Source organism: Trichomycterus rosablanca, chromosome 6 (genome assembly GCF_030014385.1).
Source record: "Trichomycterus rosablanca isolate fTriRos1 chromosome 6, fTriRos1.hap1, whole genome shotgun sequence".
NCBI lineage: Eukaryota > Metazoa > Chordata > Actinopteri > Siluriformes > Trichomycteridae > Trichomycterus > Trichomycterus rosablanca.
Window position 1 is genome coordinate 25,702,462 of NC_085993.1, and position 144,179 is coordinate 25,846,640.

General features: G+C 39.4%; 1 protein-coding gene and 1 long non-coding RNA gene across 4 annotated transcripts; one reads left to right on the top strand and one right to left on the bottom strand.

The window, feature by feature from the left end:
• Positions 1–20,463: 20,463 nt before the first annotated feature.
• On the bottom strand, positions 20,464–86,866 carry prelid3b (PRELI domain containing 3). Of its 3 annotated transcripts, none has more exons than XM_062997600.1 (7): positions 86,766–86,823; positions 62,359–62,549; positions 34,997–35,165; positions 29,621–29,710; positions 29,426–29,496; positions 27,998–28,100; positions 20,464–21,145 (listed from the first exon to the last, which is right to left on the bottom strand). In XM_062997600.1, the coding sequence occupies exons 2-7, from the start codon at positions 62,511–62,513 to the stop codon at positions 21,122–21,124; spliced, it is 612 nt and encodes a 203-aa protein (XP_062853670.1). In that variant the 5' UTR covers positions 62,514–62,549; positions 86,766–86,823; the 3' UTR covers positions 20,464–21,121. The 3 variants fall into 3 exon arrangements, with proteins under 3 accessions (XP_062853670.1, XP_062853669.1, XP_062853671.1); XM_062997599.1 differs by lacking the exon at positions 20,464–21,145 and adding an exon at positions 21,615–24,668; XM_062997601.1 differs by lacking the exons at positions 20,464–21,145; positions 62,359–62,549 and adding an exon at positions 21,615–24,668 and having other exon boundaries at positions 86,766–86,866.
• Positions 86,867–104,072: 17,206 nt separating this feature from the next.
• Positions 104,073–104,998, top strand: LOC134316407 (uncharacterized). The gene is made up of 2 exons (XR_010013090.1): positions 104,073–104,313; positions 104,600–104,998. It is a non-coding gene; the product is annotated as an uncharacterized LOC134316407 (long non-coding RNA).
• The last annotated feature ends 39,181 nt before the right edge of the window (positions 104,999–144,179 follow it).

The following is a 144,179-nucleotide window of genomic DNA, read 5'->3' on the forward strand; positions in this document are numbered from 1 at the left end:
CCTCTGTTCCTTTTACAAGAAAATGGTCTGAAATGGGTTGCAGTTTGTCTTTCGACTTCACTCGCAAAATCCGCGATGAGACTGAAGCTCCTAGTGATTAAGTGACTAATGAAGTGTATTGCTTTGGCAATACGAATGTCCCTATTTGTCATGCCAAAAAAAGCTTCTTTTGAGTTTGAGAAGTGATGGTGTAGCGCTCAAACGAGCTGTCAATCAAAACGGGATTCAGCCTTTCCACTGATCCTCCAATCATCTTGCAGAAGCTCAGCGTCCAGACCCGCCCACAGCCGCATTCACCCCCAGAGACGCTCAGCGTCCGGGGGTGGGACAAAATCGAGGTATTTATCCAATGGCGAGTTTCGGAGCATTAAAAAAAAAACCTCAACGCAGTCCCATAGAAGTGAAGAGACGCTCAGCTTCTGCGGGCAAATGCATTGACGCTACGGGAATGTATGAGTTAAGTTAAGAAAATCGAGTCGATTTGTGATAATTAGCTGATTCTGAACGACCTCGTCTTCGAGATATACGTGTTCTAACGCATTTGTAGTCAATGAAATGTTAACACAACTGTACATATTTGACCATTTAATTTTGGACATTTTAGGGGAAGCTGAGCTTCCCTTGCAGTCTTAGAGAAATCGCCACTGATGTGTGGTTTTTGAAGTTAAATAGTTTACTTTCTGTTAACTTAGCTCCGATGGCTACATGCTTACTGTGAGTTTGAGCGCTTTTATTCCCGAGGCATTTGTGAATGAATTATATTTGTTTATGCATTTGATATTCGAGCTGACTTAAAAAATAAGGTGCAATGAAGAGGACCGCTTTTTTACAGTTTTTCCAAAGACAAAGACATTGCTGTGAGTAAGCACTGAATTGCCACCGTTTTCAGGGTATGACGGACAGAGTGTCTTGTGTTGGACTAGACAGGTTGAAGTGGCTGTGCAGTGACACACAAATGCTGACTTCCTTTCTCAAAGACCAGAATGGCTAAGCTCTCCTGATAAAGCTAGGGTGGTGAGAGAAACCACAGTGTAGGTCAATGCTATTAATTTACCACATACAAACACCCGCTCATTCTTATACACAGCACCTAATAACCTTTTGGGGACAGAAGGAACTGTGGATGACAATTTACAGGACATTGAGGTGCCCCATATCCTTTGATACTTCTGATGTGATAGCAATGCAACAGGTAGATTCAGATATCAGCACTGCCTTTAAATTTGTAGAGATGTCAAACAGTTAAGTCAACTTATTTGTATAGCGCTTTTTACAACAGACATTGTCTTAAAGCAACTTTACAGAATCCAGGCCAAAAACCCCTGTTGATCAAGCCGAGGGTGACAGTGGCAAAGAAAAACTCCCATAAAATACAGAAAGAAACCTTGAGAGGAACCAGACTCAGCAGGGACCCATCCTCCTTGGGTGACCTGGAGAATAATATGGATGAATAGGATTTACACAAATAATACATACACAAAATTAAATTGAACTAAAAGTTATAACTAAAAAAAAAATAATAATGTAAACAATTGGAATTCTTCATTATTCAGTCTAGTCTGTAATAATGTCCGTAGAGAGTTCTGGACATTTTTGGTGCAAGCAAGCAACTTGCCCATTTCAAAGAGAGGCTGTGGACGTTTTGTAGTTACCACTGACTGTAAAGGGCAATTGGTACAATAGAATAGAATAGAATCTTTATTGTCTCTATACACAGGTACAAATAAATTTAGCATGGCATCTCTCCAATAGAGGTAGTAGCAGCAGTAGAGAAACATAGTAGCAGTACTCACTAAAAAAAAATTTACACTCTGAAAAATAAAAATTTACACTCTGCATAAGTTAATTTACATGTGTAGTAATATTAAATATATTAAATATTAAATACTGGATATGTGTGCAAATGCTGCATAGTCCATGCGTAAACCATAGTCCACATGCCAATAATGCACAGGAGGTATTAGTGCTGTTGTGATGGCGTCCTTTGTGGAGCGATGTAATTGGTAGGCAAACTGATACATTCCACATGTTGTGTGGGTTGTTGTTATTGAAATGATCCTCATTGCATTGTTTGTATTTCTGTTTTGCCTCGCTGATGCCTCTCTTTCTTAAAAAGAACAGTCAGCATCTTACCACTAAAAGCTCAAGATTTTGGTAGCAGTGTGCATCTTTGATAACTAATAACTGCGGCTGTACTCAAGTTGTTATAAACACACAGTCCTCCTCTGCTTTTCCCGGAGTTTCTAGTCTGATCAGCTCTGTAAACCGATTAAGCGGCAAGTTCAACAGCACGACCGGGATGTTGCAGTTCAGCCAGGTCTCTGTGATGATCATAACACAGTAAAAAGTTGTTTTCGCTCAAATCTTATCCACCTTATTGACGAGAGACCCGAAGGTTGCGAGGAACAAACTTGGAAGTGCCGGTCTATAGGGGTTACCTTTTAGCCTTACACAGAATCCTGATTGTTCTCCTTGTTTCTGTTTCCTCTCTCTGTGTCGCTTTACTGGTGGGATAATGATTCTGATAGTCTCTGGTGTGATCAGTATCTCCGGTTGGAAAAAAGGTTGTGTTAAATGGGAAAGCTGTGTAATTATCCCTTATAAAAAGAATTCAGCTCTGTTGAACTTGGAACTACTGCTTTACTGATAAAAGGTCAAAAAGAAAAAGAAAAAATTAAAATAATGAGAAGATAGAGAGAGCCAAGCCACTGTGTCCAAATCTGACGGTATGGTGGAACTATTTAATAGAACTTTGATTGATTAGCTGGCCAAAAATTTGTTGAACTGTGGGGGTGAATGAGATGGTTATTTGAAGTAAGTTGCTTTTGTGTACAACACCACACACCAGCATTCGTTTCATTTCTTATTTTCTTAACCATTGTTGGAAGGCATGTGTTCCTGTGAATGTCTTGATACCTACCCATGTACTGCAATCACAGGTTAGTGGATCCTATGCGGATTATGTTCGCTCTAGTGACCGCTCTAAAGACACATGTATGCCTGATACTTTGGTAGTGCTCGGACTGGATTTTGAGGACTTTGAAACCACAGAGTCTCTTAAGACACTTAAAAGACTCAGGTTTTTGCTGTTTTCACATTGCAACTTAACAATAATAGCAGTAGTTGGAAAGCATATGGTTATAAAAAAAGAGAAGATTTAGTTGCTTGTTTACACAATTTAATTAAATGTATTATGTTTGTACTATTATACTTTAATAATCTTTTGTTGGTTTTTATTCTTCTTTTTTTTTTTTTTTTTAAATGCTGCTTGGTGCATTGAGTTTTTTTTTTTGCTGTTATTTGGAGGTTTAAGGTTTTTTGGGAAACAATGATGTTTGCTTTCAATAAAGTGGGATGTGTATGTAACAGACTTTTTCCTGGTATAGTGCACTGACAATGTTCAAGATATGCAATATTCGAGAGTGCAATTTGTTCCTTTGGGGATTGCATAATCAATGGAAAAGTCTCTACACATAATCACTTCTCTGTAGCCTGTACTGCGCCTGAAATGAACAAACCAGTGAAGTATTATGTTTTCTATAATTTATTTACATAACTGGTAAATAAAATGTACAACCCCAAATCAGAAAAGTTAGGACAGTATGGAAAATGCAAATAAAATAAAAATGCAGTGTTCCTTACATTTACTTTCTGTTACAGGGAGTGGGTGACGTGGTGGACCCAAGCGCAGAATGTCTTTTAATGTGTGTGGTTATTTCAACAAAATACAGAGTAATCAATATAAGTTTATGGTTGGATACGTGTTAAATAGTACGTAGTATGTATTATATATAATTTGACTTTAGAACACTCGTTGCGTGTTTTGGCTTCTGCCGGATTCGAACCTCCGACTTCTAGCGCTATAGCGCTATGCTTCATCAACGCGCCACTGAGTGGGACACGGAGGAGATGGATAAACCGCTATAAAAGGCGGTGAGAAAATAAAGGCGCGAAACGACAAACAAAGGAGACGCCGGTATCGCATACTGAAACAAAGGAAAGTTCTTTCAAAACTTAAACAAAAGTACTCAAACTCTTCCCCACGCTCCCGTGAAGAAACGTCTTTTTTCTCTTTCGAAAAATATGTTGTGCTTGTGAAACATGAAACAAACGTAACGAAAGTGGAGGACTGAGCTTCACTCTTGTGCAGCTCAATAACCTCACTTTACTTTTCTATTAATCTCCTTTCTGTGCTTTTCTTTTCCTTTCTTTCCCTTTCCTTTCTTTTCTTTTGCCTCTCTGTTCTTTCCCTTTCTCCTCTTTTCCTTTCTTTTTCTTTGTTTTCTTTCTTTTCTACTTTTCTCTCTTCTATTCTTTTCTGTTTTACAAATACCCTTTTTACCGGTAGCACTGATTTAACGGTGCGACGCCGGCTGCTGTTTGACGCCGGGTTTAAATGCAGTGCCGCACAGCTGAGCCTGGTTGGCACTGATTGTCGTTGGGGATTCTGGGGGTTGGAGTTCTGAAGCTCCACTCCACCAGTTCTTCCCCTGCGCCGCCCAGGCCCCCTGCTGGCGGCTGACTGTACTGGCGGAACCGTTATACTTTGACTTTTATTTGATTGCAGACAGTTTGAACGCAATATATTTCATGTTTTGTCTGCTCAACTTCATTGCATTTGTTAATAAACCTCCATTCCTGCATTTCAGGCCTGCAACACATCCCCAAAAAAGTTGGGACGGGGGCAATTTAGGGTTAGTAATGAGGTGAAAAAACTGAATAATTATGTGGTTCCAAACAGGTGATGTCAACAAGTGATTGTAATCATGGTTTGGTACAAAAGCAGCATCCAGGAAAGGCTGAGTCTTTGTTGAGCAAAGATGGCCAGAGGATCTCCAGTTTGTCAACAAATGCGTGAGAAAACCATTCGAGGAATCAGGAGAAATTTCAGTTCGTAAAGGCCAAGGGCAAGGGATTACTTTGGCAAATGTTTGTCAAGCACGACACTACAGAGTTACATGCACAAATGGCACTTAAAACACGTCGTCACATTTTCCGTTTGAAAATTCTCCACACATTCTCTATTGGGGACAGGTCAGGACTGCAGGCAGGCCAGTCCAGTACCTGTACCCTCTTCTTCCACAGCCATGCCTTTGTAATGTGTGCAGCATGTGGTTTTGCATTGTCTTGTTGAAAAATGCATGGACATCCCTGGAAAAGATGACGTCTTGAAAGCAGCATATGTTGCTCTGAGATCTCAATGTACTTTTCTGCATTAATGCTGCCATCACAGAAGTGTAAATGACCTTTGCCAAGGGCACTGACACAGCCCCATACCATGCCAGACCCTGGCTTTTGGACTTGTTGCTGATAACAGTCTGGTGGTCCTTTTCGTCTTTGGTCCAGAGCACATGGCATCCATTTTTTCCAAAAAAGACCTGGAATGCTAATTCATCTGACCACAATACATGTTTCTACTGTGTGATGGGTTATCTTAGATGCCTCTGAGCAAGGAGAAGTCGACGCCGCTTCTGGACGTGGTTAACATAAAGCTTCTTTTTTGCACAGTAAAGTTTTAAGTGGCATTTGTGCATGTAACTCCATATTTGTAGTGCTTGACAAAGGTTTGCCAAAGTAATCCCTTGCCCATGTGGTTATATCAGCTATTGTTGAGTGGCAGTTCTTAATGCAGTGCTGTCTGAGGGACCGAAGATCACAGGCGTTCAGCTTAAGCTTGCGCCCCTGGCCTTTACGCACTGAAATTCCTCCCAATTCCTTGAATGGTTTAATGATATTATGCACTGTAGAGGGAGAAATATGCAAATCACTTTCAGTCTTCTTTTGAGGTATATTGTTTTTAAACATTTCAATAATTTTCTCACGCATTTGTTGACAAACTGGAGATCCTCTGGCCATCTTTACTCATCAAAGACTCAGCCTTTCTTGGATGCTGCTTTTGTACCAAACCATGATTACAATCACTTGTTGACATCACCTGTTTGGAATCACATAATTATTTCGTTTTTTTTTTTTTACCTCATTACTAGCCCTAAATTGCCCTCATCCCAACTTTTTTTGGAATGTTTTGCAGGTCTGAAATGCCGGAATGGAGGTATATTAACAAATGAAAGGAAGTTGAGCAGACAAATCATGAAATATCTTGGGTTCAAACTGTCTGCAATCAAATAAAAGTCAAAGTAAATGTAAGAAACACTGCTTTTTTATTTTATTTGCATTTTCCATACTGTCCCAACTTTTCTGATTTGTGGTTGTACATCGTATTCCCCTGCAAGGACTTCTCATCCTGCTGTTTCTTAAAAAATGCTTGCTGCAGTAATACATACGATTGGAAGCAACCGCAAAAAAAAAAAAAAAAAAAAAAAAAAAAAGATTTTATACTCATTATATTGCTTTCCTGCAGACTACAACATGGTGCTGTCTGTCTGTCTGTCTGTCTGTCTGTCTGTCTGTCTGTCTGTCTGTCTATCTATCTATCTATCTATCTATCTATCTATCTATCTATCTATCTATCTATCTATCTATCTATCTATCTATCTATCTATCTATCTATCTATCTATCTATCTATCTCTCTAGCTAATACGTATGCAAATACATACTGCCATGACAGACTTGTGGCTCCAACACCCACGCTAAGATGCGACAACAACACAATATATCAACTGTACATAAAACATGAAATTCATGACAGCATGACTCATTGCTTAACTTTATAAATGAAGGAACTTTCAGATTACCAGCTTTATTAACTTTAACCAGGATGAACTATCCGGAACATATTTCATTGCTAATAAATTCTGGCACAGAGCAAGACAGCACACAGTGACACAGAAGTGTGACCACATCAGTCAAGGCAAAGGAAGTGGGTCCTCTACCAAAAACACACCAGGGTTACATTTACCTTTCTTTGTATACTCTACAACAACTACACTGTATGTGCCAATTATCCAATTCTTATTTCCGTTAGTAAACATGAACAATCACCCTTGCAGAAGAAAAAAAAACTTTCACAATCAAATCAAACCAAACCATGGGGTTTGCAATTAAACAGCTGATTTGAAAACTGGTAATGTTTGTCTGCTGATTAATAAATAATGCAAATAAGTTGCAGGTTGTTGATAAATATAATAAAGCTGACATATGTTTTGCATTTTGCTCAAGCTAGGTATATAAAGTGGTCTAAGATCATGTGCTGGAATGTATATACAGTGGAGGCCCAAGGCCTGAGTAAACACGCTCTCTTTAGTATTATTCACAAATGTAATATAATACACAGACAAGGTTGGCTATGTCCGAGGGGGTGCATAAAAGCAACCCCATATCATAATGCTTCCACTATACTTTACTGTGGGTATGGTGTTTTTGGGATGATATACTCAATCCTTCTTTCTACAAACATGACATGCTAAATTATTGCTAAATGTTTGTGTTGCGTGTTCTGAAATATTTAGTCTAAATGCTTAAGCATGCAAATTTTGATTTGTGCTTCTTTTTTAACAAATTAGTTTTGCATGGACTGTATAAATAAGGATGATTGCAGACTGTGCAGTTTATTGCTTAATAATGTCTGTAAAATTAAATTGTTTGGTAGTGTCTTTAGGTCACCATGCAAGTTCTGATTTGCACTGCTTATCATTGGTCAGAGAGCTTTCTGTCAAATCTTTTGTTGAGGTTTACTATTGCACCGTTTGCTTTTTTAATTATGTTAAATAATTTAAACGCTTGTGTGTGTAATGAAACTTGTTGCAACTGTTGCAAACTAGGTGCAATTTCCACCTTAACATTTCAGTAATACAATTAATTTAATGTGCATCATCACAAACAAACACTAAAGAGACTACTTAGTTTTTTACATGTAATGTTTAGAACTTTTTTTTTTTTTTTTTTTTACAATTGTAAGTGTTTAAAACAATTCAATACCTAATAAATATCAGCCAATAGACTATTTTCTTCTAACCCGCTTATTCTAATCAGGGTCACGGGTGTTGCTGGAGCCTGTCCCAGCTCTCTATGGGCACAAGGCAGACAGAAACACCCTGGGCAGGGTGCCAGTCCATTACAGGGCATATACTGTTTTATTAAAAGTAATTAATAGGCATCCGAAGTCAAAAAACACCATATTTTTTCATAATGAAAGGACAGCACAGTGGGTGCTCATTTCATCTTAATGCCAATCAGGATGTCAATCCATTGTGTGGCCTTGGACACCCTAACCTCAGACACTTTGTGGCGCATTACTTCTATGTGGATGGGCTAATTTCACTGCAGTCAGCGAAGACACTGATCTGCTCAGGAGAATGCAACCATAACTCCCCAAGTAAAACTTGAGTCTTCACAAATTTGCATTGAACTGTATTGAAGGCATTTAGTTTTGATGACTAGGAAGGAAGAAGCTGCTTCAGTACAGTGTTGCCTTGGTTTGATCTGGCATGTAGCAGCCGATACATTCACCTTCCTGATATCAGTCAAGCCCTTTACATGTCATGTCTACTATAAACAGTGTTTTTAACAGTGGTGGAGGCTGGTGGCTGCTAGATAAGCTAAATAAGGTAGGCTATATGAATGGGTAGGGAGGGCTTGCTGGGGTGTTAGTGAGGGAATAAGCAGGCATGTAAAACCCAGATACATTGAAAAGCAGCAACAATAATAATATTTGGCTAACAACATAAAAAATATACAAAATACAACAGCAGCATATAAGCAATAACTGATAAAAGCTTGCTAGAATAGTAAATTGTGACATTTGCGGATATAGTTGGCAATGCTGTGTGAAAGCTGTTCTTACTTTTCAAGGGATGGTCTTACCAAAGAACTGCATAGTGTATAGCCTGAGTGGAAATGATAGTTCTGTCCTTCACATGACTATAGCACACTACAAGGATTCTTTAAAATGTTTCCAAACTTTATTAAGAATTTCAATAACAAATTACATTAATTTCCTACATAGTCACTTTCCCATAAAAGATGAATTTTCCCAGCATCGTATCATTTAAATGCCATCAGCAAAAAGTTTTTTGGTTGAGTGCGTAGCCACTGATGCACCACTGCTTTCACTTCATCATATAAAACACCTCTTCAGATGGTGGAAATCAGATGGCACTAAATCCAGACTATGAGCTTTCTCAGACAAGACCAATTCCCTTCTCCCGCCCTCACCGTTTCCAACAAAATCCTAGAGTTACAACTCTTTAATCTTCGGTTAATCTTAGTTTTAATTTTATCTTCTAATTTGTCACTGATGTTAGACGCTAAATCCTCTGGTTGGACCAGCCCAAAGGGAGGTTCGTCCTACCTTACTGCCTTTCACCCTCATGTTATAATCCAGGTTTCACAAGCTACTGGAGTAAGAAGCTTTTAGGGATGTTTATCCTCTCTACAGTCATTTTTAATTGTGGTAGGGGGTGCTGTTGGTAGTTTAGCACAGGCAGACTAGATTCTGACACAGGGTGACTTCAAAGTGATAAGTTATTAATATTATTAGTAAATTAACAGATGACTTTATTACCTGTACATGTATTTTTCAAAATTTTTTCTTTCTAAATTTTAAGGTGGGTGGGCTTCCTTGGTAGCACAGTGGCTCAGTGTGTAGCACTGACGCCTTACAATAAAAAGGCCCTGGGTTCGGTTCCCATGTGGAGCGGCCCTGGTCCTTTCTGTGTGGAGTCTGCATGTTCTTCCCGTGTCTGCATGGGTTTCCTCCCACAGTCCAAAGACTTGCAGTTAGGTTAATTGAAGCTACTAAATTAAGTGTGTGTGTGTGTGTGTGTGTGTGTGTGTTTGCCCTGTCTGGGGTGTGTGGCGACCTGTCTGGGGTGTTTCAAACCTTTCGCTTAGTGAATTTGACCAACCGCAACCTGGATAGGAAAAAGCAGAGGTAAAACAGAAAATGAATAAATGTCTGTGTCTGCATGGGTTTCCTCCCACAGTCCAAAGACTTGCAGTTAGGTTAATTGGAGCTACTAAATTAAGTGTGTGTGTGTGTGTGTTTGCCCTGTCTGGGGTGTGTGGCGACCTGTCTGGGGTGTTTCAAACCTTTCGCTTAGTGAATTTGACCCACCCCAACCTGGATAGGAAAAGTCAGAGGTAAAACAGAAAATGAATAAATGGACCTTCTTTTTTCAATGGTTGAGCCTCCTCTGCTCTTTAACCCTCTTGGCATTAAGTTAATCTGTGTAATTATATGTAATAGTTCATGTAGTTTGTGTTGTGTTTTGTGCACTTAATAATTTGCCATCCAGATGTGTGTTACTGTCTTTAATTACCCTAGCCCTCTTGTGAATGTCAAAGTCAGTTGAAAAAAATATCTGGGTTATCCCAGCCCTTGAATCACATCAAAATAAATCTTTTCTCTCAGTAAAAGAACATAAAATCCTAACACCTCGTCCTGGACTTCACTGACTCCCTTATAAATCGATGGCTTTTGTGGAAAGTCTGAGATTCCTTACCGTACATCTTAACTTGACTGGAGTTGATTATAGAACCATTTTATTGAAATGTGTCAACAATTCGGTAACTGAAACTGAGTTAGTGACTGAAGATGGTAGTTTGGCATTTATGGCATGGGTGCTGCACCCCAGCGGAAGTTATGCCTGGTGTCTCAGTATATCGTGCTTATAAAGTTACTAAATTACTATCAGAATATTTTTGACATAATCCAACATATGAGGGACAGTATTTCTGTGTTTAAAAATAGAACTGGGTTCTTTTACATTTACCTTCTTATCCTTAAGGCAGTGCTTGCTTTTTTGAATGTGTTGTTGCGCTGTAAGGTGAACCTACTGTTCATCTTCAGCTGGCTAGCAAAGGGTGAAATGTTTTCCTCAAGAATTTGGATGTACCTGGCAGCTTCCATTTTCCTTTTAATCTTAACCAACTGCCCAATTCCCACTGAAAAGAAACATTCCCAATACATAATGTTTTCACCACCACGTTGTTTGGTTTTCCTTAAACATACCACTTGGAGTCAAAAAAGTGTGATCTTGGTCTCATATGAACCTAAAACCATCTGCCATGTGACATTATAATTTTCCAAGTTTTTTTGCAAAGCACAAATGACACTTCCTTCTTGCCACCCTGCCATATAGGCCAGCTTTGTGTAAAGCTTGTGAGACTGCCACTTGTGAGACTTGTGAGACCGACGAGTCTCGTGACAAGTGTTAATTGTTGGTCTAATGGGCAAGTTACTTATCCAAACCAGGTATTTAAAATAAATGTAAAAAATTCTAATACTTTGTCAGATTTTATAGAAGCATAATGTTCACTTTGATGATGAGGGTTATGTGTAAATACAGCTAGAAAAATTAGACTTCATTTCTTTTTAATTTCATAGTATAATTTGATGTGATAGTGTATGATTTTTATAGGTACTATAATAAGGAACATGCTTCAGTTACATTTTGTTATGCCAATAATTGCAACTTTTAAAAATAACAAAGACCCTGTCTGACAGGGTCTCAAAAAGAAAAAACATGATGCCACATTTTGAAACGACTCAAATGTCAATGCAAAACAAAATCTTAGAAATCCTTGAGTCTGGAAAGGGTTACAAAGACACTGCTGGCTCTGGGACTCCAGAGAACAACAGTAAGAAACATTATAAACAACTGGAAAAAACTCAGAGTAGAGGTGAGCCTTCCAGTGTGTGGTGAGCCTACCAAAATTGCACTTATAACACAACGACTCATCCAGGAGGTTACTTACAATATATACAGCTCTTGTGGGGTGTTCCTGGTCTGCAGTGGTCAGTATCTATCAAAAGTGGTCCAAGGAAGGAACAGTGGTAAATCGGCGACAGGGTCATGGGCGAGCTACTGTAGCTCAAATTGCTGAAGAAGTTAATGCTGGTTCTGATAGAAAGGTGTCAGAATACACAGTGCATCACAGTTTGTTGTGTATGGGGCTGCATAGCCGCAGACCAGTCAGGGTGCCCATGCTGACCCCTGTCCACCGCCGAAAGTGCCAACAATGGGCACGTGAGCATCAGAACTGGACCACAGAGCAATGGAAGAAGCTGGCCTGGTCTGATGAACCACGTTTTATTTTACATCACGTGGTTGGCCGTGTGTGTGTGCGTTGCTTACCTGGGGAACACATGGCACCAGGATGCACTATGGGAAGAAGGCAAGCCAGCAGAGGCAGTGTGATGCTTTGGGCAATTTTCTGCTGGGAAACATGGGTCCTGCCATCCATGTGGATGTTACTTTGACACGTACCACCCACCTAAGCACTGTTGCAGACCATGTACACCCTTTCATGGAAATGGTTTTCCCTGATGGCTGTGGCCTCTTTCAGCAGGATAATGCACCCTGTCACAAAGCAAAAATGGTTCAGGAATGGTTTGACAAGCACAACAGTGAGTTTGAGGTGTTGACTTGGCCTCCAAATTCCCCAGATCTCAATCCAATCGAGCATCTGTGGGATGTGCTGGACAAACACGTCAGATCCATGGAGGCCCCACCTCGCAACTTACAGGAGTTAAAGGATCTGCTGCTAACAGCTTGGTGCCAGATACCACAGCACTCCTTCAGGGGTCTAGTGGAGTCCATGCCTCGACGGGTCAGGGCTGTTTTGGCAGCAAAAGGGGGACCAACACAATATTAGGAAGGTGGTCATAATGTTATGCCTAATCGGTGTATACAGGCCTCAGTTAATTTACACAATTCCACAATAAGAATGACACTGGACAAAAATTGCATTCATGGGAGTGTTGCAAGCTGCAAACCGCTGCTAAACAAAAAGAAGGCTCGTCTCACATTTGCCAAAAAACATCTAGATGATTCTTAAAAATGTTGAACTGATACAATATATATATTATTGGCAGACAGGTTCTGATGTTGACTTTGTACAAGAGAGTAATTTGGATGATTTTAACAGCTTTATGAATTAACTTCACTTTTTGCATATTTTGTGCTTTTTACATTTAATAAGCCTATTGCTAAACTTGTGATTTATTTTAAAAAATCTGTACTTTCCATATCACCTCTGCAAGCTCCTCCACACCATGAAAATCCTCATTATAAAGGTATACTGAAACATTCACAAATAAAAGTTGTTTCATCAACCTAAGTATACTACTAATTATAGGCATATTCTCTGGAGAATAAACTAAACATCTGCAGACTTTATTAAGTACTCAGTGTAAGCTCAGAGGCTGTGTTTACTATGGCTTAGTGACAGTAAGTGCCATTCAGCTAGCACAGTTCAGTCTGGTAAAACATGAGGCATGAATGTTTACATTAACATGGAATGGTGTAAGTACTGTTCTCTACTGGTGGAGTTTAGTTTTGTCAGATGCAGACCTTTTATTTACCACTGGAATTCACCTACATGCCTATGGTCGCAGTGTATCTCCCCTTCAGTTATAGTTATATAGTTAACTAAGTTATAGGTATTTATGAGCGTTAATAGTAGTAGATTTTTTGTAGTCAAAAATGCACTGTGTTTCTATTAACCAATTGGAATGTGTGGGTGTGCTTAGTCACAGATTTGTTTTATTCTCCTCTACTCTTTTTATTTTTTTATTTTTTTTTATTGGTAATACTTTATAATGGGATTTAAGTATAAGTAGCCAACTGGTATAAATCAGTGTGTATGATTGTTTAAAAATGTTTATGAACAGCAACTGGTAAAGACCATTAGGCCTGTGCCAGAGTGATATGGTCTATAATAATGGGCTACATCACTAAGGTGTGTCACCAAAGTCCTGACACCAATTGGTTGGTATTTGGTGTATTTTTTGTCAAAGTCTGGACTTTGTGGACTGGTGTCTGCAGAACCACCTCCAGATAAATGCAGGGAAGACCAAAGAACTGGTGGTGGATTTCCGTAGGTGCAGACACCCCCTGCCATCAGTGAACATCCAGGGAATGGACACTGAGAGAGTGGACTCTTATAAGTACCTGGGTGTTCACCTCAACAACAAACTGGACTGGTCAGTTAACACTACTGCACTTTATAAAAAAGGTCAGATCAGACTCTACCTACTTAGGAGACTGTGATCATTTGGAGTGTGGGGTCCATCTTTTATGGAGTGGTATGCTGGGGTAGCAGCATCTCTACAGCAGACAGGAAGAGACTAGACAAACTCATTAAGAGGGCCGGCTCTAGGAAGCCCCTTAGACATTGCGAATTTCCCCACTGTGGGACTTATAAAGGATTATCTTATCTTAAAACGCTTATCGTTAAAAAAAAAGCTTAACATGACAATGTATTAGATGAACGATATAGAAACACTAAACCTCTCTTAATTATTACTGCTCATAAGCTCTCCCCACTAATGAAATTCTTCACTCGTTTCAGTACAAGTCACGTTAAGCTTTGTGCACCGTATTCACTCTGAAAGCGTCCACATGTATCTGTGTTTAGCTGAATTTTTCTCCTGTTTCACTTTTAGACTTGTGTTAGCAAGTTGTTGTAGCTTGAGGTTCTGAAAAATTTTAATTATCAGCTTTTTTTCGAGAGTCTTAAATGCTCATCATTAAAAAAAAAAGCTTAATGTGACATTAAAATGTGACATTAAAAAGATGTATTAAAAGAATGAAATAGAAACACTTAACCTCTCTTAATTATTACTGCTCATAAACTCTCGCCACTAATGAAATTCCTTGCCTGTTTTAGTACAATAAGTCACGTTAAGCTTCGTGCACTGGCATAGCTATTTTGCTGCTTGTCATGTGAATGCCCCTTTACTAAACTGAATACAGTATTCCAAGATCAGTCATCTCCACGATTAGAAAGCATAAGGAAACAATAAAGAAGTAAAGGTAAAGTGCCATTTTTTTTAAATTAATTTTTAACTGTTATTAATTGTATTTCAGTGGTTTTTTTTATATTATATTTGTTATTTTCAGTGAATAAATGTCAAAAACAACCCCATTATTTTACATAAGCCTAAAATACAGTACAATCCTGTTATAACAAACTTCAAGGAGTCTGGCAAGATAGTCGTTATATCCGGAGTCCGTTATATCCAGAGTACATACCTGGGGCATCAGACACCCATGGTGGTGACCGCAGCAGGTCAGTGTGGAACCACACATGTGCATATAGCTTGACTTAGCTAAATGCTGTAAGTTTTGCCCGACTATTCACGTAACTGTCAATCCTGAGTCAACAGAATCTTGGTCCATACACCTTCACTGTGAATGTACAGTGTAGCAAATGCGAAGAAAGTCTTACTGAGAAACAAAGCAATCTGTAACTTTCTTCTGTACCACATTTCTTTCTGTTATTTTGTTTTTGCATCTACAGGATGAGTCAAAAGTCACAGGACACTCTTTTCTTTCAGAAACGAAAGGGAAAATGACATATCTGAATACCCCAGCAAGTAATGGGTGAGGGGGCCTATCTTTTAGGCTATGTCCGGAACATTGCCGCCATCTTGAAAGCCGCCATTATTGGATCAAGGGCAAGTTTTTCCAATGGGAAGGTGGTCATGTAGCATATGAACAAAGACCAGAATTTTCTCAGAAATCAATTGCCGCAGTCAGATTTGCAACATTTCTTGTGGTTCAGAAGTTATCAACACAGAAAGTTCAAAACTTTTGTTGTTCGTTACAGGTAACTGAAGATGGAATTGACGAAAAAAGAGAGAATTGAAGTGATTCTGATGTCCGGGGAACGTAGCTGCCGTATCATAGCCGCAGACTTCAACAACCGACACCCAGAAAGACCACCAATTTCACACAGCACTGTTGCATCCCTCATAGCCAAATTCTGAGAAACCGTCCAAAGACCGCTATTGACGAAGAAACCTCAACAATGGTTTTGGCAGCCTTTGCGAAAAGTCCACGACGCAGCATGCAACGTCTCGCAGCAAAATGTGGTGTCAACCAGTCATCCCTTGTACGGATTCTTCATACCAATAAGTGGCACCCCTTCAAGATCCAGCTGCAGCAGAAACTATCAGAGGATGACCCTGATAGACGTGACGAGTTCTGCGCCTGGGCTTTAGACCAACATCAACGGGATCCCACATTTGCGCAGGGCATTCTGTTCAGTGACAAGGCCAATTTTTATGTCAGTGGTGAGGTCAACCGCCAGTGTTCCCATCCATTCTGACCAAAGATGGCAGTTTCCCCTGTTATTTCCTACAGGATGTGGCTCCACCACACTACGGAGATCCCACATTTGCGCAGGGCATTCTGTTCAGTGACAAGGCCAATTTTTTTGTCAGTGGTGAGGTCAACCGCCAGTGTTCCCATCCATTCTGACCAAAGATGGCAGTTTCCCCTGTTATTTCCTACAGGATGTGGCTCCACCACACTACGGAGATATGCTACATGACCACCTTCCCATTGGAAAAACTTGCCCTTGATCCAATATGGCGGCTTTCAAGATGGCGGCCATGTTCCGGACTATCATCACATTCCCCTGACTTGAATCCACTTGAGAACCTCTGGGACTTTATGTATCAGTGCATCCAACGCCGCCAAGTCAGGGCATCCAGGAGCTCAGTGATGCCCTGATCCAGGTCTGGGAGGACATCTCCCAGGACACCATCCGCCGTCTCATCAGGAGCATGCCCAGACGTTGCTGAAAGTGCATACAGGCAGATGGGGGCCATACACACTACTGAGTAACGTTAAGAGTTGGCGTGATTAAATTCATGGAAATTGGAGGATTTCAATGTTTTACTTTGATTTTCGGTATGAATTTGAGTCCAGCCCTCCATGGGTTGATGATTTTGGTTTCCATTGACTGTTATGTCATTTTGTTCCTAACTAATTACACAATTTATATCAGTAAAGATTTTCAACTTGAATCTTTTGTTCATCAAGATCCAATGTGTGATTTAAGTGTTGCCTTAATTTTTTGAGCCGTGTATATTTGATTTGTAAAATATTAGTTTAATCTTTTTTTAAAAAGGCTTATTGTTATGTCATATACGTATGTATTTGTTAGTTAACATTGCATTTGTTATGCATTGTCCAGCATAATAATTGTGATTTTTTTTTGGCCTTGAGTTCTGTAAATAAAAATAAGAGAATATACTAAATGGTGACTGAACTCAGACAAAGGTAGACCTCAGTTAGTCCAGATTGGCACTAGTGCCCTCCAAGGCAGTGTACTTAGTCCACTACTATTCACTCTGCTGACTTACAGCTTAGACTCAAAGCACAGCTCAAAACACATCATTAAGTTTGCTGAAGACACAACCCTGGTGGATCTCCTTAGCAATGAGCATGCAGAGATAAGATGCGGTGATTGGCAGACTGGTGCAGAGATAAGGTGTGACAACTGGCAAACTGGTGCAAAGTCAACAACCAGAACCTGAATGTAAATAAAATTTAAAAGATGGCAGTAGAGTAGTCACTCTGCACTGTGGAGATTATAATGGGCACCAAGTTTCTTTGTTCATCTGGACCCTGAACACCAGCTCCATAGCCAAGTAAGTCTAGCAGTTTCTACTACTGCAGAAACTAAAAAGAGCTTAACTTCAATCTGCCATCCTTATAAAGTTTTACAGAGATGCTATAGAGCATCCTAAATGGCTGCAACGCTGCTTTGTTTGGGAATTGCAGTGTCCTACTGCAAGACTTTACAGCAAATAGATAAGATAAGATAACCTTTTATTATCCCACGAGGGAAAATTTGCAGGATATAAAAAAAGAAATAGTGAGGACATCAGGATAGTAAAGATCATAAGGATCTCTCTTCCATCCATCACAGACATTTACACCACACGCTGCATCTGCAAAGCCTTCTGCATTGTGGATAACCCTTCATACCCCTCAAATAAACTTGAATGCCATCTGTTAAAAGATACCATAGCATTTTGTCTCATTAGATTGTGCAAAAGCTTTCTTTTTTACAAGCCATCACACTCCTCCACTCAGTCTGAACCAACTGACATCTACACAAACTTAATTTACATAATCTTTCTCCCTGGACTCTGACATTATATCATACTCAGTAACTATATTTACAACCTGCATTTTTGCACATTATAATGTCTGTTTTTACACTTTACATATACTCAGTACCATGTACTGGTTTAATACTACATTGTCATTTAATCCCATCCCGGACTTAAGCCATTTTTAATTATTGTCTTAATTGGTTTGTCCTTTGTATATGTCCATATTGTACTGCTTGACAAAGGTTTGCCAAAGTAATCCCTTGCCCGTGTGGTTACATCAGCTATTGATGAATGACGCAGTTCTTGATGCAGTGCTGATTGAGGCATCAGAGATGTTCAGCTTAGGCTTGCACCCTTGCTCTTTATGCTCTAAAATTCCTCTGGATTCCTTTAATCGTTAATAATATTATGAAATGTAGAGGGAGAAATATGCAAAATTCTTCCAATGTTTCTTTAGAAACTTTGTTTTAAAACATTTAAATAACTTTATTTTTAAATAAATCCATGCTTTTGTTGACAAACTGGAGATCCTCTGCCCATCTTTGTTTCTCAAAAACTCAGACATTTGTGAATACTGCTTTTGTTCCAAATCATGATTACACTCACCTGTTAACATTACATTATTGTGTAGTTTTTCAACCTAATTACTAGCTCTAAATTGCCCATGCCCCAACATTTTGAAACGTGGGGTAAGCCCAAAATGCAGGAATGGAGGTGTATTAACAAATGAAATGAAGTTGACCAGACAAAACATGAAATAAGTTGGATTCATACCCAAGTCTTTAATGAAATAAAGGTAAATGTAAGAAACACTGCATTTTTTTATTTGCCTTTTACATATTGTCCAAAGTTTTTCTAATTTTTCTGTCTGCACTTTTTATTTTGTTGCACCATGCTCCGATGTTTTTTTGTCAATATATACTTTTATATAGCTGAAATGAGTTATTTCATATATATAACCTCAAACAATGCAAATTATATAATAAGCAAAGTATACTCTACCATTATTAGACATTTGATTTTCATAAGAATTAATTACATATTATATAAATATCATTATATATTTTTATATTATATTAACTTTTTATATAAGCTTATCTTTTAACTTTTATTTAGTTAAATATTAAGACAATCCTAGGAACAGATTCCGTTTTGTTAACTCCAAAGGTCTTTTACTGTGTAATGCTGGTTACTGCACCTGCTTTTCTTTTTAAATAAAGATCCACAGATCTTGCTGTATTCACAGCCTTATCCAAGGCAGGTGCATGCACTGTAACACACCATCTAATGCATTTACAGACGTAAAGAGAAAGGCCTCAATTCTACCTAACTGTATCATCTTTATTTTCATGATAGTTATTTGACGAAGATTTCCTGATTAGTCCAAGGCAACTTGATGTCAACCACACATTAACATGTGAAATTTTTATCAGACATCTTAAATGACATCACTTTAATTTAAATGGGGTGAAAGAGGAGATGAAAGGTGGATTTTAATTGAACTAGGTGATCGTAATCCCTTCACATTTTCTCTAAAATTAAGCTCTGAATATGACATGCTCTCCAATTTGTTTAGTAGAATTGTTTAAGGTTCTTGTTGCTGTGGGATTTTATGTAGTGAGCCACACTATTTCATCTATATTCTTCTACTATGTGTTAGTGCCTTAAAAAGCAGGAGTATCAAAAAATGGTAAAAATATGATTTTACTTTGTCATTTTGTTAGTTAAGTATTAATTGATAGGTACAAATGGCAATTACAGGCATCCATGTCCACGCACAAAGTGTGCAAAAAGTCAAGGGGAATGTATAGTTTATGCATCCACTGTATGTTTGTATATGTATGTGTTTTTTACTCTTTATTATGGTTAAGATTGATGGGTAAAAATGGCAAATATACAAGCAAGTATATACGCTGATAAGTCAAACTTTTAGGACCACCCACAAAAATGAGCTTGGCACTGCCTGTTCCATAAAAATTGAGAATGTCCCAGTCAGGAATATATTAAATGTTGAGCTGATGGTGGCTCCTCAACTACTGTGATTCATTGTTTACCAGAAGGGCAATGGGTATGAGATGATTTTTAGGACCTTGAATATTTGTTAAAACAATTGTGAGCACTTGCTGGTAGTTCCACACTTTTGGTGCAGCAGCAAAACTGCCTGGTCGTGTGAAAAAGCACAACATTTTATCCAAAGGCCTTGGCAATCTCATCAGGACAACTATAGAGTAAGATCACTGTCCAAAAACTTGTTCTTGCTAATCTACTGTAGTTTGCATATACATAGTTTTTATACAGCCACATACGTTTCATAAATAATGTATCAATAATATTATTGTTTTGTTTTCCTGTCTTTTTGCATATTTGCATTTCATTTTATACACAGGCTAAGCTGCAACTGTGTGTACAGGGTGGGCCATTTATATTGATACACCTAAATAAAATGGGAATGGTTGGTGATATTAACTTCCTGTTTGTGGCACATTAGTATATGGGAGGGGGAAAACTTTTCAAGATGGGTGGTGACCATGGCGGCCATTTTGAAGTCGGCCATTTTGGATCCAACTTTAGTTTTTTCAATGGGAAGAGGGTCATGTGACACATCAAACTCATTGAGAATTTCACAAGAAAAACAATGGTGTGCTTGGTTTTAATGTAACTTTATTCTTTCATGAGTTATTTACAAGTTTCTGACCACTTATAAAATGTGTTCAACGTGCTGCCCATTGTGTTGGATTGTCAAGGCAACCCTCTTCTCCCACTCTTCACACACTGATAGCAACACCGCAGAAGAAATGCTAGCACAGGCTTCCAGTATCCATAGTTTCAGGTGCTGCACATCTCGTATCTTCACAGCATAGACAATTGCCTTCAGATGACCCCAAAGATAAAAGTCTAAGATCGGGAGACCTTGGGGGCCATTCAACTGGCCCACAACGACCAATCCACTTTCCAGGAAACTGTTCATCTAGGAATGCTCGGACCTGACACCCATAATGTGGTGGTGCACCATGTTCGACTGATGCCACTCTCCAGTGACATGCGGCGAGTGCTACGCTGTGGGCTCTTGCTGAATGAAGCTAGGACAGCCACTGATGTTTCTTCATTAGTGACAGTTTTCATGCGTCCACATTTTGGCAAATCCAACACTGAACCAGTTTCACGAAACTTGGCAAGCAGTTTGCTAACTGTAGCATGGGAGATGGGTGGTCTCGTAGGGTGTCTTGCATTGAAATCTGCTGCAATGACCCGGGTACTGCGTTCACCAGACATCAACACAATTTCTATCCGCTCCTCACGTGTTAACCTCTGCGACATGTCAATGGCTGTAAACAAAGAGAAGCTTGTAAATAACTCATGAAAGAATAAAGTTACGTTAAAACCAAGCACACCATTGTTTTTCTTGTGAAATTCTCAATAAGTTTGATGTGTCACATGACCCTCTTCCCATTGAAAAAACTAAAGTTGGATCCAAAATGGCCGACTTCAAAATGGCCGCCATGGTCACCACCCATCTTGACAAGTTTTCCCCCTCCCATATACTAATGTGCCACAAACAGGAAGTTAATATCACCAACCATTCCCATTTTATTTAGGTGTATCCATATAAATGGCCCACCCTGTACATATATAAGTAGCCACTAATACCAAAGTTTAGCAACCCATTTCAAAACAGTGGGAACAGTGCATTTTCAGATGACTTTACTTTTATTAAGACTACTAATTTAATTATGGACAAACACATTTGTCCATATATTACACAAAAATAAGTAATAAAGGCACATACTGTCAGTATTGTTATGAAACCCTAGGTGTGCTTTATTGGAAAACATGTAAGATCTGTTTCTTATACCAACATAACACCTGAGTCTCCCTGGTCTCATTGATTATTTCTTACAGCATATTTCAATATCTTTTAATGTGTGCAATCAAAAATATTCAACCCCCCAAAATAAAATAAGGATTTATAACTCTAAATGTCAAGCTAAATTTTGCTTTCAATCTATATCAGTTAAAGGATACAGCAAATGAACAAAGAACAAATGAAGCAGCAGGATATTTTGTTAATACTGTCATGTAAAAACTATTTAACCCCTACATATTATGAGAAATCTGCCTTGCTGTAGAAGAAAGCCCAAAATATTACCAATATTATCAGGGCAACATAAAAAGTCCCAGGTTACTGCAAAATAATTACAGGGTGACCTGATAAACATTGGAACAAATGTGTCAGTGGCAACAATAAGAACAACATTTAACAACAAGAACCTAATGGCTGGACTTGATGAGGCATGCCATTTTTGGCCAAGAAGCACAGAAGGCATTGACTAAAACATGCCATACGGAATGCAGAGATCTGCGACACAGTTCTATGATGTCATGAATCAAAACTGAAACTGTTTGGCCATTTGGATTTGGCACAAGATAGTTGAGGCTTATAACAAAAAGAATACTATCTCCACACTCAAGCGAGGAAGTGGATCAGTAATGTTGGAATATTTTTCTGCTGCAGAAATCGGCAATCTTGACCATGTTACTGAGATGGACTCACATAAACACCACAGCATTTTGAAGAGGAATATTATTTTTCGTTGAATCCTGGAGATAGCTGGACTTTCAGGCAAGACAATGATCCCCATGCACACTTCCAAATCAACCAAATCTTGGTTGAGGTATGATCAAGGTATCCTGGAATATTCTGAAGTGCTCTTCTCAATCCCCACATTTAAATTTCAATGAGAATCTTTGGTGAGGTTTAGATTAACAAAAGTTATCGAACCTCAATGAATTAAAAAAACACAAGAAGAATGGGCAAAAGTGCTTATTAGAGGTTATTAAGGCAAAAGGATTTTCCACCAAGTACTGAGGGTTGGGGTTGAGTAAAATTACATTAACATATGCTAGCAGAATTGCTGATTGTATGCAGCAATAAATATCTTTCTGCCTACTGACAAGTCTTGTGTATTTTCATTTGGTTCTATACACATCACCATAATAACTTTTGAGGTAAAGGGGTTTGCATATTTCTGATTGGAACTGTATGTATTAGTTAATTTATTTAGTACAGGCCTTGCTACAATGTAATAAACTCTTATAAAACCAAACACATTTAACAACCAATTCATACACAATAAGTATCTTGTTTAGCAGTAATTAAGTTATTAACAGGCAAATGCTTTAACATTTCTAGACAACTTTTTTAAACCCACCAATGCAATACAAGTACCATTGCACATTTTGTCCATTACAGCACAAAACAATAATTATAAAAGTCCAATATATAAATAAATAATTATTATTTTTTTTAACTAACTGCAGCATGACAATTCTACCAACCCCCGTTTGCCATCACGGAAGACAATGTTCATTAGCATGCTGTTACATTTAGCTGTCTTTGTGATACAACAACCATCACGTTAAATCCTTAAAGCTTATAACAACATAGAGAAACATATATTTTTATACATTTGGTGAATTACTTATATTTTTCCAGCATATCCCAATTAGGATGTTCCACATTTCCAAAATTCCATAATGTGATGCATATTGTTGCCATATTTTCTCTTTTATACTCGACTCCCAGTCCACTCAATTAGGATAAGGAGGTCTGCAGGCTACCACATGCCACCTCAGACAAGTGTAAAGCTGCCAACCACATATTTATAGCACTTAGCAGCTGAGTACAGAGAACCAAGCTAGTCTCTCTGTATTAATAACCAAACAGTAGGTAGTCACTGTTGAAATGGCAATGATGTGACTTACCATCTGTTTTTTTTTTTTTTTTGTTCAGACAAGGCCAATTACGTCCCAGCCAATTATGTCCCAGTGACACAAGTGCAGCACCAGCAAGGCAACCCACATTTGTATTGTTTTCAATACCTGCTATATGTAAGACTATTAACACTATTAGGTTTTAACAATTTTTATAATTTTTAAGTAAAATGCTGTATAACATACAATGCTGAAATCTGAAAATAGGTAATGTGTGCTTGATGGTGGTACATACACCAGTGAACAAACAACTATTGTTAAAAACAAAATAGATGTTACAAACATTAATATATAAAAATTTTGTAATAGATTTAAAACACTTAACAGATACCATACAAAAACCATACAGTTCATGTTAAACAGCTGGGAATGGTATAATACCAATAAATACACAACAAAATTCAGTTTTAAATATTTGTATAAGAGCACAATTAAGATGCACATAAATGCATCTACACACGAAAAATTACAGCCAAAACTTGGTATCACCGTAATCTGGTCTAAAGCACAGACTGGTCCAATGATAAGTTTGACAAGTTAATCTGAGTTAAAACTACTGTGATTAAACTAGACCCATTTCCTTTTAAAATAAAGGAGTAGGTAAAATGTAAATTAATTACACATTGTTGTTAGAGAGCAAGGATATGTGTGTAAATGGATACTGAATGTGATGACTGTAAGCCAAACCAAAGAGGTAGTTTCTTAAATTGTTATTACCTGTTACATATATATTTCATCCAAATTATGCTTGGTTTTTATAAAACATAGACCTGCCAGTGTTAAAGCAGAACCTCCTTTTCGGTCTTAAATGTCCCTCTATCCTCTAATATAGAGTCATTATCTGAGGGAGGTAAGGAGAAATTTGAGTCACACATGGAAAAATAAGAGGAAAATGCTGTCATGAAAAAGTGACAAAAACTTTGTTAATGAAAGAGTAATAACTGTATGAACTTAGAACATTTATTTTTCTGTGACTGCTGCTGCCATGGGTGGCCGAATAGTGCCTCGCGCTGTAATGGCTAGCTCCTCAAGCTCAGCGTTTAGTCGCCTGATAACCCATTCCATGGCTTCACGGCCCTGCAGATGAAGACCATAACATAACCTCAGGTCATGCAATAAAAAAAAACATAACACACCACAATTTAAAACTAAATAAATGAAAAATCCAATTAATTAATAACTACAATCAGTTTAGAATTAAAAGTTTTTGTTCTTAAATGTGATCATTAAGACCATGCAATTACCATCAATGGCATCAAAAGTATTAGATTAGTAACCTCGCTTTGCCTGATAAGCCATTGCTGTGAGATTTGAGTCTGGCCAACAAAATCGATTAAGGATGAGCATTCGGACGATGAGTGTCAAGTTCAAGTCTTGGCTGTGCCACGGCCTGGCTAAGCACTCAGTTGACACAATCAGACGTGTCTAATGGAGGGAAGGCCAGATGGGGAAGTGTATTATTGACTCCTAGTGTCTGACTGAGGTGCTATCGCAAAGAGCCAAAATATGGAGAAAATAGCATTGTTAGCTGTCTGTTGTAAAGCTCTGCAAAAAATCTGCTGGCTTTATGTGTGTCAAAGGAACTGTAAGTTAGCCCTCCTTGGCATTGATGGTGCCTTGCAACCATCTGATGTCGCCAGAGGGCACAGGGTAATTAAGTATATCCATTGTGCACAGGGTCATTGAGTACTGGGACATTGCAAAATAAAGAACATTTGAAGAGAACAGCATGATTATTCAAATGAAGGAAAAATATAGAGAGAAAAGAATAGTCATCTATACAAGGTAAAGCTCTTGGCATTGAGGGTGTCTTAAATTTATCCAAAGTGCTCAGGGTAATTGAGTATTGGGACAATAACCACAGATCTTCTAAAGATGTAGGCTTGCTCAAATCCATTGGTCTTTTCTTGTAATCCCAGACAGACTTGATGATGATTGGGAAGATGATCTGTGAGAGCCATACCATCACTTCCAGGACACCTTGTTTTTCTTTACGCTGAAGATAAATCTTATAGTTTGAGGTCATTGTCCTGCTGCAGAATTAATTTGGAGTCAATCAGACTCCCTGATGTTATTGCATGATGGATAAGTATCTGCTTATATTTCTCAGCATTGAGGAAACCATTAATCCTGACCAAGCTTAAGCTGAACGCTCGTGATCTTCAATCCCTCAGACGGCACTGCATCAAGAACTGCCACTCAACAATAGCTGATATAACCACATGGACAAGGGATTACTTTGGCAAACCTTTGTCAAACACTACAATACAGAGTTACATGCACAAATGCCACTTAAAACTTTACTGTGCAAAAAAAATGCCTTATGTAAACCATATCCAGAAGCGGCGTCGACTTCTCTGGGCTCTCAGACATCTAGGATGGACCATCACACAGTGGAAATGTGTATTGTGGTCAGATGAATCAGCATTCCAGGTCTTTGGATGCCGTGTGCTCCGGCCCAAAGACAAAAAGGACCATCCAGACTGTTATCAGCAACAAGTCCAAGAGCCAGGGTCTGTCATGGTATGGGGCTGTGTCAGTGCCCTTGGCAAAAGTAATTCACACTTCTGTGATGGCAGCGTTAATGCAGAAAAGTACATTGAGATCTCAGAGCAACATATGCTGCCTTTATGACGTCATCTTTTCCAGGGACCTCCATGCATTTTTCAACAAGACAATGCAAAACCACATGCTGCACACGTTACAAAGGCATGGCTGCGGAAGAAGAGGGTATGGCTACTGGACTGGCCTGCCTGCAGTCCTGACCTGTCCCCAATAAAGAATGTGTGGAGGATTTTGAAACAAAAAATGTGACAACGACGACCCCGTACTGTTACACATCTTAAGACGTGTTTGCAGGAAGAATGGGACAAAATAAAACCTAAAACACTAAATCGCTTGGTATCCTCGGTGCCAAAACGTCTTTTCAATGTGATGAAAAGGAATGGCAACATTACAAAGTGGTAAATGCTTTACTGTCCCAACTTTTTTGGAATGTGTTGCAGGCCTGAAATGCAGGAATGGATGTTTATTAATAAATGAATTGAAGTTAAGCAGACAAAACATGAAATATCTTAGGTTCATACTGTCTGCATTGAAATAAAAGTCAATAAAAGTCAAAAAAGTAAATGTAAGAAAGTTTTTTTTATTATTATTTGCATTTTCCATACTGTCCCAACTTTTTCTGATTCCTAGTTAAGATGGTTGGTCAGGACAGCAAAAGTTACAAAAGCTATATAAAGCTTGTTGCACGACTTACTTCACCCCCACAAATTGAGTTTTAAAAGACTATTGATCCTTAGTTACAATTACAGAACCAAATTTGGGGACGACTGTAAAAAACAAAAAAGTTATTTTAATGTTTTCCTTTCCACTGAACTGATTTTTTTTTTGTTCAGTTCATTCATTGCTGTCACCCAAGTAGGTCTGGTCCCAACCCTTTTCCTTGATTCTGTCACTATGTAACCCCATAGCCAAGCTGTTCTTCTGTCTGGCAGCATGAGCAAACTCAGTATTGATGCGTGATGTAAGTTTTCTTTGTGTTAATCTTTGTTTAGTTATTATTTGTTTATTTAGTAATGTTTCATTAGAATTTGTTAATGTTTATTGTTTGGTTTTGCCTGTTTTATTTTCTTAGTAATTGTAAACCATCCACATTTTGGGACATACTAACTGAGATTTGGTGACTGTGCATATGTATTCAAGCTTTGTGGGAATTTGTGAGTTTTGAACCATTCCAAGTTGTGACTACAAAGGAAACACTGCAAGTCTTCCGTGTCATGTGTTTTACTTAAACACCCCATAGTGTTTACTCCACCTTATACTCAGTATCCTTCTGAGCTGTTACATTTCTCCAGCTGCTTGCACCACCTTATGCCGGCCAAAAGCCACAGAGCTCCACCACTTATGGAGTCATGCTATGCTTCATGTGTACCTCCACTACTTGTGCTTTTGCATTGACATCAGAGTTCACTGTAGTTGCAACAATGAGGAGAAACCCCATTCAACCTTCCCTCCCTTGGACATTACCAACTGTGTAAGCTGAGAATCAGGTCAAGCCAGCAAAACATTTGGTGTGTCTTTATTTACATATTTCTCCTGTACTAACTTTTTAAATTTAGGTTTAAATTTTAATTATCACATTTCAAACACCTTACCACCTTAAAAATAAAAACTAACCAAATAAAAGTGACCCAGCACTATTAGCTGTATGTGTTTTGTCATATTTTTATAAAATGCAAAAAAAAACTTTACGTTTACTACAAAAAACTAAATTCAATCCTTTTAATAATTAAATAAAATCTCCACCTAGAAGCATTTGCAGACTTTATTATATGTACAATTTATTAAGCAGCCTTTTACTTGCTGATGAACAAACCAAGGAGGACTAAATACCAATCTCTCACCTTTCCTGCATTGGTTGAGATGGTGCTTGCCATAAGCCCTTCCATGTAGCTGCTCAAACTGACTCCCTTAACAGAGATGATGGCCTCCTGAGTAAGTATAGTCCTATAAATCAAATTAAAACACAATAGAGTTCAGTTTTATTGCCACCTTAACACATATTTGGATACAGTCATGGCATACACTTTTACAAAATTCAAATTCTTTGCAACAGAGTTTACAGGATTATAGTGGTTATATTAAATGGTTAAGGTTAAAGTGTCTCAGAAAGTCTAAAATCTTCTTGGGTGTAGTCTTTTTAAATAGGTCCTTCAAGCTATCTTCCTAGCAGCAGTTCTGTTGTATGGCTTTAATAGTAGGACAGTTACTTAATTTTATTTATTTGATAGGATTTTAACATCATGTTTTACACACTTTGATTACATTTATGACAGAAACAATAATTACTTGTTACACAGGATTCATCTGTTCACAAGTTTAATGTCAAACACAGGCATGGACAATTTTGTATCTCCAATTCACCTCACTTACTGTACATGTGTTTAGAGTGTGGGAGGAAACTGGACCTTCCGGAGGAATCCCACACAGAAATGGAAGAACATGCAAACTCCACACAGAAAGGAGACCACCCCACCTGGGGATCGAACTCAGGACCTTCCTGCTGTGAGACAACAGTGCTACCCACTAAGCCACCGTGCCGCCAGGGCAGTTAATTAAAATATGTTTTAATCACCTGATTGATAAGATGTCTGTGTGTTACGTTTGAATGGCTGATATGATATCTTGTGTAGATAGATTAGTGCACTCGGTTGGGGGGTAGTAATATTTCCTCCTGTTTATATATGGTGAAATTTTGTGTAATTTCTTATGTACATTTTTGAACCACTCCTCTTGCCACAAAGTTTTAAAAAATGACTTTATTACAAAGAGAGCATCCAAAAGTGCTACATGACATATGGTGGCTTTTTCCTTCCCTGGGAATCAATAGTGACTTGGTATCCAGCAGAAAATTCACAGCCTCTGCTGGATACTTGTCATTTTGACCATTTTCACATATTCTGTCTTAGATTAAATCTTATCTAGCTAAATTTATCACTATCAATTATTACAATCACAAAAACAACACATTTTGTTCCCTGTCTGAAACGTCAGTTTAAATTAAACATTAACCTTGATTTTTCTGCAAGTTTATTGTTTAGATGTTTTAAATTAATGATAACAGAGAAAATACTTACTGCATAACTGCACATATAGTATGCTGTAAAGTACATAAATAGTATATTTATTATGTTACTAAATAATTTCTCAAGTTACCCATTACAGTTACTTTTGCAGCTCTTAGAAACTGCACTAAATTCATAGTCTTTAATTATACCAAGCTAGACATTCTGACTGCCACTGCTAAACAATAGGCAAAATGCAAATCTTACTTCTCTGGGTCTTCTGGATGTGGCCTGTAAATGAGCCTTTCATCCACAGACACCATGTTGGTAAAAGTGATCTGTAAACATAAAACAATCAGTAAACATTTTTTATTTTTTTTAAGAAATAGATATTAGATAGATAGATATATACTTTATTGGAATAAAGGAATAAATAAAGTAATCAAATATAAGTGCCCTTACATTTGTTGATTGAAGTTCCAAAGTTTTCTCCTTGGGATCCACAACTGAGTGTTCTTGAACATATGTACATGCTCGCGCATTACCAATTATCTGTGATGGGAAACATGTCATGAAGTCAAACATTTTCAATTATTAAACACTGCCAAACATTCTTCTGTAAACATTTTCTGATAAAGAGGGAGGTTTACAGCAATGTTTGAAAACAAAAACATTGTTCAAATATTTGCTGTAACAACATAAAAACCTAAATACTTTGTATTAAAAAAAAACAATAATAACTTCAAACTAAAATGAAAACATTTGATCACTTATTTATTGTTAACCAAAATTATTACAAAGAGCTGTCTAAATGCACTTTGTCTCGCTCATTTAAACCTGACCTGATAAGCAACTAACTTTAAATGAATTAGTTTCTTCTGGATATCATAATGCAAAGCAAGACAGTAAGTGCCTGTGATTGTGTAAAGGCTGGTTAGCTGAAAAGCAGCCTGGTTGAACGCAAATATCTGTTCTATAATAAAGCTTTATAAACAGGGTTTACTGGTAAAACATTTTAAACATTATTTGTCCTCCTGTCCTTTTGACCTTAATTCTTGAATTACATATGCTTTCTTCCTTTCCAGTGTTGAAGAGCTGATTATATAACAAAAGAGGAGAAAGCTTGCAGTCCCACAACTGTACCTACACTCTTTCAGTTTACATTGTATGTGTGTTGTAAATTTTTTTGTTTTGTTAGGTTGTACTCTTTGTTTACTTTTTTTTTTTTGGTAATTTGTTTTACAGTTTACGGCCACCATACTGATCATTTTTGATGCAGATTTTGTCACAATGGCATTTGTAGCTAGTACAAAGGTACAGTGAAATGTAAAGTTGGCTGCTCTGACTGTATGAAAAGTAGAATAAAAATGTGTGTTTGTGTCGTATTGGATCAATTTAATTAAGTGCTATTAGAAGGGCATGGGCCTCAGCTGTACAAATTGAGCTGTGATTTGGTAGAATTGCTCTGTCCACATGTTGGCCGGCTACTATTGCTGCTAATACCTGTTTCACAGTTTTTGAGAGTGTGGGATGGGAATCTCTGACATCAATGAACACCTTGTGGTATGTCTTTGGGTGAGTTTGTTTTTCTTTTTACTATTTATAACATTTTAGAATAAATTATTTTTGTGTATTCTCTGACGGACACCTGTCTACCCACCCGAGGTTGTCGAGACTGCCGTGTCAACAATGTTGCTCCTGCTATATTTAACAGACCCCTGGCGTGTTTGCACCAAAAACGTCAAGAACTAACTACGGACTATCAGATTAGACTGAATAATGAACTCGTTCTAACTAGTTATAAACTTTTGCTCAATTAAATTTTGTATGTATGTACAGTGGGGAAAATAAGTATTTGATCCCCTGCTGATTTTGTAACTTTACCCCCTTACAAAGACTTGAACAGTCTATAATTTTTATGGAAGGTTTATTTTAACAGAGAGAGACAGAATGTCAACAAAAAATCCAGAAAAAAAACTTTAAATTAAGGTTATAAATTAATTTGTATTTAATTAAGGGAAATAAGTATTTGATCCCCTACCAACCAGCAAGAATTCTGACCCCCACAGACCGGTTATGTGCACATGAGGCACACAAATTAGTCCTGTCCCTGTATAAAAGACTCCCGTCACAGAATCAGTTTCTTCCGTTCAAATCTCTCGACCACCATGGGCAAGACCAAAGAGCTATCAAAGAACGTCAGGGACAAGATTGTAGACCTGCGCAAGGCTGGAATGGGCTACAAGACCATCAGCAAGAAGCTTGGTGAGAAAGAGACCACTGTTGGCACGATAATTCAAAAATGGAAGAAATACAAGATCACAGTCAATCGCCCTCGCTCTGGAGCTCCATGAAAGATCTCGCCTCGTGGGGTAAGAATGATTCTGAGAAAGCTGAGGTCAGCCCAGAATTACACAGGAGGAGCTTGTCAATGATCTCAAGGGAGCTGGGAGCAGAGAAATGCTGGATATGACCCCAAGAACACCATCCCCACTTTTGTAGTTTTTTTCAGACTTGTCCTCCAGTTCCCCGCAGCACATGACGCCTTTACAACAGTTAAAAGGTCAGATAGGGTAATGACTTTGTACAGATGTCAGCAAATGTTTTGCCATTCAAGAGGTTGTCTGCTTGCACTTCTGGAGACAATACACCAGGATCTGTGCAGATCAAAGTTTCCTGGTGTCTTTTACAGTTCCTGCTATCCTTGTGATACCTTTTTGTATCACTAAAGGGAGAGTTTAGTAAAGATAATTTCAGCTGGTGCAAATTCCATCAGGATGAATTTAAGCCAACTCTCATTTATGGCAAAGGTGCTACATCCGGCAGCAGTTTTCTTTTTGGGTTATGTTTATTAGCCATATTTGTGTTAATAAAGTTTAAGCCCTTTATTTTTTTGACAAATGTAAAAAAAATTAAAGAACTTTAATGACTAACCATTTACATTTTGTAAATATAAACAAATTTTAAATTTGTTGACAGAAACACACTCAAAATATTTGAGACAAAGACATGTTTATTACCTTTCCTATTAATAATATTTTTTTACTTGTTTGGGAACTTGTTCAAGCTTGATACTCAGTTGTTTTGCCCGTTCAAGCTTGATACTTAGTTGATAGAGTTGAAGAGAAGTCTCCTCTTTAATATGTGCCATAGATTTTCAACAGAAGACAAATCTGGACTGCAGACCAGTCAAGCACACAAACTCTGTTTCTGCAAAGTCACACTGTTGTAGCAAATGCAGAAAGAGGCCTGGGATTTTCTAGCTGGATTAATCACAGAATGGACTGGATTGATGGAAGCATGTGTCCCCATATAAGCCTCCATATCAAATGGTACACTTACTTGTATTCACACCACCTATGCAAGGGGCACTGACGCACCCCAATACAATCATAAAATGTTGGCCTTTGTATTCTTAACTAATAACAATCTTTGAGTTCTCTGTGCCAATGATGAAAAAGACAGTGTCTATTTTGTCCGAAAAACAAGCTGAAACAAGGACTCAACATACACTTCTACTGTCCTGCCATCCAAGATGAGCTTGGTTCCTGAGAATTTAGTTTAGTTTCTGCAAAAAATTCGATTCACGATGCTGAGCTCACGATTCGATTTTCTCACGATTTTTTTTGAAGTGTAAAAAGTGCAAAACAATGCACATTTTCTTGTTCATTTAAAAAATTTAAAAAAAACTTCAGTCCCCTGCAATTAAAGGTAATTACCAAGAACAGAGTACTTTACTGTAACCTAAGAGGTTTACCAAATTTAAGTTACTTATCGCCATCTTAAATTGAAAATCAATGTAATCAAACAAGCTCATTGAGCTGAGCCTTTAAACATATTTTTTTTTGTAGCTTTAACTAATTTATTAACACATTACATGTAAAATAAATTACTAATGTAAAAAAAACCATTGTATCAAATGTTTATTATTTAAATGGCTTTATTTATATACTCAACGTGGAACAGAGTGCTACAACAATAAATTATAAAATACAAAAACAAAGACCCATCTAATTAGACCAAAAGGTCTGATTGTGTATATTACTTGTAAATTTGCATCTACAGTGGAACAACACATCAACAAAGCATCACTCAACAAAATATAAATGAAAATGTGCAAAAGAAAAAGCAGCATCCAGGTGACAGTATTTGTAAGTATTTAGTGAAGATTGGCATGCAGAAAAACCAAGGAGCTCATCTTTGATGGGTTGATCCTGTTTCTCCTTTCTGTTATGATCTTTCCAGCGTGTAATGTCTGCTTGTAAAGCGCCGAGTTCTCTCTCTCTCTCTCTCTCTCCTGTTCGTGTGCACGCTGTCCGTGTGTGTGTGTTTGTGTGTGTGTGTAACCCCGCCCCTCCTGCTCAGTGTGAACACACAAACGCCACCACGGAAACGCTTTAACGGAAAAAACCCCGGAAAAAACAGGAATCGGCTCCGGCTCCTGTCATTCATTTCGCGACCAACCCATCACTAATAAATTACAGAATGCACGTGCAATCGTACAATCGCGCAGATGTCCAAGATGCACATCGCTAGATTTTTGCATCGCGATGCATCGTGAAACGATGTATCGTTACACCCCTAGTAGATGGTAATTTATTTACTTATTTATTGGAATGTTAATGTCATGTTTTCATCAGATCAAGTCTTTTTTCATGTCAAACACAGTCATGGACTCCACACAGAAAACTCCACACAGAAAGGACCCGGACCGCTTCACCTTGGAATCAAACCCAGCACCTTCTTGCTGTAATTTATTTCAATAAAGGTTTAAGAGGATTAAATGACTAATTCTAGTTATTTTAATTAAAGTTGCAGACAGTAATAAGGTTATAAATAAAACACAGCATTTATTTTCAAATTCTTGAAAATAAATTCTTACCAGACACCAGATGCTACACATCACTTGAACGGACATGCAGAAACAATTCAGAAGACCAAAAAAGGCACTAACAGAATTTTTTTGCACCACATAATATAAGGGTTCTTCAAAAAGTTTGTGCGCTTTTAAAACTCTATTTATTAAAAATTTCAGAAACAAATTACATCACTTTTCTACAGTCACCTTCCGATAAATTTTTCCCAGCGTCATACCTTTTAATGCCATCAGCATTTTTGGTTGAGCGTACAGCCACTGAGGCACCGCTGCTTTCACATCATCATCATCAAATCTTCTTCCCCTTTAAGCTTTTTTAAGCGGTCCAAAAAGGGGGAAATCAGATAGCGCTGAATCCGGACTATAAGCTCTCTTTGTCTCTCAAACACGACCAATTACTACTCCTCCCACCCTTACCATTTTCAACCAAAATATAAAAGTGTGGAAACTTTTTGAAGATCCCTCATATGTCTATTAAATAGCTGTAATTGTAAACTTAAAATTCATCTAAATATTTTATATAATTATAAAATTCAATTTTAAAATTAAAATTTTAATATTATGCAGTTTTGCACTGGAACGTTATCAATTTATTTTTTATAACTACGTAAATTCTTAATACAACATTGTGTTTGGCTTAGTATTTGTGTTTTGTTATTGAAATTGTACATTGTAATTAAAATCTTTTCAAATCGTCCTCCACTACATTTTCAAAAGCTTTTAACCGGCACTTTTTAATCAAAACAACTAACTTTAATGCCAGGTGCACAGGTTTCCTATTGCTAGCAACATTTGTACTTCTTGACTAGATTTTATAAGCATAGTTTTTCATTAATACTGATAGTAAAATAAGTTTGTTACAACATTTTTGTAATGTACATGCTACAAAAATTATGCTGCACCTATTACACACATAAAATGAGTCACTAATTAGCAAAACTGAATTGAAAAAGTATTCTTACTGATTTTACAACAGAAGGAAGACCCCATTCTGTACTGAGTAGGCGTTTACTGTAAAGTCGACCTTGCTGGTCCATGTGTCGATCTAGCACATCTACACCAAATACACTGGGGTTCATGGGGTTTGGGTACTTCTGCATGGCTGCTTTGGTTACTGTTTCCCATGGATGGCTGTAGAGAAAAAAAACAGAACTTCTAGTGTCACTAATGATTGGGGGGGGGGGGGGGGGGGGGGGGGTCCTTTACTATGAGGACAGCATAAATAAGCTGTTAAATTAATAATAACATAGTGAACTGTTGGCTATCATTTTTACCAGACAACAGTACATTTGGCATGCATGGTCACACAATATACATATGGTTGATGTTTACCCACAAAAGCAAAAAAATTTATCCATGTCTTATCAGAAATAGGTGTATAGAACCCTGGCACTAATTACCTGCAAAATTCACCAGTTATACGTGCACAATGACCCTAAATCTGTACATATCAATTTCCATTTGAACAAAGGTATTTGAAAAAGTAAAGCAAGTTCAGTAAAGGCTGCGACGTCATTCTCCATAATACAATAAGAGCAAATACAATAAGAGCATATTCCCTATGAATGTAGGGAGGACAATTTTGGTACTTGGATGGGTCAGAATTGGCCTAAACAGTATAAATCTAGGGACCCTATATGCATTGTGTTAACAATTTAGCTGCTGCTGGTGATTTTGTCAGAAGCTACTGGTCTAATCAAAGTTTAATCAAAATCTTGTTCAGAGAGCAAGGGTAAGTTCCTACCTAGTGTAAGCATGGTATTACTAATAAAGTAGCCAGTGCAAGTTAAGTAAAAAAAAGACTAGATTTTTTTTTTTGTAAAATAGGAAGTTCTGTAATGCCATTTTAATTTAGGTATACCTGCTGATTATTTAATATGATAATTGACTACTATATTTATTTTCTTATTAGGATTTTAACCTCATGTTTTACACGTTTGGTTACATTCATGACAGAACAGGTAGTTTCTGGTTACACAAGATTTATTAGTTGTAGTTCAATGTCAAACACAGTCATGGACAATTTTGTATCTCCAATTAACCTGACTGCATGTCTTTGGACTGTGGGAGGAAACCGAAGCTCCCGGAGGAAACCCAATGCAGACACGGGGAGAACATGCACACTCCACACAGAAAGGACCCGGATCGCCGCCTGAAAATTTCACTCAGGACCTTCTTGCTGTGAGGCGATAGTGCTACTCACTGAGCCTCTGTGCTGCCCAATTGACTACAGATGGCAACTTATTTCTGCCCATATAAACAATTCTAGTTTGACTGCACAGAATTTGTGATTGTCTTAAAGGCAAGCTAAAAAAAGGTCAGTTTCTGAATTTAGTGACACTCATGAAAACTTAACTTTCATTTGAAAGAACATTAAATTATGTGGCAGAGTTTTTTTGTTTAAAAATTTTTTTTTTGTGACAATTTGAGTCACAAACTCATTAACGGGTTCTAATTTTCATAATTTTTTCTCTATGTAGCATAATAAATATTTCAACCAGTTATTATTTATGACCATAACTAAATATTTGTTTAAAAGGTTTGTGTCTAAACCGTTTAATTAGCTTTTCAGTGTTCGTGGGCCTGTATTAATCACAGCATTTTTAAATAAACTTTTTGACCCATAAAGCACCACAAAAAAGAGGACAAAATGGCTATAGGGTATGCTTGATTGCTATATTTTGATGCTGTGAGGTTTAAGTATCTTTACACATCTTTATTTCCACACCATAGGTGAACTATAAGAAAGGTATTGTGAAGTCCTACAAAAATATTTTATGTTAGCTTAGCTGAGTGTCATTCATTACTGTAATGGCTAGCTTTCATTACCATGTTATACTGCGCAAGAAAAGTCAGCAGCCAACCCGAGCAACTACACTAAAAAGTAATGTGTCATTTTTTCTACACAACTACTGTGTCCTGTGGTCTGTAACATGTTTTGTGTCATTTCTGGCCACTTCTTACACAGACACGTGTAAAGTAACTCTAATAGTTAGTCTACACATTTATGTGTAGAACTGTGAGAAAATACATTGTGTAAAAATATATATTTATTCAATTTTACTTAAATTTGTTGGATAAAATAATGGCATTTCTGACTAGAAACATAGATTATTTCCCATGGAAGATTAAAAATAAATTAATAAATAAAAAAATATGCGTTAACCAATCACATTTCTCCTATCAAGTATATCTGTGTTTCACGTTTGATTCCCTCTTTTTGGACCATGCAAGGAAAGGAGTAGGACTCATCCTTATCGGAAAGTTGCAAAAGCAGTGGGGTTTCAAAATAGTCTAGTATTGAGTATGTTTTATTAATCTTTATTTAGTTCATGTTTATCAGTGTTTTGTTGTGTGTTTTATGAAGTCAAGCAAAGCTATAAAAAGTAGGTTTTAACCTTGTGACCTGTTTTAACTTACAATAGACTCACAATTGACTTAGTTAAGTAAAAAAGGAGGCACTGAATTACATTAATATAAACCTAAGTTTCCTTTTCTGTTACTATTCAGTAATAAATGTTTTGTTAAACCTGACTAGTCTTTCTTTTTATTGGTATTATTTATCATTAGCTAACTGGCTAACCGTAAATTGGACTTTTAGTTTGGTCAAAATGGCGCAACCTTCTGTGTTTTTCGTTTTCTCAAGGTGACTTACTTAACTGACCTATGGGAACTATGTGATTACAGTGATTGAGTAACATTATTTAAGTTAAATCTCATTATGAGAAGCGAATTTTAATCATTTTAACATTTGTTTTAGCTTAGTTTAGCTCAGTTCGTTTTACCGACTCGGTTCTTTTAAATCATCCGTTTAAACGAATCGAAAAACTGAATCGATTGATTCATTAGTGGTCCTAATGCAGTTGGTTCCGAAGTGCAGAATCGGTTCGGAAGAATCGGTTCTTTAAATCGAATCGTTAGAAACATTGCTTATTGTTATTAGCATTAAAGTAGTAGTGGTGGATATACGTATTTAGGGTAAAGCACAACTCTTCCAAAATTCATCATCCGATTTACTTTATTCTGGTAAAGTAAACATTTTAGCTTGTATTCTGTAATTAGTTTTCAGGTGACTTGTTTAATAATTTGTTAAACCAGCCTATGTGAATAATCAGAGACATCTGATGACAAATTTGGAGGAATATTAGTTGTTAGCTGATTACTCATTTGGTTGGTTGACTAATCAGAATGTTATTCAAAATATTAAATGTTGTAAATGTCTTAGTTAATATTTTGTATTGTGATTACACAGTACCTTGTAATGATATTTTTTGTCTTTCTTTTAGGACAGAGGAACAGACGTTTTTGCAACCATCTTTAAGAATGGAAAAGAAAGTTCAAGGAAGATATATTTTGTACATTTACTGTTAAACTGTTTGTAATCTTGTTTTAATGTATTGTCACAAAAAAAGAATGTTATTTAAACATTTGTAATATTATACAGTAAAATAAAATGGCTATATTTGTATTAGTCTTTATTTTACCCATTTTCTTGATTACACATAATCAACACACATTGTGTGAGAACAACACATTGTGTGTGTTAAGTACCCTAACACGGGGTGTGCAAAAACAGGATGACACATTTACTGTGTTTAAATCAACACAGTATGTGTCGTCCCTGAGCACACTCCGTACATGTGTTGAAATTCCACACAGTGTGTGTCGTTTTTAACACATGACTTTTTAGAGTGTAGACAGCTTCAGAAACAAGACAAATATGGAGACAACATTCTAAAAGAGATAACAAAAAAAAGCCCTTCAAAATATCAAAAATAAAACCCCACCCTCAGATGATGTTGATGATGAAATAAACCTTTAGCAACAATAAACCCCAATTCCAAATATCTTATGGGGTCTTCCCGTTGGTATATGAAAACCACAAACAGCCACCCCAAACACTAACAGCAAAGTGAAAAAAAAAAAATCATGCAAACCGAGAGAACAGAAAAAAAAACTTAAATGGATGGAGCAAAACAGATCCACAGTGCTGCTTACAAATCAAGCCAAAAAAGGAGAGAAACCATTTAAAACAGTTTGTAAAAAAAAAAAAAAAAAAAAATAAGAAGGATTGGTGATCATGTCAAAATATTCCTGCACAGAAATGATGTTTTAACATAGTAGTCAATGGTCCAAGGGTCTCCTAAGTGTTTCCCGTTTCCAGTTTTTTTGAGCACAGGCCTTTCTGGGAAACTTCAACAACAAAGTACAAACTCAGGGTAACAAGCCAAATTTCTTTAACCAATCTGGTGGCTTTGTCTGTGACAGAGAAAATACTTGGTGTAAGTATTACAGTTGTGATGCCTGATGGGACCTGCCACAAAAATATAACACCTAGTCCATGTCAGCTACAGCAAAAACTACGCTTGCAAATGGAATAAAAAAAATCAATGACACTCACTCACTTTGGTGGATCCCACCAACAATTCATGCTGCACACAGGGGTGATGAACTTTATTTTAAGTCAAATCATTTGCAACTTAATCTGGTAGCCTACAACATGATGCTGTTGCCATATGGGCACATTTGGATTCAGTCCTGGATTACATTACATATTTTTTATATTTGTGTTTTTTTCCTACATTATTTACTCGGTGCAAAATGTAATTTAAAATAAGATCATCCATTTTCATTTTTTGTAAATCAACTAAACCAATTACACCACAGCTTGTTGCGACACAGAATTTAGAAAAGTCCCCTGCTTCTTCATCTTCATCTGCTTCCCCCAAAGGAGTTTATCTTTACCCACAGATATATAGGGGAGTCTTAAAGAGACTCGATACAGCTTTTAAAGCCCAAAGTGTACAGTTGGTATATACTTTCAAGTGCTGAAATATTCTGTTCAGATGTAGGTCCTCAGGTGAGGGTCATAATCACTTTATAATACTTAACGCAAAGTATGCTGGATAAGCTGTTACACTTAATGCTGCTGATGTTCACCATTTTGCTATTTTTATTTATTTATTTATTTTTAAATGTATTTATCCAGATTGTCAAGTTTTCAGTATTAAGTTGACACCATGAGCTATGCCAGTGACAACAGATTCTACATGCCCTCCATAAAATTCCCTGGTGACAAGGTTCCCTCCTTAAGATTCCCTGGTACTTTGTGTAAGACATCAAATAAATCATCCCAAAACCACTGCCTGCAACATCATCTGCCAGGCTAAGTATGAAAAGAAAAATATTAGAATTTTTTTACAGTGCTGTTACTTGAGCAGCGTAGGCAAATCTAGAATACAGTTACATGCAAAAGTTTGGGCACCCCTGGTCAGTTTGGATGTTTTGCTAAATCTGTAAAAATAAAGGAACACAACCTCTGCACCTCTGCAGGGTATAAACAACATGAAAACTAAAAGTGCTTGTTATTGGAAAAAAGTTTTATATTTCTAACTAAAAATGTGTCATGATAATGAATTTATTTCCTCAGTGTCTCTACAATTGTCTGAAAAATCCTTAAAATATCCACATGGACTATAATTTAAAGTTGAACAGTGAAATTTGATCCGACTTGATACAAGCTAAAGAAAATGTGTATACAATGTTGGGCTGGGCGATATTGCAAAAATAAATAAATAATAATCTCGATTATTTTCAAATTTATTACCGATTCTCGATTCCGATTTTTTTGTTTGTTCTTGTATAAAGACTCAAATTTCTTTTTCATTTTAATTTAAAAGACTGCAGAAGTGCAAAAATAGCAACAGCACCACCTATAATTATCCTTTCAAGGAACTCAAATTTTATAACAATAACAATATAACAATAATTAACAATAATTAAAACAAAATAGAAATCTTAATTAGCTCACAAACAACTCTTACTTTAAATAATGTGCAAGCATAAAGAACATTAAGAAAAGTGCAAAACCACAAAAAGTTCTTTACATGTTTCTTTGAAAGGAACACAAGCCTAATGTACTGTTTCCACCAATTAAGTGAGTCTGTATCAATATCAATGCTAGTGGACATCAAGTAAGCAGTCAGCTCAGCTTAGATTTTGTCCTCTTGTGACTGGGGGGTTGAAGGAGGTGGCACATTCTGCTTCTAACAATATAGACTACAATTCCCATGCTCCCACGGACTGTCACGTGACTATCACATGTCCCAGGTCAGTCAATCCTGATCCGGATTGGTCCGTCACTGGCGTTTTGATTCAGTTCAGCTGTGTTCAATTTCATGAATCTTATTTAAATAATTTTGTTCGTCTGTCTCGTTGTAAAGTTTTGCCGTCTGTGTTTGCGTGCCATATTTCTGAATCTAGCCTGGTTACCGTGTATGACCCTTGTTGTCTTCCGTTTACTGTTTTTGCCTGTGCCCTTTGGTTTCCGCAAGCGTCTGGTCCCTTTTTGCCTCGTGACATGGCATGTTAATTAAAATATAAAGTATGTAAGCAATGCTGATTGTCACATTTCTAACATCGTGTGAAAACGTTCATTCGAATGAACCGAATTCATCGTGAAAATCGCCCAGCACTAATACGATGGTCTTTGATTTTTGCTACAAGGTGTACCATGTTCACAAGAATGAGTCAGATGGCTGTACATAATCAGACAACCAGACAAAAGTATGACATAAATAAACCAGACATAATTTGTTGCTAAAAACATTGGTGAACCATCCACAATCAGGTAAGATATAAAGCACCATGTGCTCAGCGAGTAGAATGCAAACAAGAAGTTCTTGCTATTGTGCATCAGCTTCAAGCTACTTAAAAACTTAATTTAAGCAGGTTCCTTTACCATGATTGCTACTCAGTGTCTTATCCTTTAAGGAGAAAAATCACTACCCTGACTGCAACAGAGAGATAAGTCCATAATTGGGAGAGCTGGGGTCCTTCACTATCCTCCTGGCCTTGGAACAGCACCTTTTGGTTTAGATGGACTGCAGGTCAGGCAGGAGTGTATAAGAATAACAACGTCTGTATTAGCGCACCAGCTGCTGTTTACTATTAGACACACTCCACCTCCTCTTGACTTTCCCAACTCCGTTGTCCTGGCCACGTGGTATACAGAAAAGAATGTGGCCGGCTGGATGGCATGGTTTAGTACAGCTTGGTTAAGCCAGGTCTCGGTGAAGCAGAGAAGGTTGCATTACCAAATGTCCCTCTGAAACTTGCCCAAAAGGTTGTCAAGCTTGTTATACAGAGACTCGACATTGGCTAAATTTTAGCTGTGCAAAAGGGCTCTGTGTGCTTTAGCCTTCAGCTTGTTCCTGAAGCCAGCTCATTTTCTTCAGGGCCGCAGCTTCTGGCCGCGTCTTTGTTTTCCCTAAAGATCTCCCTCGGCCAGGATGAATTCAGAGTTAATAACGGCGAAAGTTGAGTGAACTGTAGATTAATAGAAATAAGAGTATTTCTATGATGGCTAATATGAGCTGTGATGAAAAGACAAAGAAACTAAGAATGATAAGAAAATGCTGTTCAGCCATAAATATATGTGGAAAAAAGTGATTACCCCCTTAGCTACTAAATCAGTTAGCCTACTTTAATTAACAACTAGGTTACATAATACTGTAGTCACACCCAGATTTTATTACTGCCAGACTTGTTGAATCTTAACCTGAAGCAGAGTAAAAGGTCTCAAAAAGCAGCACATCACATTCTAAAAAGATTCCAAAACAGGTGCAAAATAGTTGAAATTATTAAAATTCACCAGTCTGGAAAGGGTTAGAAAACTATTGATAAACGTAGTGGTGATAGTTTGATGGTCTGGGGCTGCTTTGCTTCCGCGTGACTTGGACGACTTATCAAAACTTATGGAATTGTGAATTCTGATCTCTATTCGAAAATCTCGAAGGTAAATGTCCACCAGTCAGTTTGTGACCTCAAGCGCAGCTGATTAATGCAGAAGGACAATGACTCAACGCACACAAACAAGTCCACAAGTCCCCCTCCCACACAACCCATGTTAAAAGTAATTTCTACACTGCTGCTAAGATAACGTAACATGCACCATGCCATATGTTACATAGTTATTCAGCTGTTACTTAAGTGAAAAAATAAGTAAGTCACAACAATTTGAATTTAAGGTCCAGCGAGGTCCAGTGCTGTGTTGTCAGATGTGGACAGTCAGATGTGTCAGGTGTCAGATGTCAGATTTGAACTTGAAAGCTTGAGATCTCAGCACTGGTGGACTAGCATATTTTACCACTGTGCCAAGTGCTTAATGTAGCAAGGAAGTGTGGAGGACTTTTTGCACACCCCAGATGGCTGCTGACCTTTTTAAAAGCATCTTACTGATTAATACCAATGATATGAGACACTACTGTGGAGGGTCAAGCCTTTCATGAGAAAATTAACACATTTCATACAGAATACACTTCCCTCTGAATGCCACTTAAATTTAAAGGAGAAGAAATGTTGGGCCACTCTTAAAAAGAGTAAGAAACAAACTCAAAAATGTTACAACAAAAATTACTCACCACAAATGCTTGGACAAGTATTGCCACTGAAGCATACTTTGGAGTCACTTGACACTTCATTACTCAAGATTGGGAGCTTACCTCATACTCTCCACATAGCAGAAAATATTGCTGAGTGGGTGGAAAAGGCAGCAGAGAAGCTTGGTTGCTCTCTCAGTAACTGTTGCAAAAGTTATGGCAACTCTCAGGATTTTGAAAGAGAAGTATAGAGTTGCTTTACATCAATGTGTTGGCTATACGTTTAAGTTAGTACTCAACCAAGCCCTGAAAAAGGATCCATAGATAAATAAGATGCTCTGGGCTGCAAGGGAGTGAGTGAGTGAGGTGGCCGTTGACTGTGACTCTTACAGATCCAAAGATCTCACAGTGAGAAAAGCCCTACTAGGATTTAAAAGGTGCCCAGTGGACCCTACTAGAAAAACCGAAGCAAGTTCTTAGGCCCTTTGAGCATGTCTCTGTCATCCTGAGTAAAAAGGCTTGTCACTACCTTTGTTTTACCTTCAATGGTAAAAAGTCTGCTCTTGTCAACTCTTTTTGAAAAAAAAATTAGAGATGGGACGATCGGGGTTTTTGGCACCGATTCCAATCTCCGATCTCCTTTCAGGGACATCTGCCGATAGCCGATTACGATCGGGGGGGGGGGGGAGGTTAGCAGTAAATAAAATAAATAAACTTAAAAAGAGCCTCACAGTGAAGATAAACCGGAGCAGCGCGCGCGCGTTTGTGTGTGTGTGTGTGTGCGCCTTTAGAAGAGACGCTTTGTTCACTGTATCGGTATCGCTATAAGTGATTCATTGATTCACGAGTCATTTTTCACGAAGCGTAAGTTTCTCTTCTCAGTTATCTCTCCGTGTTTACTGTTATTAATTAAATGTCGTGGTTTTAAATAAACACCAACTACTACAGAACATTCTGTGTGACTCTCTTCCATTAAAAAGCTTCATTAAAAAGCTTAATTAAACTGCTATTACCACAGATCTGTAACCGACCGTCAGACTCGTTCCGTCTAAGGAGCTAAAAGTTCAGCAGATGATCCTGAACTAACGAATTTGGTAATGAATAAACTTTTGCCTCGGATTGGCTCTGTAACGTTTTCTGTTCTCATCTACATCACAAGTAAGAACCGCTTACGATTTACCAAAGTGAACCAGGAGTTTATATAACGTGCTGATAGAATCGACTCAGATGTGACCGGGTTGAATTATCTTTTTAAAGTAAATATTACAATCAGCAAAATTACATCGTATGTATGATGCACAAAGTTAATGATGTTATTTTAGGTCATGAAGAGCTTTCACCGTGGTTTCTGTACGATTGTTGATGAATGGTGATGTGATGGTTGGTGCTTCGTAGCTCAAAGTCTGGATCAATCCACTGAGCTGTTAACTTAACATGGTCTTTATATATTACACGATCGAATCGGCTACTTTTAGGAAATATCGCCGATCGCCGATAGCATATTTTGATTAAAAATCGGCCGATACCGATTCATAGCCGATCGATCGTCCCATCTCTAAAAAAAATAGCTTCAGAAATCAGATTGGTCAAATGTGTGTATCATTGCTGCTCCCCTTGACACCAGGTTCTGCAAGCTCAGGTGATACCCTAAAAGCACAATTCAATGTTTAGACTTTTGCACTTCAGGCCAAAAGATGTGAAAAGGAAAAGCTTGTGTGTTGAGCCAGTGCCCAGTCACTAAAGTGCCTAAGTTTTAGTGATAGGCCATAAGGTGAACACGTTTTTTGTTTAATCCCGTTCCCATATATGGGGCACTAAATGACTTTTACTTTATTAAAAAGATCCATTGGTTTAGAACGAGAAAATAAAAGTTCTCCATTTACTTTCCAGCAGTTTTTTTTAAAATTAGTGTTTAAAGTCGGCAATAGTTCCCTCCTCACGTAGTCATATTTTGATCATGAGCGATAAGGATTCGCGGAGTAATCGTCACTTGCTTCCCGCTGGACCAATCAGGTCGCCGCTCTTTGGAACCGCAATCCAAAATGTCTGCGCCCTTGTTGTCAACATCGAGCAGTGAAGACGAGGATTATAGGACCAAATCGCCCAAATAGGGTTTCAAACAATGTTACATGCATCTCACGTCTATAAAAAAAAGAAGACGCAAAGGATTTTACTCGCATGCGGTGGGATACATAGCAGAAACATATAAACATTGTATAGAAATCGAATATGAGGATATTCCAGAAGATGCTGGATTTCACCCCACATAGACATAAAGCGCTTATATGCTGCCGAGAAACGCATCACACTGTGTCCTGAAGCTCGAGATAGTAATGTGGGAGACGAGTCTGTGCCAGCCTGTAGTACCTCAACAAGTGATTGCCCAACGAAAAAAATGGAGAGGTACATAACTGTTGCAGGCAGAAACATTTTTAGCAGGTAAGAAAAAAATACACACACGTTTGAACCTAAATATATATATATATATATATATACTAGGGCTGTCAAACGATTAAAATTTTTAATCGCGATTAATCTCAGAATTTCATATAGTTAATCGCGATTAATCGCATTAAAAAAAAATCTGTGTAAATGTTATAGAAAACAAGGATTTTTAAGTGAAATGTTACAATTAAAATGGTGAACACATTTTATGCTAAATGTACTTATGTTAAAAACTGCTGGGACAAGAGAAAACTGTAAGGGAGTTTATTCACTCACATACATTTACATTTTCAGCATTTAGCAGACGCTTTTATCCAAAGCGACTTACACAATGAGCTGAACACAATGAGCAATTGAGGGTTAAGGGCCTTGCTCAGGGACCCAACAGTGGCAACTTGGTGGTGGCGGGGCTTGAACCGGCAACCTTGTGTTTACTAGTCCAGTACCTTAACCACTGAGCTATCACTGGCCCATACTAGGCAGTAAATGTCAGATTGTAGGTTAGAATTTCTCCATCAGCAAACATTGTAGATCAGCGGTGCTTTAGATGGGATAAGGCGTAGTTATTGTATCAGACTTGTCTGTGGTTGTATCGTGACGATGGTTTGATGGACGTTTCTACACGAAGTGAGTGTGTTTTGACCCTTTGGGGCTTCCATAGTTCATGAACTAACGTGCTCGACTCAGCTTTCCGGTATTCGGTACAGAAGAAGAAGTTAATTAAGTGTAATAAAGTGTTCTGCTCCCGACAACTTGTGAATATACCGTGTATTTATTTCTTTATTATGCAAGTGCATCACTACCACGATCGGTTACATTATGTTAACAAACCGCAAATGAAAAACGGTGGCAAGTCCGACATTAAAACGTTTGTTCTACCAGTCAAGTGTCAACATGAACTAGAATTTGCGTTAATGGCACTAATTTTTTTAATCGCGTTAAATTGAGGTCGCGTTAATGCGTTATTATCGCGTTAACTTCGACAGCCCTAATATATACTGTATATTGATAATACAAAAGTAACATATTAACCATTTACACACACACACACACACACACATATAATGTACACTGCCTGGCCAAAAAAAAAGGTCACCACCTGGATTTAATTAAGCAAATACGTAAGAGCCTCCCATTGGATAATTACTGCATGGGTGATTGTGTTTCAGCTGGCAACAAGTTATTTAACCCTAACTGATGCAGTGAGTAGCTTCTCATTTGTTAAACAACCATGTGGAAAGACACATCCTGTGGTCGTGGAAAAGATGTTAATCTGTTTCAGAAGGTTCAAATTATTGGCATGCATCAAGCAGAGAAAACATCTAAGGAGATTGCTGAAACTACTAAAATCGGGTTAAGAACTGTCCAACGCATTATTAAAAAGTGGAAGGACAGTGGGGAAACATCATCTTACAGAAAGTAATGTGGTCGGAAAAAAATCTTGAATGATCGCGATCGCGATCGGCGATCACTTAAACATTTAATGAAATCAAATGGTAGAAAAACTACAGTTGAACTCAGGGAGATGTTTAATAGTGAAAGTAAGAGCATTTCCACACGCACAATGCGAAGGGAACTCAAGGGATTGGGACTAAACAGCTGTGTAGTCTTAAGAAAGCCACTTGTCAGTGAGGCTAACCGGCAAAAACGGCTTCAATTTGCTAGGGAGAATAATGATTGAACTCTGGAGCAATGGAAGAAGGTCATGTGGTCTGATAAGTCCAGATTTACCCTGTTCCAGAGTAATGGGCGCATCAGGGTAAGAAGAGAGGCGGCTAAAGTGATGCACCCATCATGCCTAGTGCCTGCAGTGCAAGCCTGTGGGGGCAGTGCTATGATCTGGGGTTGCTGCAGTTGGTCAGGTCTAGGTTCAGCAATGTTATGTGCCCAAAGAATGAGGTCAGCTGACTACCTGAATATACTGAACCAGGTTATTCCATCAATGGATTTTTTCTTCCCTGATGGCACGGGCATATTCCAAGATGACAATGCCAGGATTAATCGGGCTCAAATTGTAAAAGAGGTTCAGGGAGCATGAGACATCATTTTCACACATGGATTGGCCACCACAGTCCAGACCTGAACCCCATTGAGAATCTTTGGGATGTGCTGGAGAAGACTTTGCGCAGTGGTCCAAATCTCCCATCATCAATACAAGATCTTGGGGAAAAATTAATGCAACTCTGGACAGAAATAAATGTTGTGACATTGCAGAAGCTTGTGGAAACGATGCCACAGCGAATGCGTGCCGTAATCAAAGCTAAAGGCGATCCAACCAAATATTAGAGTGTGTGACCCTTTTTTTGGGCCAGGCAGTGTATATAGTATATATAATATATACAGGGGTTGGACAAAATAACTGAAACACCTGTTATTTTAGTGTGGGAGGTTTCATGGCTAAATTGGACCAGTCTGGTGGCCAATCTTCATTAATTGCACATTGCACCAGTAAGAGCAGAGTGTGAAGGTTCAATTAGCAGGGTAAGAGCACAGTTTTGCTCAAAATATTGCAATGCACACAACATTATGGGTGACATACCAGAGTTCAAAAGAGGACAAATTGTTGGTGCACGTCTTGCTGGCGCATCTGTGACCAAGACAGCAAGTCTTTGTGATGTATCAAGAGCCACGGTATCCAGGGTAATGTCAGCATACCACCAAGAAGGACAAACCACATCCAACAGGATTAACTGTGGACGCAAGAGGAAGCTGTCTGAAAGGGATGTTCGGGTGCTAACCCGGATTGTATCCAAAAAACATAAAACCACGGCTGCCCAAATCACGGCAGAATTAAATGTGCACCTCAACTCTCCTGTTTCCACCAGAACTGTCCGTCGGGAGCTCCACAGGGTCAATATACACGGCCGGGCTGCTATAGCCAAACCTTTGGTCACTCGTGCCAATGCCAAACGTCGGTTTCAATGGTGCAAGGAGCGCAAATCTTGGGCTGTGGACAATGTGAAACATGTATTGTTCTCCCACATCCGGGAGAGTTACGGTGTGGAGAAGCCCCAAAGAAGCGTACCACCCAGACTGTTGCATGCCCAGAGTGAAGCATGGGGGTGGATCAGTGATGGTTTGGGCTGCCATATCATGGCATTCCCTTGGCCCAATACTTGTGCTAGATGGGCGCGTCACTGCCAAGGACTACCGAACCATTCTGGAGGACCATGTGCATCCAATGGCGGTGCCGTGTATCAGGATGACAATGCACCAATACACACAGCAAGACTGGTGAAAGATTGGTTTGATGAACATGAAAGTGAAGTTGAACATCTCCCATGGCCTGCACAGTCACCAGATCTAAATATTATTGAGCCACTTTGGGGTGTTTTGGAGAAGCGAGTCAGGAAACGTTTTCCTCCACCAGCATCACGTAGTGACCTGGCCACTATCCTGCAAGAAGAATGGCTTAAAATCCCTCTGACCACTGTGCAGGACTTGTATATGTCATTTCCAAGACGAATTGACGCTGTATTGGCCGCAAAAGGAGGCCCTACACCATACTAATAAATTATTGTGGTCTAAAACCAGGTGTTTCAGTTATTTTGTCCAACCCCTGTACATATGTATATACTGTATATCACTTTGTCAAGAACTCTTGATTCAATTGACTGCTAATATACTATATTTAAAAAAGAAGCCATTGTGAAAGTTATGGTGCATAAAATGATATATTCTTTCCAATTTTAATGTGTATTTACAGGAATGAGCCAAGCTTTGATGCCAGCTACATGATTTTCCGTGAGAAAGTTTCTGTCAGATGGAAAAAAGAAAGAGGCACTGGCAGAATTAATGAGACACTGTCTGAAAAGTAAAATGTGTGCCCCTTCGCCTGTCGGCAATGGACGCCTTGAGAATGGAGAGCTAACAGTGACCTGGATGGCTAAAAATCCTGCCCCTGAAAGTGTGTTGCAGGTAGTCCACTGCAGTTGTAAGCAGAGGCAAATGTGAGACAGGAAGATGTTCCTGTATGTCTGCGAGACTATGTTGTACCGATTTATGTTGATGCCAAAATTGTGCAAATTGAGCTACATGGGATAATGACTGTGATGATAGTGACATGGAGGAATTATAGTGATGAGTAAGGGATGCACTGTGTGACCCAGGAGATGGACTGCACCATGGCAATCTATGTGGTCAGGCACAGAGTGGCTAAGAGGGTGACTTACAAGGAGACAGGATTGGAGAGTTAGAACACCTGGTTGTTCCAGCTACATTCCAGTACTAAATGCTAGAATGAGTCATGATGTGACATTACCACGTTTGAATGTTATGTATGGACTGATTTTAAGTTGTATTGCATATATTGCAGAATTTTCAATTTTTGCCATTATTCAAAACTAAAGGGGTTGAGTAACGAATTGACTAATTTCAACCATCTTGAACAAAAGTGTATTTTTTGTATTTCCTTCCTCTGAATACCCAGTCGTTACTGACAATTTTGATGTGTAAAACATCAGTGTTTTGCAAAATTTGGCATGTGTATGTATGCTTTTATTTAGTGCCAGTTTCTGAAGATCAACCATATTTTGTTCAAATTTGCCATATTTTATGGTCTGATTCCACACTTGAGCATACTAATGCATAAATACTTGTCTTTGATGTTTAGGTACATGTATGAATGTCAGTTTGGGATATATTTTGTGTTATTAAACTAAATATAAATAAAGTAAGAAGCAAAACCAGCAGCATATAATTTTCGTTTTTTCAATTTTACATTTTATGGGCTGTGAAAAAAAAACTGCAGGATATTTTGTGGAGAACTTTTAACACAAAGTCTGTAACGGCATTGTCTATGCAAAAATGCATTTAAAAAGTAGTGCCCAGACGTGGGAGCGAAAATCACTTTCTAGGCACTTTTTCTTACTTCACCTTATGGCCTATGAGGGCAATGTCTGTGCTGGACTCACAGGAGCACAACAGCAGTAAGGAAGACAATGGCCAGGAAGTAGACAACAAAATTGTGGTGAACAGTATATTGCAAAGGAATAAGAGCCTACTCCAGTGGTGGAGGGAAAAATGCAGCCTTTCCCTACCGGCCCACATGAGGTCAGTCCTAATTAGAAATCAGACATAAATATGTGTACATCATACATGTAATACAATAGCATTGTTTTTAATTTTAGACTGCTAGCAAAGCACACCCATTAAGGAAGTGTCATGGGTTCAGAGCAAAACATATACACTGATCAGCCATAACATTAAAACCACCTCCTTGTTTCTACACTCAAAGTCCATTTTATAAGCTCCACCTAAGCTCCACCTACCATATAGAAGCTGTTTTTAGTTCTACAATTACTGACTGTAGTCCATCTGTTTCTCTACATATCTTTTTAGCCTGCTTTCACCCTGTTCTTCAATGGTCAGGACCCCCACAGAGCAGGTATTATTTAAATGGTGGATCACTCAGCACTGCAGTGACAATGACATGGTGGTGGTGTGTTAGTGTGTGTTGTGCTGGTATGAGTGGATGAGACACAGCAATGCTGCTGGAGTTTTTAAATACTGTGTCCACTCACTGTCCTTTCTATTAGACACTCCTACCTAGTTGGTTTACCTCGTAAAAGCAGAGACGATCGCTCATCTATTGCTGCTGTTTGAGTCACCTTCTAGACCTTCATCAGTGGGAACAGGACGCTGCCCACGGGGCGCTGTCGGATGGATATTTTTGGTTGGTGGACTATTCCCAGTCCAGCAGTGACAGTGAGGTGTTTAAAAACTCCAGCAGCATTGCTGTGTCTTATTCACTTATACCAGCACCACACACACTAACACACCACTGCTGTGCTGAGAATGATCCACCACCCAAATAATACCTGCTCTGTAGTGGTCCTGGAAGAGTCCTGACCATTGAAGAACAGAATGAAAGGGAGCTAACAAAGCATGCAAAGAAACATATGGACTACAGTCAGTAATTGTAGAACTACAAAGTGCTTCTATATGGTAAGTGGAGCTGATAAAATAAACAGTGAGGAGGTGGTTTTAATGTTATGGCTGATTGGTGTATATGTAAATATAAATGTATATTATGGCTTTTATTGTACAACCCCAAATCAAAAAACGTAGGGACAGTATGGAGAATGCAAGTAAAATAAAAAAGCAGTGTTCTTTACATTTACTTTTATTTTATTGCAGACAGTTTGAACCCAAGATTTCATGTTTTGTCTGCTCAAATTCATTTCATTTGTTAATATACCTCCATTTCTGCATTTCAGGTCTGCAACACATTCCAAGACACCTTCAGATGTTTACAAATGACACAATCTTAGTTTTTAGATATCTACAGATACAGAGCTTTATATCTTTAAACTACTTTTAATATCCATTACCACCCTCTCAGTATCTTACCACCCTCTTACTTGTTAGACCCAGCATTTGCCCGCAGAAGCTGAGCGTCTCTTCATTTCTATGGGACTGCGTTGAGGATTTTTTTTTTTATGCTCCGAAACTCGCCGGTCATTGGATAAATGCCTCGTTTTTGTCCCGCCCCCGGACGCTGAGCGTCTCTGGGGGTGAATGTAGCTGTGGGCGGGTCTGGACGCGGAGCTTCTGCAAGATGATTGGAGGATCAGTGGAAAGGCTGAATCCCGTTTTGATTGACAGCTAGTTTGAGCGCTACACCGTCACGTCTCAAACTCAAACTCAAAAGAAGCTTTTTTGGCATGACAAATAGGGACATTCGTATTGACAAAGCAATACACTTCATTAGTCACTTAATCACTAGGAGCTTCAGTCCCATCGCGGATTTTGCGAATGAAGTCGAAAGACAAACTGCAACCCATTTCAGGCCATTTTCTTGTAAAAGGAACAGAGGGCACAATTTATGTGTAAATAAATTGACAAATTTTATGATGTAAGCCGACAATGAGCTTCCCCTCTTTGAAAGACCAGCAGCCGCCACTGGTATGAACCCAAGATATTTCATGTTTTGTTCCATTTCATTTAATATACATCCATTCCTGCATTTTACTACAACAGATTCCAAAAAAGTTGGGATGGGGCAATTATTTCTTTATTAGGATTTTAACGTCATGTTTTACACACTTTGGTTATATTAATGACAGGACAGGTAGTTAAATTGAAAGATTCATGAGTTCTTTAAATGTCAAACACAGTGGGAGGAAACCTGAGCTCCCGGAGGAAGCCCACGCAGGCACGGAGAGAACATGCAAACTCCTCACAGAAACCCCTTTTCCACCGACGCAGAACGGAGCCGGTTCGCAAACTTGATTTTGAACAGGTTCCACCAAAAAAAAAAAAAAAAAAAAAAAAAAAAAAAAAAAAAAAAAAAAGAGGTTCCAGACAGCGAACTAGCGTTCTAATCAGGCACCACAGAATACTTGGTTTTTCAGCGTGAACTGTGGCGTCATCGGTGGGTGTGTCAAAGTGTTGAGGTTTGGGTGCTTTAAGCTGTAAAACCACTGTGCTGTTGTCTTGTATGGAGCTTAATGCTGCACTTCTATTTTTTAAAGTTCACCTGATTAAATTTTGATCCAGTTTGCCGCTGATCTTTTCAAGGGCCTTAAAAGAGAACTGTGTGATATGACGTGGTAAAACGAACAATGCTTAATGTGAAAAATAAAGCATAACACGGCTTGTTGTACTAAAACAACGACCGATTAATTACGGCAATACAGAGCACTAATAACTAGCAATAGCGTAGATAAATTAGTGTTCCTGTGTAGTACTTTTTGTACATTCAGCCACGTTACGCTTTATTTTTTTCCCCCGAGAAGCTGATTCAACCCTGAGCTGCATAAACACCACACGTGAAGTAAATACAGCTAAACACAGAATATGTATTGTATTTTAGAGTGAATTTGATGGTTATTTCACACAAATGGATGTTGTTGTCGTGGAACTTTAGTGATGTTCACCGCTTAAGCCGAGCGCTGAGCAAATCGGCTATTTGTGCCGAGGGTCGGTGAGAGCAAAGCGCAAAATGCTTCACACATGATGCACTAAAGAAAGCAACAATGGCAACAAACACGTCTTTGCTTCTTATCACCAACAGTTGGTGATGCTTTTTGCATAAAAACGAACATCTGTAACAGCAGCACAAATGCTCTCACGTAATTCACACGCTCCGCCATCAAGTTACTACTCTTTACTTTCGTTGTGTAACGCCCACCGTTGATGATGCATGCTTGGTTCCCAAAACTGGTGGAAATGCGCGTCGGTTCTCTAAAAAACGCCAAGGTTCAAAGAAACCCGTACAGAACCGGTTCAGGAACCAAGATCCTATCTTTCTTTGAGGAATATTATTTTTTAAACATTTCAATAATTTTATCACACATTTGTTTAAAAACTGGCAATTATCTGCCTATCTTTGCTTTGTGAATGACTAGACCTTTCCTCAATGTTGCTTTTGTACCAAATCATGATTAGTCACTTCTTTTAAATCACCTCATTATTAAATTTTTACTAGCCCTAAATGGCCCTGTGTCAACTTTTTTTTTTTTTTTTTTTTTTTTTTTAATATGCTGCAGGCCTGAATGTCAGAAATGGATGTATATTTATGAAGAAAATTATGTTGGCCAGAGAAAACATACAATTTAATTCTGTTTGCAATAATAGAAGTAAATTTTAGAAAGCGTTCTTTTTTTATCTGCATTTTCCATACCGCCCCAGCTTTTTCAGATTTGGGGTTGTAACTTAATGCATTGTATTTGAATGACTGAAGTGTAATGTTTTAAAATCTTTTAGGATGCTGATTAAGAGCATACGTTCAGCAGTATTGCTACTGGGATCCTCATTGTGGAGCGTGATGAAGGAGGGCACCATCCCCCACCATCACCAACTCCTTGTGCTTGAATTCACTGTCTCAGTATATCTCACGATCACGTTTTTTTGTTCCCAATCATTAATTTTGATCCCGATCCGATCTTAAACCGATACTTGTATTTTCTAGATATTGTCTAGATAAGAAGTAGATAATACTGTTCACACAGTGCACACTTCAAGTACATTACAGTTATTCAAATGAATCCAATGTACAGTGTATCACAAAAGTGAGTACACCCCTCACATTTCTGCAAATATTTCATTATATCTTTTCATGGGACAACACTATAGACATGAAACTTGGAATATAACTTAGAGTAGTCAGTGTACAACTTGTATAGCAGTGCAGATTTACTGTCTTCTGAAAAGAACTCAACACACAGCCATTAATGTCTAAATGGCTGGCAACATAAGTGAGTACACCCCACAGTGAACATGTCCAAATTGTGCCCAAAGTGTCAATATTTTGTGTGACCACCATTATTATCCAGCACTGCCTTAACCCTCCTGGGCATGGAATTCACCAGAGCTGCACAGGTTGCTACTGGAATCCTCTTCCACTCCTCCATGATGACATCACGGAGCTGGTGGATGTTAGACACCTTGAACTCCTCCACCTTCCACTTGAGGATGCGCCACAGGTGCTCAATTGGGTTTAGTCCATCACCTTTACCTTCAGCTTCCTCAGCAAGGCAGTTGTCATCTTGGAGGTTGTGTTTGGGGTCGTTATCCTGTTGGAAAACTGCCATGAGGCCCAGTTTTCGAAGGGAGGGGATCATGCTCTGTTTCAGAATGTCACAGTACATGTTGGAATTCATGTTTCCCTCAATGAACCGCAGCTCCCCAGTGCCAGCAACACTCATGCAGCCCAAGACCATGATGCTACCACCACCATGCTTGACTGTAGGCAAGATACAGTTGTCTTGGTACTTCTCACCAGGGCGCTGCCACACATGCTGGACACCATCTGAGCCAAACAAGTTTATCTTGGTCTTGTCAGACCACAGGGCATTCCAGTAATCCATGTTCTTGGACTGCTTGTCTTCAGCAAACTGTTTGCTGGCTTTCTTGTGCGTCAGCTTCCTTCTGGGATGACGACCATGCAGACCGAGTTGATGCAGTGTGCGGCGTATGGTCTGAGCACTGACAGGCTGACCTCCCACGTCTTCAACCTCTGCAGCAATGCTGGCAGCACTCATGTGTCTATTTTTTAAAGCCAACCTCTGGATATGACGCCGAACACGTGGACTCAACTTCTTTGGTCGACCCTGGCGAAGCCTGTTCCGAGTGGAACCTGTCCTGGAAAACCGCTGTATGACCTTGGCCACCATGCTGTAGCTCAGTTTCAGGGTGTTAGCAATCTTCTTATAGCCCAGGCCATCTTTGTGGAGAGCAACAATTCTATTTCTCACATCCTCAGAGAGTTCTTTGCCATGAGGTGCCATGTTGAATATCCAGTGGCCAGTATGAGAGAATTGTACCCAAAACACCAAATTTAACAGCCCTGCTCCCCATTTACACCTGGGACCTTGACACATGACACCAGGGAGGGACAACAACACATTTGGGCACAATTTGGACATGTTCACTGTGGGGTGTACTCACTTATGTTGCCAGCTATTTAGACATTAATGGCTGTGTGTTGAGTTATTTTCAGAAGACAGTAAATCTACATTGCTATACAAGCTGTACACTGACTACTCTAAGTTATATCCAAGTTTCATGTCTATAGTGTTGTCCCATGAAAAGATATAATGAAATATTTGCAGAAATGTGAGGGGTGTACTCACTTTTGTGATACACTGTATATGTTTAACAACTGAATAAGCTCTGCAGTGCTGCAGTAAAAAAATTGCCTGCATCCAAGCTATTGCTTAATGTTCTTTAATTTTTACAAAATAAAAGTAAACAAACTTAGTGCAGCAATGTAGTAGTAAAACTAGAACACTCAAAATGAAGTGAAGGTTCTTTTTGAGGAAAATCAGCATCTCTGCTGTGTTAGCGGACAGCCGGTTCCTCTACTCATCATATAATAATAAACTCGCTGTATTCGACTGAGTGTTTATTTTTTAGGTGCCGTATCAAATTGGTAGTAATTGTAGATCATTTGGTTAAATGATATCTGGTTTGTTTCTTATGAGCCACCGTACTTGTATGTGTGTTGTAACTGTAACAAACTTTTCTGTGGTTGTATTGTGACAATGGTTTGATGGACGTTTCTACGCAGTGAGTGTGTTTTGACCCTTACTTTTATTTTGTAAAAAATAGTGCATGGAATAGCGTGCTTGGCTAACGCGATGACTCTAGCTGTCCACTATTTGGTACCGTAACAGAAGAAGTTAATAAAGTGTTATGCTCCCGACAATTTGTGAATATACCGTGTATTTATTTCTTTATTAAGCAAGTGTATCACTACGACGCTCGGTTACATAACTAAGCCAATCTGAGTGCTTGATACTGAGCGGTCATTCAGTCTAGTAACACGTAAACTCGTAAAAACTGTATGTTATGGTCCAGAAGTTTTCATACTCGGATTAAAAGATATTGTTTTGTAAACCGGAGTGATCCTTGACTCACACAACATATAAATAGTAAAAGTAATGAACGAAGCTCTGCTCCTACCGCCTCGTGAAATGCTCGCATTGCAGACTATACACTTCGCTGTTGGACTTGTTTCACTTTCCAATTTGAAGTATTTCCACACAGCTGACATGCTGATGTAAAACAAAGGATCGGGATTACGATCGGGTTTAGTAAAGCCGATACCGATCAGTTAGAAAAATACCTTGATCAGCCCCGATTATATATATATACATATATATATATATATATATATATATATATATATATATATATATATATATATATATATATATACACACAGGGGTTGGACAAAATAACTGAAACACCTGGTTTTAGACCACAATAATTTATTAGTATGGTGTAGGGCCTCCTTTTGCGGCCAATACAGCGTCAATTCGTCTTGGAAATGACATATACAAGTCCTGCACAGTGGTCAGAGGGATTTTAAGCCATTCTTCTTGCAGGATAGTGGCCAGGTCACTACGTGATGCTGGTGGAGGAAAACGTTTCCTGACTCGCTTCTCCAAAACACCCCAAAGTGGCTCAATAATATTTAGATCTGGTGACTGTGCAGGCCATGGGAGATGTTCAACTTCACTTTCATGTTCATCAAACCAATCTTTCACCAGTCTTGCTGTGTGTATTGGTGCATTGTCATCCTGATACACAGCACCGCCATTGGATGCACATGGTCCTCCAGAATGGTTCGGTAGTCCTTGGCAGTGACGCGCCCATCTAGCACAAGTATTGGGCCAAGGGAATGCCATGATATGGCAGCCCAAACCATCACTGATCCACCCCCATGCTTCACTCTGGGCATGCAACAGTCTGGGTGGTACGCTTCTTTGGGGCTTCTCCACACCGTAACTCTCCCGGATGTGGGGAAAACAGTAAAGGTGGACTCATCAGAGAACAATACATGTTTTACATTGTCCACAGCCCAAGATTTGCGCTCCTTGCACCATTGAAACCGACGTTTGGCATTGGCACGAGTGACCAAAGGTTTGGCTATAGCAGCCCGGCCGTGTATATCGACCCTGTGGAGCTCCCGACGGACAGTTCTGGTGGAAACAGGAGAGTTGAGGTGCACATTTAATTCTGCCGTGATTTGGACAGCCGTGGTTTTATGTTTTTTGGATACAATCCGGGTTAGCACCCGAACATCCCTTTCAGACAGCTTCCTCTTGCGTCCACAGTTAATCCTGTTGGATGTGGTTTGTCCTTCTTGGTGGTATGCTGACATTACCCTGGATACCGTGGCTCTTGATACATCACAAAGACTTGCTGTCTTGGTCACAGATGCGCCAGCAAGACGTGCACCAACAATTTGTCCTCTTTTGAACTCTGGTATGTCACTCATAATGTTGTGTGCATTGCAATATTTTGAGCAAAACTGTGCTCTTACCCTGCTAATTGAACCTTCACACTCTGCTCTTACTGGTGCAATGTGCAATTAATGAAGATTGGCCACCAGACTGGTCCAATTTAGCCATGAAACCTCCCACACTAAAATGACAGGTGTTTCAGTTTCATTGTCCAACCCCTGTATATATATATATATATATATCTGTGTGTGTGTGTGTGTGTGTGTGTGTGTGTGTATATACACTGGATTTAACTAAACAAATAGGTAAGAGCCTCCCATTGGATAATTACTGCATGGGTGATTATGTTTCAGCTGGCAACAAGTTATTTAACCCTAACTGATGCAGTGAGTAGCTTCTTATTTGTTAAACAACCATGTCGAAAGACACATCCTGTGGTCGTGGAAAAGATGTTAATCTGTTTCAGAAGGTTCAAATTATTGGCATGCATCAAGCAGAGAAAACATCTAAGGAGATTGCTGAAACTACTAAAATCGGGTTAAGAACTGTCCAACGCATTATTAAAAAGTGGAAGGACAGTGGGGAAACATCATCTTCAAGGAAGGAATGTGGTCAGATAAAAATCTTAAATGATCATGAACGGCGATCACTTAAACGTTTGGTAAAATCAAATCGTAGAAAAACTACAGTAGAACTCAGGGAGATGTTTAATAGTGAGAGTAAGAGCATTTCCACATGCACAATGTGAAGGGAACTCAAGGGATTGGGACTAAACAGCTGTGTAGCCTTAAGAAAACCACTTGTCAGTGAGGCTAACCGGCAAAAACGGCTTCAATTTGCTAGGGAGCATAAAGATTGGACTCTGGAGCAATGGAAGAAGGTCATGTGGTCTGATGAGTCCAGATTTACCCTGTTCCAGAGTGATGGGCGCATCAGGGTAAGAAGAGAGGCGGCTGAAGTGATGCACCCATCATGCCTAGTGCCTACCATACAAGCCTGTGGGGGCAGTGCTATGATCTGGGGTTGCTGCAGTTGGTCAGGTCTAGGTTCAGCAACATTGAACCTAGTGATGGGCGGATCATCTGCATCTGCAGCGCATCATCAAGTCTGCAGAGAGGACCATCGGTGTAAAGCTGCCCACACTGCTGGACCTGCATGCCTCCAGAACCAGGAAGCGTGCAGAGAAAATCATCACTGACCCGTCTCACCCTGGTCATCACCTGTTTCGGTGCCTTCCATCAGGCCGACGCTTCAGCCACATGAAGACCCGAACGACCAGGCTACAGAGAAGCTTTTATCCAAACTCCATTACGCTCATGAACAATTGAACACTACTGTACTGTTAATACTCGGGACACTTGCACATCAAAAACTACCTATTTCATTTATGTAATGGCATACACAGGATTTTCACCTTTACTTCCATTTCATATTTATATATTTTTATATTTTCTATAGTTTTTATATTGCACAAAACTGCACCTTTTTAAAATTACAATGTAAATTGCACATGCTAAATGTTTACAATGTTTTCTATGTTTACAGGTATGAATGTGTGTGTTAGAGAGAGAGTGAGCTGTGTGAATAAGATTGTCTGTATTGTATTTTTCGTGCACTGCAAGCATCTGTGTAACCAAAAACTAATTCCTTGTATGTGTGAGCATACTTGGCCAATAAAGCCCGATTCTGATTCTGATTATGTGCCCAAAGAATGAGGTCAGCTGACTACCTGAATATACTGAATGACCAGGTTATTCCATCAATGGATTTTTTCTTCCCTGATGGCACGGGCATATTCCAAGATGACAATGCCAGGATTCATCGGGCTCAAATTGTGAAAGAGTGGTTCAGGGAGCATGAGACATCATTTTCACACATGGATTGGCCACCACAGAGTCCAGACCTGAACCCCATTGAGAATCTTTGGGATGTGCTGGAAAAGACTTTGTGCAGTGGTCCAAATCTCCCATCATCAATACAAGATCTTGGGGAAAAATTAATGCAACTCTGGACAGAAAAATTTTTTGTGACATTGCAGAAGCTTGTGGAAACAATGCCACAGCGAATGCGTGCCGTAATCAAAGCTAAAGGCGGTCCAACGAAATATTAGAGTGTGTGACCTTTTTTTGGCCAGGCTGTGTATATACTGTATATACAGTAGACCCTTGAGTTACGAACAGTTTACCATAAGAACATTTCGGGTTATGAACAATCTTTTTCAACTTAACGTTAGGGTTGGGCGGTATGACGATATTACCGTATACCGCGGTATTTAAAAATGGTGACGGTATTCAAAAATGGTGACGGTATTTTTTAAATGTGAAGCGCCAAATTTCTGCTTCAGGTTTACCTTGAAAACTGAGACTTTAGGACATGCGCGCGCGCATCCACAGTGAGGGAGGGGTGGGAGGGGTAGGCGGTTGGAGCTCGCTGATTGGCTGTGGGGTTCTCACTGGTGTAAGCTGATAACACAGAGACGAGTGAAAAGCCACACTGGCTAGCGTTAGCTGTGAGCTAACAAGCAGAAACTGAAAAACGGCTCGTCTTTTAATTTTTCAAAATCAACATTTTTTATCAGTTCAACCGGAAATGAACACAAGCACGGCGTGCATGCGCGGACATGTACTTATTTACTAAATATATCTTCAGTGTAAATCGAGCACAAGTGTTGAGAAAAAGGAGCAAACAGTAATAATAACGTTACGCCCAATCCGCTGTTCTGACTCTTGTCTGCCATAGATTTTCCTGCCTATGTAAGAACTATTTTTTCCTAAATAAAAGCGCTATATTAAGAAAAAAGAATGTCTCACCTGTCGTGTAATTTGAATTATAAAATATATTGTCTGGCCCTTTAAGAAAGTTAAGCGCACTATAGGGCGTAGGGAGCGAGTGTGTAGGGAATAGATCGGATTTGTACCGTTTCTGTGCTCGAGTTGTTTTGCACTGAGCTTGTGTGACATGTAAAGTAGCGTTCTCGTTAACCACTCAAATGTTTGGACTTTGAATTATTTTAACATTACTTTACATCACAGTTATCGCAACATGAACATTTACATTCATATTTTTTGTTACGGTATAGAACTTAATTCTGGATTACAGGCATAACTAATCGTACATGTTCATACACTTTTAAGAAATATCTGTAACTATAAACTAAGCAGTTAACTTTTGAAATATATTGAAGTGTGTAGCCTGCTATTATTCAGTTTTGTGTGGGCAGAGAGAGATTACAATGCCAAAATGTTGTGTTAATGTTTGTGTTAAAGTGTAATTGATACACATGCATTTATACTTGTGCGTATTTATTATAGATCAGACAAGATAAGCAATGTTTGACGTTCAGATTGTTAAATCTTTTTATAATAAAACATTGAAATATTGTAATTACACTCAAGTGTGTACACTGTAAAGTTTGTCCGCGACCCCCCCCCCCCCGGTAATACCGTATACCTCGGTATTTCCTGAAGACGGTATGACGGTATGAAAATCAGCAATATCGCCCAACCCTACTTAACGTACGAAAAAATTTCGGATTACGAACCGAAATTCGCGAAACACGTGACATCATGAACAAGTTGACATCAACCGTCTCTGTCTCTCTGTCTCTCCGAGTGTGTGAGTGCGCATGCGCGGGTGTGAGCGGTGGAGAGTGGAGCATGGTGAGCGTGAGTGACGTTTTTTGCCAAAACCTTTTCTGTAGTTTGTTTTGTTTAATTTAATTTTGAAGTTTGTGTGCGAGTGTTTGGGTGAAAGTGCGCGTGAGTGTTTGTGTGTGTGCGCGAAGTGCGCGGGGGAGTCTGTTACCGGCATTTTTGCTGGAAGCATGGCTTTCCCAAACACCCGGTGCTTTGAGAACTTGACACGCCGGCACGGTGTGAAGGTGGAGTGCCGGGTGAGTGTGGAGGAGTGTTGTTTGGCGGCGGGGGTCGCAGTCGGCTACAATAATGTGTTGTCTGCATCAAGAATGAACAATGCAGTGGTAATGTTTCTGGCTTCTGTGGAGAAAGCAAGTGAGCTGGTTCAGAACGGAATTGTGATTAATGAGAGTCTTGTGCCTGTTCTGCCCCTCAGTACCCCATCTAAAAAAATTATCATCTCCAATGTACCTACGTTTATTTCTGATGAACTGATTGCGCAGGAACTGTCCAGGTTTGGAAAACTTGTTTCCCCCATTAAAAAAATACCCCTTGGCTGTAAATCACAACTGGTTAAGCACTTAGTGTCATTCAGAAGGCTGGTGTTCATGGTGTTAAGAGACGGTGAGGATGAACTGGATCTGGTTTTAAAATTCAGGGTGGACGGATTTGATTATACTGTGTTTGTAACTTCCAACATTAATATGAAGTGCTTTAGGTGTGGAGAAATTGGACATCTCGTCCGTAATTGCCATCAAAGTGCTAACAGTAATGGTGAAGCTGCTGATTTGGGGGGTAGGAATGCAGGGGGAACGGGGCCTAACGAGACTGAGCCTGTGGTGGTCGTTCCCACTACGGCTGCTGCTCGGACAGCTGTGCAGGACCCAGTGACTCGGTTACCGGATCAGATACCTGGGGGGGATGAACCGGCCGTGGTTGAGCATGCTCAGGAGACAGCTGCTGAGGCTGCGCCAGCCGAGGGTGAGCCTCTCCGGGCGTCACCAGCGGCAGGAGAGCCTGCTGTGGAAAGGTCCCCTGTGGAGCAGGAGAGTCTGAACTTAGAGGAACAGGGTGATCAGATATGTGATGACTGTAATGAGAACACCCCAGTAGAAACCGTGGTGAATGATGGAATGGAGGTAGAAATGGAGGAAGAGGGGTTTTCAAAGTTCCAGGTAAAAGAAAAAAGCGAGCCCAAGGGGAGGGCATTAAACAGGCTAAAACAGAGGCTATAGCAGTGAGTGAAATGGAATCAGAGAGTGAAGGATCTCTCTCAGACTCAGGCTGGTCCGTGTGCTCGCAGGAGGAGAGCATACCTGTACTGTACAAAGTTGAGGAAATTAAACAGTTTTTAAAAGTCACTAAGGGTCGAAGAGGTGTACGTGTTGAAGATTATTTTTCAAGCTGTGCCCAATTTGTACATGATGTCAAGTATTTTAGGAAGGAGAAGGCTTTTACTGAATTAGAGTTTTTTAGGTTTAAAAAAATATTGACTAAACATAATAAAGAGAGCATTGAAGAAGATGTATGAGATTATCTGCTGTTCCTGGGTCAGAATGGCCTTTATTTTAAGCCATTTTTATAAGACTTATTTATTTATTTTTATTAATGGGTGATATTAGAATTGCGACTTTAAACATTAATGGGGAAGAGACTGTGTAAAGCGAACCAAGCTGTATGAGCTGGTGAAACTGAAGGGGATAGATGTTACTTTTCTACAAGAAACACACAGTACGCTAGTAATGCTGATGACTGGGCTAAGGAGTGGGAGGGGCTTGCGTTTTTAAGTCACGGCTCTTCTACTAGTACTGGCATTGCTATTCTTTTATCAAAAGATTTTATACCATGTTCTTAGAAAGTGGAAGAGATTTTAAATGGTAGACTTTTAAAGGTGACAGCAGACTTTGAAAATGAAACTTTTGTTTTTATTTGTATTTATGCTCCAACTAGGGGAGTGCACAGGATGCTGTTATTAGACACACTGAACACTGTCATTGCAGGCTGTAATTCCACTGACTTTAATACTGGGTGGGGATTTTAACTGTACTGCAGACAACATGGACAGGAATCATACAGAACCGCATGCCGCCTCCCGTAAGCGCTTGTGCGAGCTGTTGGAGACTCACGAGTTGTGTGACATCTGGAGGAATTTTCACTGCAGGCAAAGACAGTACACATGGGCTCATTCTAAAGACAATGTACTCTCGTTGGCAAGGCTGGACCGTTTTTATGGTTTTAATTATCAGCTTTCTGTTTTTACACACTGTTTTATCTCCCCAGTTGGTTTTTCGGATCATTCTATGGTCCAGTGTACAGTACAGAAAAGTAATGTGAAGCCACAGAGCGCGTACTGGCATTTTAACACTGCACTTTTAAATGATGTTAATTTTATAGTCTTTTACTTTTTTTTGGAAGGTTTTAAGCGCACAGAAAACAGCTTTTACCTCAATTCAACAGTGGTGGGACGTAGCAAAAATACAAACTAAAATGTTCTGTCAGCAATACACTTTTAATGTCACTAGGGATACAATCAGATCGCTTAAAGCTCTGGAGTTTGAAATAGTGGAACTGCAGTGTTTAGCAGAGACCACAAGAAACAAGGGACACATTGAAGCACTAAAAACAAAAAAAAGACAGCTCTAGCTGACTTTCTGGACACAAGAGTGCAAGGGGCTCTGGTCCGATCAAGATTTCAGTACGCGTCGGAAATGGATGCTCCTTCTAAGTTTTTCTTTGGTCTCGAGCGGAGTAATGGACAGAAAAGATTTATGCATGCAGTGCGAATAGAATCAGGAGATCTCTTATTAGATCCTTCTGAAATTTGCAGGCAGACAGTACAGTTTTTTTCAAAACTGTACAAGAGCGAGTGGACTGAGGTTAAAGAGGTCGAAGAACGATTCTTTAATGACCCTAACCAGCTTACACAAGTCTGCTGAATGGCTTGATTAGGAGCTATCCCTAGGAGAGCTCTATGAGGCTCTCCAGGGATTGGAGAATGGTCGGGCGCCAGGTATCGATGGCCTCCCTGTCGAGTTTTATAAAAGGTTTTGATCAGTGTTGGGTCAGGATATCTTGAAAGTTCTTCAAAGCAGTATTAGGGACGGAGTGCTTCCGTTGAGCTGCCGGAGGGTGGTCCTGACCCTGCTGCCAAAGAAGGGGTCTGTACAGACTGTAAGCTGCTCTCAAAAGCATTAGCCTCGAGACTGGGTAAAGTGATGGAGCAGGTGGTACATCTTGATCAGACGTACTGTGTGCCTGGAAGGTCAATTTTTGACAACATACAGTGTATCACAAAAGTGAGTACACCCCTCACATTTCTGCAGATATTTAAGTATATCTTTTCATGGGACAACACTGACAAAATGACACTTTGACACAATGAAAAGTAGTCTGTGTGCAGCTTATATAACAGTGTAAATTTATTCTTCCCTCAAAATAACTCAATATACAGCCATTAATGTCTAAACCACCGGCAACAAAAGTGAGTACACCCCTAGGAGACTACACCCCTAAATGTCCAAATTGAGCACTGCTTGTCATTTTCCCTCCAAAATGTCATGTGATTTGTTAGTGTTACTAGGTCTCAGGTGTGCATAGGGAGCAGGTGTGTTCAATTTAGTAGTACAGCTCTCACACTCTCTCATACTGGACACTGAAAGTTCCAACATGGCACCTCATGGCAAAGAACTCTCTGAGGATCTTAAAAGATGAATTGTTGCGCTACATGAAGATGGCCAAGGCTACAAGAAGATTGCCAACACCCTGAAACTGAGCTGCAGCACAGTGGCCAAGATCATCCAGCGTTTTAAAAAAGCAGGGTCCACTCAGAACAGACCTCGCGTTGGTCGTCCAAAGAAGCTGAGTGCACGTGCTCAGCGTCACATCCAACTGCTGTCTTTGAAAGATAGGCGCAGGAGTGCTGTCAGCATTGCTGCAGAGATTGAAAAGGTGGGGGGTCAGCCTGTCAGTGCTCAGACCATACGCCGCACACTACATCAAATTGGTCTGCATGGCTGTCACCCCAGAAGGAAGCCTCTTCTGAAGTCTCTACACAAGAAAGCCCGCAAACAGTTTGCTGAAGACATGTCAACAAAGGACATGGATTACTGGAACCATGTCCTATGGTCTGATGAGACCAAGATTAATTTGTTTGGTTCAAATGGTCTCAAGCATGTGTGGCGGCAATCAGGTGAGGAGTACAAAGATAAGTGTGTCATGCCTACAGTCAAGCATGGTGGTGGGAATGCCATGGTCTGGGGCTGCATGAGTGCAGCAGGTGTTGGGGAGTTACATTTCATTGAGGGACACATGAACTCCAATATGTACTGTGAAATACTGAAGCAGAGCATGATCCCCTCCCTCCGGAAACTGGGTCACAGGGCAGTGTTCCAGCATGATAATGACCCCAAACACACCTCTAAGACGACCACTGCTTTATTGAAGAGGCTGAGGGTAAAGGTGATGGACTGGCCAAGCATGTCTCCAGACCTAAACCCAATAGAACATCTTTGGGGCATCCTCAAGCGGAAGGTGGAGGAGCGCAAAGTCTCGAATATCCGCCAGCTCCGTGATGTCGTCATGGAGGAGTGGAAAAGCATTCCAGTGGCAACCTGTGAAGCTCTGGTAAACTCCATTCCCAGGAGAGTTAAGGCAGTTCTGGGAAATAATGGTGGCCACACAAAATATTGACACTTCAGGAACTTTCACTAAGGGGTGTACTCACTTTTGTTGCCGGTGGTTTAGACATTAATGGCTGTATATTGAGTTATTTTGAGGGAAGAATAAATTTACACTGTTATATAAGCTGCACACAGACTACTTTTCATTGTGTCAAAGTGTCATTTTGTCAGTGTTGTCCCATGAAAAGATATACTTAAATATCTGCAGAAATGTGAGGGGTGTACTCACTTTTGTGATACACTGTATATCTAATTCGGGATGTTTTGGAAGTCTCCAGACTGTTGGGCTTGAAGGCTGGTTTCATTTTCTTAGATCAAGAAAAAGCATTTGACTGAGTTGAACATGGATACATGGATGGATAAAGTCTTGTACAGTGACATTGAAAGTGTAATTAGTCAATGGGGGTTTATGTGCTCCTTTTAAAGATTATAGAGGCATAAGACAAGGTTGTTCCTTGTCTGGTATGTTGCACTCATTAGCAATTGAACCACTATTGTGTAAAATAAGAGAATGTATTTCCGGACTGGTGGTGCCTCCTTGTACTGTTCCTCTATGTATTTCAGCATATGCAGATTTAGTTGTAATAACAAGTACCCAGACTGATGTGGACATTTTAGCTGAACTTTTAAATGATTTTAAAGTTTTATCATCGGCTAAAGTGAACTGGAATAAAAGTGAAGCAGTTTTAGTTGGTGAGTGGGATGGTGGAGAACCTACTCTCCCATATGAGTTGATGTGGAGGAGGGGTGGTTTCAGATACCTGGGAGTGTACTTGGGGGATAATACTTGTACTGAAAAGAACTGGGATGGCATGGTTGGAAAAATTAAAGCGTGTTTAAATAAATGGAAATGGATAGTTCCCCAAATGTCCTATAGGGGAAGGGTACTTGTTGTTATCATTGTGGCATAAATTGGCGTGCTTGGACCCCCCAACAAATGTTTTAGCAAAACTGCAGGCTGAGTTGGTGGACTTTTTTTGGGACCGCTTGCATTGGATCTCGCAGGGAGTTCTATACCTGCCAAAGGATGAAGGGGGACAAGGACTTATCCATCTGGCCAGTAGGGTTGCTGCTTTCCGTCTCCAGTTTATCCAGAGACTCCTCGTGGGACCCAAAGAACTGGTTTGGAGGGCAGTGGCTTGCAGGATTTTGCACACAGCAGGAGGTCTAGGATTGGATAGAACCTTGTTTTTAATGGACAATAAGGCACTGGACATTGCTGGGTTGCCTGTTTTTTAGAGTCTGGAACTTTTTTTAAATAAAAAAACACGATGATTCATCTCTATACTGGCTTTTAGAAGAACCTCTGGTTTATGGAACACGTTTGAATTTAACTGGTGCAAACACCCCTGCACTGACTAGAACCAACGTTTCAGCAGGAGTCACAACTCTGCGTCGGCTGGTGGACATTGCAGGACCTGATTTCACACATGCGGAGGATGTGGCCACACGGTTGGGAGTAAAGTCCATTCGTGTTGTGAGTAAGGTTCTCGAGAGATGGAAGTCTGTTCTTTCACCTGAGGAGCGGGAGCAGATGCAGGAGTATAGTGCGGGGGTGGTTTGCCCTACAGAGGATGACCCCTTCCCAGACATCACCATCATGCCAGATTTACAGGACTGTGAAGGCCCTCTTTTGGAGTGTAAGGAGGAATCCAACATAGACATAAAGACTGCATCTGGTAAAATGCTGTACAGAGCCTGTGTAAAGGTTCTGAACAAGAAAAAACTAAATAGAAGGACTGACACACCATGGCGTGATGTTTTTAAGTTAAATGATGATGTTAAGCCAGAGTGGAGAGCACTATATAAACCCCCATTAACCAAAAAAGTTGCTGACATGCAGTGGAGAATTTTACATGGTATTATCTCAGTTTTAAACCCGGAGATTTTACCACACTGTCCATTTTGTAATCAGAGGGAAACAGTGTTTCATGCTTTTATGCACTGTTTTAGGCTGCGTCCCTTGTTTGAGGTTTTAAAGAATGTTTTTAGGTATTTTAATGTACTTTTTACAATCATATATATATATACAGTGTATCACAAAAGTGAGTACACCCCTCACATTTCTGCAAATATTTCATTATATATTTTCATGGGACAACACTATAGACATGAAACTTGGATATAACTTAGAGTAGTCAGTGTACAACTTGTATAGCAGTGTAGATTTACTGTCTTCTGAAAATAACTCAACACACAGCCATTAATGTCTAAATGGCTGGCAACATAAGTGAGTACACCCCACAGTGAACATGTCCAAATTGTGCCCAAATGTGTCGTTGTCCCTCCCTGGTGTCATGTGTCAAGGTCCCAGGTGTAAATGGGGAGCAGGGCTGTTAAATTTGGTGTTTTGGGTACAATTCTCTCATACTGGCCACTGGATATTCAACATGGCACCTCATGGCAAAGAACTCTCTGAGGATGTGAGAAATAGAATTGTTGCTCTCCACAAAGATGGCCTGGGCTATAAGAAGATTGCTAACACCCTGAAACTGAGCTACAGCATGGTGGCCAAGGTCATACAGCGGTTTTCCAGGACAGGTTCCACTCGGAACAGGCTTCGCCAGGGTCGACCAAAGAAGTTGAGTCCACGTGTTCGGCGTCATATCCAGAGGTTGGCTTTAAAAAATAGACACATGAGTGCTGCCAGCATTGCTGCAGAGGTTGAAGACGTGGGAGGTCAGCCTGTCAGTGCTCAGACCATACGCCGCACACTGCATCAACTCGGTCTGCATGGTCGTCATCCCAGAAGGAAGCTGACGCACAAGAAAGCCCGCAAACAGTTTGCTGAAGACAAGCAGTCCAAGAACATGGATTACTGGAATGCCCTGTGGTCTGACGAGACCAAGATAAACTTGTTTGGCTCAGATGGTGTCCAGCATGTGTGGCGGCGCCCTGGTGAGAAGTACCAAGACAACTGTATCTTGCCTACAGTCAAGCATGGTGGTGGTAGCATCATGGTCTTGGGCTGCATGAGTGTTGCTGGCACTGGGGAGCTGCAGTTCATTGAGGGAAACATGAATTCCAACATGTACTGTGACATTCTGAAACAGAGCATGATCCCCTCCCTTCGAAAACTGGGCCTCATGGCAGTTTTCCAACAGGATAACGACCCCAAACACAACCTCCAAGATGACAACTGCCTTGCTGAGGAAGCTGAAGGTAAGGTGATGGACTAAACCCAATTGAGCACCTGTGGCGCATCCTTAAGTGGAAGGTGGAGGAGTTCAAGGTGTCTAACATCCACCAGCTCCGTGATGTCATCATGGAGGAGTGGAAGAGGATTCCAGTAGCAACCTGTGCAGCTCTGGGGAATTCCATGCCCAGGAGGGTTAAGGCAGTGCTGGATAATAATGGTGGTCACACAAAATATTGACACTTTGGGCACAATTTGGACATGTTCACTGTGGGGTGTACTCACTTATGTTGCCAGCCATTTAGACATTAATGGCTGTGTGTTGAGTTATTTTCAGAAGACAGTAAATCTACACTGCTATACAAGCTGTACACTGACTACTCTAAGTTATATCCAAGTATTATTTCTATAGTGTTGTCCCATGAAAAGATATAATAAAATATTTGCAGAAATGTGAGGGGTGTACTCACTTTTGTGATACACTGTATATATATATATATATATATATATATATATATATATATATATATATATATATATATGTATGTATATGTGTGTGTGTATATACAGTGTATCACAAAAGTGAGTACACCCCTCACATTTCTGCAGATATTTAAGTATATCTTTTCATAGGACAACACTGACAAAATGACACTTTGACACAATGAAAAGTAGTCTGTGTGCAGCTTATATAACAGTGTAAATTTATTCTTCCCTCAAAATAACTCAATATACAGCCATTAATGTCTAAACCACCGGCAACAAAAGTGAGTACACCCCTTAGTAAAAGTTCCTGAAGTGTCAATATTTTGTGTGGCCACCATTATTTCCCAGAACTGCCTTAACTCTCCTGGGCATGGAGTTTACCAGAGCTTCACAGGTTGCCACTGGAATGCTTTTCCACTCCTCCATGACGACATCACGGAGCTGGCGGATATTCGAGACTTTGCGCTCCTCCACCTTCCGCTTGAGGATGCCCCAAAGATGTTCTATTGGGTTTAGGTCTGGAGACATGCTTGGCCAGTCCATCACCTTTACCCTCAGCCTCTTCAATAAAGCAGTGGTCGTCTTAGAGGTGTGTTTGGGGTCATTATCATGCTGGAACACTGCCCTGCGACCCAGTTTCCGGAGGGAGGGGATCATGCTCTGCTTCAGTATTTCACAGTACATATTGGAGTTCATGTGTCCCTCAATGAAATGTAACTCCCCAACACCTGCTGCACTCATGCAGCCCCAGACCATGGCATTCCCACCACCATGCTTGACTGTAGGCATGACACACTTATCTTTGTACTCCTCACCTGATTGCTGCCACACATGCTTGAGACCATCTGAACCAAACAAATTAATCTTGGTCTCATCAGACCATAGGACATGGTTCCAGTAATCCATGTCCTTTGTTGACATGTCTTCAGCAAACTGTTTGCGGGCTTTCTTGTGTAGAGACTTCAGAAGAAGCTTCCTTCTGGGGTGACAGCCATGCAGACCAATTTGATGTAGTGTGCGGCGTATGGTCTGAGCACTGACAGGCTGACCCCCCACCTTTTCAATCTCTGCAGCAATGCTGACAGCACTCCTGCGCCTATCTTTCAAAGACAGCAGTTGGATGTGACGCTGAGCACGTGCACTCAGCTTCTTTGGACGACCAACGCGAGGTCTGTTCTGAGTGGACCCTGCTCTTTTAAAACGCTGGATGATCTTGGCCACTGTGCTGCAGCTCAGTTTCAGGGTGTTGGCAATCTTCTTGTAGCCTTGGCCATCTTCATGTAGCGCAACAATTCGTCTTTTAAGATCCTCAGAGAGTTCTTTGCCATGAGGTGCCATGTTGGAACTTTCAGTGACCAGTATGAGAGAGTGTGAGAGCTGTACTACTAAATTGAACACACCTGCTCCCTATGCACACCTGAGACCTAGTAACACTAACAAATCACATGACATTTTGGAGGGAAAATGACAAGCAGTGCTCAATTTGGACATTTAGGGGTGTAGTCTCTTAGGGGTGTACTCACTTTTGTTGCCGGTGGTTTAGACATTAATGGCTGTATATTGAGTTATTTTGAGGGAAGAATAAATTTACACTGTTATATAAGCTGCACACAGACTACTTTTCATTGTGTCAAAGTGTCATTTTGTCAGTGTTGTCCCATGAAAAGATATACTTAAATATCTGCAGAAATGTGAGGGGTGTACTCACTTTTGTGATACACTGTATATATATATACACACACACACACACACATATACATACATTATATATATATATATATATATATATATATATATATATATATATATATATATATATATATATATATATATATATATATATATATACACACACACACACACACACACACACATATATACATACATATGTATATATATATATATATATATATATATATATATATATATATATATATATATACTGTATATATACAGTGTATCACAAAAGTGAGTACACCACTCACATTTCTGCAAATATTTTATTATTTATTTTTCATGGGACAACACTATAGAAATAAAACTTGGATATAACTTAGAGTAGTCAGTGTACAACTTGTATAGCAGTGTAGATTTACTGTCTTCTGAAAATAACTCAACACACAGCCATTAATGTCTAAATGGCTGGCAACATAAGTGAGTACACCCCACAGTGAACATGTCCAAATTGTGCCCAAAGTGTCAATATTTTGTGTGACCACCATTATTATCCAGCACTGCCTTAACCCTCCTGGGCATGGAATTCACCAAAGCTGCACAGGTTGCTACTGGAATCCTCTTCCACTCCTCCATGATGACATCACGGAGCTGGTGGATGTTAGACACCTTGAACTCCTCCACCTTCCACTTGAGGATGCGCCACAGGTGCTCAATTGGGTTTAGTCCATCACCTTTACCTTCAGCTTCCTCAGCAAGGCAGTTGTCATCTTGGAGGTTGTGTTTGGGGTCGTTATCCTGTTGGAAAACTGCCATGAGGCCCAGTTTTTGAAGGGAGGGGATCATGCTCTGTTTCAGAATGTCACAGTACATGTTGGAATTCATGTTTTCCTCAATGAACTGCAGCTCCCCAGTGCCAGCAACACTCATGCAGCCCAAAACCATGATGCTACCACCACCATGCTTGACTGTAGGCAAGATACAGTTGTCTTGGTACTTCTCACCAGGGCGCCGCCACACATGCTGGACACCATCTGAGCCAAACAAGTTTATCTTGGTCTCATCAGACCACAGGGCATTCCAGTAATCCATGTTCTTGGACTGCTTGTCTTCAGCAAACTGTTTGCTGGCTTTCTTGTGCGTCAGCTTCCTTCTGGGATGACGACCATGCAGACCGAGTTGATGCAGTGTGCGGCGTATGGTCTGAGCACTGACAGGCTGACCTCCCATGTCTTCAACCTCTGCAGCAATGCTGGCAGCACTCATGTGTCTATTTTTTAAAGCCAACCTCTGGATATGACGCCGAACACGTGGACTCAACTTCTTTGGTCGACCCTGGCGAAGCCTGTTCCGAGTGGAACCTGTCCTGGAAAACCACAGTATGACCTTGGCCACCATGCTGTAGCTCAGTTTCAGGGTGTTAGCAATCTTCTTATAGCCCAGGCCATCTTTGTGGAGAGCAACAATTCTATTTCTCACATCCTCAGAGAGTTCTTTGCCATGAGGTGCCATGTTGAATATCCAGTGGCCAGTATGAGAGAATTGTACCCAAAACACCAAATTTAACAGCCCTGCTCCCCATTTACACCTGGGACCTTGACACATGACACCAGGGAGGGACAACGACACATTTGGGCACAATTTGGACATGTTCACTGTGGGGTGTACTCACTTATGTTGCCAGCTATTTAGACATTAATGGCTGTGTGTTGAGTTATTTTCAGAAGACAGTAAATCTACACTACTATACAAGCTGTACACTGACTACTCTAAGTTATATCCAAGTTTCATGTCTAGTGTTGTCCCATGAAAAGATATAATGAAATATTTGCAGAAATGTGAGGGGTGTACTCACTTTTGTGATACACTGTATATATATAAGTGTTTTCTTTATATTTTGTACAATTCAACATTAAAATGTCCCCAAAGAAGGTGCAGTGCAGTGGTGAGAAAATGAAAAAAAAATATCACTATTTGTTGTTGTATAATTACTCCTGCCAGTAGCTGTCACTGTGTATCAGACAGCAAGGACAGCGAGTGAGAGAGAAGAAGGAATTCGGCTCAGTAAAGTAGTCTTTCTTTCGTGCAATTACACCTACAAAATACAACACTATTGAAATAAAGAAGGAAATAATAGAGAAATATGAGAGTTATTGTTGTGTCTGGTAGATACATTTTATAAAAAAAAAAAAAAAAATGTATTATGGTGTATAGTACAGCACACGTTTTGTACAGTACTACTGTGTATTGTTTATTATAGTTTATTACAGCAATGTCTATTGTATAATTTAAGATTAAGGAAAAATATAGTTGTATTTATAACAAAAAAAGACCTTTTAAGACATTAGAAAGGTTAGGTAATGGGGGTGGGGGGGGGTTGGGAGGTCTGGCACGGATTAATTCTGTATACATTATTTCTTTTTTATATATATATACACATATACAGGTCCTTCTCAAAAAATTAGCATATTGTGATAAAGTTCATTATTTTCCATAATGTAATGATAAAAATTAAACTTTCATATATTTTAGACTCATTGCACACCAACTGAAATATTTCAGGTCTTTTATTGTTTTAATACTGATGATTTTGGCATACAGCTCATGAAAACCCAAAATTCCTATCTAAAAAAATTAGCATATTTCATCCGACCAATAAAAGAAAAGTGTTTTTAATACAAAAAAAGTCAACCTTCAAATAATTATGTTCAGTTATGCACTCAATACTTGGTCGGGAATCCTTTTGCAGAAATGACTGCTTCAATGCGGCGTGGCATGAAGGCAATCAGCCTGTGGCACTGCTGAGGTGTTATGGAGGCCCAGGATGCTTCGATAGCGGCCTTAAGCTCATCCAGAGTGTTGGGTCTTGTGTCTCTCAACTTTCTCTTCACAATATCCCACAGATTCTCTATGGGGTTCAGGTCAGGAGAGTTGGCAGGCCAATTGAGCACAGTAATACCATGGTCAGTAAACCATTCACCAGTGGTTTTGGCACTGTGAGCAGGTGCCAGGTCATGCTGAAAAATGAAATCTTCATCTCCATAAAGCTTTTCAGCAGATGGAAGCATGAAGTGCTCCAAAATCTCCTGATAGCTAGCTGCATTGACCCTGCCCTTGATAAAACACAGTGGACCAACACCAGCAGCTGACATGGCACCCCAGACCATCACTGACTGTGGGTACTTGACACTGGACTTCAGGCATTTTGGCATTTCCTTCTCCCCAGTCTTCCTCCAGACTCTGGCACCTTGATTTCCGAATGACATGCAAAATTTGCTTTAATCCGAAAACAGTACTTTGGACCACTGAGCAACAGTCCAGTGCTGCTGTTTTTGGTTCAAAAGTGGCTTGACCTGGGGAATGCGGCACCTGTATCCCATTTCCTGCACACGCCTGTGCACGGTGGCTCTGGATGTTTCTACTCCAGACTCAGTCCACTGCTTCCGCAGGTCCCCCAAGGTCTGGAATCGGCCCTTCTCCACAATCTTCCTCAGGGTCCGGTCACCTCTTCTCGTTGTGCAGCGTTTTCTGCCACACTTTTTCCTTCCCACAGACTTCCCACTGAGGTGCCTTGATACAGCACTTTGGGAACAGCCTATTCGTTCAGAAATTTCTTTCTGTGTCTTACCCTCTTGCTTGAGGGTGTCAATGATGGCCTTCTGGACAGCAGTCAGGTCGGCAGTCTTACCCATGATTGCAGTTTTGAGTAATGAACCAGGCTGGGAGTTTTTAAAAGCCTCAGGAATCTTTTGCAGGTGTTTAGAGTTAATTCGTTGATTCAGATGATTAGGTTAATAGCTCGTTTAGAGAACCTTTTCATGATATGCTAATTTTTTGAGATAGGAATTTTGGGTTTTCATGAGCTGTATGCCAAAATCATCAGTATTAAAACAATAAAAGACCTGAAATATTTCAGTTGGTGTGCAATGAATCTAAAATATATGAAAGTTTAATTTTTATCATTACATTATGGAAAATAATGAACTTTATCACAATATGCTAATTTTTTGAGAAGGACCTGTATACATATATATACAGTATATACAATCTCTATATCTATCCATCTCTCTCTATACATATATGTATGTATAGGCTCAGTGTATTAAATATCTGTATTTAATCTACCAAGTATGCAACACTACTTATCCTGTGGGTTATGCTGTGCACCAGAATTGATTTGTTTTCCATTTTGAAGTTTGAATTTTAAGTGAAGTGTGCAATTAAGCAAATGTTTTTAAGATTTATATTTGCACAACTTTGTGAGGAGCTTTGTGAGTTGCTGTCAAAATGTTGTTACTTTTCTTTTACACAGTTTTGTGAAACTACTGCTCTTTTCCAATAAATAAGATTTGATACCATTGATTTGATGTCATTTGGATTTTTTTGCAGTTGTAATATTAGTGACTTCTTAATTTAGAATATTTTGGGTATAAAACCAGTACAATAATAATAATAATACATTTAATTTGTAATGCACTTTACATTTGTGTACAAATCTCAAAGTGCCACAAGATAAAGACATCACTACAATTAATAAATAAATAAATAAATAAATAAAATAGCTACAATCACTACATAAATTAAAAATTATTCATAGGTTCTGCTAAAAAGAAAGGTTTTGAGTCTCTTCTTAAAAGTCCCAATCGGCTGTGGTGCCCTCAAATGGTCAGGGAGGGCATTCCAAAGGCGAGGGGCAGCAGAACAGAAGGCCCGATCACCCATGGTACTGAGCTTGGTTCTTGGGGGGAGAAGGCGATTTGAGTTGGTAGAGCGGAAGGATCGGAATGAGGTTTGAGTGGTGAGCAGTTCTTTCAAATAGGTGGGAGCATAACCATAAATACACTGGTGAGTGAGGAGGGAGACCTTGTATTCAATCCTAACAGAGATGGGAAGCCAGTGAAGAGAACGTAGAATCGGTGTGATATGCTCATATTTTCGCACTCTCATCAGGATCCTAGCGGCACTGTTCTGAATGCTTTGTAATCTATGAAGACTTTTGCTAGAAATCCCAATGAGAAGTGCATTGCAGTAATCCAGTCTGGAGGAGACAAAAGCATGCATCAGTTTTTCAGCATCTGATAGAGTGAGAGTGGGACGAAGTTTAGCAATATTTCTCAGATGATAAAAAGAGATCTTGCAGAGGTGTTTAATATGGGTATCGAAAGTGAGATGTGAGTCAAATCTTACACCAAGATTGGTGACTGATGAGGAAATGGGAATATTGTGACCAGAGAAAGTAAAGCTGTCTATGGAAGATGACTGAATCTGATGTGGGGTGCCAACCAAGATTGCTTCAGTTTTAGCACTGTTCAACTGGAGAAAATTGTGTTTCATCCATGACTGTATCTCCTCCAGACAGGCAGTAAGCAATGTCAGAGAAGATGATGAAAATGATGATGATGAAGAGGAGGGTGTGTTGATTTTCAAATACAGTTGTATGTCATCAGCGTAGCAATGGAATCAAATTCCATGGTGAGTAATGACATGACCAAGCGGGAGCATATACAGATTGAAAAGGATGGGGCCAAGAACTGACCCCTGTGGGACTCCGCAGGTCACAGTATGTGTCTGGGACCTTGCATTACCGAGGGAAACATACTCTGTTCTGTCACTGAGGTAGGATTGAAACCAGGAAAAGGCAGTGTCCGTGAGGCCAATGGCGTGATGTAGCCGATTTAGGAGTATTCCATGGTCCACTGTGTCAAATGCAGCTGATAAATCAAGAAGGATGAGCAAGGAAGGTGAGCCAGCATCAGCTGCCATTAATAGGTCACAATGTGCATATTTTGATGAGTGACAACAACTTTATATAATCATTGCAATAAACTTAAATAAGCAAGTTAGATCAGTTGTGCAATAGTTACTTTGACTTAAAAAGTTAAGTTACAGGTGCAGTACATTTTGAGTGTCAAGTACTTATGGTTTGTCTGTTGAACTTAAAGACATAAGTTTGTTCGACTCAACAGTATTACACATTACTAAAAAAAACTGAGTTTCGAAAACTTAATTCATTTGAGGCAACGAATTACCTCAAATTATTTTAAACTTATTAGGGTTTACAGTGTGCAGCAGAGTCAGAAGCCGATTGTAGAGAGCTTTTTAAAGAAAAGCTAAAAGTTTTCCAAAAAAAATATCATCAAACGTTTGGGAATACTTAAATCTGGCACAAAACAAAAATGTGGTTTGTACACACTGCTTTGATGGTACCACAGCAGCACTAGCGCGATGTTGTACGTCTACATTGTTTCAACTTCTTAATCACGGAAATCCTAGAGTACTGTATTCCTTAGCGAGTTCAGTTAGGGCTCATATTTAATTCTACAGTATATTGTTTCATTAAGTTTCTTAAATCGCGGAGATCTTGGAATACCGTATTTCTTAGCGAGTTCAGTTAGAGCGCATTCACACACGATGAATCAAAGCACAAAAAGCTTCTCATGTGAATTAACAATTACCCCTTTGTTTACATCACTGACAATTTTAGGTCAGTTTTAAATTAATGTGTAGGTTACAATCTGGGTTCATTCTGCTGTATGTTGGACTTAATGAGACGTGCCCACCTCTATTTTATTTCTGCTGTAAGTTTAAGCACTTTGCTTTGTGTACAGAATGCATTAAAAACATGTTGCACTTTGTTTAATATGGAGCACTTAAGAATGTGATAATAAGGACATAAACCCTGTTTGCATTTAGTTTTGTGACATATTATTATGCCATAAAGTTGTTAAAATAAAAGTGTAATGATTCTGAATTAAATTTTTTTGAAGGAAAATTAATTGTTAGATTATGCGACTAATCGATAAAAGTCTATAGATTAATCGATAGAAAAATAGTCATTATTGGCAGCCCTACATACTAGTATGCAATAAAGTACTGTATAGATTAGTATAGAATAGTGCTGTCAAAATTAACGCATTAATTATTGTGATTAAATTGAAGTCTTTAACGCGTTAAAAAAAATTAACGCAATTAACGCAGCTGGGTGTTTACTTCGGACCATCGCGGCTAACAATGGATTAAAATTGTGTTTTAGACGGGAAGTTTTACATTAAAAAGTTGCCTGGTACATGAATTGTTTTCCCTTCTGCTCTTCCCTCTCTCTTCCGCCCTGTGTGCGTCTCTTTTCTCTGCGCGTGTATGTGTCCGCGCGCTCTCTGTATGTGTACGCTCTCTCAGCCCGTGTTTTATGTGCGTGCGCGCGTGACCTGTATTTTCTGTATGTATGTGCTCACTCTCGCTTTACCCAAGTTCTCTCTCTCTCTGTGTGTGTGTGTGTGTTAGGGCTAGGTATGCACCGATCCAACTTTTTCAGTTCCGATACCGATCCGATACATATACAGTAATCCCTCCTCGATCGTGGGGGTTGCGTTCCAGAACCCTCCGCTAAAGGTGAAAATCCGCAAAGTAAAAACCATGTGTTTATATGGTTATTTTTATAACCCGATTCCATCGGCTTTAGCATCGTCATTAAAACCAATGGATTGAGGTAGCACAGCATGCTAACGTCAATATAACATTTCCCTTCATGTAACGATAACGGTTACATTTCCTGACAAGCCCGAACTTGCAAATAAAAACACTCGGTACAAGTTAAAAATCAGTAATATTTTATTTACGTTTGAAAAGAACTCCATTTGTTTGTCCGCACCGTCAGCCATGTTTGAACAGCCTCCTTATCGGGAGCGCGCACAGGATGACGTAAAATGCATCTATGTAGAGAGAGAGATAGCTTTTCGAACACACCCCCCTTGTCCGCAGAACTTTATCAAGTTCTCTCTCTCTCCCTCCTGTTCGTGTGCACCCTGTCTGTGCACGCCCTTACGCATCTTGACCAATCACGTGCGGCTTTAACAGAAAAAAAACGAATCGGCTCCCAACCAGGAGCAGAATCCCATCGTTCACTTTAAAGAGCCGGCTGTTAGAGCCGGATCGTTCGCGACCGACCCATCACTAGCAGAAATCCGCGGTTTATATTTAGACATGCTTGCAAATAAAATCCGCGATAGAGTGAAGTCGAAAAGTCGAAGCGCGATATAGCAAGGGATTACTGTACTTTGCATATCGGTCGATACCCGATACCGATCCGATACCATTGTTGAATTAATAAACCGTATACTTTATCATGTAGGAAAGACTTAAGGCATCAGGATTGACTTAAACATCACTAAGTTTGCAAAACAAAATATAATTAACACAGATATAAATGTACTGAACTGCTATTTATTTGTCAATAAAATAATAAACAATTGTGCAGGACCTTGGCACAGCATTCAAATTCAAAATAAAAAAGGCAAACTTCTTAAAATATTTAAAAATAAATTAAATGTATCAGCTGAAACTGAAGTAGTTACACAAACAGTAATCAATCTTATTTTTTAAATATGTAGTGTAAACAGTAATTCAAAATCTAGCAGCGCAAGAAGAACCTGAGAATAAACGAATACCTTGGTACAATACAATCAGTAATCAAACACTGTAAACAAGCAAACATCTAGTGCAATTCAATATAATGGGTGTGTTGGAGAAGCTAGCGATCTCTCTACATAAACGCATTTTACGTCATCCTGTGCGCGATCCCGAGAAGGAGGCTGTTCGAAATCTTCTCTCTTTCTCTCACAGAAAAATAAACATGGCTGACGGGGCGGAGAAACGAATGGAGTTATTATCAAACGTAAATAAAATATTCCTGATTTTTAACCTGTATAAACTTGTACCGAGTGTTTTTATTTGCAAGTTCGGGCTTGTCAGGAAATGTAACCGTTATCGGTACCTGAAGGGAGGTGTTATATTGACGTTAGCGTGCTGTGCTACCTCAATTCATTGGTTTTAATGGCAAGATGCTAAACCCGATGGAATCGCTGTCTAAGTAGCGCGCTCGAATAATATTGACTTATTAGAATCCTCTCTACTGAGGCAGCGTATCGGCCCCATGAATCGGCCTAATTATCCGATACCCGATCTATCTCATTTTGGTAATATCGGCACCGATATCCGATCTTAATATCGTATCGGTGCATCCCTAGTTAGTGCTGGGCGATATATCGATATTTTAAAAACATCGATATATTTACATACGCGATATAAGATAAGACAATATCGCATATATCGATATAGATGTTGCGTTCCAATTAGATCCGACAGTTCGTCTTTCTCTTCTCCCAGTTTGTCTCTGCACATGTTCACCTTGCCCCGCCTCTCTCCCTCACTGAACACAACTCGCCCCTCCCCACCGCTTCACCAGTAATAAGTCCTGCAGGCTGCGAGAACATGGCGACAGATGAAGTGACGGGTATCGAAGAGGAGCTAGTTAGTAAAAAAAAAAAAACAATGGCTCAATTATTTGGAGATGGTTTGGTTTTAAGGTGTCGGATGAGCAGCAGGATAATGTATTCTGTAGAGAATGCCGAAAATCAGTTATGACAAAAGCTTTGAGCACTACTAATCTTTTCCACCACTTACAACAGCGCCATAAAGTGCAGTACGAAGAGTGTGTAAAACTGCGTGCTGCAGCCCAGATCGTGAAGCTTTCCCAGCCTCCTGCACCGAAACAAACCACGTTACTAAATTCGTATACCCGTGTTGTGCCTTATGAGAAAAAAAAGTGAGAAGTGGTGTGACATTACTAAAGCAGTGGCATATCGTATCGCCAAAGACATGGTCCCGATGTCAATTGTGGAACAAGAGGGCTTTATACAACTGCTAAAAACCCTTGACCGAAGATACCAGTTACCTAGTCGGAATTACTTAGCGAAAGAAGTACTGCCAAAAATGTATACTGACTTTAGAGAGAGTCTCGCCGCCCGTCTCACCAAAGTGTCTCACTTCGCACTGACCACTGATATGTGGTCCAGCAGGACCTGCGAGCCATACATGAGTGTGACTATACATTTTATAGACGACTGGGAACTGAAAAGTGCCTGTCTCCAGACCAGCTACTTTCCCCAAGACCACACCGGGGAGCATATTGCTGACACCCTGCAGGATGCCCTCACAAGTTGGAAGCTCAACCCGGCGGGACTGGTTGCGATAACTACTGACAACGGGGCTAATGTCGTTAAGGCGGTGCAACTGAACAAGTGGCTGAGGATGCAATGTTTTGGTCACAGACTTCATCTGGCAATTGGTAAGTGCAATACTGAATCATTTGCTTTGAAATAAGAAAAATGATATGCCAGGGTGAATGGATGTATGGTTACTGTTAAGTAAAAAATTTATGGAATCACTTACAGAGCTAAATATGTCTACTGACCACAGGATAATCTTTCTTCTTAAGTGATACATCTACCACTTATGAAACTGAAACGTAGTTAGATAAACTCAGCCATACTGGAGTGTGTCTGTGCTTATTATGAGTGCGGGAAAAAGTTTATTCTTAGATGCATCACGAAGCAGACATAGACAATAAGGAATCTATTCACAAAATTCAGAATTCGTAAAAAAGGCGGAACACAGAAACGCGGCAGTGTAGCACCCGGACAGTATATGGTGCGCACATAACAAAGAAAACAGACATGCGCGAAATTCTAGCGGCACCCTCTGAATTAAAAGCTATCGTATGGAAACACTTTGGCTTCTATGAAGTTGAAGGGAAAGGGGACCTGGACAAGACGCACACTGTATGCAAGTTGTGTCAAACTATTATTATGTATTTAGTTATTCAGAATATGCTGAAGTTCACAAGCATTATTTTTGTATAAGCGCTGCTGATGGAGTTCTCTATTTTTTAAAAACTGTGGTACAGTTTCAGATTTTTTTGTCTGAAGGTCCATTGCACAAATGAGGAAGATTTTGGTTAGAAGTATATTTTAATTGCTGAAATCTTTATTAATTTTATTATTAATCAATGTTCTTTGCATTGTTGGTATATATACTGGCAAATGTAACTTCCAGTTGACTTGCCACATTTCTTCAATTTGATTTATTAATAAAAAAAATATTGGAAGTAAAATCATTATGGATCATTACAAATACTTTGCTTAAAAGGTACCAATTAGTTTACACAGTAAGAAAAAAAAAATCTGTATAGAAAAAAAGATGCATCAATAATCGTTTTATCATTGCATTGCAATTCTCTAAATCGTAATTGAATCGTGATATTAGATTATATTAGACTGTTATTTGTCTTTGCATGATTTGCCTCTATATAAAAATTAAAGTGATTTTAAAAATTATTTTGTGTTACAGGACAAGCTATTGATGATGCCCGCGTCACCCGGGCCACTTCTCTGTGTAAGAAAGTTGTCAGCAGCTTCTCCTACAGCTGGAAAAAGAGAAGAGAACTGGCTGAAGTGCAAATACAGCTGGGTCTTCCAAGTCACCAGCTCATTACAGAGACAACCACTCGCTGGGGATCAAGGCTGCTAGAGAGGGTTCTGGAGCAGGAAAGAGCAATATCTAAAGTCCTCTCTGTCAATGTGAAAACCAGGCCTCTTGTCCCTACCTGGCAGGACATAGAGGTCCTGGAGGCAGTTCAGAAAGCTCTGAAACCACTTCAGGACTTCACTGATGCTCTTTCAGGAGAAAAGTATGTGACCCTGTCGTATGTCAGACCTGTGCTACACCTGTTTAACACTAGTCTCCTGGCACCTGGAGAGGAGGATAGTGAGCTGTGTAAATCCATCAAGACCAGCATTGTGGATTACCTCAAAAATAAATATGCAGACCCAGCCACCAGTGACTTGTTGGACATTGCTTCTTTTGTGGATCCACAGTTCAGGGCCAAATACATTCAGACAGAGTGAGAAAATAGATTCACTAAAACATAAAATCATCTTGGAAGCTGAGTCTCTGCTCGGCTATCAGGACAGATGTTTTTCTGAGCTGTCTGACCCAGCTGCACCTGAGTCTGCAGACCAAGAAGAAGCAGCAGTGGCACACAAAGCTAAAAAGAAGAGATCACTGGCAAGCTTTTTCCAGACCAGCACAGCGCCCAGCAGCACCACTTTAACACAAAGGGAAGCAATAGAAAATGAACTTTCTAACTACCTTTTGTCAGCTTGTGTGGAGAGTGATGCCGACCCTCTCAAATGGTGGAAAAAACATGAAATTGCCTATCCAGCACTGAGCCACCTGGCCAAGAAATACCTGTGTGTGCCAGCCACCAGCTCCCCTTCTGAAAGGGTTTTCAGTTGCAGGGGGAACATTGTAACCTGCCACAGGGCATCCTTGAAGCCTGACACTGTTGACAGACTAGTTTTCCTTGCACAAAATCTGTAAGTTGTACAATAGTTTGCCTGGCCTGTTTTTGTGTTCTTATTATATCTTTATTGTTACTTGAGATTTGCACAAAAAATGCACTGACTGAAGGATTTGATTTTGTTCATTTAATTCAATCTGAATACAACTTTTTAAAGAGCATGTCAGCCTTTTGTTATTTTTGCTCTGTATCTTTTCTGTTTACATTTTAATTGCACAGCTGGGAGTCTCTTTTTTTTATTGCAGGAAAAGAACATTATTTTATTTGTGTATTTTTTAATTTATTCCAATAGTTTATTATTGACATTGTTAATAAAAGTGCATGTATAAAACCTGTAGCTTTGTCTCAGAAGTGTATTTTTGTTATTACCTTATGGGATAAAAAAAATATCGAGATATATATCGTATATCGCCATTCAGCTAAAAAATATCGAGATATTATTTTTGATCCATATCGCCCAGCCCTAGTGTGTGTGTGTTTAATCATTCTTTACATGTATTTTGTGTGTGTGTTCCTGCTCTCTGTCTACTTATGGGATTCGAAAGTCTTCCTCATAAGTCTACTTGCATGTCTGTTTTCTCCCTTTGTGATTATCTTGCTCACTCTTCCCTGGATCATCTATGTGTATGCAGGCATTTGTACATACGGACAGGAAAGGAGTGAGTGTAATTAATAACAATTTACTAACATGTTTAAAACATCCTGTGCTTTCTATTTAATTTTCAATATGTCTGCTATTTAGTGGTGTTGCCAGCCTTATGCCACTTGTTTAGAGTTATGTAGCCCTCAGACAATTATCCAGTCTATTTAGTGAGGTTCAAGCCTGTATAACGGCCTCAAAAGAAGAGGAGGATGTCTGGCTTCTTGTTGGGTTCTTCTGATACAGATACTACTAAGTGGAAGAGTCAATAGAACAATGTCTGAACCACTATAAAGCAGAGCCCAAAATGGATATGGAGGGGTGTCCACTACAGTGGTGGTCAACAAGAGAAGGAGCAAAAGCAAGGCTGGCACCCATTGCACACAAATATCTGTCAACCCCTGCAACCACAGAAGAATCTGCGTTTAAAATTAAAAAGATACAATTAAACAAAAGTATTTGAATATAGATATTATTCCATTGAGTTTATTTTACAATTAAATGTACATCATTAAAAGCTTCAGTATTAAGGAAAAATGTGATTAATCGCGATTAATTACAGCAAATTGTACGATTAATTAGTGAATTGTTTTTTTAATCGATCGACAGCCCTAGTATAGAAACATGGTAACCCATGGACAAGAGTGCAACATAGTTTCACACTTTTTGACGTCATCAGTTTTAAAGGTGATGGACTATCAATTTAAAGCTGATGGAGAACCCACCAGTTCCAGCAAGCTCCACCACCCCGAAACAGCCTGCCCGACCTTAACTGGAGTGGCATCTGCCCTGATGCCTTGCCGACTATCAAATGTAGTGCCATAATGTTATATGCTAAACTGATTCTTGTGTGGTTGCTTTGTGTGTTGAGTCTACCGGGACGGTTAGCCCTTGGGAAGGGGTCTATGTGGCGACCGGTAGGCTTGCCAGCATAGTAGAGCAGAGGGCATTTTTCCCTGCATGCCATCGGCCAGTGTTGCCACTCTTTGAGATTTTTCTCAAGATCTTGGGATTTAGGGGAATAATAATTGTGAGAATACGATACATAAATCTTCACAATTTTGTCATTTTCAGTTACTTCGGATTTTAATTACAATATTGGGATTTTTGTGTCAAGATCTTGGGAATTCTTAAAATGGCAACACTGTCATCGGCTGTGAGAGTACAAGATCCCATGATGCCGTGCGCTCACAGCCAAAGCATTTTTATATTAAATGTGGGTTTTGTGGTAAAGACAATTCTGGATGTCCCTAACCTAACTTTGCCTAATCTGCTGGCAAAATTCTATGTTTACAGGCCTTGCCATATAACTCAGACTTTTAGAATTTATATGATAAAACAAATGAGCTAAGCCTAATAAGCAAATAATATAACAAGTATATAGGCAACGCGCGAAAACACTCTACAAATATTCCGACAAGTTTACCTTGTTAGTCCTATAAGCTTACTACGTTAGCGTTCTTCAGCTAACGTAACGTCCCACGTCACTGGCCACAAGGGTAAAAGCCAAGGTCAAACATAAAGTTCTCAAATAGCCATTAAACAAATGTAGACATTTCCCAAAACCTACCATCTATACTTGCATTACGCTAAGGTAAATATAAATAAGAAATCCTCAAAACCGTTTAGTTCTTTGGTTTAACGTAATCCGGCTAGCGGGCTCAAAGCTATTTCTTATAGCACCTAAGTTAGTCGTGATACACCCAAAGCCAAGCCATTAGGTAGATCTAAATATTTACCGAAACTCTTACGATTTAACACTTACTTGAAAACATGCTCTGACGCCCAGATCTTCATGATTCGTGCTTATAGCACATGCCGGTGAAAACTTCACTGGAGAATTTTGCTCTTACAACACGTTCTTAGGCAACGCCTACCTTTACGTAACACCTAAGTCTGCGTTGTTGCCAGGTTGGTCTAAAACGGCAAGCCCTTTTGAAATTAAATCGTGCGACCAGACTTTTAGATATCTGAAATTTATTTGTGACTACACATGTTACTGAATTAAGTATTTTTTGTTATATTTTGACCAGGCTATACCAATTTTTGACTAGTGTGAATGACATCAAATTTACCACTGAGCTGTATGGGAACTCCAGTTCAAGATGTCTCCAGGTCAAGATATCTGCTAATATTTTTAAATTTTCAAAAACTATGATAAGACTAGTGCAAATTAAATTGTTGAAATCTAGAATATAAGTAATGACTAGGCAAAACTAAGTTAGGGACATTCAAAATTGTATTTTCGACTAGTCAAAAGTCCTTGTCCATTTATTGTGTTTTATCCTGGTCGCCACTTCATCACAGTGCTGACACACACACACACACACACACACACACACACACACACACACACACTTGAGCACCCAGAGGAAACCCACGCAGGCGCGGGGAGAACATACAAATTCCACACAGAAAATACCCATATCGATTCACTTGGGAATGACAAGTCAGATGTATTGGTGTGGAAAGAAAAAGGACAAAAGATGAAAAGTAAAGTTTCCTCATGTTCATTATTGTGTCCGTGTTCTAATTTAAATGTTGTCAGGCGAACTGTTGGAAAGCTCAGTATCTTTCATAATATTTACAGATCCCTGTGTTAGCGTTTTATTAATATATGCTGTCATTAAGTGAATACACAACTGTGAGTACCTTTTATTTTGACATGCTGGAAGAGAAGAAAAATAAGCAGTACTTCCGCTGCGACAGTTCCGATTCGAGGAAACTGATGGTGTACGTGTGTTCTTTCCTATTATATATATATAGTGCCATCAGAAAGTATTCACACCCCTTAACTTTTTCCACATTTTGTTACGTTACAGACATATTTGAAAACCGATTTGAGTATAGTTTCCTTTTAAAAAAATCTACATGAAATAGCCCATAATGACAAAGTGAAAACTGTTTTCAGACATTTTTGTAAATTTATTAAAACATTTAAACATAATAGGTAAAAAAGTATTCACACCCATGGCTTAATATTTTTTGAAGCACCTTCCCTTTGGCAGCAATCACAGCCTCAAGTCTTCTTGGGTATGTCTGTAGAAGCTTGGCACACCTGTTTTTGGGCATTTTCTCCCATTCTTCTCTGCAGATCCTCTCAAGCTCTGTCAGGTTGGATGGGCAGAGTCTGTAGACAGCCATTTTTAGGTCTTTCCAGAGGTGTTCAATTGGATTCAAGTCTGGGCTCTGGCCGGGCCACTCAAGGACATTCACAGACTGCTCCTGAAGCTACTCCTTTGTTATCTTGGCTGTGTGCTTTGGGTCATTGTCGTGTTGGAAGATGAATCGTCGCCCTAGTCTGAGTTCCAGAGCACTCTGGAGCAGGTTTTCTTGAAGAATCTCTCTATATTTGGCTGCTGTCATCTTACCCTCTATGCTACCACCACCATGCTTGACAGTAGGGATGGTGTTAGCCAGGCGATGAGCAGTGCCTGTTTTTCTCCAGACATGACGCTTGTAGTTCAGGCCAAAAAGTTCTATTTTGGTTTCATCAGACCAGAGAATTTTGATTCCTCTGGTCTGAGAATCCTTAAGCGGGCTGCCATGTGCCTTTTAGTGAGGAGTGGCTTCCTTCTGGCCACTCTACCATAAAGGCCTGATTGGTGGAGTGTGTTAGCAATGGTTGACCTACTGGATGGTTGTCCTATCTCCACAAGGGAGCACTGGAACTCTGCCTTAGTGACCATTGGGTTCTTGGTCACCTCTCTGACCAAGGCCCTAGGGAGGGTTCTGGTGGTTCCAAACTTCTTCCATTTCCGAATAATGGAGACCACAGTGCTTTTTGGGACCTTCAATGCTGCCGAAATTTTTTTGTATCCTTTCCCAGATTTGTGCCTTGATACAATCCGGTCTCGGAGGTCTAAAGACAATTCCTTTGACTTTATTGCTTGGTTTCTGCTCTGATATGCACTGTCAACTGTGAGACCGTTTATAGACAAGTGTGTGCCATTCCAAATTATGTTCAATCAACTGAATTTACCACAGGTGGTCTCCAATCAAGTTGTAGAAGCATATTAAGAATGATCAGTGTAAACTGGATGCACGTGAGCTCAATTTTGAGCGTCATAGCAAAGGGTGTGAATACTTATGTACCTATTATGTTTAAATGTTTAAATTTTTAAAAGATTTACAAAAATGTCTGAAAACATGTTTTCACTTTGTCATTATGGGCTATTTCATGTAGATTTTTTAAAAGAAAACTATACTCAAATCAGATTTCGAATATGTCTGTAACGTAACAAAATGTGGAAAAAGTGAAGGGGTGTGAATACTTTCTGATGGCACTGTATATATAATTGTTGTGACATTGCAGAAGCTTGTGGAAACGATGCCACAGCGAATGCGTGCTGTAATGAAAGCTAAAAGCGGTCCAACGAAATATTAGAGTGTGTGACTTTTTTTGGCCAGGCAATGTACAGTATATTAAGTAATATGTATATTAATATGTATATTAAGTAGTGAAAAAATAACACTACTTAATATAACACTACTTAACCAAACTTTGACTGCGATATACAGTATATACTGTATATATATATATATATATATATATATACAGTGTATCACAAAAGTGAGTACACCCCTCACATTTCTGCAGATATTTAAGTATATCTTTTCATGGGACAACACTGACAAAATGACACTTTGACACAATGAAAAGTAGTCTGTGTGCAGCTTATATAACAGTGTAAATTTATTCTTCCCTCAAAATAACTCAATATACAGCCATTAATGTGTAAACCACTGGCAACAAAAGTGAGTACACCCCTTAGTGAAAGTTCCTGAAGTGTCAATATTTTGTGTGGCCACCATTATTTCCCAGAACTGCCTTAACTCTCCTGGGCATGGAGTTTACCAGAGCTTCACAGGTTGCCACTGGAATGCTTTTCCACTCCTCCATGACGACATCACGGAGCTGGCGGATATTCGAGACTTTGCGCTCCTCCACCTTCCGCTTGAGGATGCCCCAAAGATGTTCTATTGGGTTTAGGTCTGGAGACATGCTTGGCCAGTCCATCACCTTTACCCTCAGCCTCTTCAATAAAGCAGTGGTCGTCTTAGAGGTGTGTTTGGGGTCATTATCATGCTGGAACACTGCCCTGCGACCCAGTTTCTGGAGGGAGGGGATCATGCTCTGCTTCAGTATTTCACAGTACATATTGGAGTTCATGTGTCCCTCAATGAAATGTAACTCCCCAACACCTGCTGCACTCATGCAGCCCCAGACCATGGCATTCCCACCACCATGCTTGACTGTAGGCATGACACACTTATCTTTGTACTCCTCACCTGATTGCCGCCACACATGCTTGAGACCATCTGAACCAAACAAATTAATCTTGGTCTCATCAGACCATAGGACATGGTTCCAGTAATCCATGTCCTTTGTTGACATGTCTTCAGCAAACTGTTTGCGGGCTTTCTTGTGTAGAGACTTCAGGAGAGGCTTCCTTCTGGGGTGACAGCCATGCAGACCAATTTGATGTAGTGTGCGGCATATGGTCTGAGCACTGACAGGCTGACCCCCCACCTTTTCAATCTCTGCAGCAATGCTGACAGCACTCCTGCGCCTATCTTTCAAAGACAGCAGTTGGATGTGACGCTGAGCACGTGCACTCAGCTTCTTTGGACGACCAACGCGAGGTCTGTTCTGAGTGGACCCTGCTCTTTTAAAACGCTGGATGATCTTGGCCACTGTGCTGCAGCTCAGTTTCAGGGTGTTGGCAATCTTCTTGTAGCCTTGGCCATCTTCATGTAGCGCAACAATTCGTCTTTTAAGATCCTCAGAGAGTTCTTTGCCATGAGGTGCCATGTTGGAACTTTCAGTGACCAGTATGAGAGAGTGTGAGAGCTGTACTACTAAATTGAACACACCTGCTCCCTATGCACACCTGAGACCTAGTAACACTAACAAATCACATGACATTTTAGAGGGAAAATGACAGGCAGTGCTCAATTTGGACATTTAGGGGTGTAGTCTCTTAGGGGTGTACTCACTTTTGTTGCCGGTGGTTTAGACATTAATGGCTGTATATTGAGTTATTTTGAGGGAAGAATAAATTTACACTGTTATATAAGCTGCAAACAGACTACTTTTCATTGTGTCAAAGTGTCATTTTGTCAGTGTTGTCCCATGAAAAGATATACTTAAATATCTGCAGAAATGTGAGGGGTGTACTCACTTTTGTGATACACTGTATATATACAGTGTATCACAAAAGTGAGTACACCCCTCACATTTCTGCAAATATTTCATTATATCTTTTCATGGGACAACACTATAGACATGAAACTTGGATATAACTTAGAGTAGTCAGTGTACAACTTGTATAGCAGTGTAGATTTACTGTCTTCTGAAAATAACTCAACACACAGCCATTAATGTCTAAATAGCTGGCAACATAAGTGAGTACACCCCACAGTGAACATGTCCAAATTGTGCCCAAATGTGTCGTTGTCCCTCCCTGGTGTCATGTGTCAAGGTCCCAGGTGTAAATGGGGAGCAGGGCTGTTAAATTTGGTGTTTTGGGTACAATTCTCTCATACTGGCCACTGGATATTCAACATGGCACCTCATGGCAAAGAACTCTCTGAGGATGTGAGAAATAGAATTGTTGCTCTCCACAAAGATGGCCTGGGCTATAAGAAGATTGCTAACACCCTGAAACTGAGCTACAGCATGGTGGCCAAGGTCATACAGCGGTTTTCCAGGACAGGTTCCACTCAGAACAGGCTTCGCCAGGGTCGACCAAAGAAGTTGAGTCCACGTGTTCGGCGTCATATCCAGAGGTTGGCTTTAAAAAATAGACACATGAGTGCTGCCAGCATTGCTGCAGAGGTTGAAGACGTGGGAGGTCAGCCTGTCAGTGCTCAGACCATACGCCGCACACTGCATCAACTCGGTCTGCATGGTCGTCATCCCAGAAGGAAGCTGACGCACAAGAAAGCCCGCAAACAGTTTGCTGAAGACAAGCAGTCCAAGAACATGGATTACTGGAATGCCCTGTGGTCTGACGAGACCAAGATAAACTTGTTTGGCTCAGATGGTGTCCAGCATGTGTGGCGGCGCCCTGGTGAGAAGTACCAAGACAACTGTATCTTGCCTACAGTCAAGCATGGTGGTGGTAGCATCATGGTCTTGGGCTGCATGAGTGTTGCTGGCACTGGGGAGCTGCAGTTCATTGAGGGAAACATGAATTCCAACATGTACTGTGACATTCTGAAACAGAGCATGATCCCCTCCCTTCGAAAACTGGGCCTCATGGCAGTTTTCCAACAGGATAACGACCCCAAACACATCCTCCAAGATGACAACTGCCTTGCTGAGGAAGCTGAAGGTAAAGGTGATGGACTAAACCCAATTGAGCACCTGTGGCGCATCCTCAAGTGGAAGGTGGAGGAGTTCAAGGTGTCTAACATCCACCAGCTCCGTGATGTCATCATGGAGGAGTGGAAGAGGATTCCAGTAGCAACCTGTGCAGCTCTGGTGAATTCCATGCCCAGGAGGGTTAAGGCAGTGCTGGATAATAATGGTGGTCACACAAAATATTGACACTTTGGGCACAATTTGGACATGTTCACTGTGGGGTGTACTCACTTATGTTGCCAGCCATTTAGACATTAATGGCTGTGTGTTGAGTTATTTTCAGAAGACAGTAAATCTACACTGCTATACAAGTTGTACACTGACTACTCTAAGTTATATCCAAGTTTCATGTCTATAGTGTTGTCCCATGAAAAGATATAATGAAATATTTGCAGAAATGTGAGGGGTGTACTCACTTTTGTGATACACTGTATATATATACTGTATATATATGGGTCAAAGACGAGCCGTAACTTTTTAGTGTCCCCACTTGATAAATAATATACAATTATATTAATATAAGTGGATATACCTTCAATCAACTCCATTTGTACATCTTTACTGAAACCTTAAGTAATTTTTACGGAAAATGTATGATTTTTGAAAAAAATAACCCTTGAAACCCCCAAAATGTCATTCGGTGCAACGGTCCCCCTACCTCTTTAAGTAATAAAACATTAAGAAAAAACTAAGTAATCTTAAGTAAAACTTAAAATTTACTGCTTTGGCATAATTGTACAAATGTCATGTGTGACATATTAAATAATATTCAATCAGATGTGTTTTTTAATATTAATAATATTCAGGATACTTTCAGTCCCCATTTTCCCAATCTTCAGTTGTCATTCAGTACAACGTTAATAAAAAGCCTTATTTTAATATGCAATCAAGCTACTGCAGTCATGTGACCAATTATAACAACAAAAGAAGACTCCTGGGGACCCTTCAGCACACACACACAAGGTCAATGCATTTTAACATTATTTGATAAAAATGTCTTTTTACTGACACAGTACATTAAAGAACAAAACTGAGTGTCATTCAGTACAACACAGAAAACGTAATATTACGGTTATTCTTGTAAACAAACAAGGTTATTAACATTTAAATGTGAATATGTGTAGAAATGTGTTTGAGCTAAGGTCAATGTTAGCTTTTGCTAACCACTGGGATAACTGTAAAATGTGCTAAAGTAAAATTTCTGTCATTCAGTACAACAACAGTCATTCAGTGCAACAGAATTTCGCTGTTGCACTAAATTGACAATGACATTGTTATACTGACTTTATAATGTTTTAAAATTATTCTTAAATATTAAAACCACTTTTTTCCATTCTAGTCTTCCTTAATAAGAGCAGTAATTACAATGAATATTAATAATTATGTTTTTGATGAAGTGGTCCCTGAGGTTTTGTTATTGTCAAGTACGATGACCTTTCGTTGGGCAGGTACTGCTGTCTGTAGGAGATGAGGTGCAAGTTAGCTGCATGCTACAAAATTGAAACAGAAATTCCTCTGTGTGGCCAAATCCACCTGATGAAATCTACTACCTTAAGTCTGATGTCAAAATCATAATCGCAGAACCAAAGCCATGTACAGCAAGAACCTCAAGGTTAACAACAAAAGACTGGAAAACATTTGTTCAGTTCATGAAATAAAATGCGACTTCAAATGGTTTTCACGGCTGAATGAATTTAGATTTACTGCAGCAACTTTTTCACGTGTTATGACACAAATTCCACACTTCCACACTGTTCTGGTGCCTTACAAGTTGTTATGATGGCTTCATTAGCTATGTTTTTCATTGCCTTACTTTTTTCATGATGTAGTAATATTATAACACATACTTGCCACTGGTGTGGCATATTTTCATTCTACTACTGCTACTTTAATCAATAAAGAACTTAAAAACAAATTAAGTCATGAATATTCTGATGTAACAGGATAATTTGGAGTATGTCATTCAGTGCAACATAAAATCATCATACAGTGCAAACAAAAACATTTGCTTAAAATAACTGTAATAAGTAATTATTATATATTTTTTTCATGTGAATGCAAGAGAATCCAGGCCTGCTTCATAGAAAACAGAGTTTGATTAGGTTTCAAATAGAATAGAATGTGTAGCAAAAACATCTTTTATACAAATAAATAAAATCCCAAGACGCATTAGAGTACAAACAATGCACAGAAAATTCAAAACAGAGTAAGTACAGTTTCTTCTGAGGTTTTAAATCTTTTGTAAGAGATATACTAAACTTATAAATTTGAAATGGCTAAGATTGTTCCTTGTGTGTGTATTTTGTCATAAATTAGTCATTGCACTGAATGACATTTTTGTGCCCTTGTTGTGTGTCAACAACACTAAAATGATCAAATAAGCAAAATGCTGAGAAAAAAAATACATATTTACATAGGTGACACATTTGTGCACAATATTATATGAAAAAATTATACAATTTAACCATTTAATTTTTTTGGTACTTGGAACACCCTATTCGTCTTTCACCCATATACAGTGTATCACAAAAGTGAGTACACCCCTCACATTTCTGCAAATATTTCATTATATCTTTTCATGGGACAACACTATAGACATGAAACTTGGATATAACTTAGAGTAGTCAGTGTACAACTTGTATGGCAGTGTAGATTTACTGTCTTCTGAAAATAACTCAACACACAGCCATTAATGTCTAAATTGCTGGCAACATAAGTGAGTACACCCCACAGTGAACATGTCCAAATTGTGCCCAAATGTGTCGTTGTCCCTCCCTGGTGTCATGTGTCAAGGTCCCAGGTGTAAATGGGGAGCAGGGCTGTTAAATTTGGTGTTTTGGGTACAATTCTCTCATACTGGCCACTGGATATTCAACATGGCACCTCATGGCAAAGAACTCTCTGAGGATGTGAGAAATAGAATTGTTGCTCTCCACAAAGATGGCCTGGGCTATAAGAAGATTGCTAACACCCTGAAACTGAGCTACAGCATGGTGGCCAAGGTCATACAGCGGTTTTCCAGGACAGGTTCCACTCGGAACAGGCTTCGCCAGGGTCGACCAAAGAAGTTGAGTCCACGTGTTCGGCGTCATATCCAGAGGTTGGCTTTAAAAAATAGACACATGAGTGCTGCCAGCATTGCTGCAGAGGTTGAAGACGTGGGAGGTCAGCCTGTCAGTGCTCAGACCATACGCCGCACACTGCATCAACTCGGTCTGCATGGTCGTCATCCCAGAAGGAAGCTGACGCATAAGAAAGCCCACAAACAGTTTGCTGAAGACAAGCAGTCCAAGAACATGGATTACTGGAATGCCCTGTGGTCTGACGAGACCAAGATAAACTTGTTTGGCTCAGATGGTGTCCAGCATGTGTGGCGGCGCCCTGGTGAGAAGTACCAAGACTACTGTATCTTGCCTACAGTCAAGCATGGTGGTGGTAGCATCATGGTCTTGGGCTGCATGAGTGTTGCTGGCACTGGGGAGCTGCGGTTCATTGAGGGAAACATGAATTCCAACATGTACTGTGACATTCTGAAACAGAGCATGATCCCCTCCCTTCGAAAACTGGGCCTCATGGCAGTTTTCCAACAGGATAACGACCCCAAACACAACCTCCAAGATGACAACTGCCTTGCTGAGGAAGCTGAAGGTAAAGGTGATGGACTAAACCCAATTGAGCACCTGTGGCGCATCCTCAAGTGGAAGGTGGAGGAGTTCAAGGTGTCTAACATCCACCAGCTCCGTGATGTCATCATGGAGGAGTGGAAGAGGATTCCAGTAGCAACCTGTGCAGCTCTGGTGAATTCCATGCCCAGGAGGGTTAAGGCAGTGCTGGATAATAATGGTGGTCACACAAACTATTGACACTTTGGGCACAATTTGGACATGTTCACTGTGGGGTGTACTCACTTATGTTGCCAGCCATTTAGACATTAATGGCTGTGTGTTGAGTTATTTTCAGTATTTTCAGTTATTTTCAGACAGTAAATCTACACTGCTATACAAGTTGTACACTGACTACTCTAAGTTATATCCAAGTTTCATGTCTATAGTGTTGTCCCATGAAAAGATATAATGAAATATTTGCAGAAATGTGAGGGGTGTACTCACTTTTGTGATACACTGTAACATCAGAAAGTGAACACACACACACAGAGAGATAGAGATATGGGTGTACTTCAGTCAATCAACAATTTCTTGTTGATTTTGAGGAAAACACGCTGCTCCAGAGATGTGGTTGTTCTGTTTCTCAGGCCAGATGACAACAGTCCACACACAGAGAAGATGTGCTCCACAAAGGCTTGTGAGGCAGGGGCACTAACAAGATCCAGTGCCACAGGGGCAAGTTTTGGATAGACAGCCTCTCTTGATCTCCAGAACTGCAATGGTGTCTCATTAAAGACACTCTGTTTGACGTCATCAAAATACTTCTTCATTTCGGTCAACAGGCTGTCGCATCAAACATTTGTCAATGACACATTGACCTCCATACGAGATGCAAGGAAGCGGTATTTCTGGAGGACAGCAGGAGGGGAGTCTGCTGCATTTTGAGTGTCAATAATATTATCCTGAGAAGCAGTAGCTGGGTTATACTGAGCTGCCAAGTTCTGTACTAAAGACTGTGCTGCCCTCCTCATTGGCACCATGTCTGGTGTTTGAAGAATTAGTGAAACACTTGGATCCAATAGGCAGGCTGCTGCTGGTGTAGCATCAAACTGTGGGGAATCAGGGCTAAGAATGGCAGCGAAACGCAAGCACTTCAGCAGCACTTGAGCTAACTGCTTCCCAGCAGCAGTTGTCATCAGAAGGTGTGCCTCAAGGTTGAGCAGACATGGCACTACACGTGAGAGTGACTGGCTGTCACTCTGAATCTGGTCTGTATGAATGGCAAAGGGATCAAGCAGCTTGACCAGGTTTTCCAGCTCAGCCCAATCGCTTGTGAGAAGTGTGTCCATGCCCAACTCCTCAAGTACTTGGTTTAGTTCAGTTCTGATCTCCAGAAGTCTTCTCAGCATATCAAAAGTGCTGTTCCAGCGTGTGCTACAATCTCGGACCAGAGTTTTGCCACACTTTTTGATCATTGCTTCATTTGCCACTGACGACTTCCTCACAGCATGTACCAGCTTTCTTGCTCTTGATATGAGCAAATTTGGGTGCTTCATGGCATCTTTTAGGGTGAGCTGAAGGGTGTGGGCCAGGCATGGCATTCTCTGGAACTTGCTGTTCTCACCATTATCTGGCAGGTCAAGTCCTAAGCAAAGTACACAGAGAGAACAGACAAACAAATAGATCATTTATTATCATCAAATGTAAAACACACAAAAGAATAGTACAATTTAATAAAGAGTGCCAATTTGTTTCCACAGGATAACATGTTCAATATTATATAATTATAATAAATCTCAATATTAGAAATATGAAATCATGACATGACAATAACTACGACGTCAATGTGAAAATTGTACATTTTATGTTTTAACAGTATACCACTTGGGTTCAGTATTTTAAAAATTTTAATAGGCTTATATCAGTATGACAGGTTAATTGAGTACAAAAACACAGGTGTTTTTTGTTTTTGATTTCAATAACGACAATATCTTAATATCATTAGCCATTTTAGCTTTAAAATAAAATAAAAAATAAAATAAGGAGCCCACATTTTCACTTTAGGCAACAAGGTTGGGAAGGTTGCTGTATATACATGACAGCAATAAAAAAGATCAAGAACATGATTTCCCTCTCTCTTTTTAACTATATGGGATTAATATCAATTAAAGCTTACAGTATATCATTGTGATATTTTATATCCAAATAAAAAATCAGTAAGACAAATGTATTTTGCACTGTCTCCCCAATCTCCTCATCCTCCTCGTTTGTCTCCTCCGACTCTGATTCGACCCACAATTCATTCAAGCCATCTCCGGCACCTCCTGGCTGAGCCCGCGATCCATCTGGGGACTCCTCACTTTGTCCTTGGCTTCTATCCCTAAGCAGCCGCACAGCTTTGACGACGTTGGAGCCGTTATCTGTCACAATGAGCAGCACCTTGTCTTCTCCTATACCCCATGCATCTAATGTCTTATCAATGCAGTGAGCAATGGACTCCCCGGTGTGTGGGTGCTCTATTCGGTGTAGGTTAAGCAGAGCATGGCGATGATAAAGGGTGGATGATAAAACCACGCTGACACACCCATGAAAGATGCTGTTAATCCTCTCTTGCTCCAACCATCTACACAGAGGGTCAGCTTCCTCGTGAGCTTTATGATCTCCTTCAGTTTATGCTTTGCCTTTTCCATCTTAGTTCCAATAAGGTTATTCACTCTTGCAGCACCGGTGAGTTGAATTTTGGTTCGAGTGAAAGGCTAAACTTTTAGAAGGCAATCGAGTCACATAGTCGTGTGGACATCCCAGTCTCAAACATATTTATCAATGCATCCTCCTGCTTGCGGTGTTCCTGCGTATTAACTAACCAGCAGCTTGGTCGCTGGTGAAAGCAGTCCATTATGGTTGTTTCCTTCCCGGTGCTACCTGGCCAGGATGTGGCTTCTCTTTCGAGAGGCTAGCTTGTCTAGGTATTCGCAATTAGCCCTCTGATGCGAGCTTCTCAAATGGACTTTGAGATTCGTGGGGTTTTTCCCCTTGAGAAATATTCCACATATTTTATCACCCGTTTCCATTACAAGACACTTGCTTTTATCTTTCTTGCAGTCATATTCAAAGAAATCCCATATAGGACTCTGGCGCTTTCTCACAACTTTTGCTGTCATCATTTTGCAGGCTAGCGTGGTGAGCAGAAACAGAATGTAAACAAGAAGTGCCATCAGGGACCATGAGGTACCGTAAGATGCCGGCAGCTAACGTAAAACTGCTTGAGTGGAAAAAATCAATTTCATATCAGTTCACACGGCTTATAAATAAATTGACAAATACGAAAAAGAAGGGTATTCTATCTATAATTTCAGTACGTTTTAGTTAGTTTTGTAAACGCATAATACAGTTCCAGTTAGTTATCGTTTTTTCTTTTGATTACCATTTTTATTTATTTCAGTTAACGAAAATGTTTTTTTAATTTCAGTATTTGTTATTTCATTCGTTTTCGTTAACGATAATAACCCTGCTGTGTAAATGATGTCATGGAGAAGGAGATGTTATCAACCAAAGAGTCGCGGCAGAAAATCATGCCACATACACCAGTAAAGAGCCCGGGTCCTAAAAGAATGAAAGCCAGTGATACAGGTGAGGAGATTTCGTCTAACGTCCTCTACGCGGCAATCCAAAGCCTTAGCCGTAAGTTTGATGACCAGAGAAAACACTGAAGCAATCCTTAAAATCGGTGGAAGCAAACACTGCGGCATTGAAAGGAATTACTGAAGACGTGACAAAATTGAAAACCCAGGTGATGTTTCTTCATAAGGAAAACAAAATTCTGAGAGAGAAGTGCATAGAACATGAGAGGTATAAAAAGGAAATGGTCGCTTCGGTTAAATGGTGTTCCTGAGAGAGAGGGTGAAAACACTCGAAAGGTAGTAATCGAGCTACTTTCACAGATTGTGCCTTACTTCCTAGACCAGCTTGAAAATACGGCTGACACCATGCATCGTTTAGGAAGTACTGGCAAAGGAGGACTACCGCGGCAAATTATCATACAGTTTGGGATGAGAACTGTGTGTGACCTGGTATGGCGGATGTCCAAAAATGCTCCTCTCTGCAATACCAAAAAAATTCGCTTTAGGGAGGATTTTTGTAAGGAGGACAGGGCCGCTCATGCACGGCTTTGGCCTAAAGTCGAAAAGGCAAGAAAGACAAACCAGAAAGCCTACCTGCGCGATGACTACGCAGTTATAAACGGTCGGACGGTGACTGAGTGAGTTAAAGTGATGAGTGTGACTTCAAGAATGTTCACATTTATCCTCGACTGCCTTTATACGTTCCTATTCTTGTCCTTTGCCTGTTTTTTTTAAACGATAGCTTTTAATCCACTTAATCTCCATCACTCTTTTTATTTTGTGTTTAGCCAAAGTAACGCTGTTAACTCTAAAATTGAGGTATTTTCTTTCTTTAAGAAGTGACTGTGTAAATATTTAACAGTTTATGATGAGGTTTAATGTTTAACTTGTTGACCTGTGTTTAGTTAGAGTTCTTCTCTAAACTGTTAATTATTGTTGATCTTTAAATGTAAGGAATAACGTTAAATATTAGGATATTTAAATATTAGGAATAACGTTAAACACAAGGCACTTTTTCTTTTCGTAAGGAGCATTCTAAAGTTAATTGTTTTTTGTTACAAGAGACTCATTCTACTGATGTTGAGGTCAAATTTTGTAAGTCTCAGTGAAGTGGAGAATCATTATTTTCTCATGGTTCCTCAGATTCAGCAGGGGTCGCTATTTTATTTACGAACTTACATGGTAAGATCATCGATTTCAAGAGTGATACTGAGGGTCACTGGATCATGGTTATTCTTGATTTTAGTGAAGGTAACTATTTGCTTTTAAATGTTTATGGTCACACTAACAGGGCTAATAATAGTAAATTGTTTCACGATTTGAGTTCTTTAATTAATGTCTGGAAAAACACTTATGGTTTAGGTAAAATTATTGATGGAGGGGATTGAAGATAGATATCAGTCTCCTTTTAACTAACATCCTTTAACCCTCTAATATCTAATTTTTATCTAAATGGCAACTTAAAAACCCTCAAAAAAAAGCAGTTCACATGGGGTCATTTCTCAGGACGCACTCAGCGTTCTAGGTTAGACTTTGGCTAATTACCTGTATTCTTATTTCTTTTTCTTTTGATTGTGATGTATCTCCCTCTCATTTAACTGATCACAGTGCTATATCTTTATTCATCAAAAGGTCTGTTGATTTTTAACCTTTCAGATTTCACTGGAAATTTAATAGTAATTTGCTTAAAAGTGAATCTTTCTGTAAGGACGTTTATACTCTGATAGATGAAGTAAAAGATATAACAGAATTATCTCCATTCAGTAAATGGAAATGGTTTAAAAGTCTGGCAATAAAAGAAGGGGAAAAGTTAGCACTAGAAAGAAAAATTAGGCAGTCATCCATTCTATTATGTGGTAAAGTAAAGTTAGATGAGAAAGAAAGTAAGGAACTCTATCTTCTGCTGTCTGATATGGATGATATGTTTAGAGAGAAGGCGAAATGAGCCTTTATTCGATCCAGAGCACGATAGATGGAAGAAGGTTAGAAAAATACATCCTATTTCTTTAATTTAGAAAAACAAAGACAATCAATAATTTAGTCATAGATAATGCTGTATGTGATGACCAGACAAAAATTCACAGTTTTATTTGACTTATATAAATCTAAACACTCCTCATTTGATTGTGACCTATTGTTTAATTTACTGAAAGATAACATCCCTAAAGTAGATGATGATATACTGTAATTGGTACTACCAAGGCGGATCTTACTATTTTCGAACTTGACGATGCGATTTCCAGGATGCCCAATGGAAAATCTCTAGGCCTTGATGGTCTCACAGTCGAATTCTTAAAACATTTTTGGTCTGATATAAAAACCTTAGTTTTTTAAAGCCTTTAAAGATTGAATAGGTAGTTCTACTATGTCTCCTACCATGAAACACGGTCTCCTACTCCTAACACCTCTCCTCCCAAAGCCAAATAAAGATAAATTACATCTCGATAATTGGAGACCCATAACACTTCTTTCTTGCGATTATAAGCTGCTTTGGGGGGCAGACTGAAAAGGGGGCTGAGTAGGTTAATTGACGAAACCCAGTCTGCTTTCATTAAAGGTAGACATATTCACAATCATATTCGTCTGGCCCTAGATATGCTTGATTATGATTTTTTGATGCCTCATCAGAGTTTAATTTTATTCTTAGACTTCTTTAAAGCTTTTGATATGTTGGAATATAAGTTCTTGTTTAAAACCCTGAAATGACTAGGATTCTGTCCTTATTTTTGCAAAGTAATTTTTATGTTTTATAATGACATTTACAGTAGTATATCCCTTACTCATGGTTCTTCACCAAAATTTAAAATTAAAAGGGGAATTCGTCAAGGGTTAATGGCTATACATATCAAAAAGTCTAAGGTTGTTCATGGTAGAGAATTTATTATTAGTTTGCTGATGATACAGCCTTGTTTTTGAAGAATAGTGATATGGTCTACGGAAGCGTATTGCTGCCACACCGAATAAAAAAATATACCGTCAGTATGTCGTTATAACGAGAAAAGATGTCGTTATAACGAGAAAGTATGTCGTTATTACGAGAAAAGATGTCGTTAAAACGAGAAAAGGATGTCGTTATAACGAGAAAAGTTCATTACCTTAAATGCTGCATAGCTGATGGAAGCGTATCTGCTGATGGAGAGACAGTTTGCACACATGCATGATGCTGTAGCTTGTGTAACCTTGCAGCTTGTTGAGCCGATAAAGATTCTCCTTTAGGAACAATGCAACAATGTCTAAACTTTAATATTCAACATTTGTCTGACATTCGGCATTCCGATCTAAATAAGTGCTTCAAAAAACACATAAGACCCACTTATTTTATGATTTCTTACACGAATAAAAATAGTCAACATACTACAAAAACTATTTTATGTTAATTTTAAGATTACGTCTATTTATATAAAGAAAGGTTATGATGAAACCGTTTATCAAGCTCCCACTTCATCTAATAAGTTAGGGACCGTCATAAAACTAACGGTGAAACGTAGGAGACATTAACTCTGCACTTATCCAGACAAATAAATCCATTTAAATCTTGTATGATTTGATGAATTAATGTCAAACAATTTTTACACAAACACATCAATGTTTCTCACCTACTACACACACCTTATTTTTTGAAATAACATAGTATTTTTTTTTACATTACATTTAAATAAAGATCAATAAATCTGTAATAAATTTATATTTCAAATATACAAATTATATTTCCAAAAATACAAATCATACAAAATTTAAATGGATTTACTTGTCTGTATAAGTGCACTTATTTAGATCGGAATGCCGAATGTCAGACAAATGTTGAATAATAAACTAAGTTTAGACATTGTTGCACTGTTCCTAAAGGAGAATCTTGATCGGCACGACAAGCTGCAAGGTTACACAAGCTACAGCATCCTGCATGTGTGCAAGCTGTCTCTCCATCAGCAGATACTCTTCCGTCAGTTATGCAGCATTTAAGGCAGGGGTGGGCAATTAAATTTTCCAAGGGGCCACATAAGAAACTGGGACTGTTGTGGAGGGCCGGACCAATAAGGTGAACTTAATTCTGCTCAATATTAATTTGATCTTTTTATTTACATTTACATTACATTTTCAGCATTTAGCAGACGCATTTATCCAAAGCAATTTACAATACAGTGACAGTATACAGTCTGAGCAATTAAGGGTTAAGGGACTTGCTCAAGGGCCCAACAGCAGCAACCTGGCAGTGGTGGGGCTTGAACCAGCAACCTTCTGATTACTAGTCCAGTACCTTAACCACTAAGCTACAACTGTCCACTCTATGAAAAGCAGTGAATTGTACAGTTCTAATAAGCTGTTAATGTTTTGATGTTACATTTAGAAAATTAGAAGTATGCAGAGTAAAAACATCAACATTGTTTTACTATTTAAACAAACAAATGCAAAAACAAATGTGAACAAAATGTGCAGGTTTTTAAACTTTACACTATTTTGTTTTGAGTCTAATAGGCTCTATGCACGACTGTCTTCCGGGTTCTCGTATACTGGCAGATCAACTTCCGGTATTCATTTGCCGGTCGTCAACAAGCAGATAACGTTAGGCATGGCTCTCTTTTACACTTGTTGTCTTCAAGATTAACCTCGTCTGACAGTGAACGATTTAGACCGACCGACGCATGGTTTGTACTGCTTCTTCTAACAAGCGGGAAAAAGGATTTTAAATGTACAACTCCAGCGACATTGACAAATATGAAGGTAAGTACGTTAGCAAACATTTCCTTAGAACCATGCAAGTAGGGTAGTTGTAAACTGGTTAGTGGTTGTTTTGCTAGACTAGACAAACACTACATCTAGCTTGACAGACCAGTATTAAGATTCATGTTTTAGTTAGCTTTGAAGCATACCATTACAATTTCATTTTTATGCATATTCTGCTTGCACAGTGCCAGGTTAGGCAAGCTTTAAGATAGTGTCAAATCCCATGTATTAATGATGTTCAAACAACAATAAATATATATATGTATGTGTGTTCAATTCCCAGGTGGAGTGGTCCGGGTTCTTTCTGTGTGAGGTTTGCATGTTCTCCCTGTATCTGCATGGGTTTCCTCCGGCAGCTCCTGTTTCCTCCCACAGTCCATAGACGTGCAAGTGAGGTGAATTGGAGATACAAAATTGTTTGATATTAAAACTTGAACTGATGAATTTTGTGTAATGAGTAACTACCATTTCTGTCATGAATGTAACCAAAGTGTAAAACATGATGTTAAAATCCTAATACAACATAAAACAAACTAAACATATCTGACTGGATATATTAGCAATTTACCCTCAATCTTTTGATTAAGTGTAAAAAGTTTTGTTCACCAATATATGAATGAGTTATCTTTTATTCATTATCAAATGTTATATGTCAGACCATAATAAATTTCCTGTCAATTGATTAATTTGATGTTACAGTATTAACATGTCTTTCTCCAAAAACATATTTGTTGTAAATGCGAGGAGGAACTTTGATTTTTTTATTCTTATGTTTATTACAGCAGGTTATCAAGAATTAAAGTCATTACAGAATTTATCAGTGTCAAGCTGGCAGCAATGGGGTATCAAATATACAGTGCCTTGCAAAAGTATTCAGCCCCCTTGAACTTTTCAACCTTTTGCCACATTTCAGGCTTCAAACATAACGATATGAAATTGTAATTTTTTGTGAAGAATCAACAACAAGTGGGACACAATCGTGAAGTGGAACGAAATTTATTGGATATTTTAAACTTTTTTTAGAAATAAAAAACTAAAAAGTAAGGCGTGCAATATTATTCAGCCCCTTTACTTTCAGTGCAGCAAACTCACTCCAGAAGTTCAGTGAGGATCTCTGAATGATCCAATGTTGACCTAAATGACTGATGGTGATAAATAGAATCCACCTGTGTGTAATCAAGTCTCCGTATAAATGCACCTGCTCTGTGACAGTCTCCGAGTTCTGTTTAAAGCGCAGAGAGCATCATGAAGACCAAGGAACACACCAGGCAGGTCCGAGATACTGTTGTGGAGAAGTTTAAAGCCGGATTTGGATACAAAAAGATTTCCCAAGCTTTAAACATCTCAAGGAGCACTGTGCAAGCGATCATATTGAAATGGAAGGAGTATCAGACCACTGCAAATCTACCAAGACCCGGCCGTCCCCCTAAACTTTCAGCTCAAACAAGGAGAAGACTGATCAGGGATGCAGCCAAGAGGCCCATGATCACTCTGAATGAACTGCAGAGATCTACAGCTGAGGTGGGAGACTCTGTCCATAGGACACAATCAGTCGTACACTGCACAAATCTGGCCTTTATGGAAGAGTGGCAAGAAGAAAGCCATTTCTCAAAGATATCTATAAAAAGTCACCTGGGAGACACACCAAACATGTGGAAGAAGGTGCTCTGGTCAGATGAAACCAAAATCGAACTTTTTGGCCACAATGCAAAACGTTATGTTTGGCGTAAAAGCAACACAGCTCATCACCCTGAACACACCATCCCCACTGTCAAACATGGTGGTGGCAGCATCATGGTTTGGGCCTGCTTTTCTTCAGCAGGGACAGGGAAGATGGTTAAAATTGATGGGAAGATGGATGGAGCCAAATACAGGACCATTCTGGAAGAAAACCTGTTGCAGTCTGCAAAAGACCTGAGACTGGGACGGAGATTTATCTTCCAACAAGACAATGAACCAAAACATAAAGCAAAATCTACAATGGAATGGTTCACAAATAAACGTATCCAGGTGTTAGAATGGCCAAGTCAAAGTCCAGACCTGAATCCCATCGAGAATCTGTGGAAAGAGCTGAAAACTGCTGTTCACAAACGCTCTCCATCCAACCTCACTGAGCTCGAGCTGTTTTGCAAGGAAGAATGGGCAAAAATTTCTGTCTCTCGATGTGCAAAACTGATAGAGACATACCCCAAGCGACTTGCAGCTGTAATCGCAGCAAAAGGTGGCGCTACAAAGTATTAACGCAAGGGGGCTGAATAATATTGCACGCCCCACTTTTCAGTTTTTTATTTCTAAAAAAAGTTTAAAATATCCAATAAATTTCGTTCCACTTCACGATTGTGTCCCACTTGTTGTTGATTCTTCACAAAAAATTACAATTTCATATCGTTATGTTTGAAGCCTGAAATGTGGCAAAAGGTTGAAAAGTTCAAGGGGGCTGAATACTTTTGCAAGGCACTGTATATGCTGTTCAGTTCAAAACCTTGTATCATGTTACAAAAGAGAAAAAAAAAAACGTCCATTTGAAGTTAAATGTAAAAAGATTTTATTTCAAGTCTTTTTAACGCCATTCAAGTGGTCTATTCATTGTGAAATGAATGTTAAACAACTGCCAGATTCACAAAACGTAAGAAACAGCAAAAACTGTTTTACACACTCAATATAGAAGCACTTTGTAGTTCTACAATTACTGACTGTAGTCCATCTGTTTCTCTACATGCTTTGTTAGCCCCCTTTCATGCTGTTCTTCAATGACTCTCCCAGGACCCCCACAGAGCAGGTATTATTTAGGTGGTGGATGATTCTCAGCACTGCAGTGACACGGACATGGTGCTGGTGTGTTAGTGTGTGTTGTGCTGGTATGAGTGGATCAGACACAGCAGCGCTGCTGCAGTTTTTAAACACCTCACTGTCACTGCTGGACTGAGAATCGTCCACCAACCAATAACATCCAGCCAACAGTGCCTCATGGGCAGCGTCCTGTGACCACTGATGGTCTAGAAGATGACCAATTGAAACAGCAGCAATAGATGAGTGATCGTCTCTGACTTTATGCCTACAAGGTGGACCAACAAGGTAGGAGTGTTTAATAGAGTGGACAGTGAGTGGACACGGTGTTTAAAAACTCCAGCAGCACTGCTGTGTCTGATCCACTCATACCAGCACAACACACACTAACACACCACCAGCATGTCATTGTCACTGCAGTGCTGAGAATCATCCACCACCTAAATAATACCTGCTCTGTGGGGGTCCTGGTCATCAAGAACAGAAAGGAGGCTAACAGTATAGAAAGAAACAAATTAACTACAGTTTGTAATTGTAGAACTAATAAAATAATCAAAGAGTGTAGACATAAGACATTATGTATGTTTACATAATGAAGAGGCTTTTGTTGGCTTTTTATGCTTTTGTTTAAAAACAGAGTATAAACTATAATATATATATTTACAATATTTAAATGTGCACGTTCTTTAAAAAATTACAGTCAAAAACGAATGTTTAGCTCCATCCCTTGACAAGTGGTCCAATCTCACGATACAGTAAACAGCTGATTTATGCTCTGATAGCGATCACTGTGTCAAACAACTTATTCTTTTTAACCCGTCGGATGCAGCGTTCAACATGAACCCTGAGAATGTACCGATCCACCCCGATCTTGTTTTTGAAAACACAAAACCTTCTTACTAATTTTAGAACTCAAACTCGTATATTCGCCGCTATACGACACGTTGTGATTAGAAATTTGCCGGTGTTTATAACAAACCGGAAGCTAGACTGCCCGACTAACGCTAAACGGAAACGCGTCACAGAGCTTGCGTGCATAGAGCCTATTACCTTATTTGTTTTTCAGTCCTTTGTTATTGTTTAATATTATTTTTAAAATCACAGAGCTGGTCCTGACTGCTTCAGTTCTGGATGTGTTAAACTTTATAAAACAGTCTTTGTTGCTTTTGCAGTTTAGTTAGAGAAGCTTCAGGTGTGACGCTCCACATCGTTCATATGCTTGTATTTCTATTTAGTACCATAACAGCGATTTAGAGCCTAAATTCTGATCCTTAAAGAGCGTTACATCTGACTTTAGTAAATAAACAATTCAGAAGTTCGTGTCTTGTTAAAAACTCCACCGTCAGTCACACTCAGTTCTGTTCGCATTACAGTGAAAGCTGATACATTCGCGCATACGCAAATCGAAACTTGCGGATATTTAAAGACACATCGCTCTCGTCAAAAACAGTCCTGTTATATTGCATGTTTGATGTACATTTATTTACATCTAATTTTTAATTGCCACGAACCTCATGCGGGCCGGTTGGGGCCGTACAATGCCCAGGTCTGATTTAAGGTAATGAACTTTTCTCGTTATAACGACATCCTTTTCTCGTTTTAACGACATCCTTTTCTCGTTATAACGACATCCTTTCTCGTTATAACGACATCCTTTTCTCGTTATAACGACATACTGACGTTAATTTTTTATATCTGTGTGGCAGCAATACGCTTCCGTAATGGTCCCCATAGTTATTGATAAAATAAATTTTTTTCTCCAAAGCCGGTTTGACTTTAATCAGTTCATCGATTTTCCTACCCACACAAGAGGACACACACTGGACTTAATTTGTTGTTCCGGTCTCATCCCCTCAAACTGTGCAGCTGACGATCTCCATGTAACTGACCATTTCCTTCTCTCATTCAACATTACACTCTGTCTCTCCAAAACCAAGCCATCACGTCTCATCTTATTTAGGAATATCAAAGACATTAATATGGATGTCCTCACCTCCAGCCTCGACAATATTCTGAACCTGGACAATTCATCCTCACCTGATGAACTCGCTGCTCACTATAACAACAGTCTAACTGATATTCTGAACTCTCTTGCCCCAGTGAAAACCCGTTCTGTTTCCTTCTCTCATTCTGCCCCCTGGTACACCCCTGAACTCCGGCTAATGAAAGCTAAAGCTCGTCAACTCGAGCGACTCTATAGAAAATCTGGTCTTACTATCCACAAAGAAATGCACAAAACTCACATCCTACATTATAAGGATACAATTGTTCAAGCAAAATCGTTATACTACTCTGGTCTAATCAGTTCTAATGAAGGGAACTCTAAAACACTGTTTTCTTTAGTTAACAAATTTCTCCAACCCACAGCCTCCCTACCCTCCCACTTTTATGCAACTGACACCTGTAATTCTCTAATGGTGTTCTTTAGTGAAAAAAATTGTAAAATCCTCTCTCCTGTTTTCAACTCCTAGATACATCTGTCATTTCCGATCTTATTATCAAATCAAAGCCTTTTACATGTCAGCTTGATCCTTTCCCTACAGTTTTAGTTAAATCCTGTCTTTCCTCTCTGCTCCCCCTCATAACTGCCATTATCCATTCCTCACTTACTAGTGGAATTGTTCCTACACTCTTTAAAACAGCAGCCATTACTCCTATTTTGAAAAAACCTGGCTCAGATCCCAATAATTTTAATAACCTCCGCCCCATTTCTAACCTCCCCTTTATCTCCAAAATACTTGAAAAAGTTATTGCCACTCAACTCCATACCTTTTTATCCCAAAATTGCCTCTACGAACAATTCCAGTCTGGTTTTCGCCCCCTCCATAGCACAGAAACTGCTCTTATTAAGATCACAAATGACCTTCTTATGGCAGCTGATTCCGGTTTATTTTCCATTCTCATTCTTCTCGATCTGAGCGCAGCCTTTGACACTATTTCTCATACTATCCTTCTAAATAGACTATCTTCCTTAGGCATTAACCATATCGCACTTGACTGGTTTCATTCATATCTCTCAGGCCGCACTCAGTTCATTCAACTCAAATCCTTCAGATCTCAGTCTTCCCCTGTTGTATCTGGTGTGCCCCAGGGTTCTGTGCTGGGGCCCCTCCTATTCATCATTTACCTTCTGCCCCTTGGCAATATATTTCGCACTTTTAACATTGATTTCCACTGCTATGCGGATGATACCCAGCTCTACCTATCTAGTAAACCAAGTACTTTGTTCCCGCCCTTATCCCTTTTAAACTGTTTATCTGAAATAAAAACATGGTTCACCTCTAACTTCCTAAAACTCAATAGTGATAAAACTGAAATATTGCTTTGCGGTTCAAAATCCACACTACCTAAAGTTGACAGTTTCTCCATCCCGATCGACAGCTCCTTAGTCTCCCCCTCACCTCAGGTTAAGAGTCTGGGTGTCATCCTAGATAGCTCTTTATCTTTTCACTCTCACATCAGTAATATAACCCGGTCTGCATATTTTCATCTCCGTAACATTAATCGTCTACGCCCCTCCCTCACCCCCCATACTGCCTCTATACTTGTTCATAGTCTTGTTACCTCCCGTATTGACTACTGTAATTCTCTCCTCTTTGGCCGTCCTCATAAATCCCTCCATAAGCTTCAGCTGGTTCAGAATGCAGCTGCTCGTATTATTTCTAAAACTCTTTCATTTCATCACATTACACCTTCAACAACTCCACTGGCTTCCTGTTAAATATAGAATCAATTTCAAAATTCTTCTCTATACATTCAAGGCCATCCATAATCTTGCCCCCCCATATCTGTCAAATCTTCTCAATATCGCATCTTCCTCCCGCTCGCTTAGATCCTCCTCTTCCACTCATCTCTCTTTGCCTTCTGCTCGTCTGAGTACCATGGGGAGCAGAGCTTTCAGCCGCTCTGCTCCCAAACTCTGGAACTCCCTCCCACCCGACATCCGTAATATACATTCTCTTCCTCTTTTTAAATCTAGACTCAAAACTCACCTGTTCAAAATAGCCTATTCTCTGTAATTTCCACTTTATTGTCTCTTGTATGTTTTGTGTCCTTTTGTATGTTTGGTGTCCTTTTGTATGTTTTGGTCTATTTATATCGTGTAAAGTGTCCTTGAGTGTTATGAAAGGCGCTTATAAATAAAATGTATTATTATTATTATTATTATTATTAATAAAGAGCAAAATAAATACGTATAAGATTAAATAAGACGTGTCTCTTAAAACAAACTGTAAATTTTTATTCCTTGCATACAGTACAGTTTAAAGAAAACATTTTTGAAATGCAAAAACAAATACATCAAAAATAAATCAAATTACTTTTAAAATGTATACAGGCAACCTAAAACTAAGGCATAAATAATAATAAACAATAATACATGAACATTGCCTCTAATTTGTGCAAATTTCAGAACTAAAAGTTTCAGCTACAGCTCAGACAGAACATAAAGCTTTAATATTTTGTTGGGAGGCTTTGTGGCATTTGTAGGAGGCAAAAAAAATTCTGTCAGGATTGTATCTCCTAGATGAGGTACATTTGGCGTGTGTGTGTGTGTGTGTGTGTCTACATGTCTGTTTGCCTTCAAAAAAGCATGCGGTGGTTACAATGAAGAAAAGTCTGCGTGTCAACAAAATGCTCTGATGGTGTGGATGTTATACTGAGTTTTAATTTTTTCCAGCTTAAAATGATTTTTTTCCAGCTAAAAACTTTCTGTCGTTTTCTCTTTCCAGTTCTCTGTTCGCCCCTCACTATTTTCTCTCTCCATTTAGCTGTCAGTGTTATCAAATCTCGGCTGTGTTTCAAATCGCACACTTTCATAATGAACAGTACGCAGGAGCAGCGAGCGTGTACAAAAACGTAGTATTTATTGAACTGTACGTGAAAAGTACCCGGTTTAAGTCCTGTTGAGTTCTGTTTAAGTATGAGATTTCGGATGCAGCCCTCGGCTTCTTCACGTCATGCCAAGTTCACACTACACGACTTCCTGATTTGCCGGGTTGCTGTACAGTTCACACTACATGACTGAATCTCTTGCACTCGGGAGTCTTTTCAGTCGGTGTGTATTTCACACTACACGACTGATCGGCGATAGGGGGTTTCACACTACACGATCTATCACCAACTGGAATTGCAGGAGAGCTTCTCTGATCTCCCAAACTACATTTTGTCATGAAAACAAACGCGAGAAGTGACGAGGGGTTTAATGATACCACGTCCAAACATGCACGTCAACAAGTAGCAAGCAATCAAAGTTTGTGCGCTGATGTGCAGCGTAAAATCAAGGAGAAAAAAATAAATGAATCTGAGTGGATTTGGTTTGGATTGTTCTATAGTGAGTTGGAGGTTAATAAATATTTTTGCAATGTTGGTGTTATGTTTTGTAGAGAACGATTAGGTCAGAAATACTGTAAAATGTGTGTGTGCCGGTGTATTCTGATATAAACTATATTAAGCCTCTGTCCCACCTTTTTACAACTCCTCCCCTGCATTTCCCCTCACACTGTATCCTGCGTTCTCATTGGCTGTTCGACATAGCACTCACACATAGCGACTGAGAGCCGAGTTTCGAAAATCTGGGCAAAAGTCATGTAGTGTGAACTAGGCATCACCTGCACATCGCGAACGCGTTGAGCAAAAGTGAAAGTCGTCCGTGCGAAACACCGTGAGCTGTATATAGTTGTATGGATTAAACGATGCCTCGATGCGAAAAATTTGAATCAATGATTTTTAGTAATCGAATTACTCGAGTTTCTCGAGGAATCGTTTCAGCCCTACTTCAAAGTCAGAGTGTGTCACTTGCCAATGTTAAGTATGAACTCACTCTGAGCAGCACTGGTGATAATAGTGACTTATCTAACAATTCCTTTAGTCCAATCTCCGAAAATGAACTAACTGCGTTGATTAAATCATCAAAGTCATCATCATGTATACTTGATCTTGTTCCAACTCGTTTACTTAAAGATTTACTCCCAGCCACTTGCTTACTTTAATAAATGCATCCCTTAGCCTTGGGCTAAATTGTTCAAAAGTGCTGTTAAAAAAACCTAATCTCGATCCACACGTTCTATCTAATTATAGGCCAATTTCAAACCTTCCTTTTGTCTCCAAGTGTCTAGAAAAAGCAGTTTCTAAACAGTTCTGTTCTTATTTACATGAAAACAGTATTCATAAAAAATTTCAATCAGGATTATAGTACCGAAACTGCATTAATTAGGGTAGTTAATGATTTATTAATGTTCTGATAATGGATGCATCTCTTTTCTTGTTCTATTAGATCTTAGTGCAGTGTTTGATACTGTCAATCATAACATTTTACTGGATAGGCTAGAAAATACAGTAGGTGTTAAAGGACTCGCACTCTCTTGGTTTAAATCCTATTTGACTGTCCGCTCTCAATTCATTTATGTAAATAATAAATGCTTGGAACCTACAAGTATGGTGTTCCGCAGGGGTCACTACTGGGATCTCTATTATTTACACTTATATGCTACCACTAGGAGAAATTATTCATAAACATGGCCTCAATTTTCACTGCTATGCAGACGACACACAGCTGTATATATCAGCCAAACCAAATAATACTAACACAATCAGTAAGATTGAAGATTGTGTAAATGACAAAAAACTAGATGTCGTGTAACTTTCCTTTACTTAATTCAGATATAACAGAGGTATTACTTGTTGAATCTAAGGCTGCGAGGGACAAGTTGTGTAACCTGGTGCTAAACCTTAATACTTTCTCTGTAACTCCCAGCTCAGATGTAAAAAACTTGGGTGTCACAATAGATTCAGATCTCTCATTTGATGCACACATTAATAATATTACTAGAGTTGCTTTCTTTCATTTGCGTAATATCTTTAAAATAAAAAATATACTATCTGTTAATGACACTGAAAAACTGATCCATGCGTTTATAACTTCTTGGTTAGATTATTGTAATGCACTTATCACTGGATGCTCTGGTAGATCCATAAACAAACTCCAGTTGGATCAAAATGCAGCAGTTCGAGTGCTAACTAGAACTAGAAAGTTTGATCATATTACTCCTGTTCTATCATCTCTACACTGGCTGCATATTAAATTCCGCATTGATTACAAAATACTTTTACTAACTTATAAAGGGCTACATGGTCTGGCTCCACAGTATTTGAGTGAACTTATTGATCACTAGAACCCAGCATGTTCACTTCGTTCACAAGATGCAAGGGTTACTTATAGTTCCTAGAATTAAAAAGATCACAGCTGGTAATCTTCCTGCCTCTGTTCAGGATTCAGACACAATCTCAATGTTTAAGTCTAGACTGAAAACTTATTTATTTACTCAGGCTTTTAATTAGTTTTTCCAGACTAGGGGAGTGTGGCTCGGGTCCTGGAGGTCTGGGGTCTAGGTGGTCTAGTGCTCGCATGTTTTGTCAGATTTGCTGGCGCTGCGTGTTGGCTTCTGGCTTGTGTCTGGCTTCTGGCCTCTGGGAACGGAGCTGCCCACCCCGAATATAGATCTTGTCCGATCACTCAGGTTTGATGACGGTGGGGGAGGTGGGCGCTGATGTCCTGTGAAAGCCTTCATGACATTGTTACCTGCTCGCTTTCCCTTTTAGTTATGCTGTAAATAGAGATGCATGAGTACCGATACTGGTATCGGGTATTTGCCCGATACCGCGCTCATTAACTTGTACTCGTACTCGCAAACAAGGCTCCGATACTAAACATCCGATACTGTGTGCCTAGTGCACGTTGCTGCGTTATGCCTAGTTCACACTACACGATTTTTGCCCTGATTTTCGTTCGGCGACTGGTCGGAGCTAGATTTGCCGGCTTTATTTACTCGCCGTTCACTCGGCGATCAAAACTCGGCTCTCGATCGCTAAGTGTGAACTATCCAACAACTCGAGCCGACCGGCTCACCGAGCGCTCGAGTTTTCTAGCACGTCAGATATCTGATCTCAGATGTGCGACTGGTAATGTCGAACAGCCAATGAGAACGCAGGATACGGTGTGAGGCGAAACGCAGGAGAGGAGTGTAAACAGGTGGGACAGGGGGATAATATAGTTTATATCAGAATACACCGGCACACACACGTTTTACAGTATTTCTGACCTGATCGTTCTCTACAAAACATAACAACAAAACACCAACATTGCAAAAATATTTATTAACCTCCAACTAGGGCTGAGCGATTTTGCCAAAAAAAAAAATCTCGATTATTTTTTAATTATTACCGATTCTCGATTACGATTTCGTTTTTTTTGTTCTTGTATAATGCAATTGAAAAAAGTATAACTCAAATTTCTTTTTTTTTTACATTTTAATTTAAAAGACTGCAGAAGTGCAAAAATAGTAACAGCACCACCTATAATTATCCTTTCAAGGAACTCAAACTTTATAACAATAACTGTATAACAATAATTAACAATAATTAAAACAAAATAAAAATCTTAATTAGCTACAGTATATCCTTTATAAGAATAACTCACAAACAACTCACTTTAAATAATGTGCAGCAGAACCTCCTTACATTAAGAAGTGCACAACCACAAACAGTTCTTTACAGGTTTCTTAAAAGGAACACGAGCCTGTTTACTGTTTCGACCACTGAAGTGAGTCTGTATCAGTATGCACACTGGGGGGGAGGGGGGGGCATCAAGTAATCACTCAGCTTTGATTTTGTCCTCTTGTGACTGGGGGGTGGATGGAGGTCTTAAGATCTGCTTCTAACAATATAGACTACAATCCCCATGCTCCCATTCCCACTGTCACGTGACTATCACATGTCCCCGGTCAGCCAATCTTGATCGCGCTCATCGGCTCCAGAGTTTTGATTCAGTTCAGCTGTGTTCGATTCAGTGAATCTTAATTAAACTCTTCTGTTCGTGTGTCTCGTTTTGCCGATTGTGTTTGCGCTCCTTATTACTTAATCTTACCGTTAACGTGTATAATTCTTGCTGTCTTCTGTTTACTGGTTTAGTTTTCGCTGATTTTGTACACTGTTTTTGCCTTTTTGATATTAAACTTTCCTTGATATATATTCCTGCTCAGTTTCTGCCTCGTGACATGTTGATATTTTAATTAAAATATAAAGTATGTAAACAATCGCGATTGTCACATTTCTAACATCGGGTGAAAACGTTCATTCGAATTAACCGAATTAATCGTGAAAATCGCCCAGCCCTACCTCCAACTCACTACAGAACAATCCATGCTATTCGTGTTGCCAAATCCACTCAGATTCATTTATTTTTCCTCCTTGATTTCATCACGTCAGCGCACAAACACTTTGATCACTCGCTACTTGTTGATCACTTTTTTTTTTCCCAATACCGATCCCGATTATTAATTTTGATCCCGATCCGATACCGAGTCTCAAACCGATACTTGTATTTTCTAGATATTGTCTAGATAAGAACTGGATAATACTGTTCACACAGTGCACACTTCAAATACATTACAGTTATTCAAATTAATTCAATGTACATGTTTAACAACTAAAAAGCTCTACGTTGCTGAAGGGAAAAATGCTGCATCCAAGCTATTGGCTTAATGTTTTTGTATTTTTACAAAATCACTCAAAATTAGTGAGATAATTACAGTTTTACTTTAAACTTTACATTCGAAGAAAAAAAATCTGTTTAATGCAGTGATGCACTAAAAATGAACAGAAATCTGTGTAGCAGCTTAACTTGAATATAAGGCAAAAAAAGTTACTTAAAAGCTTTACAGTACAACCTGAATACCAAAATAAAATAGAAAGGCTCTTTTGTTATGAAGGAAAGCCCGTTCTTAAAGTGCTTGTATTGTGACAAGGGTTTGATGGACGTTTGTACACAAAGTGAGTGTGTTTTGACCCTTTAGGCCTTCCATAGAACATGAACTAGCGCGCTTCACTCTAGCTGTCCGCTATTCGGTACCGTAACAGAAGAAGTTAATAAAGTGTTTTGCTCCCGACAATTTGTGAATATACCGTGTATTTATTTCTTTATTAAATGAGTGCATCACTACGTTGTTTTGTAAACCGGTGTGATCCTTGACTCACACACCATATAAACAGTAAAATTCTACAGTAATGAACGCAGCTCTGCTCCCACCGCCTCGTGAAACGCTCGCATTACAGACATTACACTTCACTGGTGGACTTGTTTCACTTTCCAATTCAAACTATTTCCACACAGCGGACATGCTGACGTAAAACAAAAGATCGGGATTAAGATCGGGTTTAGTAAAGCCGATTCCGATCAATTAAAAAATGCCTTGATCGGGACATCCCTACTTGTTGACGTGCATTTTTGGACGTGGTATCATTAAACTTCTCGTCACTTATCACGTGTTTTTGTTTTAAAAAAATGGTATTCTGAATAGGTATTGGTATCGGTATCGGTATCGGCAAGTACAAAAATACATGTACTTGTACTCGTACTCGGTTGGGAAAAAATGGTATCGATGCATCCCTAGCTGTAATAATTAGGGGTGCCAGAGTCTAAAGCTACTCTCTGCAAAACTGACATCTTACTCATTTCACATTTTTAACTACATTTTCTGTTGTTTTACCCCAAGGTGGTTCTGATGGAAACCTGTTTACCCACCCAAGTGTCACCAAATCATCCTTATGGTACTTATTAAAAAGTTCCCAAGTAGGGTTTTTTACAAAGGTTTCCAGGCTCAGGGTAGCCATGATAGAACCTGCTGTAGCTCCACACTCTCTCAAAGAAAAACAAAGCAATTCAGACTTAATTTCATGACCCCTATTTTCTTTAAAGAAAATAAAGGGCATAGCATACAATGTTAAGAGTATGTGTAAGAGTTAAGTGTTTATTTACAATGCTATTTACAGTATATACACATAAACAATATTTACTCTTTTAAAACTCTTTTAAAAAACACCAATTTATTTACAAAAACTTCAGGGTGAGCACCTTCAAGTAACTTCAAAAAATTAAACTAGCTTTAAAAAAAACACAATTCTTAGCCTTCATACACTTCAATAACAGGGGAAAAAAGAGGCAAACAAACAAAATCAAACAAAAATGGCAGCTCACCCCTCATAAAGCAAAAACATAGCAAGCTCAATGAACCACAATCGCAATGCAAAGAAGCAACCTAGTGCTCTCATGCTGATTGTCCTCTTGGGATTTGAGCATCTCTGGGTTGAGTTGGTCAGCTAGTCAATCACAGATGCACCAAGAGAATTGTAGTCCTCCGAGAGTCAGAGACACTGTCACACACAACAGAAAATCCCCTCCACTGACCCCTAGAGGCTTACATCTCCAACACACCCACAACCATGAGATAAAAGCAGTGGGCAGCGCCTACTGACATTTGGCATACAGTAGTCAGGAGACTGGGTCTTCAGCTGTGGAGTTTTATTGGCACATACAGAAGTATGGATGCAGCTTGGTTGACCAACAAATCTGAATTGGCATATTTTTGGGGCAGGGATTAAGGGGGTAGGAAATGATGTAAGATGTGCAGGTGTGGTGAATTTGTGATCAGCGCTTGTAAGTTAGATCAATGGTTAAGCATAATTATCCAGAAGTGCGAACAAGTTCCCTAAAAGCGGTGGATACATTTTGATTTCCACCCAACTCCAGGCATGTCAGATGCTAACAGCAACACGTGTAGTGACAGACAGGAACACCCATGGCCATATTCACAAGATATGTTTTCATATGTCGAATAAAGCTGGGCGGTTCCTGAATCACCCGGGTTAATGATTCGAATCTTTGTACTGAATCAGGAATCACGAGTCCGAAATCTCAATTAACTCGGATCCTATGAGTCCTCTGACTGGCTGCTGCCAAGTACACAAGGCGAGTGAGCAGGCTCACCGAAACACCGCGGACTCAGATGATTTGGCTGAACCAACTTCACTCCAGTTCGTGAATCTAAGTAATAAGTTAAATATTCCAATAAACAAGCAGTTAAACACACTGGTGTTCGTTATGTGGCTGATTTTATGCACATGCTATTATTATTATCAGTAGTCAAGGTATAGATTAAGAATGCAGCATATTTTCTTGTAAGCAAAACAACACTAAAATATAGTTATATTATTATTAAAATGCAAATGTTTACAGGCTACTTTAGAACTTAAGGAGTATCATAGCCCCCATGGTAATTTTAAACCCTTGACCCATTAATATACCCATCTGATTGGAGTCCACCCCCCTCTCCCGCATGATCAAGATTCCACTTAGAAAAAAGTGTCAACTTGTCACTGACAAGAGAAGTGTGAGGTGCCAAAAGAATTAAGAGAGAAGGATTTATTGACAGAAGATGAGTGCATGGAGGACAAGTGATATTTGGATGCAATTTCATGCAGTAAATCAATCGCACTCAGAATGTCAGTACAAGTGACTCAGCTGACCCAAGTGAACCGGATCACATTACTGAGTGACTCAGATTAACCAGAGTTCATAAAATGAACCGAATTTACCACCACTAATGTCGAAGTGCCTCTTATGTTTACCCAAATACACTGCCTGGCCAAAAAAAAGGTCACACACACTAATATTTCGTTGGACCGCCTTTAGCTTTGATTACGGCATGCAATCGCTGTGGCATCGTTTCCACAAGCTTCTGCAATGTCACAACATTTATAGAGGGAGCATGAGACATCATTTTCACACATGATTGGCCACCTCAGAGTCCAGACCTGAACCCCAATGAGAATCTTTGGGATGTGCTGGAGAAGACTTTGCACAGTGGTCCAAATCTCCCATCATCAATACAAAAATCCATTGATGGAATAACCTGGTCGTTCAGTATATTCAGGTAGTCAGCTGACCTCATTCTATGGGCACATAACGTTGCTGAACCTAGACCTGACCAACTGCAGCAACCCCAGATCATAGCACTGCCCCCACAGGCTTGTACGGTAGGCACCTCTCTTCTTACCCTAATGCGCACAGGGTAAATCTGGACTCATCAGACCACATGACCTTCTTCCATTGCTCCAGGGTCCAATCTTTATGCTCCCTAGCAAATTGAAGCCGTTTTTGCCGGTTAGCCTCACTGACAAGTGGTTTTCTTAAGGCTACATAGCTGTTTAGTCCCAATCCCTTGAGTTCCCTTTGCATTGTGCGTGTGGAAATGCTCTTACTTTCACTATTAAACATATCCCTGAATTCTACTGTAGTTTTTCTACCATTTGATTTCACCAAACGTTTAAGTGATCGCCGATCACGATCATTCAAGATTTTTTCCGACCACATTCCTTCCTCAAAAATGATGTTTCCCTGCTGTACTTCCACTTTTTAATAATGCGAATGTGGCAGTACCCCAGAATGAGGCGGTACTGGGGGAAAGGGGAAGTTAACGAGTGGTGAAAAGCTAAATTAAGCTTTTACAAATTTTACCAATCAAACCAACATTACCGACAACGCCACCCTGGGACTTCCACCCAGGGAAATATTTATTCCCAAAAATGAGGAGGGAAGGCACTCAGGTTCGTATAGCAAAAGATTAGAAACCAGCAAGAGGCGTGCGTTTTAAGAAAATCATCCAATATTTTATTTTCTTAACAAATGCTAAAATACAAATAAAAAAATTAAAAAAAGGACAACAAAAGAAAATAAAGAAAAAATAAATTACACCAAGAACCTACCAAATCCCAGTGAGATCAACCAAGGTATGACCCCAAATGTATAATAATAATAATAATAAATTTTATTTATATAGCGCTTTTCAAGATACTCAAAGACGCTTTACATAAGACAAATAATCAAAACAAATACATACACCATACAAATCATAGTACAAAATCAAAATAGTACATCAACATCAAGAATAATTAAGATAAAAACAAAGAGAGCAGCATAAGACAGTTCATTAAAAATTAGCTAAATTATGAGAGAGAACAACAAATATAGAACAATTTCTTAAAATTAGACAGAAACAGGACAGATTCACATGCAATCAGGAAACTGAAAACTTTACAAGTTTTAGGATCTAGGACTTCACATTTCTGTCGTGATCTAAGTATAAAAACTATTAAAAAGAATAGCAAAAATAAAAGCATTTATTTCGTGTTGTTACAAGTTAAATGCCACTCTGAATAGATGAGTTTTGAGAAGTGACTTGAATTTGGACAGGTCAGGACAATCTCGTAGGTGTTTGGGGAGAGCATTCCATAAAGATGGAGCAGCTATGGAAAAGGCCCTGTCACCCCAGGTCCGGTGCTTGGTCCTAGAGGGTATGGACAGTAGGTTAGCCCCAGAAGAGCGAAGGCTACGGGAGGGAATGTGCTGATGGAGCAGGTCGGTGAGGTAGGATGGGGCCTGATTATGGAGAGCTTTGTGAGTGAATAGAAGATTTTTGAATTGAATGCGTTGAGCAACGGGAAGCCAATGAAGTTTTTGGAGAACAGGTGTAATATGATCACGGGAGCGAGTATGAGTAAGGAGGCGAGCAGCTGAATTCTGGATATACTGAAGTTTTTTTAGGATTTTGTTAGATGTACCATAAAGGATGCTATTGCAATAATCAATTCTGGATGTAATAAAAGCATACACCACTTGGGTCCATGGCAGATATTTTAAATAATGGTTGTGTTGGTTTGTGCTGTAATGAGTATAACGGAACGTTAACTGTGGTGAAATAAACTTTGGTTTGCTTTTAAACTAAACGTCTGCATGCGTGCTCGGGTAAGCTAATAGTGGAAAAGATTGTTAGCTAGCTAGCTAATTCGTTAGCCATCCACTTTCAAAAGTAAATAATGACTTGTAATAATGTGCGTTTTTACACTGTGTTGATCTTCTGAGCGTTAAAGAATTTGGTTTTCTTTTTAAAGTTGTAATTGGGTTTAATTGACCTATGTAGGGATGAATGAAGAGAGCTAAATATCTCCCTATCCAGATAATAATTTTATTCACATACATTTTTGAGAACACAATTTAGCATTCTTGTTTTTTCTCTCTGCAGAGTTCTGAAGATCCCTTTCATGAAGTGGAAATGGTCAAGGAAGAATACTACTGTTTTTATTTTGGGTACACATTGCTGTTTTTAAAAGATGTACCAAGAGCCAAGGTGAAAACTTATGAAATATTTGTTGTTTAAATAAATGTTATTTATAAACAGAAGTTGTAAGTTGATTTATTATAAAGTTTAAAGAAACTGGGAAACATTTATTAGTCAAGTCTAGAAATGACGAACATAAGCACTGTTAACTTAAGACAATAAGTTATGTGAATATAGCTGAAGTTTTATGAACTTAAAAGTGTGTGTTAAAATAGTGAGGAATTGTACGTTTGACTAGATAGTTCATTTTCTAAAATGGATAAAATAAACATATTAAGTTATTTTGACTCAGTGCATCAAGTTGAAACAATTAATAAAGTGAGACATTTAAATGTTTGTTGTATTGTTATATTGATGGAAAACATGATTAAGTGATGATTATTAAATCACAGGGTGTGATGATTAATGGGATTGGGAGAGGGGCATCAGTAAAATTTGGATCTGGGCCACATATGGCATGGTAACAGCCCAGTTGTTTTACATGTGGTTGAGTTGTGGGTCATTTCTGGCCCTGCTGGTTTAAAGGTGGCTGAGATGTGGCCCTTTTATGGCTGTAAAACGGCCGAGTTCCGGCAACCGCATCTGGCCCTCATCTGTGCCATGTGGTATGTGGGCCGCAAGTAAGTGCCGGACGTGGCCCAGATTCGGGCCATATCAAATTTGCTATCTGGGTTGTGACTTTGAGGAGGGCTGACTCAGTGCTGTGCTGGGGGCGGAAACCAGACTGAAATGATTCAAATAGATTATTGGAATTTAGGTGATCTTTGAGCTGTGAGGCAACAACACGTTCCAGTATTTTCGACAGAAATGGAAGATTGGAAATGGGCCGAAAGTTACTCAAAATGTTAGAGTCAAGTCCCATACTTTTTAAGTATGGGAGTAACAGCAGCCAATTTGAGTGATTGAGGGACTGAGCCAGAACTAAGAGAGGAATTGATTATCTCTGTGATAAGTGATAAGATAACTGGAAAACAACCCTTAACAAGTTTTGATGGAGCAGGATCCAAAACACAAGTGGAGCGTATAAGTGCCAAAACAGCAAACCACCGCAACAGTGTTATTCCACGTCACACATTTAAATTTGGTAGGCAAATAATTAAACTGAAAGCACACACTACATTAATGAAAAAAAAAAAAGAAAAATGACTGCCCAAGTAATTCTACAATTATTATTAATACTAAAAAAATAATAATCACCTTTAGAAATAAACAAAAGAACCCAATGGTAAAACCAAAAATAAAAACAAAGTGAAAACAAAATAATTAATAAAAGCAAAACAGCTATGAAAACAAAACAGCAGCGCTCGATGGAACTAAGTCCACTGGATACGACAGGCAACCAAGACCCAGCGCTCCACAGAAATGTATCAACTAGATCAATCTGGCAACCCAAGAGCAGCAGGACAGACGGAGAGCGAAGGAACTCCACTTCAGCCACCTGTAAACCAAACACATCACTTATACCCATTTGAAATTACATTGAAGTGGGATTATACCTTAATGCACAGCAAGTACATTAGTACCGGAGGAGAAGGACTCACAGTGGGTGCACCCACACACATGGCACCCAACGGCCAACCAAGCGGTAGCAGCCACGCAGTTCCTCAGCTGGGTGCAAAACATGGAATTACCAGTACAACCTATACACTCTAAAGGAAATACAGAGTTACTCCGGACCTACCTCCAATCACCACAACCAGGATAACCCAATCCGAAACCACCTCGCTCTGAACACGATACGGTTCAGTCAGAAATCCGACTGACCAAGCACGATGCCATGCAGAAGCACAACGCCACGCACAAGTGTGACCAGCTTAGTCTATACCGAGACTCACAATGGACAGGAGGTGGATCCTTTAACTCGCACACCAACTCACCTGCCTTTAAATACCCTATAAGACGTCTACGTCATACTAATTATCCAATCCAGCCACACATAGCCACATATAAACAAAGCTCTCAGCAGGGAGACACCGTGGTTGACCCGTCACATTCCACCCCCTCCTTCTGCATCGTCGCCCCGACGATGAATCGTCCAAAAACCCAGGCCAAAAGATCAATTCCAAGGCCTAAATAAAGCAGAATACATTAGATCTCGGCCCAGAAGAATTCTCACCCCTTACTGGTTCTCCTACAGCCTGGGGAAGATGGTGGACATTTGAATGCTGACCTGCAGTCACTGCAGTTCGTCTTAAGGACAATGGCCTCAGTACAGACTGCTGTTCCAAGGGCGATCCTTTAAGTGGGGCAGGCAAACTATAGCCAACCCGCCTGATGGCTAAATCTAAAACGGGACCCTGCCCTATAAAGGGTAATGGAACGGTTGGTGCCAAGGTGTCTTGAGCCCTAGGGGCCAACACATTCAACCCCACAGCCCTGTCTGGAACCGCTATCCACAAATCTACCTCACCCGAATCATGATCATCTGAAATAGAGGTCTCTGAATCAGGTAAGATAGCTGGCGACTCCCTGTTTGGTGACAGCCTTTTAATCTGGCTTTTCAACATGGTACGATGGACCTGTCTTACCTCACTTAAGTCGCTAACTGGGGGCACTGTATATACTGCTCCTTCACCCTTTGGAGCCTTAATCACCTGATGGATCACTGGGCTCCAAAGATCCTGAATACATACATACACCAGCTGGCCTTCTTTCAAGGACACATCCCGGACCTGTTGATCATGCCTTACTCTCCGGCGCTCTGCAGCAACCCTCAATCGTTCTTTAGCTCCCTTAAAAGCTGCCAGAAGCCTTTCCTGGTGCTCAAGCACCCACTCATGAATACTACCTGGCTCGGGTTCTGGAACCCTTGCCAGGAGAAAATCAACTGGCAACCAGGGTTCCTGTCCAAACATAAGAAAATATTCACCCATAACCTAATGTGGTGTGGAATTATAACAATATAGAACCTGGGGCAAACAAGAGGCCCAATCTCTTTTCTGAGAGGGAGACAAAGTGCGCAAAAGATTATGCAGATTCCTGATGAAGCGTTCGCACTGACCATTTCCAGCTGGATGGTACGGAGTAATGCGGGACTTCACAATGCCATACAAGTTACAGAGTTGCTGGAGAAGTATACCTTCAAAATTCCTACTGTTGCCATTGTTTCCATCTTAAAACACAAAGCCTGACACTGAGAAGCAACGCAAGCATTTGATCCGAATTGGATCCGTGCTGCGTGTTTTGTTAGCAAGGCCTGAACATGGCAAATGGCAAGAATTGGGCCCTGAGCTTTGTAAAGCATACATACAACCAAGGTTGGCAGAGGTGCCAAGCCATTTGTGGGCTAAGGGAAAAAACTATGTTGGGTTGGTAAAGGGGGCGGAGGCTGTGAGAATTAAACCTCTGAATTAGTCTGATTGTTGTCCTTTTCAAACACAGAACCTATTGAAGCATGAAGTATTCAAAGGCATAACACCAGGGTTTAAGTTTCTTTTATAGACAGGTGTCATTGTGCCTTGTCTAAATTCACCGGTCCGGACCCCTATTTTTTAGTTTTGATTTATTTTTAGTTTTTTTAGGCGAGACGTCCGCGACAACCAGTTGACTGGAGATTTGTCCGAAACCTTTAGGCAGTTAATGCAGCAGTGGTACCTAGAACCATACACAATTTTGAGTCAGGTACCATAGGATAGTAAGTGGCCTTTTGTTGTTTATTTGGCTAATGCATTTCTCAGTATTCTGATGCATAAAGATAGCCAGTTTTGGTTTGCATTTTATTTTCACGGTGCCACTTACTCATTCTCCAGGTTATGCCAAGGTTTTTGCGAATCTCCAACCATCTACAATCAAGTGTTGAAAGATACTTTTTTACTACTTAAATTTTACACCAGGGTCAGCCTTACTGCAGTGTGTTGATAATCTCATGATTTGCGACCCTTTAAAAAATAGAATAAAGACAGTGCTAGGATGACACAGTGGTACAGCTGCAGCACCTCATTAAAGAGGACCACAAAACTAGTTTGTGTAAATTATAATTTGTCAGAAAGCAGGCACACTTTTTGGGGCATGATATTTCAGCATCAGATAAGACTATCTTACCTGATCACATTGCTGCCATTTAGAAGAATCCTAAACATGTTACTAAAAAGCAAGCGCTATCTTTTTTGGGCATGTGCTCATACTGTAGGACCCTTATCCCTAATTATTAGATGTTAGAGGCACCACTGAGAGAAGTTGCTCATGGACAAGGCCTCACTGCACAAGTCAAGTGGACAGAAGATAGACTGAGCAAGCTTTTGTTGACTTGTAAATTATGCTTGCAGACTACACCTACACTTTGACTGCCTGTCTAGACCCTGTACCCAGACTGTGGACGAGAAACATGAATGTATGTTTTCAGTTTTGCTCCAGTTTTTTATTTAACACTCATTACAATTAATGTTTTGCTTGAAATGCCTAACATTACACTGTCTTGAATCCAGCTACTCTGTTGTATACAGAAGAGGATGATGAACCACATGTCATAATAACTAATGAGCTTTCCTCCCCCAGGCCAGATCTACTACAAACCTCACCCCTTAATCCTGAACTGAAATTGTTTGTTGCTGGATCAGCTTCTCGCAAACCTGAAACTGGCAAGAGTCAAGTGGGCATTGCAGTGGTCATCGTTCATGATGTTGTTACATTCATGATGTGGTTCCTTATCATCACATTATTCTTAATTGAAGTGTGTAAATTTAGCAAAAGGCAAAACCTTAACCATTTATATAGACAGTAGGGAAGTTGAAAACACAAATGTTTTTTGATTAGTTCTGATACTCACATTGACCACAATTTTTTAGTTTCACAGTTGCGTGATGCTATCTACTTCCAAAACAGGTGGCTGTTCATAAGTGTGGAGCTCATACTAACAAGTTTGATTTTGTTTCACAGGGAAGAGCCAAAGTGAATGCTGCTGCTAAAATACCATATAATAATGTTTTGTCTGATGTACAGGATTCTAACACCAAACAATTTTTGCAGGTTCCTAAAATCCAGTAACGGGCTTTCAATGAGAAGTGGATAGGTGAAAAACAGGTGGTGTTGTCTCTGCAGGGCTCTAGACTAACTTTTTGCACTGGTTGCACTGGTGCGCCTAACTTTTTTTCTTAGGTGCACCAGCACAAAAGTTTGGTGCACCCAAATTTTCGACCGCATCGCATTTAACACCTCAGTTTTACAGGTTCACTTTTTTTTTTTTTTTCGCTGTCCATATAGGCAATATTGCCTTGTAAATGATTAACTAACAATCTGGTCAACATAAAGTACTTTATTTGAAGCACAATTCTACAAGAAAGGTAACTTACTGAAAAAGTGTTGGTGATTAAAGTGCTTCACTGAGCTTAAATTTAAACTCAAGATAAATGAAATAAAAAGAAAATCTAAATTAACAGTGCAAGTGTTTTAAGGGCTTCAAATCTCATTTAATGATAAGAATATTACATATGGTTAATGCAGTAACGAGATGCATATTATTGACATAGGCTACATGACATGACATTATTACATTTTGAGTCAGTTTGCCACTGATATTTTTAAAGTGCCTTAAAAAAGATGAACTGTGTGATATGACGTGGTAAAAGTAACCCGGACAGAACGAACAACGTTTAACGTGAAATATAAACAGCACACGTGAAGTAAATCCAGCTAAATACAGATACATGTGGAGCTGTTAGACTGGGTTTGATGGTTATTTCACACAGATGTTTGTTTGTATTATGGAACTTTAATGATGTTTTATCTATCGAGTCGAGTGCTGAGCAAATAGGTTATTTGCGCCGAGAGTCGCGGTGAAAGCGAAGCACAAAACTCTTCTCACGTCAGTGAACTAAAGAAAACAACAACTGAGACAAACACGTCACGTCTTCTAATCACCGATATTTGATTGATGTTTTTACATAAAAACCAACATCTGTAACAGCAGCACAGATGCTCACACATATCCTACACACTCCGCCATGATATTACTACTCTTAACTTTCGCTGTGTAACGCCCACCGTTGATGACACTGGTCCCGCCCTTCACTATCTCTGATTGGTTAGACATATAGATATGATTAGATATGATTAGATATGGATCTAATGTGTGTCTGTTGTTGCACCGGAGACTTTCAGAGTCAGAGACTTTTTTTCCCCTCGAACGGCTGGTTGCACCTCAGACCTCAGATTTTTTTCAGTCGCACCATTGAGAAATTAGGTCGCATGTGCACTCTAGAGCCCTGCTCTGGTGGTGTGTGGTCTAGCGCTGATGGTAAATCGTAACTCCCAAAATATTTGTTCAAAATTTACCCATGGGAAGCACCATGTGTTAAATGGGGGGGGATTAGTGCATTTCTTATAAAACATTCACTAGAGCCTTTACTTCTTATGCACAAAAATTTTGTCTACAGTTTTGTGAGAACACTGGCAAAGGCCAAGTGATGGCACAGGCTGAATACCCTGCTCCAAATAAACTTTCTGATCACCTGCAGATGAATTTCATTTAATTGTCACCCAGTGAAGAAAAAAAATACTGCTTGGTGAATGTGGACATGTTCTCCAAATGGATTGAAGCATTTTCAGCAGCCAAGATTCAGAGGCTTTGGCAAAGACACTGGTAAAGGAAATCATCTATTGATGGGGAATTCTAGCCAGCAGTGGAGCTGTGGAAAGGGAACATGGCACCCAGAAAACAAGCTCACTAAGTGCTGTGCTGAAACAAACTTGTCCTGGACCAAGGTGTTGCCCTTGGTGCTCATGCAAATGGGAATGAAGGAAGATCAAAACATAGACCGAGCCCATTGAAAATTCTGTTCGGGAGACCTCCAAATCTAGGAATTGAGTCAAGTTATCTCACACCATTAGACACATTCCAATGTAATGATAAAATGCTCGATTATTGTGCAAATCTGTCTTCTGCTCTGAAAATGATCTAGAAGCAGGTAAAGGATGCCCTTCCAACACCTGTGACGGAGCCACTGTATGACATGAAACGAGGAGATTGGGCCAGTGATTAAAGCCATCAGAAGGACGAAATGGAACAAACAGAGGTGGACCGGACCATCCCAAGTGCAGCTGATGACCTACACAGCAGTGAAAGTGACAAGCAGAGCCACGTTGGGTACATGCAAGCCACTGTACAATCACAAATTACAATCACAGGCAACAGATTCTGCATCAATATCAAACTATTCAAGAATTAACTGGAGCAGATCGAATTTGCTTACCAGACATACCAGATACCAGAAATTTTATTAGTAAGAACCCATTAAATGCAACCCCATGACGCATGTTGATGTCAGAACTGACAGCCTTTTGTGAAAGTGGTCTTAATATTGCTAAGCATCTAAGCTTAGAGGGACTTCTACTACATTTACATTTTTGGCATTTAGCAGACGCTTTCATCCAAAGCGACTTACAATTACAATTTTGAGCAATTGAGGGTTAAGGGCCTTGCTCAGGGGCCTAACAGTGGTATCTTGGTGGTGGTGGGGCTTGAACCGGCAACCTTCTGATTACTAGTCCAGTACCTTAACCACTGAGCTATCACTTGTACTAGAGAGTTTAGAGTTTAAACTCTTGTACACTTTAGAGTTTAGAGTCCTTCATTTTTAGATCCATACAAAGTCTTACTACTCCAGCCTACACAGGGCTGCATTAACAACATCCGGGGAAATATCACGACTGGAAACCAGAGACACATGATGACATTTTTCAATACGGGTGTGAATGAGTTGTGATGTTACATGACATATTAATGAAGCAGTAACTTAAACCTAAATGAAGTGTTATTGCAGATGTATTCAATGTAATTTCTCTTTTACTTGTTATAATAATACTTCGTTTTATATGCTTTTATTTAGTTTTGCCAACTTTATTAATTTGATTTGTCATAAAATGACAAAAAGGAGGGAATGTGAAGGAAAATGTTAATTCATACATAACAAAGGATGCATTGCTTGCAATTAAGTGACTTACAAATCCTGTTGCTCCCAGTTTTACGACTTACAGATCCTGTAGTAGCTGTCTTCAAATGGTTTCCTACCTAAGTAACATCTGTCATCGTGTGAAATTTCCCACTGTCCCACAAGGACATTTGTCTTCATGTACATAAGGGTGATTGTTCCCTTTCTTTGGGTCATGATGTTCAGGTTTCTATGTGAGGCTTGTCCACTGTCCCACAAGGACATTTGTCTTCATGTACATAAGGGTTATCGTTCCCTTTCTTTGGGTCACGATGTTCAGGTTTCTATGTGAGGCTTGTCAGTGTGATCCTTCTCTGCAGACAAGAATAAACCTCTTTTCTACTTACAATCCAGTCTTCAAGGTAATTATTTATTAAAGGGTTTTTCTACCACAAAAGCCAATCAAGCGTTTCATGAACACATCTTCTGTGTGACGCAAACTGAATAAATGCAAATAACAGCATTTCTTACTAAATTTTAAAATCAGAAGGTCTGATTGGTTCAGAAAGTGGTCTTTCAACCATTAGCGCCAATTCTGTAGGATCGTTCCATTTAAGTGCACTACGTAGGGTATTCCACCATTTTAAGTGAGATTCCATTCAAAAGGTAACGATAATGTTCAAATGAAGTGAACTTCAAACTGTGTAGGGCTTCATCACTACACCGGAAGCTGGCTGTAACATTTACTCATTGCATGCGTTGCGGGTTTTATATATATACGTATATATATATATACAGTATATTAGGGCTGTCGAAGTTAACGTGATAATAACGCATTAACGCGATCTCAATTTAACGCGATTAAAAAAATAGTGCCGTTAACGCAAATTCTATTTGGCCCTGCGAGTCATCCGTAGTTCATGTTGAGGCTTGCCACCGTTTTTTATTTGCGGTTTGTTAACATAATGTAACCGAGCGTCGTAGTGATGCACTCGCTTCATAAAGAAATAAATACACGGTATATTCACAAGTTGTCGGGAGCATAACACTTTATTAACTCCTTCTGTTACGGTACCGAATAGCGGACAGCTAGAGTCAAGCACGCTAGCCAAGCATGCAATTCCATGAACTATGGAAGCCCCAAAGGGTCAAAACACTCACTTTGTGTAGAAACGTCCATCAAACCATTGTCACGATACAAGCACAGAAAAGTCTGTTACAATAACTACGCCTTATCCCACCTAAAGCACCGCTGATCTACAATGTTTGCTGATGGGTCTCTGCTCTGCCTAGTATGTGAGTGAATAAAACTCCCTTACAGTTTTCTCTTGTCCCAGCAGTTTTTAACATAAGTACATTTAGCATAAAATGTGTTCACCATTTTAATTGTAACATTTCACTTAAAAATCCTTGTTTTCTTCTTTTTTTTAAAAATGCGATTAATCGCAATTAACTATATGAAATTCTGAGATTAATCGCGATTAAAATTTTTAATCATTTGACAGCCCTAATATACAGTATATATATATATATATATATATACAGTGCCTTGCAAAAGTATTCAGCCCCCTTGAACTTTTCAACCTTTTGCCACATTTCAGGCTTCAAACATAACGATATGAAATTGTAATTTTTTGTGAAGAATCAACAACAAGTGGGACACAATCGTGAAGTAGAACGAAATTTATTGGATATTTTAAACTTTTTTTAGAAATAAAAAACTAAAAAGTGGGGCGTGCAATATTATTCAGCCCCTTTACTTTCAGTGCAGCAAACTCACTCCAGAAGTTCAGTGAGGATCTCTGAATGATCCAATGTTGACCTAAATGACTGATGGTGATAAATAGAATCCACCAGTGTGTAATCAAGTCTCCGTATAAATGCACCTGCTCTGTGACAGTCTCAGAGTTCTGTTTAAAGCGCAGAGAGCATCATGAAGACCAAGGAACACACCAGGCAGGTCCGAGATACTGTTGTGGAGAAGTTTAAAGCCGGATTTGGATACAAAAAGATTTCCCAAGCTTTAAACATCTCAAGGAGCACTGTGCAAGCGATCATATTGAAATGGAAGGAGTATCAGACCACTGCAAATCTACCAAGACCCGGCCGTCCCTCTAAACTTTCAGCTCAAACAAGGAGAAGACTGATCAGAGATGCAGCCAAGAGGCCCATGATCACTCTGAATGAACTGCAGAGATCTACAGCTGAGGTGGGAGAATCTGTCCATAGGACACAATCAGTCGTACACTGCACAAATCTGGCCTTTATGGAAGAGTGGCAAGAAGAAAGCCATTTCTCAAAGATATCTATAAAAAGTCACCTGGGAGACACACCAAACATGTGGAAGAAGGTGCTCTGGTCAGATGAAACCAAAATCGAACTTTTTGGCCACAATGCAAAACGTTATGTTTGGCGTAAAAGCAACACAGCTCATCACCCTGAACACACCATCCCCACTGTCAAACATGGTGGTGGCAGCATCATGGTTTGGGCCTGCTTTTCTTCAGCAGGGACAGGGAAGATGGTTAAAATTGATGGGAAGATGGATGGAGCCAAATACAGGACCATTCTGGAAGAAAACCAGTTGCAGTCTGCAAAAGACCTGAGACTGGGACGGAGATTTATCTTCCAACAAGACAATGATCCAAAACATAAAGCAAAATCTACAATGGAATGGTTCACAAATAAACGTATCCAGGTGTTAGAATGGCCAAGTCAAAGTCCAGACCTGAATCCCATCGAGAATCTGTGGAAAGAGCTGAAAACTGCTGTTCACAAACGCTCTCCATCCAACCTCACTGAGCTCGAGCTGTTTTGCAAGGAAGAATGGGCAAAAATTTCTGTCTCTCGATGTGCAAAACTGATAGAGACATACCCCAAGCGACTTGCAGCTGTAATCGCAGCAAAAGGTGGCGCTACAAAGTATTAACGCAAGGGGGCTGAATAATATTGCATGCCCCACTTTTCAGTTTTTTATTTCTAAAAAAAGTTTAAAATATCCAATAAATTTCGTTCCACTTCACGATTGTGTCCCACTTGTTGTTGATTCTTCACAAAAAATTACAATTTCATATCGTTGTGTTTGAAGCCTGAAATGTGGCAAAACGTTGAAAAGTTCAAGGGGGCTGAATACTTTTGCAAGGCACTGTATATATAATTGTCACACGTAACCAGTGTTAACATATGCTGACACTAGGGACTCTTGTTGTTTACGAGTCATTTTTTGCTGCTGTGTTGTACCATAGGTACTTTCTGGCTTTAGAGATTTGTAGTGCAATAAAGTATAAACAACTAAAGTGGGCTGTGGTGAAATGCTAGCAACCTTTCCCAGGCCTGCCACCGAACCTTTCTACGTGGAGTAAATTCACAAGGGTCAAAAGAAAGAGGAAAGTAAGTGCCTACGTATTCATCAACATCTTTTTAACATCAATGAACAACAACCTACTCACTTTAAAGTTGTTATATGCACTTTTTGCTGATGTTATTTTCACTTATTACATTTACATGGTTATCATATATCAAGTGACACATATTCATTCTGCTGGTGATCTTTGTTTATCATTACGTTTATTGCTACAAGGGGGTGGCACGGTGGCTCAGTGGGTAGCACTGTCGCCTCACAGCAAGAAGGTCCTGGGTTCAATCCCCGTGTCTGTGTGGGTTTCCTCCAGGAACTCATGTTTCCTCCCACAGTCCAAAGACATGCAAGTAAGGTGAATTGGAGATACAAAATTGTCCATGACTGTTTTTGACATTTGAACTTGTGAACTGATGAATCTTGTGTAATGAGTAACCACCGTTTCTGTCAAGCCCGGAGTGGCTAATCGGGAGATTCGGGAGGATTCCCGATGGGCCGGCTCATGTCAATCCCGAGTTTGGGCCGGTTGGATGGGAAAAATAATTTTGACACTAATTTGTCACTTATGTAATCTTTTTCTTTCATTCATTCTCCATTCATCTGACAGCGCAGCCCCTACATCGCAGCAGTAGATTAGATGGGTTCTACCATCTGAGGGAATTCCCCCCTCCCACATGTTTCAGTTGGTTTGGCCCACGAGGCGTCTTTTCTGGAGCGCCGGTAAAAGTAAACAGAATAGCGCAAACCATCAGTCAGTGGATTTTGTAGAACCCAATACACACGATTAATCACAAATATCCAGTTTCAAGCTGAAAATAATAAACATAATTTGAAGTGTAATATATTAAATACCCTAACTCATTAATGGAATGTTTTTGTTCCGACGCTACTGTACTGATGATAAGCTACTGACTACTGAAGGGACAGGTAGAGAATAGTCTAACAAAGTTATTTAAACTAAGATAGTTATTTGTAATGTAAAATATAATGTAGAGAATATTCATGATATGTGTTAAATTGTTCAAACATTCAGAAAGATGTCCCAATTTATTTTAACAAATGGAGAGAAATAGCCTACATCACTATCAATTTTACACCATTATAATATAGGCTAAAAAAAAAAAAAAAACTTCAAGCATGTTATGTTATTCAGCAAAATAGTTTTTTTCGTTTCAGAGCAGCAGATAAGCCAGTCTGATCCTGCTGGTGAACTGAGTAGGCATGGAGAGGCCAGGACTACAGAGACAGGTAGAGAGAATAAAAATTAACTAAAAAACTAACAGATGTGATGGATTCTAAATGATACCCAGTACCCAGATATTCAGAATGCTGAAAATGCATTAAAATCAGCCCAAATGAAATAGGTAAACAGGAACTCTTGGAGGCCTTCATGTTAATGTACACAGAGAAGGAAATTCTCATGTCTACAGACAATCACACCGTTATTAATAAAGTTGCAGAAACCAGTGCACTGCTTAGGAGGCTTTTGATGCTGTAGGTAGCCACTTAATATGCATGTAGTGAAGCTACTTAAGAGTTTAGTGTAAACCTAACAATAGAGCACCTCTCTGTTGGGAAGACAAATGCAATTTTAATTTCAAATTATTTTTATTTCAACTTATTGCCCTGTACAAATGTAAATACGTTTTCATCTTTATCAAATTTTTTTTTACCTTTTAAATCTTTATCTGATTTAAATTTGAATTAAATTAAGTGAAGTGTTTTCTGTTAACTAACCAACATACACCTGAACTTATACCCAATAAAAAGGCATTGTAAGAGCTAGCTGCTGTTTCATTTATTTAAATTCCTCCTGCATGGAAAAAGTGGGCCGGGTTTGGGCATAAAACTCCTGGGCTGAAAAAGGGGCCCACTCCGGCCCTGGTTTCTGTCATTAATGTAACCAAATTGTATGAAACATGACGTTAAAATCCTAATAAATAAATAAAATTGCTACAAGGCAAACTACTACTGGTACTGGACACTGGTATATGGATCATTGTTGTCTGCAATAATGAGCATGGTGTGCTGTGTAACCAGTGAAGACCAGCAATAGCTGTGCCAGCTGACACACCTTTGTCTCTTGCACACCTGTATACAGCCCACCAGACTGTTAATTGACAGTAAATTGTGAGACATTTGTTGAGGAATAATGTTGTTTAATAGGTTCCAGTACTCAAGGTTCAGTGGTTTTATCAGATTTATGACTGAAGTATAAAAAATGGAGGGATGATTTTTTTTTGCTTTGATGTTACTTATCGCATCACCTATATACAAGTTTTTGACATTTGAAGTTTCTGATTTAAGTTTTTATTCATCTAATTTTGTTCATTACTATTTTATATTTTATGTATTTATTTAATCAGTTATCCATTTAATTATATTAAACAGTCATATATTAAATTAAATTAAATTATATTAAACTAGTTATACAGTCAACTAGTTACCCTTTGGTTTTTACAATATGTATTACCCATGGTTAACCAATTACTTATGGTATGAACATATTTAAACTAAGTATAGACCAGAGGTGGAAAGAGTACTAAAATATTGTACTCAAGTAAAAGTACTATTACTTTAATGATTTTTTAAAGGCCGAAGTATGAGTAAATTACTAGTCTAAAAATCTACTCAAGTAAAAAGTAACTCATTTAAAATGTACTCAGAGTAAACGTTACTTCGTTACTTTTTTAACAGAAGAAGGGACGTCATTTTCCAACAGAAGTTTATAGATGAATGATACAGCAGACCACACACCATGCAGCATATTAGCAGTTCATGTGTGGATTTAACCTCTCTACATACCTAACAGACTGCAACTGCTGTTGTCAATTCAAAACAGCATTATTTATGTTTATCCTCAATAAAAGGGTTAGGCGGTTAGGGTTGCACCTATAAAAAATATAACGGGTCTTACCAGTGGTGTAAAGTAACGAAGTAATAATACTTCGTTACACTACTTAAGTAGTTCTTTGAAGTACTTGTACTTTACTGGAGTATACAAATTTTCGGCAACTTTCACTTTTACTCACACTACATTTTCTAAAGAAATTGTGTGCTTTTACTCGCTGTTACATTCGCTGTATGTAAATTCGTTACTCGTTACTACAAAATGAAAGTTAAATGATGTGAGATGTGTGACGGACTGCACGCTGGTTTGGTGAATCTGCGCTTGTGAGTTAGACGGTGGTTAAACACATTAATGCGCATGTGCAAACGTTCTCTAAAAGCTATCGGAGTTTTCTAAAAGTGCGTCGTTCACCCAAAGACACGCAAATATGGACATTTCAGAAGCTCCAACACAGTGATGTAAGTTAACAATGATTAACAAAGTAAAGCTGCAGCATCAGCGTTTTATTTATATTATTAGCATTAACATTGTTCAGATATCTACCTACCATTTTTACCATTACATTCGAACCACAAATAAAACGTTTCATAAATCATTACATTTGTTTGGAATTCATTGACTGCAAAACTCATGAAGACACGTCCATTATTTTTAAAAACTCACCTACGGACAAATATTTCCTCAGATAACTTCTGTATTACACCGGCAGAGGAGAGATTCATGGTGCTGAGGAACATGCAGCACGTCTTTAACCCTTTAATCATCTCAACAAGAACTCAACTTATCCAACTTATTATAAATGATTTTTCAGCTGTTGGCTTCAAGTTAGAAATGGTGTTTTCTTAAAGTAAGAATACCAATGTTTTTTTAGTTTAACACATGCCATTCACATACCTGTCAAGTCTCCCGTTTTGGCCGGGAAACTACCGTATTTTACCCCTCTTTCCCGCCGTCCTCCCGTATTAGTATTTTCCCGTAAATTTCCTGTATTATATTATAATTAGTGATGGGTCGGTCGCGAACGATCCGGCTCTAAGAGTCGGCTCTTTAAAGTGAACGACGGGATACGGCTCCTGATCGGGAGCCGATTCGTTTTTTTTTTCGGGTTTTTTTTCTGTTAAAGCCGCACATGATTGGTCAAGATGCGTAGCGGTGTGCACACGAACAGGAGAGAGAGAGAGAGAGAGAGAGAGAGAGAGAGAGAAAACACGAAAACTTGATGAAGTTTGACATTGCGCTTTACATACGCAGACATTACACGCTGGAAAGGTGAGGAACATGAGTGAGAGGAAACAGTAAAGTTTGGACACGAGGAGCCCCTTTTACAGACCCACTGAACTGGTGTATTCAGTCTACCCACATCTTATACATGTGATGGCACATAGACTGTGTAATGTAGCAACATCTGTCCCCTCAAAGAGAATCTTTTCAAAAAAACAGGGCAGATGAAATCAGAAGGAGAAACAGGATCTTCGCTAAAGACTTACAAATACCTGGATACCTGGACAGCGGGAACAAACCTGGAACAGGGAGAGATGGATGGATGCAAGGAGAGAGAGGGCAATCCTGCCAAAAAAGTAAAGACTGCATGTAAATATCTAGAGAAATGGGACATCGAATTTACCTTTCTAAAGAGGAGCAGGATGGGGCAGAGTTATGCATTCTGTAAGGTTTGTAACTGTGTTTTCATTTAGGCTGTATTATAAGAATTACATATGTAGGAATGTCCACAGCATTTCAGTGTCAACAAAGGTAGGCCTATCAGATTCTGATCATCTAATTGTAGTTTGTAAGTGGTTCACAGGTGGTTATTTTAGATTTCTTGTAAACCTGTCTTAAAATGGAAGGGATACTGAACCTCGGTTGGACTTGACAGGTATGCATTCAGTGAGTAGATACAGCCCAAAAAGATTATTTATATACACTGTAAGCCCGGACTTTATATTTAATCAAACATTTTTAGTACAACATACATAAATTATTTAAGTTTTTTTGCTCTACTATAAAATGCAGAGTACATTGTACTAATTTGAGTACACATTTAAATGTGCTAAAAGATTTAAGTTTACTAAACAAAAAAAATTACTTTTCTATCAGATTAACTTAAAAAAAGTTAAGTTAAGGTAAATAAACAGAAAAACGCCCACCATTTACATGTAAGTCCGCCTTTTTTCAGCTTGCTGTTGGTGAATCAGGCAGCCATTTGTTTTAACTTTTGTAACCTGTTGTTGCAAATTACTTTTAACTTTTCATTTAAGGCTTTTTGCAAAAGTAAACTTGTCTTCCTGAAATGTCTTTTGTGAAGTGGAACCTTTGTTAAACTAAGTGGACAAACATTTTCTTCCTCATTATGCTATTTTTGAGTAGCATGTACACCAGTCTGATGGGGCTTTTTCATCTTCCGTCTAATTTTGGTAAGTGTTGTACTTTACTTAACAATTTTGTTTAAAATAAATGGTCTTAATGTTGACACTAAATAAATAATCAAACAGCACTGCTTTATTTGCCGTATTTAGGCTACATGCTAGCATGTTAGCATGCTAGCCTTCATACGAAGCAAAGTGTGTGCTGGCTTGCTTTATTTTAATCCTTAAATTAATGCTATTAATGTTTTAATACTTCTGTTTCTTTTTGTTGTTTTACAGGTTCATGGTTACTGTGAGGAGCTGTTTGTGTTTCATCAGAACTTTATATACAGCTTGTACAGTTTTAAAGATGTTTTCTTGACATGTTGTATTTTAAGTAAATACTTCTGAAGTGAAATAAAGAAAAATTATTTTATAATTGTGTCTGTTTTTCTATAAACATTTGTAATTCATATTTAAAATGTAATTAACATGAAAACTAAGAAGAAATCAATAGTTTTTTCCATTGAGCTCAAGATAATAAGTAGAATTATTGGGAAAAGCAGTTGGTATAACAAAAAAAAGAAAGTTTAATCAACTTGCCTTTTAGGTGTAATAACTTAATGTTTTAAGTTATGCTAACTCAAGTTTTCATTATACATTACTTAACTTTTTTAAGGCAACCGGTTTCCTCAAATTTTTTAAGTAGATTGAACTTATCCGGGCTTACAGTGTACAGATTATTTTACTCAAATATTCAGATTTAAATTAATGGTTGAACAGATCATTAAAGGGATAAAAGTGCCACACGTTTTGTTAAACTCTCTTGAGTTTTGCTTTAGATTAATTATGCCAAAATAATTTTTTTGTTATTGAAATATACTATCCAAATAAAAAAAATGGGACAGTATCCCAGCTAACACAGAACATTCCCGTAATGTTAGATTTTGGTTCCCCTATGGTTATTTTTAGGGAACCATCCCATAACGTTATGGTAACGTTCTATTTTCGTAAAAAAAATTCAGCGCTGTTCCCGGAACGTTCCGGGAACTATGAAACCTAACGTCCTCTCATGTTTTTATGAAAACTAACAGAGAACAAACTTGTGTCCAGATGAACTGATTCAACTTTGTGGATTTGTGTACCTGGATTATTGAGCATGCATCAACAGATAACAGAGAACGTTATCTAAAAGTTGCCTTAAGGTTTTCTTTCTTATGTGTTTAAAGTAACGTTCCAGTAACGTTCCCGGAAGGTTTTCTTATGATTTTTAAAGTTTTTTAGTAGGAACTTACCAAAAAAGCAGCCTTTTGCTTGAGACGGTCCATGTACGTAGATCAACCTTTACTTACAAGTACCAACTATAAAACTATGAAACCTAATGTTCTCTCATGGTTTTATGAGAACTAACAGAGAACGTTAGAAGCTTGTGTAAGGTTTTATTTCGTATAAAGTATCGTTCCAGTAACGTTCCCGGAAGGTTTTCTCATGATCCAGTGAGAGAAATTAGCTCTACACTGCAAAAAATGATTTTTTGACTTAGTAAATAGAGTGAAGATTTTTAAAGTACTTTATACAAGAATATTCTAGTACGTTCTTGACGAGGCTGAAGTTAGTTACTTATTCGCGGCTTCCGATTCGTTTGGTTACTTATTCGCAGCTTCTTATTTAGCGGCTGAAGTTGGTTCCTTATTCATGAAGGGAGCGTTCGCCATGGATATTTGCTGCACACTTTATATTTTACCGACATAAATCAACTAAATGAAGACGTGAACATAATTTTTCTCATCGTGATATTGTCAATGTAAAAATGTGATTCAAATATAATTAAAATATTTACTTTGTAAAATATTTTTTCAATTCATTCTTTCAGGCTGCATTTCCACTGTAAGGAAAACCTATTTTTATTCAGAAGCATACTGGTGGCATAATTCATGTCGGGCCAGACAAATAACAAATCCATTATACAGAACTGGTCCCTCTCTGTAAGAAAAAGTTGAGTTTAGACTGGCCCAAGTTCATTTTATACCTAAAATCTATAGCCAACATGGTACACTCAGTAGTGGTGCACATGAAAATTGATTCAAAGGGGCAATTTCAGAAGCATACTGGTGGCATAATTCAAGTCGGGCCAGAAAAATAATAAATCCATTATACAGAACTGGTCCCTCTCTGTAAGAAAAAGTTGATTTTAGAATGGCTCAAGTTCATTCTATACCTAAAATCTAACTGCCAACATGGCACACTCAGCAATGGTGCACATGAAAATTGATTCAAAGGGGCAATTTCAGAAGCATACTGGTGGCATAATTCAAGTCGGGCCAGACAAATAACATTTACATTTTCAGCATTTAGCAGACGCTCTTATCCAGAGCGACTTACAGAAGTGCTTCCAAAGTGAACATTTCATTTCTCAAGTTTAGGTAAACAACCGTTGAAGAACACAAATCTGCTAAAACCTGTTAGAACCAAAGTGTTTTTTTTTGTTTTTTTTTTGGGAATGGAAAAGGATGGAACAAGATGTTAGTAAATAAGTACAAGTCAGCTTAAGTGCTTAGTAAAGAGGTGGGTTTTTAATCGCTTTTTAAAGACAGCAAGAGACTCAGATGTTCGGACAGACAGAGGAAGTTCATTCCACCACTTGGGCGCTAGAACAGAAAAGAGCCTTGATGCTTGTCTTCTTTAGTCCTGGATGGAGGCGCAAGTCGAGCGAGACTGGTGGCTCGGAGGTTGCGTGGTACAGAGCTGGGTTTGATTAGACCACGAAGGTAGCTTAAGGCTGGTCCATTTTTGGCTTTGTAGGCGAGCGTTAGTGTTTTAAACTGAATGCGTGCAGCTACAGGAAGCCAGTGAAGAGAACGCAGCAGTGGGGTGATGTGGCAGTGTTTGGGCTGGTTAAAAACCAGAGGGGCAGCTGCATTTTGAATGAGCTGCAAGGGTTTAATAGTGGACATGGGCGCTCCTGCCAGAAGGGAGTTGCAGTAGTCCAACCGTGAGATTACAAGTGATTGCACCAGAATCTGGGTAGCTTCCCTGGAGAGAAATGGCCGAATCTTCCTGATGTTGTACAGGAGGAACCGGCACGATCTTGTCATGTTGGCTATATAAGGAGAGAAGGCCAGCTGGTTATCCAGGACAGCACCAAGACTTCTTACCTTATCAGATGGTCTGATCTGGGAGTCATCCAGAGAAATGACTAGGTCCTGGGTTGGAGACTTATCTCCAGGAATAAGCAACACCTCTGTCTTGCTGGGATTAAGTTTTAGATGATGAGCTGACATCCATTGTGAGATATCTCGCAGACATGCTGAGATGCGAGCTGAGACTTGTGTGTCTGAAAAAGGAAATGACAGAACGAGCTGAGTGTCATCTGCATAGGAGTGGTAGGAGAAGCCATGGGAGGCTATAACCTTACCCAGAGAGCGGGTGTAGATAGAGAAAAGAAGTGGGCCAAGTACAGAGCCCTGAGGAACACCGGTTGAGAGAGTGCATGGGGGAGATATGGATCCCCTCCATGACACTTGGTAGGAGCGCCCTTCGAGGTAGGAGGCCATCCATTGCCATGCTGAACCTGTTACACCAAGGTTTGAGAGTGTGGACAAGAGAATGCTGTGATTCACGGTGTCGAAGGCTGCAGAGAGGTCAAGAAGAATAAGGACAGATGACAGTTTGGCTGCTTTGGCTGCATGAAGCTTCTCAGTAACAGCTACCAGTGCTGTTTCCGTAGAATGCGCTGCCTTGAAGCCAGACTGGTACGGATCGTGGAGGTCATTCTGAGTGAGAAAGGCAGATAGTTGGTTATAGACAGCACGTTCAAGAATTTTGGATAGAAAAGAGAGGAGTGAGACAGGTCTGTAGTTGTTAATGTCTGTAGTGTCTAGTGTAGGTTTCTTAAGAAGGGGAATGACCTGAGCCTTCTTAAAAGCAGTAGGGACAACACCTGATGTCAGGGAGTTGTTGATGATAGGTGTGATGAAGGGGATTAGGTCCTGTGAGATGTCTTTAAGGATGGTGGATGGTATAGGGTCGAGTGTGCATGTAGTGGCATTGCTGGATGAGAGGAGCTGTGTAACCTCATCCATGGTGAGTGGGGTGAATCTGGTGAGTGTGTTGGTGGGTTGAGGGTCAGTTGAAAGTGGGTCAGTCGGAGAGAAGGATTGATTGATTTTGTCAATGTTGTCCTGAAAGAATGTTGCAAAGTCAGTAGCAGTGAGAGAGGCAGATGGGGGAGGAGGAGGAGGGTTCAGAAGAGAGGAAAAGATGGCATGAAGCTTACATGGGTCAGCAGCAGATTGTTCAAGCTTGGCTTTGTAAAAATATGTTTTTGCAGCAGTCACGTCGGATGAGAACCTGGACAGCAGATCGTGGTAGGAGTGGAGATCCACACTGAGCTTAGATTTCCTCCACTTTCTCTCAGCTGCCCTTAATTCTCTTCTGTTGCTGCGCAATGCATCTGAAAGCCAAGGAGCAGGGTGAGAGGGTTTTCCTCGTTTGAGGGTAAGAGGACAGAGCTGATCGAGGGATGTTGAAAGAGAAGAGAGTAGAGTATTAGTTGCAGAGTTGAGTGGAAGGGTAGCAAGCATGTCAGGGTTAGGTAGTGAAGTGAGGATGTTGGAGATCAGCAGGGAGGAAGATAAAGAGTGAAGATTGGGGCGTGTTGTAAGGGTGAAAGTGTGGTTGGAGGTAGGAAGAGTTGGGAGACAGAGAGAGAAGGACACAAAGTGATGGTCAGAGAGGTGAAGTGGGATGACAGTGAGGTCCAGAACAGAAGCTGGACGGCTGAAGACCAGGTCCAGAAGATTGCCTCCTTTGTGTGTCGGAGGGCTGTGGTTAAAGAGGAGGTCGAAAGATGAAAGAAGAGGAAGAAGACAGGAGGACTGAAGTTTGTCTGTAGGGAGATTAAAGTCACCAAGAAGAGTCAGAGGAGTTCCATCTGAAGGGAAGAAACTCAGAAGAACGTCCAGCTCTTCTATGAAGTCTCCCAATGAGCCAGGTGGTCTGTAAATGACAATGATATGAAGAGTAATTGGAAAAGTAACAGTAATAGCATGAAATTCAAAAGATGAAATGTTAAGGTGAGAAACATTCACAGTAGTGAATTGCCATTTCCTGGTCAAGAGCAAACCTGTACCACCACCCCTACCAGATCCTCTCGGTGTATGAGAGAAGGTGTAGGCAGAGGATAAGGCTGCTGGTGTTGCTGAGTTCTCGGTGGTGATCCATGTCTCAGTCAGTGCCAGGAAGTCAAGGCTGTGAGAAAGTGCAAAAGCTGAGATGAAGTCAGCTTTTTGGACGGCTGATTGACAGTTCCAGACCCCACCTACCACCACTTTTTGAGATTGTTGCAACAGTTGGGGGTAGATGAGGTTGCTGGCATTGCTGTTCCTGTAATGTGACTTCTGATGTCTGCGGGGTCTGTGAGATATAAGCACAGGAATGATTGAGTAGCACATGCTGAGAAAAGTTTGATAGATTAAACAATGTCAGAGACTGATAGTACTTACCCAAAGTTAGTTTAGTTTAGTAGAAAAAAAGTTAGATAGATTAAACAATCCAGACAGACATTAAAACCTAGTGATAGAGAAGACCAGCCGCTACAGACGTATCGAGATTTAATTTTATACTAAGCTTAGCCCTGCCCCTCAA

Excerpts from the sequence above, each read along its gene's own strand:
- prelid3b (XM_062997599.1), bottom strand. The coding sequence starts at position 62,513 with ATGCAGACAACACATTATTGTAGCCGACTGCGACCCCCGCCGCCAAAC. Across the intron at positions 35,166-62,358 it reads TGCTTCCAGCAAAAATGCCG|CCATCCATGGGAAACAGTAA; the intron begins GTAACAGACTCC and ends TTTTCTCTACAG. Across the intron at positions 24,669-27,997 it reads TCTCAACCAATGCAGGAAAG|GGCCGTGAAGCCATGGAATG; the intron begins GTGAGAGATTGG and ends CTTCATCTGCAG.